Source organism: Bos indicus x Bos taurus, chromosome 25 (genome assembly GCF_003369695.1).
Source record: "Bos indicus x Bos taurus breed Angus x Brahman F1 hybrid chromosome 25, Bos_hybrid_MaternalHap_v2.0, whole genome shotgun sequence".
In the NCBI taxonomy this organism is placed as follows: Eukaryota; Metazoa; Chordata; class Mammalia; order Artiodactyla; family Bovidae; genus Bos; species Bos indicus x Bos taurus.
In genome coordinates this window covers 15031813-15144899 of record NC_040100.1, presented here as the reverse complement: position 1 = coordinate 15144899, position 113087 = coordinate 15031813, and the positions used below count along the sequence as shown (strand labels likewise).

Sequence of the window (113087 nt, the reverse complement as noted above, 5' to 3'; positions counted from 1 at the left end):
TAGCAATGTCTTGCTGTTTACATGTTTGCCTTCTCCACTGACACCAAAGCTGGGGCCTTGTGGTTTGTGTTTTCCCATCCTGCTGAGAGATGGCTTACACAATCAGCCTCAAATTAGATTTGTTGAATAAGTGATGAACAAATACCCACTCTGCCTTCCTCCTAGGGTCCAGAGGTCCAAAGTGGAAGATTCTTCCCAGAGCCTCTCTTAGGGGTCTGAAGACACCCTGGCATCTACCCTTTCCCATCCCCTGGTTCATTGACATTTCAAGGTCAGGGGGAAACTTTCTTCTGTACAATAAGAGAACGTGGGAGAGGTGGGGTGGGGCAGGAGATTTGCATCCACCCCAGCCTAGGTTGCAGAGACAAGAGAAGCGAGTCATATCATCTCTGCTTAGAAAGACTCCTGGACACAGTGTTTGTAGGCTGCCTGCCCCTTTCTCTGCTTATTTCAGTTGTATTCTCCACCCCCACCTCTGAGTCATGCTGACAACTTCCCTCCCTGCATCTGGCCTCCTGAGCTTCTCTCTGCTCACTGGCTTCCTTGGCATCTTGGTCCAGCTCTTCCCTTTGGGGCTCAAGTGCTCTGATGCCCACATCTGACCTTCTTGTCATGACCAGGACCCGGGTTTTTCTCTTCCTGTTGATGGGTAAGCCGAGGGTCATGGTGGGGAGGAGAGGATGGGGGTCAAGCTAGAGAGAGAGCCAAGAATGACTTTTCGAACTCAGGCTTTAGGGGAGGGATCTGGAGTTATACCAGGTTGAGGATCTGGGGTTTGTGGAGGTTGAGAGGATGCTGAATCAATTTTAGGGGTGTTCGAGAGAAAATGCTGGAAGAGAGGCCAGTTGCCTGGACAATGCAGAGGTGTCTCAAGTAGGCAGAAGAAGTCAATCATGTACTCTGTCTGCTGCATCTGTTCGGCCCCAAGTTTTCCTGAATTCTCCTTCATGGGAGCCCTGAGGGAGGTATGGGGAAAGAGGTCTATTTGGGCGTTGCTCTGTGGCAATGGAGAAATGAAACTTGGTAGCAGACTAGTGGAGGAACAGCTATCTCTGGACCATCTGAAGGAGGCAAACAGGGCTGAGAGAGGCCTGAGGCTGGGGGTCCAGAAGCCCAGGAGATGCTGGGGCATTATGCCTGGAGGGGTAGTAGGGGGAGGCAGCCTGGGAGCAAAGAAGATGGAGGAGGTGGGAGACCCTTCCTCAAAGCTTGTCTCCTCGCCTTCCTTCCCAGCCCCGGTGTCCTCTCTCTGCTTCAACTTGGACACAGAGCAACCGACAACCTTCCGTGTGGACAGCCCTGGGTTTGGACACAGTGTGGTTCAGTATGCCCAATGGTGAGGACACTGTGGTGTCTTTGGCTTTCATCAACTCCTTCCCTGCACAGGGCTGGTCTCTCCCCACATCCTTCCCTTATTCACAAACTCTCCTCTGTCTGCCATGGCAATTTCCCCTAAGGCTATGAAGAACTGGACTGAAGAAGGGCCATCTTGCGACGTCAATGACCACAGCTAACTTCATTTTTTATCGAGCAATCACTAAGTGCCAGGCACCTTTGGATGGGCACTGATTTCATCCTCACCACAACCATATGATGTAGGAAGCCACCACTCAACAAATGTTTATTGAGCATCTATTACTGTATGTCTCAGGAGCCAGACATATACTAGAGAATGAAAGAAACCAAAATCTCTCTCATGTGGACTTTAGATTGTTATGAATCTCCACTTTACAGATGAGGAAACTGAGGCTTAGAGAGGGAAAGCAAACTGGCCAAGTGGCAGTCTGGCTCCAGCATCCATGATCTTAGCTGCCGTGCTCTTTTCTCCCCCCAGGCTGGTGGTTGGAGCCCCCCGGGAGGTAAAGGCTGCCAATCAAACAGGCGGCCTCTACTCGTGTGACTACGGCACGGGGAAGTGTGAGGCCATCCCCCTGCAGGGTGAGTGGCTGCCCGTGGCTGGCACCCAGGTTCAGGCTCCCATGCTCTGTGGGTCTGTGGGGAACACAGGAGACTCAATCCCTGGCTTCAGCTCTGTCTGCAGACCCTGAGCCTCAGACAGGCCTCCTGACTCTCCCACAGTCTTCCCTCCCATCCCACCCCTGCGCCCCCATAGCTCCATCAAGACCAAAAGCTCCCTTCACCTGTCAGACTGCCTCATCTCCTAGAGTTGAGGTGCCCCCTGCCTCCTCTGACCTGAAGGTGACCATGCATACATCTGTGCCCTCAGTGCCTCCAGAGGCTGTGAACATGTCCCTGGGCCTGTCCATGGCAGCCACCACCAACCCCTTTCAACTGCTGGTAAGTTGCCCTGGGTCACAGGAGCATCCTGAGAGAATGCGTGGGGATCTAGGGCTCTGGTGCTGGGGGTCTCGTGGAGGGTGGGGGTGCTTGGACGGGAGGGTGTGACAGACAACCCTTCCCACCAAGCCCCTCTGTCCCCAGGCCTGTGGCCCCACCGTGCACCACGCATGCCGGGAGAACATGCACTTGACCGGGACCTGCTTCCTGCTGGCCTCCCCGTTTCGGCAGGTCAAGAGGATCCCGGCTGCCCTGCAGGGTGAGTGTTTGGGGCCACTGAGTCCTTTGAGGAACCTACACGCATCTGACAGGGGCTTGCCGTGGGGCAAGGAACACTCTTACCAGAGTGGATAAACCAGAGGGATCCATAAAAAAAAATTTCGCTGGAGGGCACAGTGAATCCAAACATGCCTGGAGAGGCCACCACCTGCTTTTACACTTGCCTCATCACTATGCCAGTGCAGGGTCTTTCTAGGGCCTTTCTCTCTCTGAGCTTCAATGCCCTCGTCTGTTTGATGGGAATAATAGCACACCCGACACTGTGACTAACATAGATGGTGCACGGCCAGGGTTCAGCTCAGTGCCTCAGTGGCGAGGGCTCAGTTTATGCCAGCTGCTACAATTTTTAGAGTGAAGGACATTTATTTTCACCCATTTTACCCTGTGGTATATAACCAATTGATTTGTGCAGCAGGCTGGGAAAGGTGATGAGGATACAGGCAGTCTGAGCAGTGTGCATGTATGTGTGTGTGTGTTTGTGTGTGTGTGTAAATGTGTACGTGTGTGTATGTATATGTATGTGCATGAGAGTGATATATATATATATTTATGCATGTTTGTGTGTATGTTGTGCGTATGTGCGTGTTTGTATGTGTGTATGTAATGTATATATGTATTTGTGTGTGTTGTATGTATGTTTATTCGTCTGTGTGTATGTATATGTATGTGTGTGATGTTTACGTGTATTTTTGCATGTTGTGTGTACACTTGCCTGTGTGTTTGTGTATGTGTATGAGTGTGTGTATGTGTTTGTGCATGTTGTATATGTTTGTGTGTGTTGATATGTATGTGTATGAGTGTGTATGTGTATATGTGTTTGTGCATGTTGTATGTATGTTTGCATGTGTATGATGTATGTATATATGTGTTTGTGCATGTTGTGTATGTGTGTGTTGGTATGTATGTGCCTGAGTGTGTATGTGTATTTGTGTATGTTGTATGTGTGTTTGTGTGTGTGATGTGTGTGTGTGTGGTATATATGTGTATGTACACGTGTGTGTGTGAGTACAGGTTGAGGACCCGGCTTCCCCTGTGCTGATGGGGATGGGGGATGAGGAGGTGAAACAGTAAGCTTCTCAGACCCCACCCGGGGCAGACCAAGGTCCCTTCCTGGTTCCACATTCACACCCAAGCCCTTGGGGAGACTGACATCCGGGGCTTTGACTGGGGTGCCCCTCCCAGCACCTCCTAGGCCCCTGGGCTTCCACCAGGACACCCTTATTTCTGCTGGGAAGCCTCAGAGGCAGAAGGGGGAAGCTAGGGGCTAGACAGGAATCTCCATCAGAGAGCCAAGTCAAGCGGGACTCCCTCTTCTTTTTAAAAAAAAAAAATATTGATTTAGTATTTATGTTATTTTTGTCTGCCCTGGGTCTGCTCAAGAACTTTCTCTAGTTGTGGCGGGCGGGGGCGTAGCGGCGGGGAGGGTGGGGGCGTGGCCGGGGGCGCGGAGGGTTGTGCTACTCTTTGCTGTAGTGTATAGGTTTTTATGGCACCCCACTCCAGTACTCTTGCCTGGAAAATCCCATGGACGGAGGAGCCTGGTGGGCTGCAGTCCATGGGGTCGCTAAGAGTCGGACACGACTGAGCGACTTCACTTTCACTTTTCACTTTCATGCATTGGAGAAGGAAATGGCAACCCACTTCAGTGTTCTTGCCTGGAGAATCCCAGGGACGGGGGAGCCTGGTGGGCTGCCGTCTGTGGGGTCGCACAGAGTCGGACACGACTGAAGTGACTTAGCAGCATAGGCTTTTCAGTTTCGGTGGCTTCTCTTGTTGTAGATCACGGGCTCTAGGATGCACCCGCTTCAGTAACTGCGGTGTGCAGGCTTAGTTGCCCCCCAGCATGTGGGATCTTCCAGGACCAGGGATCTAACCATGTCTCCTGTATTGGCAGGCAGATTCTTAACCACTGGTCCACCAGGGAAGTCCCCGAGCTGTCTCTTCTGAGGATGGATTTTGTTTAAATATTTAACAAAAGTAGTTTGGTGCTGACCCCGAGACAGGGGCTGGAGCAGTGTCCTGTTATTGCTGGACAGTGGGGACGGTGGGAGAGAAGGTGGAGAAAGGCCAGGGGGCGGGACACGGACAGTCGAGGTAGAAGGAGGGGCCCCAGCCTCTCACCATCTGGACTGGACGAATTGTCACTTTTTAATCAACCAGGTGTGAGCAGCTGAATCACAGATGTGGCCTCTTTAGAGACTTTGGGAGACCAAGGGATCCTGTTCTAGGCAGGAGTCAGGGCAGCTCCTGGGAGGGAAACTCCTCGTCTTGTGGCCAGGAGACCCGGGCTTTGTGAGTGTCCCTCTGGGGACTGGTGCCATCTCCTCCCCTAGAGTGCCCAAGGCAGGATCAGGACATCGCCTTTCTGATCGACGGCTCAGGCAGCATCTCTTCCAGAGATTTTAACAAAATGTTGAACTTCGTGAAGGCCGTGATGAGCCAGTTCCAGCGTCCCAGCTCCCAGGTGTGCCCTCGAGGGCGGGAAGGCCGGGGTGTAGCCCCGCCCCGCCCCGGGGGAGGCTTGTGGGAGGAGCCTCGAGGTGGCGTTGCCTCGGCCTGACCCTCAGCGCTGCTTGGTTCTCCCAGTTCTCCCTGGTGCAGTTCTCCAGCACGTTCACGGTGCACTTCGCTTTCAAAGACTTCGCTACCAGCTCAGACCCACTAAGCCTCCTGAATTCCGTTCGGCAGCTGCGACAGTGGACGTTCACGGCCTCAGCCATCCTATTTGTCACGTGAGTCCTGACTCCTCCCAGGTCCTCCCCTAAAGCATTTGAGTCTTCCTTCACGGCCCCATCTGTCTCGGTGCGGAAGGGAGGTGGGCACTGAAATTCAGGCTGTGGTCTCCTGACCAAGCCAGGGGCCTCCGGGTGGGACAGAGCATCCCCTCGTTCTCACAAAGGCATCAGGGGCCAAGCAGCGGCTCATTTCACTGGCCTCTGGACCTTCATCTTCTCTGACAGAGATAAGCTGTTCAGTGCCGCCTACGGGGCCCGAAAAGATGCCTCCAAAATCCTCATCGTCATCACTGATGGGGAGAAAACAGAAAACCTGGGCTACGAGGATGTCATTCCCCGGGCTGAGGCCGCCGGCATCATCCGATATGCAATTGGGGTAGGATGGGGGGATGCCCTTACTCTACCTCCTCCTCTCAAGTCCTCTTAGGGCACCTTCCCTTTCAAGGACAGAACCCCCCAGCTCTCTTAGCTTCTTCTGCCTTCAGGATGAAAACTTTGTCCCAGCCTGGAGGACTCTCATCCTTTTCCTTAAACTCCTCCATGCTGTCTGAGCCTCATTTTTCTTGCCTGTTCGCTGGCTGTAATTATATTAACCTGGCAGGGTTACTGGAGGAGCCCAGCATCCAGCAGGCATGTTATAGTTTGGATTATTTTCACTGAGTTGGTCTTTGCTGGGGACAGGTGGGATCAGCATTTCGATACAAAAAGTCCTTGAAAGAATTAATCGACATTGCCTCCACACCCTCTGAAGAGCATGTATTTCAAGTGGAGAACTTTGATGCTTTGCGAGACATTCAGAAACAACTGAAAGAGAAGATTTTTGCCATTGAGGGTAAGTCAGAGATGGAAATACTCGCTTCAGAAGCCCTCACCTATAAATCCTTTTTCTTCTAGAACATGGACTCCTTTGTCATGGGCCAGTTCCTCCCTTTAGGTGTTTAGTCTCCAACATGAGATCCTCTTGGGCTTCCTCAGTGGCTCAGTGGTAAAGAATCCACCTGCAATGCAGGAGCCACAGAAGATGTGGGTTTGATCCCTGGGTCAAGAAGATCCCCTGGAGAAGGGCATGGCAACCCACTGCACTATACTTATCTGGAGAATCCCATGCACAGAGGAGCCTGGCAGGCTACAGTCCATGGGGTCACGTAGCGTCGGACACAACTGAAGCAATCTAGCACATAGCACACACATGAGATCCTCTTAAAGCTGAGATTCTCCCTGAACCTGGCAAAGCTTGTCCTTCCCCCATAGAACCTAGGTGTCATACCTTTCCCCAGGTACACAGACCATAAGCAGTAGTTCCTTCGAACTGGAGATGTCTCAGGAGGGCTTCAGTGCTGTGTTCATGCCTGTAAGTGGGGCCCCTTTCAGCCCATTGATGTAGGGTTAGGCAGAGACAGAGGAGGGAAGGCAAGAGTGGGTATCTGATGAGTGGGCGGCAGGCATTTCTTCAGAATAGGCTGTCTTTTTCCCACCTGCTCACCCTGGAATCCTTTCCTTCCAGGATGGACCAGTTTTGGGGGCTGTGGGGAGCTTCAGCTGGTCTGGAGGTGCCTTCCTGTACCCCCCAAATAAGAACCCCACCTTCATCAACATGTCCCAGGAGCACGTGGACATGAGGGACTCGTATCTGGGTGAGACAAGGCTGCGGTTGGGGGCTGGGCAGGAGATGGGCTGCCTGGGAAGGACAGGGGCCCGGGGGTGGGGGATGAGGGGACGAGGGTGGGGAAGCCTCGGTGCTGACCCTGGCCCCTTCAGGTTACTCCACAGAGCTGGCCCTTTGGAGGGGGGCACAGAGCCTGATCCTGGGGGCGCCCCGCCATCAGCACACCGGGAAGGTGGTCCTCTTCACCCAGGTGTCCAGGCAATGGAGGCCACAGGCTGAAGTCACAGGGACCCAGGTTGAGTGTGGAGGGGGTCTCCAGGGGCAGAGAAGGAGGAGAGGAAGCGGGTGCAGGGCCTCTGGGGGAGGTGTTGGTGTCTGGGGAGAGGTGGGACTTGGCCCAGGGCGTGCCCCTGGCAGAGGGCAGACAGGATGACTCCCAACTCTGCCTTCCAGATCGGCTCCTACTTCGGGGCCTCCCTCTGCTCTGTGGATGTGAATGGAGATAGTAGCTCTGACCTGATCCTCATCGGGGCCCCTCATTTCTACGAGCAGACCCAGGGGGGCCAGGTGTCCGTGTGCCCCTTTCCCCGGGGGGTGAGTAGTGATGAGACTCGGGCTGGGTGGGGTCTGGCTGTGGGATGGAGGGGTCGCCTGGGGTGGACCTGACACTGTTTTTGTTCTGCAGAGAGCTAAGTGGCAGTGTGATGCTGTCCTGCGAGGGGAGCCGGGCCACCCCTGGGGCCGCTTTGGGGCAGCCCTGACAGCGCTGGGGGATGTGAATGGGGACAGGCTGGCAGATGTGGCCATTGGGGCCCCGGGAGAGCAGGAGAACCAGGGTGCTGTCTACCTGTTCCATGGAACCTCAGAACTGGGCATCAGCCCCTCCCACAGCCAGGTGAGGCTTGGTCACAATCCCTTTTGCCACAAACCTCCTCCTGGCAGCTTCCTGTCTTTGACACTGCCACCTGGATAATTCTTCTTTCCCTCATCTTACCTCTTTTGCCTAGAACTGGGCACCTAGTAGGCGTCAAGCAAAATCTGTGGAGCTTCCAAAATGGAAACATTGGTAATTCTTTAATTCGTATAGACGGATTCTTGGTGGCTCAGATGGTAAAGAATCTTCCTGCAATGCAAGAGACCTGGGTTTGATCCCTGGGTCGGGAAGATCCCCTGGAGAAGGGAAAGGCAACCCACTCCAGTACTCTTTCCTGGAGAATCCCATGGACAGAGGAGCCTGGTGGGCTACAGTCCACTGGGTCACAAAGAGTTGAACATGACTGAGTGACTAACATTACTTTGTATGGTGACTTGATACTTTCTCCACCCAAGTCTTGCAATCCCCTAGCAGTTTTACCCCATACACAGGCCAGGCATTAGCAAAGACATTTTAAAGATGAAATCTGGGGCATGGAGAAAAGAAGTGCCGTGACCTGTCCAAGGTTTATAGTGGATCAAGAATCGTGGTGAGGGAGGTTCCAACCTCTTGTCTCTGACCGGGAGCTCCACCTCTATCTGGCTCGCTTTGCCAATCGGTTTAGTTCTGGGAGCCTCAGTCTGCCTGTCCACCTACCCCTTCATCTCCCTGGATGTCATGACTTTATTGTCTCCTGCCATCAGTAATCCTGCCGGATACCCATAGGCAGGAGCCCTTCATTGGGTGGGGCAGGCTGAGAAGGGAGGGAAAAAGTTAAGGAAGTCTCAATTAAAAAATAAGCAAAAGATCTGAAAAGACTTTTTTTCAAAGGTGATATACAAAGGATCAATTCGCACATAAGAAGATGTTCAGCATCATTAGTTGTCAGTCATCAGGAAGTCAAAACCACAATGAGACATCAGTTCAGTTCAGTCGCTCAGTCGTGTCAGACTCTTTGTGACCCCATGAATCGCAGCACGCTAGGCCTCCCTTTCCATCACCAACTCCCGGAGTTCACTCAGACTCATGTCCATCGAGTCAGTGATGACATCCAGCCATCTCATCCTCTGGCGTCCCCTTCTCCTCCTGCCCCCAACCCCTCCCAGCATCAGAGTCTTTTCCAATGAGTCAACTCTTCGCATGAGGTGGCCAAAGTACTGGAGTTTCAGCTTTAGCATTATTCCTTCAAAAGAAATCCCAGGGCTGATCTCCAGAATGGACTGGTTGGATCTCCTTGCAGTCCAAGGGACTCTCAAGAGTCTTCTCCAACACCACAGTTCAAAGGCATCAATTCTTCGGCGCTCAGCCTTCTTCACAGTCCAACTCTCACATCCATACATGACCACAGGAAAAACCATAGCCTTGACTAGACGGACCTTTGTTGGCAGAGTAATGTCTCTGCTTTTCAATATGCTATCTAGGTTGGTCATAACTTTCCTTCCAAGGAGTAAGCATCTTTTAATTTCATGGCTGCAGTCACCATCTGCAGTGATTTTGGAGCCCCCCAAAATAAAGTCTGACACTGTTTCCACTGTTTCCCCATCTATTTCCCATGAAGCGATGGGACCAGATGCTATGATCTTCGTTTTCTGAATGTTGAGCTTTAAGCCAACTTTTTCACTCTCCACTTTCACTTTCATCAAGAGGCTTTTGAGTTCCTCTTCACTTTCTGCCATAAGGGTGGTGTCATCTGCATATCTGAGGTTATTGATATTTTTCCCAGCAATCTTGATTCCAGCTTGTGTTTCTTCCAGCCCAGTGTTTCTCATGATGTACTCTGCATAGAAGTTAAATAAGCAGGGTGACAATATACAGCCTTGACGTACTCCTTTTCCTATTTGGAACCAGTCTGTTGTTCCATGTTCACACCTATTAGGATGGCTAGAATCAGAAAGACAGATGATAACAAGTGTTGATGAGGATGTGAAAGTATGTGGCATACTAAACCACTATAAGTGGGAATGTAGAATGATGCAGCTACTTTGGAAAACAGCTCTTCAAAAGGTTAAACTAGAGTTACTGGGTGACCCGGAAGTTCCACTCAAGAGAATTAAAAACAGGTCCGTACACAGAAAAGTTACACATGATTGTTTATATTAGTGTTATATGTAACAACCAAAAGGGGGAAATAATCAAAATGCCCATCTACTCATGAACAGATAAAGAAAATGTGGTATACCCACACAGTGGCATATTATTCAGCCATGAAAAGAATGAAACACTGACGCATGCTACATGTGTCAACACAACATGCTACAACATGCTACAACATGGATGAACCCTGAAAACATGCTTAGTGAAAGAAGCTGGATCCATCAAAGGACCACATATTGTGTGATTCTGTTTACATGAAATGCCCAGAATAGGTAAATCCACGAAGTCAGAAAGTGGATTATTGGTTGTCAGGGGCAAGAGGTAGAGGAGAATGAGGGACATGGGGGTGACTGCTGAGGGACCCTTCTAGCCCTGATACTCATCATGGTAAGTTACTGAGTAGTGACCGTATGCCAAGTGCTGTTCTAAGAACTCCATGAGTTAGTTTATTTAGTGCTCTGAGGTGTTATCATCCTAGATGAGGGATAAGGAAACTGAGGTAGAGAAAGACTGACCCCTGGCTTAAGATCTCATGGCTCATAAGTGAAGGAGCCAGAATAGGAACCTGAGATGAACTAGCCAAGTGAATGAATAAAAGTCAGGTCACCAGCCCAGTCTTTCCAGCTCCACTTCTTCATTTATGTCCTAGAAATCTTTTGTCTCTAGTCACTATTTCTTTACTCCCACTTCCTTTTTTTAGGTACTTCTTGGAGTTGTCTTTTTTTTTACGGCTCACCCCTCCATTCTGTCTCCCTCATCCCCTCTTCCCTGTTCCTCTTGTTGCTTCTGTTCAACTTATTTATCTCACCCTCAACCTGACTTGGGTTTCCCTGGTGGCTCAGTGGTGAAGAACTCACCTGCTAATTCAGGAGAGGCGAGCTGGATCCCCGGGTCAGGAAGATCCCCTGGAGAAGGAAATGGCAACCCATTCCACTCTTCATGCCTGGGAAATCCCATGGACAGAGGAGCCTGGTGGGCTATAGCACCAGGTCGCAAAAGAGTCAGACACGACTGAGTGACTAAATAATAACAACAACCTGATTTGCCGCTCCCTCTCTGGCCAGCGGGTCACAGGCGCCCAGCTCTCCCCCAGCCTCCAGTATTTCGGGCAGTCGCTGAGCGGGGGTCAGGACCTCACCCAGGATGGACTGGCAGACGTGGCTGTGGGGGCCCAGGGGCACGCACTGCTGCTCAGGTAAGGACACATACCCACTGGGTGGTCCCATGCCTGCGAGGACACCAGCCTCTCTAACCACCCTCCCTGGTTGTCCTCCCGGAACCAGAGGCTTGTTCTCAGATCAGTGTTCTACCCACAGGACCAGACCTGTGCTCAGGATGTGGGCGAACATTCACATCACACCTGCAGAGATCGCTAGGTCTGTGTATGAGTGTCAGCAGCTGGTGACCTTTCCGCATGATCTGGGCAAGGCCATTGTCTGCCTCCAAGTTTCCCAAAGTTCCAAGAACCAGCTGGGTGAGTCGTTTGCCCCCTGACCCAAGATAACGTGACCCTGGGAGTCCCCAAGCCCAGGGCTTCTGTCTCTTCCCTTGCCCTTGCCCACTTGGGGAGGTCCTCTTTCTCTCTCAGCCTTTTCCATCCCCCACTTTCCCCTACAGTTAACCTCCAAAGCATTGTGACCTTTGACCTAACCCTTGACCCCGGCCGCCTGAGTTCTCGTGCCATCTTCCAAGAAACGGGGACTCGGAATCTGACCCGTGTTCGAGAGCTGGGGCTGAAGCAGCACTGTGAGGCTGTGAGGTTGCTCCTTCCGGTGAGGAGTCCTGGGGAGGGAGGCGACCCTGAGGCTGGTAGGGGGTGGTGGCTGGGTAGGGACGCAGGAATGTGTTCTGGTCCTCGCCTTGGCTCCACCCCCAAACGGCAAGTGGAAAGCAGGAGGGGCTTAACACAGGTTAGCTGAATGACTAAGGGAGTGAAGGATGGATGAGGTTGGCTGCATCAGCTGCAGGCTACACGGCTGGATTTCAGGTAGAAGCCTAAGGCTGCTTTGGAGAGCCATGGGGCATTGGGCTGGGATTCTTTTATCCAGCCACTCCTCTGAGACAGGTCCTGTCCTCGACACTAGGGAGCCAGCAGTGGACAAAATGATCGTGACCAGAGGGAGCTATGGGGGAAGATCAGAAGCGAATCAAATTCCTAGATAATAGATGTCGATAATATTCCTAGATAATAGATAATAGTGAAGAAAGAGAGATAAAGCTGAAGAGAGAACAGAGAGGGTTTCAGGGGGCTATGGGGAACAGTCTGGGGAGACCCTGAGTAGAGTGAGGGAGCCCGTGGGAGGCTGGGGGAAGGATACTCAAGATGAAGGACAACCACAGCAGTGGTTCCACATGCAGATCCTAGTGATGAGTGTTTACGAGGGGCTGTGGGTTGGTACCATTGTTACTGCATTTTACGAATGAGGAGATGGGACCCAGCTGGTGGCTGCGAGGGTGCGTTTCTTGCTTCCTCCTGTATCCATCCCCCAGGACTGTGTGGAGGACTCGGTGACCCCCATCATCTTGCGTCTCAACTTCTCCCTGGTGGGCAAGCCCATCTCTAGCCTAAGAAACCTCCAGCCTATGTTGGCAGTGGACGCCCAGAGATACTTCACAACCTCTGTGAGTCCTGGGGTTGGCCTTTTCCAGAGGGGTTGGAGGGGGTGGACTCTAGATCTTGAGGGAAAACCCTGCTTTGCCTTCCCTCTCAGCTCCCCTTTGAGAAGAACTGTGGCGCAGATCACGTCTGCCAGGATGACCTCAGCATCTCCTTTGGGGTCTCAGAGTGAGCGTCCAGCCCCTTAGACCTACTCTAGTTCCCCAGGCCCTCTCCTGGAACCCAGGGCTCCTGTTCCTGGCTCTTCTTAACATCTCTACCCAGGGCTCTGGACCCAGATACACTGTCCCTGTCTCTCCCCCCACTTCCCAACTCTGTATTTCATCCCCACCCCATTTTCAGCCTTGGTCACAGAATCACCTTCTCTCCTCTGCCCCAATGCTAGCTTGAAGACCCTGATCGTGGGTAGTAACCTGGAGCTAAACCTGAAAGTGAGAGTGTGGAATGATGGCGAGGACTCCTATGGAACCGCAGTCACCTTCTTCTACCCTCCAGGGTTGTCTTACCGACGTGTGACTGGGGGCCAGGTACTGTCCCCTCTGGGAAAGGAAAGGCTGATGGCAGGGGGCCAGCAGAGACTCCTGTGTTGGGTTCAATGCTCAGGCAGGTCTTCTACTGTTTAGCATTCTTGAAAGCCAAGAGAGCTGGACTGATCATGGTTAGATGGATGTGGCTGTGTTTGCTGTGACATGCCTCAACTCATTCTGTGTTCAGCTCTGAGCTTGGCATTTTAAGAATGACAGTCAGGAATTAGTTCCCAGGACGATGCTAATGTGAGAAGCGCGGGGACCCTGCCTTCTATTTCTTTATATTACACATAGTATAACTATTTCTCTTTTAAAGGAGAACATAACTCAGCCTTCAAATATTTTAAAACACTCTTTCTGGGGAATTCCCTGGTGGTTCAGTGGTTAGAACCCAGGGTTTTCACTGCCATGGCCCAAGTTCAATCCCTGGTTGAGGAAAACTAAGATTCCAAAAGCCTTGTGACTCAGAAAATAAAATAGAAAAGAAAAAATTAAGTAAAATACTGTCCTGTGGAAGATGAGTTGGATTTATTGGTTACTGTAGATTAGAGCTTGGCATACTTTATCCATAAAGGGCAGAGAGTAGATATTTCAGTTTTGTGGGCCCCACAATGTCCTCATTCTTGCTGATGTAAAGTGAAAGCAGCCATTGACAATATGTGTATGAATGAGCATGGCTGTGTTCCAATAAAATTTTATGTATACAAATTGGTGCTGGGCTGCCATATGGCAATCCCTGTTCTAGAAGACAGAACCAGGACCACAGGGAGTCAAAGAGAGATTTTTAACAAACATTTTATTATGAAAAATTGTGTTAAACATTTACAAAAGAGGAGAGTGGTTCAACAAACCTCCTCCTAAATTATTGCCCAGATTCAACGATCATCAGCATTTTGTTACATTGTTTCATCTGTTTTCACCCTCTCTTGGTTTAAATATTTTAAAACCAATCCCAGATACCCTGTCATCATACATCTTCCTGTTTCACTGTTCTGGACAGTAGAACTGTCTTACATGACCCCATAGTCATGATCACACCCAATGAAATGAATAATTTCTTGGTGTTTAGACCATAATCAAATTTCCTTAATTGTCTCAAATATATCCTTTTAAATGGTTTATTTGAACCAGCATTTAAGCTAGGTCCACATTTTATGTTTGGTTGTTCTCCCACGTGTCCCTTAAGCCAGTCTTCCCAATGGAGGCTTACTTTGATCAATGCATGAAGAAATACATGATGAATGTATTTCTAGGAATGTTTGTCTAGGATTGACAAATGCCAGCTGCCCTGTGAGGGTGAACACACTATCACTGGAGGTACTTCTAGACACACCAACTAGATGCCAGTGTGGATCTTTTTTGGATACGGCTTTTATTTACTTTTTGAAAATATTTATTTACTTGGCTACACTGGGTCTTATTTGTGGCATGTGGGATATCTTCCTTGACGCATGGGAACTCTCAGTAGTGGCATATGGGCTCTACTTCCCTGATCAGAGATTGAATCCAGGCCCTCTGCATTGGGAGTGTAGAGTCACAATCGTTGGACCACCAGGGAAGTACCCGATACTGCTTCTAAAAATGAGCTATAATATTCACCTTTTTGGACACAACTTAGAATGACTTAACATGACTTGGATATCAGCTGATCTTAAGGAGTTATTGTTAATTTTGTTGAGTCTTGTGCTTATGTTAAAAAATACCCTTATCTGTTGCTGGTATTCACTGAAGTCTTTCTAGATCGAAAGTATGTGATATTAGGAATGTGCTTTAAATAATTTAGGGGAGAAAAAGTGGAAAACAGGTGAACAAAACAGAGTAGAAAAATGTTGGTAATTTAATCTGAGTGATGGGGATATGGGGTGGATTTATCTTGTCTTTCCACTTTTGAGTAGATTTGAAATTTTCATAATATAAATCTTTTAAAAAGAACTGTGAATTAAAAAAAAGGGAAATGCTATTAACAATATATCTGGGATTTCTACCTCAGGAGGAAGTTTGATCAGATAGTGTTTAAAGATTAAAAAAATTTTTTTAAGTCACACCAATTTCTTTATTTTTGGCTGTGCTGGGTCTTCGTTGCTGTGGGAGGGCTTTTCTCTTGTTATGGTGATTGGGGGCTACTCTCTAGTTGAGGTGCTTGGGCTTCTCCTTACGGTGGCTTCTCTTGTGGAGCATGGGATCTAGGGCCCCAGGGCCCCAGTAGTTGTGGCTCCTGGGCTCCAGAGCACAGACTCAGTATTACATGGGCTTAGTTGCCCCAAGGCATATGGAATCTTCCAGGACCAGGGATCAAACCCGTGTCCCCTGCATTGCAAGGCAGATTCTCAACCACTGGACCACCAGGGAAGCCCAAAAATTTAAAACAAAACAAAACATAACCTTAAGGTAAATTGCAGGTAACTGTCATTTCTGTATAGAGTTTTGTTGGGACACTAACAAGTTCTCACCTGCCTTGGTTCATCTGTGCTTCCCCAGAGCCATCTGCAGTCGCGTTCCCTGCGCCTGACCTGTGACAGCGCCCCCGCCGGGACCCAGGGCACCCGAAGCACCCGCTGTAGCGTCAACCACCTCATCTTCCGTGAGGGCGCCCAGGTCAGCCTCGCTTCTGCCCACTCCTCCTCCCCGGCCCCGACGCGGTCCCACTCCTCGGTGACCTCCTCCCATTTCTGCCTCCTCCCCAGGTCACCTTCACGGTCACCTTTCACGTCTCCCCCACGGCCACCCTGGGAGACAAGCTGCTTCTTGCCGCCAATGTGAGCAGGTGAGCTGGGCCAGGCCCAGGGCAGCGCCCCCTCCCTCTCAGTCTCCTCCCCTGGGGAACTTGCCAGCTGGGATCCTCCTCTTTTTCCAGTGAGAATAACAGCCCCAAGACAAGCAAGACCGCCTTCCAGCTGGAGCTCCCCGTGAAGTATGCCGTCTACACCGTGATCAGCAGGTGCCACACCACGACCTCCAATGGGTCCTCGCCCATTACACTGTGGGGTGCAGGGAATTCTCTCTCTGTAGGAGCTGAACCTCTGCCGAGTTTAAGTTTGTTTTGTTTTGACCGTGCTGGGTCTTCATTGCAGTGCTCAGGCTTTCTCTAGTTGCAGCTCACGGGCTTAGTGGCCCCATGGCATATGGGATCTTACTTCCCTGTGTCCCCTGCATTGGAAGATGGATTCTTAACAGGGAAGTCCCTCAAATTTAAGTTTTATTACTACCCTTTCAATAAGTAGATGACACCACTAGCAGCACTTACTAATCAATCAAGTGCTTTTTGTGGCTATTGATAACAATAATTATGATGTTATTATCATTATAGCCCACATTTAATAGAGGCCCCAGGACAAGCTGGGGTGTTTTGGAGGGGCCCTTCTTAGAGAAGGATGACACTTCAGAGTAGGAGTGGGGGTTCGAAATTCTGTGGTGCAGGTGAAGGGCAGGTATGCAAGGAGTGGAGTGGGGCAGGGGAGGGGGCATGGAAGTGAGAGCAGCCCCCTGGTGAGGAGCCAGGCTGGGGACCGAGGGCAGCCTCGAGGTGTGGTTACAGCGATACCCAGTGGACAGTCTGTGTTGGGCCCACCCCCACCTCCAAACCCCAGGCCCAGAAAAGCTGAGGAGGGAATTCTCTGGTGGTCCTGTGGCTAAGAGTCTGAGGTTTCATAGGTTTGATCCCTGGTCAAGGAACTAAGAGCTCACAAGCAGAAAGGAAGAAAGAGAGAGAGGCGGGGAGGGAGGGAGAAAGGAAGGAAGAAAGAAAGAAATACTGAGGAAACAGGAGAGAAGGGCCCCAGGGAAGACCCCAGGGAGCCAGAAAGGGTGGGTCCAGTAGACATTCGTCAGCAGCATCAGCCTGAATCTCCCTACACCTTCATCCGGTCCCACCCGCCCATCTGGCCTCCTCCGAGTCCACAGAGGCCCTAAAGGAAGACCCAGGCACAGAGAGGGCAGGCCCTGGCCCCCTCCCCCCGGGTCAGACAGAGCTCTCAGCAGTCCCTGTGACCCCACCCCCCTGCCTGGCTGCCCTGGCGGTCTCCTCCCTGGACAGCCTCTGCAGGAAGCCTGCACCTAGCCTGCAGCCCAGCCCAGCTCCCTGAACCATCCCGTTACCCTAAGTCACTCCCAACCAGCCCAGGGGCCCTCTGATCACCCGTCCTGTCATGCTCCCACCCCAAGTCTCCTCAGGAGGCCCTAACGGAACTTCTCATCTGCCCCTGCCTCCTCTCCCTGCAGCCACGAACAATCCACCAAGTACCTCAACTTCTCGGCCTCACAGGAGGAGGGCAGCAGGGAGGCCCAGCACAGATACCAGGCACGCGTGGTGACTTGGGAACATGGCCTGGGGCGGGGGGCCCAGGAGCCAGAGATCCGAGAGGGCAGGGGGTTCGGCATGATCTTGGCCCTCACCGACCTCCATGCAGGTGAACAACCTGGGGCAGAGGGAGCTGCCTGTCAGCATCGACATCTCAGTGCCCATGGAGCTGAACCAGGTGCCCGTGTGGAAGGACATAGAGGTCCTCAACCCCCAGGTACTCAAAAGGCTCTATGGGTCCTCCATTAATGCCCTCTCCCTGGACTCCCTGTGGTTTTTTGGTTGTTCTTTAATGGCTCAGTTGTGTCCAACTCTTTTGCAACCCCATAGACTGTAGCCCACCAGGCTCCCCTGTCTGTGGGATTTTCCAGGCAAGAATCCTGGAGTGGGTTGCCATTTCCTCCTCCAGGGGATCTTTCCCGATGCAGGGATCGAACCTGCATCTCCCTCATTGGCAGGCGGATCCTTTACCACTGAGCCACCAGGGAAGCCCTACCTGGACTCCTTGGTCTTCGTGAGTCCCTGATGACCCCTCACATGCTTTCTCCCTGTGCCTTTTTCCTAGAACCCCTCCATTCAGTGCTCTTCAGAGAGAACAGCGCCCACAGAGTCTGATTTCCTGACCCACTTTAAGAAGAAGCCTGTCCTGGTGAGAGGGCCCTGGGCGGTCCCCCACTGGAAGCCAGACTTCAGAGGGATTTGATTCAGGAATACGTATTATATCAGATGGATGTCTGCTGAACAGCCTGCTTGAGCTCCAATGTGGCAGCTCCTCTCAGATCAGACAGTTGAACGCTGCCTTCTACCTTCAAACCCATCTTTCCCTAGCATGATGCCACTTCTCTGTCTCTAGGACTGCTCCATCGCTGTCTGCCTAAGGTTCCGCTGTGACATCCCCTCCTTTGGCATCCAGGAGGAACTTGACTTCATCCTGAAGGGCAACCTCAGCTTCCGCTGGGTCAGCCAGGTGTGTAATTCTAAGAGCAGAGTCCTTTCCCAGACTCATGTGGAGCCTGATGTGTCTGTGCCTACCTCAAGCCAGGGCGTTTCTCTATCCCCGAGCCCTCCTGCCCATCCAACTACAGCTAGTTCCCAGCTCTCCTCTTCTCTTTTGCAGACACAGCAGAAGAAGGTGCTGGTCGTGAGCGTGGCTGAAATCACCTTCAACAGACTCGTGTATTCTCAGCTTCCAGGACAGGAGACATTTTTGAGAGCTCAGGTAGTGACCATGTGGTAGGGAGGGGCAGGGCTGGTCGGACAGTTCCTGATGCTAAAACCGTGATGCTGAGTTGGGGGCTTGCAATCCTGGAGAGAGGCAGGATGGATGGAGAGCCCCAGGCAGGACAGTTGTTCCTAAGCCCATGAGTCCTTCTGTATCCCACCCCTTGGAGCAGAGCCTGATGAAGGAGGGGAGGAAGTTCAAGGGGACCTGGGAGGAGTCTGGGACAGCAGGAGTCCTGAGCCTTTCTGATGGGGTCATCTCTACTCCAGACGGAGCTGGTGCTGGAGAAGTATGAGGTCTACAACCCCATCCCCCTCATTGTGGGCAGCTCTCTGGGAGGACTGCTGCTCCTGGCCCTCATCACAGCCCTACTGTACAAGGTGAGTGTTTTTATCCCACTCCTGAGACCGCCAGCATTTGATCCCACTCTTTCTATAGTGTAAGAAAGAGCTCACCGTGGAGTCAAGCCTGTGACTCCAATTCTTCCTAAAGAGATCCCTTCCCACCTGTGACATCTGTTGTTGTTTAGTCGCTAAGTCGTGTTTGACTCTTTTGCGACCCCATGGACTGCAGCTCACCAGGTTCCTCTGTCCACGGGATTTTCCAGGCAAGAATACTAGAGTGGGTTGCCATGTTTTTCTCCCAGGGGATCTTCCTAACCCAGGGATCGAACCCATGTCTCCTGCATTGCTGGTGGATTCTTTACTGCTGAGCCAGCAGGGAAGCCACCTGTTACATCACTTGTCCCCAGTGGACTCCATGTCTTTCTGTCTGATTCTCAAGTCTCCTCTAATCTGTCTCCATTTCTTTTCTGCTCTTCTTCACCTCTTTACATGTTTCCCTGGAAGGCAAATTAGAACGTGAAAGCCCTGGATTTGATGTTGATGCCACCACTGATTCTTTCCTTGGCCATTGGCATGTGTTTGGCCCATGATGGGTCTTAGTTTCTCATTCTGAAGGTGGTTCTGCCCAGCTCACAGAACTGTGGCAGAGTCTAAGTGACACTGTTTATTTAAAGTTCTTAGTATAGTGCTGGAACATAGGGTTCCAGAAATGATGATCACTGATCCTCTCCATCATCTCTTTTCTTCTCATCCACTGGACTTCCTGATTTTTTCTCTCCTTCCTCCCTAACAGGTTGGTTTCTTCAAACGTCAGTACAAGGAAATGATGGAAGGAGCAAACCAACAGACTGTCCCAGAAAACGAGACAGGAAACCCCCAAGCTGCCCAATAAGATACTGCCTCCCATTGTCCTACTGTCTCATCTGAGAGGGTCCCTGGCCTTCTCACTTTTGCCCGATAAGCAACTACCTCCTATTCTCCTTTGAACCTGCTCTCCCCTGAGCGATTCCCTAGCCTGGTTACTCTCACCCCAGTCAGGCCTGATGGGGAAGCATTCCAAGTGAGGGGAGCTGGGATCAGCTGCTTTCTGTCCTTGAGAGGATGCAGTGTGTTTGCACAAATCACCTTGCCTGGGAGGGGGCATTGGTCTTGTCAAGGCTCCAACTGGAAATCCCAGGACAGGATCCTTGCTGTGCAACCTGAGGACTTGACTTGGAATTTCTACCTAGAAATCCATGGACAGAAGCCTCAGGCTCCAGTCTCTGTTCCTCCACTAACCACCGATGATCTTCCTAAAATACAGTACTAAACCTGCCACGCATCCTCATCCATCCTCAGAGGTTCCCCCTTACTTACAGTATAACTTCTGAACTCCCCAGCTTGTGAAGCAATACACGGATGCTTCTTACAAACCCTGGGATGTATTGAAGATGACATCATTTGCATATGGTTGGTGACTGGAGAGCACTTTGAAGTCCTCTCTCAGGCACCTGCTGCCCCTAAATAAGGTCATTCTTATTATAATGCCACCTGTCTCAGCATAACGGTCAATGTGGTGCCTGGTGCCGAGCTGGGAGTCAACGCACAGCGGGCCATTCACTGGACAGCTCCTACTGCTGCCTCCATGAAGGTGCTCGGGCCACGTGGATGTTTTAATTAGAAAAACAGAAGGGGAGGCACTTAACCATGTGATTTGAGGGGAATCCGTTCCTTCACCTCCACCCCAAATTATCACCCCATCCACCATAGGGTCCCAAACCCTTTTGAATTTGGAAGTTGGGGGGTCTCCAGAAGGACCAGTTATGATGAAATTCATTAAGCTGGGCTCCAATTTAGACCTTATGAGAATTGGGGTTTAGAGTGTTGTTTTTCAAAATTTGCTCCACAGACCTCCAAAGGTTTCCTAAATACTGTTTTAGAGGGGGAAAAAAAGACAAGAAACAATTTTAAACCCATGCATCTCACACATTTGATCCCAGTGACTTTCACAGAAATCCTGCCATATCCTTATAATTGTGCTCCTAAAGCTTGTCCCTGGGCTCCAAAGACAGTAGTTTAACATTCAGGCAATGGTGCTATTTTCATATAATTTTCCTGTGTGTGTTATTGTTTCCCTTCATTATATGTGCAATTTTCACGGTTTCCATTGTGTTGTGTTATATGCCCAAATCACAAAAAGGGATTGATGGCTCAAAAATTATTCATCAAGGGATAAATATTGTAATTAAAAAATAAAAGAGAATTGGTGCAACTAGAACAATGTCATCAAAGTCAGTACTGAGCGAGATTGCACTTCATATTACTATAGACACGTATGAACGCTGGGTTGAGTGATTGTGAGCTGAGAAATTAAAATGTGTCTAGGAAATATACCATTTGAAAATTGGATTTTCTTGGATCAGGTATCTATTTGTTCCTAGGTTGTTGTCCATTATGAAACTTTGTCCAGTCATACCATAATTTTTAAAGGATTTTTTTAAGCAACCATGAATTAGTTTTATTTATTACTAATTTTATTTTTTGCCTGAGTGGCATGTGGGATCTTAGTTCCCTGACCAGGGATCGAACCTGCACCCCTTGAATTGGAAGCTCCGAGTCTTGACTACTGGACAGCCATCCACCATAGTAGTACCATAATTTTATCCAAGCTGTTGTGTCATTTTCAAACAAAGTATAATGGCCTCTCACATAAAGCCACAGAGATTTCTTAGAATGACTGCAACATATGACTGCCCCATCTAAGATCAATTAATTTCATCGGAAGATAGAGAAGACAGAAAAACCCTAGATGCATAAATCAAAGTTGCTGATGTAGCAAAAGCATGTGCAAGTAACATAATTTCCAAGAAGCTTATAAAACCAACCTTGAGGTTAACGTCTGTATCAGAAAGTTGCTTTTGGCTGCAAGTAACAGGAGCCCACGAAGTGCATAAAGGCATATACTGATAAAAGGCCTTCACGCAAGAGGTCCAGTAGAGCCCTGGCCACTGAGTCTCAAAATCAATTTGATTTTACATGGGAGGGGCAATAGTGCACCTTTCCAGTGCTGCCCAAGGCTGCCTGCACAGCCTCACTGCACGTCTTAGGTAGCCCAAGATCTGCTCCTATTCTCCTTCCCTACATTAGTAAAATGGGCTCATTACATTAGTGATAGACTATCTTTTTATTACTTATTTTTAAAATTTTTGACTGCGCTAGGTCTTCATTGCTGCATACAGCTTTCTCTCATTGCAGTTCGAAGGCTCAGTAGTTGTGGTGCATGGGCTTAGTTGCCCCAAGGCATGTGGGATCTTCCCAGACTAGGGATCGAACCCATGTCCCCTGCATTGGCAGGCAGATTCTTATCCTCTGGACCACCAGGGAAGTCCCGATAATAGAGTATTAACAGAGGAAGACTTGTCTCTGCTCAGGACACTGCAGATTCTGCTGGAACATGTTTGGGGGAGAGGATGGGTGGTGAACCCACAGAAGAGTCAAGGCCAGGCATCAACATGTAGTTTTGGGGAGTCCTTTGGTCAGGTAAGCTTCCCTTGTGGCTCAGCTGGTAAAGAATACCCCTGCAGTACTGGAGACCTGGGTTCAATCCTTGGGTTGGGAAGATCCCCTGGAGGAGGGAAAGGCTACCCACTTCAGCATTCCAGCCTGGAGAATTCCATGGACTTTATAGTCCATGGGGTGGCAAAGAGTAGGACACAAATGAGTTACTTTCACTTTTACTTTGGTCAGGTAAGGTGCATACTGTCCCAGAAGCTGTGATTGATGGGGAGCAACCCTTTCCAACCCCTAAGAATACAAAGGAGGTGCAAGACTTTGTGGGGGTTTGAGGTTTGGAGGACTTATATTCCCCACCTGGCACAGTGCCTCCATCTCTTATACTGCCTGGTAAAGGAAGGAATGAAGGCAGGAGGAGAAGGGGACAATAGAGGACGAGATGGTTGGATGGCATTACCAACTCAAAGGACATGAATTTGAGCAAGCTCCAGGAGTTGGTGACGGACAGGGAAGCCTGGCGTGCTGCAGTTCACGGGGTCGCAAAGATTCGGACACAACTGAGCGACTGAACTGAAAGTAAGGGCACGTATGGGACTGGGGATCAGAGTGACGAGCCACCTTTGAGAAGCCAAGACACTAGTGAAGCAGATTAAAGCTCTGGGCATCCCCCAAGCAGGGCTTCCTGGGAGGTAGACGCCTGTGACTCTGGAAGGTATGAGGTGGGGACAGTCGCAGAGACAGCAAGAGGGAGTACCCCTAGGAATTTGGTCCCGGTTCTGAAAGGAGGCACAAACCCCATAAACCCGCAGAGAGCAGCAGTTCCTAGCACTGTATGCAGCGTTCCTCCAGGTGAAGTCTCTCACGAAGGATCAACAATCATGGTGAGACCCTCCCTTCCTATTGAGGGCCAGGTTGATAACTATGTGTCACCCACCCACGTCTGCTGTAGCACTAACTCCCACTTTGACTAAGGGGCTTGAGGACCCTGCCCTCCAAACTCCCCTGCCCCTAATTCTGCCCCTGTGGCCTGTAGGGAGGGAGTGGGGGATATTCCCTCCGATGCCTGGTGTACTGGTTGGGGTGACCGGTCTAGTCACTGTTCAGCTCAACACTGACACCATCTGGAGGGAAACAGGCATGAACCACAGCTACCAGGGGGCTGAACTCAGAGAGCTCGTGAGCTTTGGCTGTTTGTTAACACTTTGCACTGACAGTTGGACTGTTCTAAAGGAATTCACCCTATGGTTTAGAAAATGGGAAGCTGGGGGGTGGATGATCATGAATAAGCACTGGTGGGGTCAGGGTATGTGGAAAGACATCTGGGTTTGCCTGCAAGAGCCTGAGTCAGTTCTCGCTGTCCTCCACTTCCCGGCTCAGAGGATGTTGACACCCCTGGCAATCAGGAAGCTGAGGCTGTAGCCCGGATATGAGCCCTAGCAACGCACACTTCAGTTGTGGTGCCTGCGTGGGATGGTGTGTTGTCAATGATGCTGGATTGCCCTTGAAATACACTGACTTGGTTAATGCAGAAACAGCACGTCTTGTGTATTCTAAATAACAAAAGGATTCTGGGGCCATCCACTGGAGGGAGCTCCCAGCTGGTGAGGAATTGACAAATTGATTATATTGGCTCCTCCCTCTGAGTGAGGGCTCTAAACATGCCTTGGTTTGTGTGGACACTGCATCTGGCCTGACCCGAGCTTTCCCCAGTGGCCGAGTAGACCAGCCAGTTAGGGAATTAGAGAGGCTGAGTACCAGGGACAGGTACCCTCACTGAGTAGGCAGGGATGGGGGTCACATTTCATGAAATGCAAGACTGGCCGAAGGAACATGACACTGAATGAAGGTTCTGTCTCCTTCACAAACTGCAGGCAGAAGTGTTGGTAGAAATGGAAGAATGAAATATTAAAATAGCAGATTAAATTACTAACAGGTACCCTTGGACAGCAAGGAGATCCAACCAGTCCATCCTAAAGGAGATCAGTCCTGGGTGTTCATTGGAAGGACTGATGTTGAAGCTTTGGCCACCTGATGCGAAGAGCTGACTCATTTGAAAAGACCCTGATGCTGGGAAAGATTGAGGGCAGGAGGAGAAGGGGACGACTGAGGATGAGATGGTTGGATGGCATCACCGATTCAATGGACGTGGGTTTGGGTGGACCCCAGGAGTAGGTGATGGACAGGGAGGCCTGGCGTGCTGTAGTTCATGTGGTTGCAAAGAATCGGACACGACTGAGCGACTGAAATGAACTGAACCGAACTGAAAACCACCTTGGTCAGGTGATTAAAGGACTGTTCCAGCCTTTAATACATTTGAATAACAACCAGTAGGGACTGTCACCCCATCTGCCAGACTGGAGAACGCTGCTGAGACACCCAACACCTTAAATGTATGGAAGTCATGAGAGCTGAACATCACCCCGATTCTCACCATGGATCATGGGGCGCTGCTGGGACCACCAAGCCCCATTGCTCCTGAGAAGGGTGTTATCTACTAGAGTTTGTGATGGGATGCCCCACTGGGATGGGTGGATTGCTTCTCCACTGGAATTCTTTCGTCCTGCTACAAGCTGGACCAGTTGAAATGCACCCTCCCTGGCATGGAATGTACACCATTGAAAGAGGGGAGAGGGTGGGGTCCTGGTCTGGCATTACCCACCCCAGCCCATCCATCTCCTCACATCTGATGGTGCTGCCTCCTCTAGCAGCATATCCAGCTCAAGTTCCTAAAGCTGCAGCCACATTAACACCCCAGGCTCAGGCTGCAGGCGTAGTTCTTAGAGAAGAGGAAGGCCTCCCCATGTCAGTTCCTACTACATTTCTGTCTTGACTTTAGTCTTCTGCTGCTCCTGTGGTTTCCGATCATGGGATGGGCACCTGATGGAAATACCTTTCTACCGTGGGCCCTCTGGATGCCTGGCAAAGGAATCAATCTGCTTGGTGGGTATGTGGGCAGCTGCCCCCCTCAGCTTGTCAAGACTGGCATGGTGGGTATCACCACTCCAGGGAGGAGATTGGAAGGCCCGAATGCAGTACATTAAGGAAGGACAAGCTGAGACTAATACTCTTTTCTTTTCCTTTTTATGGAAGTATATTTGATATACAACATCGTGTTAGCTTCTGATGTACAGCAAAGTGATTCAGTTATTTATGTAGGTGTATATATATATATTCTTTTCCACATAGATTATTACAATATATTGAATATAGTTCCTGAGTTGTACAGTAAATCCTTGTTTTTTACCTATTTTATATATAGTGGTGCTTGCACGCATACTCAGTTGTGTCCAACTCTTTGTGACCCCATGGACTGTAGCCCACCAGTAACTCTGTCCATGGAATTTTCCAAGCAAGGATACTGGAGTGGGTTGCCATTTCCTAGTCCAGGGAATCTTCCTGACTCAGGGATTGAACCCAAGTTTCTTGCCTCTCCTGCATTGGCAGGAGGGTTCTTTACCACAGTGAGGTAGCAATGACTAACTCGTGTGTGACCTAGGAACCATATCCCTTTATACTTGGATGAAGTCACTGATGTGGAAAGTCTGAATCAGCCCTGGGCTTTTCTGCAGTGCATTTATGGGGGTAGATGTGCTTGCTAAATTTGTATCACTGAAAACCTGAGTAACTGAAAATGAGATTCGGTTTTTGTAACTAATGTTTATCCTGTTAATTAATGTTTCCTTTGAGTGGCTGGAAAAAGGGTAGGATCACTTCTGATGGAGTGCTGGCCTGAAGAAGTTGGTCTATGTACACTTGGTTGGCAGAGAGTAGGGGGGAGGCCGGGGAGGGGTTGAAGTTAACAAGACACCTTTCAACCTTGATTTGGTGCTGAAGGAAAGAGAATTGTGAATCTGATCAAGTCATGGCCACTGTGTTCATCTTTGCAGTGCTGCAAGGAGAGATGGGTATTTCATATTAAAGTGATGTCAGGGAGAAATATAGTCATTTGAGATTTTATTTTATTTTTTTATTTTTGGCTGCCCTGGGTCTTCATTGCTGCGAGTGGACTTGCTCTATTGCAGTGAGCTGGGGCAACTGTCTAGTTGCGGTGCACAGGCTCCTCATTGCTGTGGCTTCCTTCGTCGTGGAGCACAGGATCTAGGGCACTCAGGCTCCAGGAGTTGTGGCACAGGGACTTGGTTGCTCCTTGACCAGTGGAATCTTCCCAGAGCAGGGACTGAACCTGTGTCCCCTACGTAGCAGACAGACTCTTAACCACTGGACCACCAGGGAAGTCTTATTTTTATTTTAAATTGTGGTAAAATGCACAGAAGGTAAATTTTCATGCATTGGAGAAGGAAATGGCAACCCACTCCAGTGTGCTTGCCTGGAGAATCCCAGGGACGAGGGAGCCTGGTGGGCTGCCGTCTATGGGGTCACACAGAGTCTGACACGACTGAAGCGATTTAGCAGCAGCAGCAGCAGCTGTTTTTAAGTGTAAAGTTCAGCAGTGCCAAGTGCTCTCTCTTTGCTGTGCAACTGTCACCACCATCCACCTCTAGAACTCTTTTCATCTTGTAAAATCAAACCTCAATACCCATTTAACCACGACTCCTGGCAGCCAACATTCTGCCTTCTGTGTCTGTGACTCTGACTACTCTAGGTGTCTCCCGTAAGTGGAGTCACAGCAGTGTTTGTCTTTTTTGTGACTGGGCTTATTTCACTTAGGATAATATCCTTGAGCTTCACCCATGTTGTAGCAACTCTCAGAATTTCCTTCCTTTTAAAGACTGAATAATATTCCATTATATATATCACATTTTAGGGACTTCCCTAGTGGTCCAGTGGTTAAGACTCTGTGGTCCCAATGCAGGGGGCCTGGGTTCACTCCCTGATCAGGGAACTAGATCCCACGTGCCCTGATTAAAAGATTCTACATGCTGCGACTAAGACCTGGTACAACCAAATAAATATTAAAAATCAACAACAGTAGTAAAACAATTGCTCAGTGATAAAACAGAGTCCTTGTCTCTCCTCAAGGAATATACCTAATGATCTGACACATATCTTTGAGTTGTTCTGCAGAAACTAAGACATCCACTCAGGTAGAGGATGGTGACCACATACTGCCGGGGTCCAGCCCAGTGGATCCAGGGAATTCGAAGGGGAGACAGCATCGGCGATCAGGAAACAACAGCTTATTTATATGTTAATTAAAGATATAAAGAGTGGTTAAATAAGGATAGCTCAGTGAGGAAATTCAGTGGAGAAAAGAGGCTGAATAATTCAGCCAGAAGGTGAGAGAAAGAACTACATGGGGAGACCAAGTTTTGGTGAACAAGGCCTGCACTTTATTTTTCAAAGTAGTTTTTATACCTTAAGTTATGCATAGAGGATAATGGGGGAAGGGGTAGAGTCATGCAGCAAGCCAGGCTTTCTTCCTGCAAACTTATCATATGCAAAAGTTTAGGTGATTTGTATCATCTTCTGGCCCGGAGGCCTGTTAACATTTTAAGACCCTTTCTTCAGAAAACTTATTTTTCTCTAAAGGTGATTAGTCAGGCGCCACCCTCCAAAAGCATTAGATAAAGTTGCATTCCTACAGGGCAAAGGTGTGGTGGGCTATAACAAGAAAAAGAATTAACTCAAGGGTCCAAGGTTACAAACATTAAAGCTATTACTTACACCAATTATATTAATCAATACACTGCCAGGGACACAGCAGGTAAGGGATATGGAGAATTAGCAGCAACCATTGGCCCAACAAGTGAAAAACCCTTCACCAATACAATTTCTAATCAATCTTTTAACTGCTCAAAGGAATCTGTATTTAGACAGTTTAGAACATCTCATGCCTCTCACAGTTGGGAGGCTCTGAGCAATCACATGTGGCCAGAAAAACCTATTCAGGAAGGCTAGAGGACTTCCAAAGGAGTTTGTAGGTTGAAACACTGTCACACCGAGGAATTATTAACTGGAGCTGTAAGTTAACTCTTTTTTCAGAGAGAGGTGGTGGGGTCAGCCCCCCGTAAAGTCAAAGGTGTAGGTGAGAGCACAAAGCAGAAAGTAGACAGACTCTGGTTTTGGGGGTAGATGCTTGAGAATTTCCAGGGGGACTCCTGAGGCTTGATCCCGCCTTTGTGTATGCCGAACCTCCTTCCTCATGACCTTTGCCACGGGCAGAGCTCCTCACGCCGGCTTCCGGCATCTCCCCCTTTTTTATTTTTTAAAACAGCCAGATGCAGCTCAGTCGCGAGCCTCTGAATGTTCTGCCGAAGAATCCTTCAAAGATGTCACGCATATCCACCAGTAATCAGCGTGGCATGACAGAGCCATTTTCACTTTTAAAGCCTGTAATCAGTCCCAATATGCATTATTGCCTCTTCTAAGGCATCTACTCTCATCTCTAATTTCCTATCTATAGCTTTCTGTGTTGCTAGAGTTAGAGAAAGATTTTTAGACATGGTATCAACATATTGGGCAGTATGCACTTGTTGAGTCAATGATATTGCTGCCACAGTAACAGAAGCAATTGCTGCTATTAAAGCTGCTATTCCCAGGATAAGCAAGCCCACAAACCGTCGCGATCACATTAAATCCTGTAGTTGTTGTAATACAGTGAAAGGTTGTTGTTGAATCATGCGAATACACCAGGATTCTTGGCCCCTGGAGGAGAAGAATTCAATCCGGGGCCAGAGACGAGGCTTGATCGCTCAGAGCTTTTGTGTAATAAAGTTTTATTAAAGTATAAAGGAGATAGAGAAAGCTTCTGACATAGGCATCAGAAGGGGGCAGAAAGAGTACCCGCTTGCTAGTGTTAACAATGAAGTTATATAATCCAAAGAATATCTGGAGGTTGTAAAGACCTCATCAGACCTACTCCCATAATTTACATTTTAAGATAATACTGTCCTCAGGCAGGATACATCCTTGTAAAGACCAGGTCTACTCCCATAATTAACATTTTAAGATAACAGAAGGTTGAATCCAAAGACTGTCCTTAGGCAGGATACATTATTGTTATATAATCCTAAGGAATGTGGAGAAAGAAAAAAAGTTTGTCCTTTCTTCCTCCTTGAGAATTCCAGACCCCTCTCTCCTTGGGGACCCCTAGACTCCCTATCAACCTGCCTAGGGACTGACTCTCTCAACAGCAAGACCAAAATTATCATATCAATAAGTGGTTACATTATAAGATAAGGTGGACATTGTAACACTACAAACATTATACTGAGGGTTTAAACAGGATGAGAGCATGCACTGTTCCCAAGTAACTACATTGGGTCCACCAGTGAAAGTCATATGTACATTAAGTTTTCCAGAATCGTTGGTAAAGAGAAAAACATAAGGAGAGGGTAGACAAGCCAAAACAGAATAAGTAGAATTATTTTCTGGTTGGAGTTCGCGCTGCAGCAGCCCCATTGGTCTCCCCGGGATCTCAATGTTTATCTTGTCTCCCCTTCCGGCGGGCTCCTCTTTTGTGATGGAAGCAATAGGGGAACCGGATGTCTGGGGAACTGCAACATGGTGAATCAGCCTGTCCCGGATCTAAATTGGAGAATCTGCATCCTGTGGAAAAATACAAGCACATCCTCGACCCTCTAGTTAATAATGGGTCAGGACCCTTCCATTGTCTTGAGAGGAGGTCCTTTCATTTGACTAATGGTTTTGCATTTAATTGCTCCAGGCACCAATGACGAAGCATTGTAGTAGTTCCAGACGATCAGTATTTAGAATATTTATTACGAAAAGAGCATGTTGCAAGATTTGATGGGGAGAGCTATACTTAAACTTCCCCTCTTTTAGTTTTTGAATTTGGATTTTTAATGTTCGATGCGCTCTTTCAACAATGGCCTGTCCCTGGGGATTATAAGGGATGACAGTATTATGTTTAATTTGAAACTTTATACAAAATTCCTGAAAAGACTTAGAAGTGTAAGCAGGAGCATTGTCAGTTTTCAGAGCTTTTGGCAGGCCCAAATATGAAAAACAAGTAAAGAGTTGTTGTATCACATCTTTAACTGCCTCTCCGGTACGAGCAGTTGCAATAATAACGTGAGAAAAGGTATCTACAGTTACATGAACAAAGGACAGTTTTCCAAATGAAGAGACATGAGTTACATCCATTTGCCAGAGTACGTTAGGTTTGAGACAACGAGGATTAACTCCCATAGGTAGACTATTATAAACAGTGGGGCAATATAAGCAAGAACGCACAATCTCTCGAGCAGTCTCTCTGGGAATTTGGAATTGATATCTTAAGGCAGGAGCATTTTGATGATGAAGTAAGTGAGAGGCTCTGGCCTCCTCAATCACAGTAGCCACTGTATTTCTGGTTAACAAGTCAGCCAAATCATTAAAGGCATTTAAAGGGCCAGGCAATCCGGAATGAGCCTGAATGTGTCCAGTGAAAAATATTTTATTTTTTTCCCAAATTTGTTGCTGTAATTTAGTTAACAAATGAAATACGGTAGTTTTATTTTCAGGCAAAACCGCAGTTTCAATGTGTGGAAACAGCTTGACTACATATTGAGAATAAGAATAAAGGTTAAATTTCTCATCTGCAAACACAGCAAAAGCCTCTATGACTGCTGTTATTTCAGCTCTTTGAGCTGGTTTCCTGTGTTTCTAAAGCCTTTTGGTGATTTTTAGTAACTATGGAGGCTTTACCATTTGCTGACCCGTCAGTAAAGGCTATCTGAGCATTTGGAATAGGAGACTGTTTACATCTGACAGGAAAAATAACTGGATGTCTGGATATAAAATTCAGCAAAACATGTGAAGGTAAATGATGCAAAAATTTGACCAAAATAGCCTCCTATAGCAATCTGCCAATTTTCAAACATTAGAAGAGCATCAAATTGTTCCTTATTATATGGAATTACAATTTCTGATGGCTCTTTACCAAATAATTCAATGCTCTGCTTTTTTCCTTTAATATCAAAGTAGCTATCAATCCTGGATAAGAAGCCGCTACTTTTTTAGTTTGAGCGGGAAGATGGACCCACTCTAGGGGGCCGTTTTGCCATAAAACCAATTTTTTGTCTGGCCACCCCAATTACACCTATGGGGGTTTTATGGCAAAGGAATTGTCAAGCAGTTGTCAATTTAATTTTAAAATTTTTTTAAATTTACGTTTTAACAACATAAACTTAGGGATATGTTAATTTAGGTCTAATGTTTAGTTTAGGTCTCTGTATAAATTTAAATAATAAATGTATAACCTCCTTATCTCATTTTGGTATACAGATATACCTAAATGCAAAATGTATTTATATATGTATTTATATATGGCAACAAGTATAAACTTATTGACATATAATATATATAAATCAATATACTTGAATTAATCTTTATAATTAATATATTAATTAACATATATTACAGCAATACAACATGTACACAGCTAATACCAACCAACACAAACCAATGTACTGCAATAATGCATGTCACACATATATAATATAATTATACAGTATATACAACATATATCATCACAGCACATCAATCTATACCAATTAATATCAGCCACACACATTATATTACTGCAATATACATTTAATTATACAGTATATATATAATATGTATATATAGTATACATACTAATTTATATACAAATTAATTAAGTATAGATTTATAAATAGAATTAGGCATACCTTTATTATATTTTATTTATACCCATACCTAATTAGGCAAACTGCAATTTGGCAAATATATTTATATTATGTATTTATAACAATATATAAAGTATTGTTAATTGTACCGCCTGTTGATAACTAAGAAATTGAGAAAACCCTTCTCTGAGTATCTCCTATTTGAGACAGCAGGTCCTTCCCCCATAGGGTAAAGGGGAGCATGGGAACTACATAGGGTTGGAAAGTTCCACAGGTATCCTCAAACTGCCAATCTAACATTTTCGAACTTTTAACTACTGTGGAGGCTTGAGGGCAAATGAAACAAAATTTGACCCCTGAAATCTATCAGGGCAACTTGCCAATCATTACTATTTTGTAAAAGACTTGCAGTTGATCCTTATTGAATGGAATTACTATATTTGCTACTTCTTTTCTAAAAAGTTCCACACTTCTTTTTTCGTCCTTTTATAATTAATTGTGCCACCAAGATGGGATAAGATAAAACTATTTTTCTTGGGGTCACTGGTAGATGGAACCAATGGGCCTTTTTGTCACAAGCACCCTGTAGGTGTATGTTTTGTGGCAAGAATAATTTAATCTCATCTTTTGGTAATGTTAATCCTAATGAACTGATCATTTAAAGTCTCATCTATTTTAACAAGAGCTGACTCTGTCTCATTAGTCAACTTTCTCTTAGAACTGGAATTAGGATCGCTTTTTAAGCAATCAAACAAAGGCTTTAAATCTCCAGTAGTCAGTTTTAAATGTGGGTTTATCCAATTAATGTCCCCTAATAATTTTTGGAAATCATTTAAAGTTAGTAAACAATCTCTCCGCAGCTTCAAAGGGGCATTATCAGTTTTCAAAACTTTTAGCAGACCTAGATATGAGAAGCAAGTAAAGAGGTGTTGCACAACATCTTTATAAGCTTCTCCAGTTATCATTTTGTAACCTAAATCTGGTCTATAGCTTTTTAGATGACAAGCAACCATCTAATCTTTGCTTGAATACTTCCAGCAACGGGGAACTCACTACTCTTCAAGGTTTTAAACTCTCCCTCACCTTTTTCTCTACAGCATTCCCACCCCACATACCAGTTTCTCTAATTCCACCAACTCATTTTCAGTAGTATGTGTTGGCCAGGATCTGGGTCAGTCTTTCCCAGAAATGTTAAGAGACGTCTGTTCCTGTGTCTAATAGCCCTGACATTTTACTTTCTTGAATTAAAAGATCTTTTAAAGGCCTTGGAGCTGTAATTTCCTGTACCCAAAAAGCTAGATCACTAGATCCAAATCCTCTAGGGGCCCCTAGCTTGAGAAGTCAAGGTTTTTCTTGTCTGATAGTAAGGTAAAAGCAAAAACTGTGTTATTCTTTGACCTTTATTAATTTGCACAGTTTTAGTAGGCGGTGAGATCAAAACTTTAATTTCTCAATATAATCAGAATCTACTATACCATGCACCACCGAAATTTTTGGAAAAGAAAGCGAGCTATGCCCTAGCACAAGTCCTACAATGTCCTCAGGTAGGGGGCCAGCCACTCCCGTTGAAATTGGAGTAACTGGCATGGCAGGGGTTAATATTGTTGCTAAATCCTCTTACCGTTTGGCTTTTCTCTTAGCCTGGGTGAGACCCCTCTGAGGGGGTTTTAGCGGGAGGGAGCTCGCCAGGGCGCCTGGTCACAGCGTCCTGTAAGTCCTCTCTTCTCTCTTCTGTTGATTTTTTTTTTTTTTCTCTTTCTCTTTAAATCTGTTTCAAGTTTTCTTTCCCTCACTCTATCTTCTTTCCTTCCTCTTCTCTTCTCTTTTACTTTCTATCATTTCCTTCTTGTTTCCCTCTTTCATTCTCCCTTCTTCCTTCTTACTGTCTCTTTCTCTCTCTTCCTGCCTTTCTCACTTTTCTTTCCCCCTTCCTTTTTCGCTACCCTTTTCTTTCCTTCGTTTTTTCCCCTTTACCCTCTTTCTCTCTAATTTTTTCTTCCCTCCTCCCTCTCTTTCTCTCTGTATCTCTTTAACTTCCTTTCTCTATCTTGCTGCGTTCCCTGATTCCTTCCTTCTCCGTTCCTCTCTCCTTTTCACTCTTTAGCTCTTTCTCTATCTTTAGATCTTTCTCTATTTTCTTGCCTTTTCACATAGATTCCAGCTGGTTGCAATCAGAAGGTTGATGATTAAGATTCCTGAAACATCACTCTGCTACCTCACAACCAACCAATTGGAGGAAAGTGCAGGAGCTGCACCCTTCGCCCCAAGTGTTGCCTTTAAAACCCTTCCCTGAAAGGCATTAGGGAGTTCAGGTCTTTTGAGCACAAGCTGTCCATTCTCCTTGCTTGGTGCCCTGCAATAAATGCTGTACTTTCCCTCCACCACAACCCAGTGTCAGCAGACTGGCTTTGCTGTGTGGTGGATGAGCAGAGAAATAGATATCCAGTGGGGGCACAACTTTAGCCCCACTCATGTTCATGTTGAATGTGAGTACACGCTGGTGAAGGCACGTTAGCTAGCTTTCATGCCTTTATCCCCACCCTCCACTTTGTTTTGTTGCTGCTCAGTTGCTAAGTTGTGTCTGACCCTCTGCAACCCCATGAACTACAGCATGCCAGGTATCTCCCAGAGTTTCGCTCGTGTCCATTGAGTCAGTGACACCATCCAAACATCTCATCCTCTGTCATCCCCTTCTCCTCCTGCTCTCAGTCTTTCCCAGCATCAGATCTTTTCCAATGAGGCAGTTCTTCACATCAGGTGGTCAAAGTATTGGAGCTTCAGCATCAATCCTTCCAATGAATATTCAGGGTTGATCTCCTTCAGGACTGATTGGTTTTATCTCCTTGCTATCCAAGGGACTCTCAAGAGTCTTCTCCAGCTCACAATTTGAAAGCATCAGTTCTTTGGCACTCAGCCTTCTTTATGATTCAACTGTCACATCTGTACATGATTACTGGGAAAAATCATAGCTTTGACTATACAGACCTTCATTGGCAAAGTGATGTCTCTGCTTTTTAATACTGTTTAGGTTTGTCATAGCTTTTCTCCCAAGGAGCAGGTGTCTTTTAATTTCATGGCTGCAGTCATTGTCCACAATGATTTTGGAGCCCAAGAAGAGAAAATCTCACTACTTGCACTTTTCCCCTTCTATTTGCCATGAAGTGATGAGACCAGGTGTTTTTAGACAACCAACTTTTTTTAAAGATTTTTTTTTTTTGGATGCGGGCCATTTAAAAAGTCTTTATTGAATTTGTTACAATATTACTTCTGTTTTATATTTTGGTTTTCTGGTCGCAAGACATGTGGGATCTCAGCTCCCTGACCAGGGATTAAACCCATGCCCCCTGCATTGGAAGATGAAATTTTAACCACTGGACCACCAAGAAAGTTCTGATAACCAATGTTTTAATTGCCAGATCCAATTCTCTGTCAAACTAGTGCTCTATGGTGGGTATCTCTCTGCTCATTGTTGGACATCATAGGCTCCAGAGTGAGTTCCTTGGTCTGAGGAAATGACAATTAGCCATCCATATTGATGCAGTATTTTCTCTTCCAGTTCTTTCATAATGCTGTTAGCATTTTCATCTACCACCAAGTAATCAAAGCCCAATCCAGAATCAGAGTCTATTCTTGTCAGGACCCATCTGCTGCCCCCAGGGTTAACAGCATCCATCTGATTTACCAGCTATGTTTACCACCTTCCCACCAGGGAAGTTGTCACAACACTATCTGTGGTCTCTTGTCTCTTGCTGGCAGACGGAACAATCTTTTTGACATTTTATGTCTTAGAAGGTGTGATACAAAGGAGTCCCCAAATGGAGTCATCTTTGTTAGGTTCCCACATCAGCAAACCAAGACTTAATACATCACTAATTACAGTTTCAATCTTTCCCAGGAATTCAACCTTTAACCAGATAATCTGGAATTTCCTGGTCAGCATTAGGAATAAATCTGCTGATAAACTCCTTCTGTTCCCCCATAGAAGGATGATGATGATGATGAAGTCGCTCAGTCATGTCCAACTCTTTGTGACCCCGTGGACTATAGCCTACCAGGCTTCTCCATCCATGGGATTCTCCAGGCAAGAATACTGGAGTGGGTTACCATTTCCTTTTCCAGAGGATCTTCCCAACCCAGGGATCGAACCCAGGTCTCCCACATTGGAGGCAGACGCTTTAACCTCTGAGCCTGACCTTGCCTAAAACAAGGCTTGTTTTGATGATAATTTCCTTTTTTCTGTTCCCTCTCAGACTTTGAAACCTTTTCTTATCTGCAGCTTGACGGAACTCCTTTCTATTGCTAGATGAGATGCTGACTGATTCACTAATTTTTTTTCCATTTTAACAGTTTTTAATGAAAGCTATAGACAAGATGACTTTATTCCCGCATCTTCTCAATTGTTCCTTCCTTATATTAATCTTGCCTTATGTTCAAGGATCTTTGTGTGATCCTTGCCAGTTTTAGTCCGGTGATAACCACCTTGCTGGGGTGAATGCCCACATGGACAGTCCTGCCACTAGCCTTCTCCCACTGCACTTGTTCAGTGTAGATGATGTATTTCTTCCTGTAACCCTGAACTAGTTTGCCAATTTGCTGCCTTTTGTAGTATCCTTATATAGCCTGAATTTCATCATCCTTTCAGATGGGTATGGATCGAAAGTTGTACTTCTGTCTCAGCTCTTAAAAAGAGAAGACATCATCTCCCTGAGAATGTGGGAAGGTGCACTGAAATGCCTTTTTCAGTTCTTACTTCTGTCAGAAGTCACGAAGGGGTTGAACTTCATTTTGGTCATTTTACTGAGGCCTTAGAAGGGAAGAGACTCATGAATCATTTTATAAAGTCATTTAGATCTTTAAATTTTACTTGTTGGAATTTTTGTTATTGAACAGGTACAAAAACAGGTCTAGATTCAGCCCATCTCTGCATTGATACAGTGCTTCCCTGGTGGCTCAGAGGTTAAAGCGTCTGCCTCCAATGTGGGAGACCTGGGTTCGATCCCTGGGTTGGTAAGATCCCCTGGAGAAGGAAATGGTAACCCACTCCAGTATTCTTGCCTAGAGAATCCCATGGACAGAGGAGCCTGGTAGGCTACAGTCCATGGGGTCACAAAGAGTTGGACACGACTGAGTGACTTCATCATCATCATCATCATCATCATCGAAGGGAAGAGATTCATGAATCATTTTATAAAGTCATTTAGATCTTTAAAATTTACTTGCTGGAATTTTTGTTATTGAACAGGTACAAAAACAGGTCTAGATTCAGCCCATCTCTGCACTGATACAGTGCCCTCACGTCCCCTCATTTCTGGACCCAGTGGCCATCTCAAGAGGTCACATGGGGATATCTGCTGTCAATTACAGTCACTTTCCAAACTTGGAAAGTAGTTCTTCCAGTGGGCATAGACATATCCTGATTTAATGCATTCCTCCAGTTTTCATAGAATCACACCCCTTATGCTGCTGCTGCTGCTGCTGCTGCTGCTGCTGCTGCATCACTACAGTCGTGTCCGACTCTGTGCGACCCCATAGACGGCAGCCAACCAGGCTCCCCCATCCCTGGGATTCTCCAGGCAAGAACACTGGAGTGGGTTGCCATTTCCTTCTCCAATGCATGAAAGTGAAAAGTGAAAGTGAAGTCGCTCAGTCGTGTCCGACTCTTAGTGACCCCATGGACTGCAGCCCACCAGGCACCTCCATCCATGGGATGTTCCAGGCAAGAGTACTGGAGTGGGGTGCCATTGCCTTCTCCCCAGCCCTTAGGAACATCCCTTTAATAGTCCAGGTTTCCTTTAACCTACCACCTGACCAAATGGATAGGCCACTGACCACTGCCTATGAGGCATTAAAAACCCAAATGATGGTCCAGTGGCTAAGACTCTCCACTCCCAGTGCAGGGGGCTTGGGTTCAATCCCTGGTCAGGGAACTAGATCTTACATGCCACAACTAAGACCTGGCACAGCCAAATAAATAAATAAATACAAATTTTTTTTTCTTAAAAGAAAACAAAACAAAAACATAGGGAGTTTTAACATGGGTCAACTCCTCCATCACTGCCTGGAAAACAACATGCAATTCAACATACCACGCTGATCTCTTTTTATCTTCTTCAATCAGACTGGTAGCATTCCAACAAGAATCTTGTCCATTTACCTTGGAATGGACATCCACAAACCAAAGAGCTCTTTGTCTGTCAGTGGAAAGCTGTGTATGGGGCACTGCCCAAGTGACAGTAGAATCCATCAGCTCCTCACACAGTTCCAGAGTCAATCCTGGAGCAGGCGGGGTGGGGGAAAGTCTCCCTGCTGGTGAGTATCTGTTTCTTCCTTGTATTCTCCCCCAAACTGAGACCCTAGATAAGCAATTTCCATTTCACTATGAAGCTATTCCAAATTGGGAAAGGAGTACATCAAGGCTGTACATTGTCACCCTGCTTATTTAACTTATATGCAGAGTACATCATGCGAAATGCCAGGCTGGATGAAGGACAAGCTGGAATCAAGATTGCCAGAAAAAATATCAATAACCTCAGATATGTAGAGACACCACCCTGTGGCAGAAAGCAGAGAAAAACTAAAGAGCCTGTTGATGAAAGTGAAAGAGGAGAGGGAAAAAGCTGGCTTAAAACTCAACATTCAAAAAAGTAAGATCATGGCATCCGGTCCCATCACTTAATGGCAAATGAGGAAACAATGGAAACAGTGACAGACTTTATATTCTTAGGCTCCAAAATCACTGCAGATGGTGACTGCAGCCATGAAATTAAAAGATGCTTGCTCCTTGCATGAAAAGCTATGACCAACTAGACAGCATATTAAAAAGCAGAGACATTACTTTGCCAACAAAGGTCTGTATAGTCAAAGCTATGGTTTTTCCAGTGGTCATGTATGGATGTAAGAGTTGGACATAAAGAAAGCTGAGTGCTGAAGAACTGATGCTTTTGAACTGTGGTGTTGGAGAAGCCTCTTGAGAGTCCCTTGGACTGCAAGGAGATCAAACCAGTCCATCCTAAAGGACATCAGTCCTGAATATTTATTGGAAGGACTGATGCTGTAGCTGAAGCTCCAATACTTTGGCCACCTAATGTGAAGAATTGAGTCATTGGAAAAGACCCTGATGCTGGGAAAGATTGAAGGCAGGAGGAGAAGGGGACAACAGAGGACGAGATGGTTGGATGGTATCATTGGCTCAGTGGACATGAGTTTGAGCAAGCTCTGGGAGTTGGTGATGGACAGGGAAGCCTGGCATGCTGCAGTCCATGGGGTCACAAAGAGTTGGACACGACTGAGCGACTGAACTGAACAGAGGAAACTATCCCGGGCACTGCCACGTTCATTAGATTGTTTTAACTCTCTAGGCCTAAGTCCCAGTAGGCATTGCTCATGGGGTTTTGCCATAAGCCCCAGCTAGGTTCCATGTAGGGTTATCTCACACAGGGCTATCATAGGGAGAATCCGTCCCCACCAACACTCTGGCTTCTGTTGTATGATGTGTGGGCTCAGGGAATCTTCCCAGTTTCCGTTTAGCATGTCCAATTAGCATTGCTTGAAGGGAAGATTTACATGTCTTCTATTTTACACAATACTAGGTAGGGGAAATATTCCCATGAGATTCAACATGGGAACACCACCCTGGAATATAATCAAGTATAAGAAATGCAACTGGAAACTTCCCTGGTGGTCCAGTGGTTAATGATCCACCTTCCAATTCGGGGGATGCTAGTTCAATCCCAGGTAGAAGAACTAAGATCCCACATGCGGGTCAACTAAACCTGCAAGCTGAAACTACAGAGCCTATACACTCTGGAGGCCGTAGGCCACATTCAGAGAAGCCTGCACACTGCAACAAAGATCTCGTTTGTTGCAAGTAAGACCTGACACAGCCAAATACATACGTTTTTTTTTTTAAACAAGAAGACTTCCCTGGTGGTCCAGTGGTTAAGAATCCACCTGCTAAGGCCAGGAACACGGGTTTGATCCCTACTCTGGGAGGATCCTGCATGCTGTGGAGCAACTAAGTCCATGCGTCACAACTACAGAGCCCATGCTCTAGAGCCTGTGAGCCGCAACTAGAGAGTGGCCACCACTCACCGCAACTAGAAGAAGCCTGGGAGCAGCAACAAAGACCCATCACAGCCAAAAATGAAAAAAATAAATAAATCACTATAAAGACTGTTCAAACCCACCAATTCTCCTACAAACTTTTACCCTACATTCCTTTTGTTTTATTATTATTGTACTTCACTGTGCGTTGCAAATATTGAAAGGGTTTTTTTTTTTTTTTAACAAATTGAAGGTTTGTGGTAACCCTGTGTGGTATATGTTTATCAGCACCATTTTCCCAGCAGCATTTGCTCGCTTTGTGTCTCTGCCTTACATTCCTAACTGCAGCCTCCATTAGGACTCCATCCACCATACTAGATAGGAAAAGTATTCTACTGCCAAAGATAATATCCAGTGCCATAGAGGGAGACACAGCTTCTTTATGTAAAGCCTGATTCAGCATTCCAACTTTCATAATCCTATCAATCATTACATGTTTACATTCTCATCATCTAATTGCTGCCTGTGTAGGGGCTTCACCAATGGATGTGGCTTGCCTCTCAAGGAGTCCTGGAAACTTCTCCACCCTCTGACCACTTGGCCAACTCTTGTGCCAAAGGCTTTTGGTCATCGGTGAGGGATTGAACCAAGGCCCTTTTGTCAATCTTTAACCTGATAAACCCATCTAACCACTGTACCAAGCAATGACTGGTCAGGTTTCTCATCATCATTCCTGCAGTCTGACTTTTGCCTTTTCCCCTATTTTCTCTTTTTTCATTATTTAGAGAATACTTTGTTGGTTTCTGTAATCAAACCCATGTAGATAAGACCTTACATATTTAATACAGATGGAAAAATTTATGTTTAATGTTTCTAGACCGGATGGCTGCTGACTTTTTCAATTTCTCCAAAATCTAAGGATTTCCTTCTGCTGGGACGAGTCTCGTGACTCTCCCCTTTCTGTTTCCTTTTCATTTTTTTTCTATCAATATTTGCTTATTCACCTTAATTCCTAATAGCCATTTAAAATGTTTCACTCTGTTGGGAAGTCCCTTGAATCTCCCCTTGGCCTCTTCTTATTCTCTTGTTAATTAACTTAATATTTTTATTACCATCTGTGAAACTGAGTCTTCCAAATTCCCTTTCCAATTATTAATCTCTTAATGCAAAACTTTATTCCCCGTTTCGTGCCCTCTAGGACTTAGTGACGAGAGAGAGAACCTCAATTCTGTGCTAACTGAACACGAATCAGCCAGAGTCACATGACTAAAATTTGGCTGCTGTCGATAACGCCGTTCATGTACTTAAATTGTTATTGTAGATAAAATCATCAATGTACAAACTCAGGTTGTTTCTCTAGGGCAAGATAAGCTAACAGACTCCCGAGTCATATGGACCACCTGACCAGAGAATCCTACACCAGAGACATCCCAACTTTCAAAACTATGATTAAGAAGTGTCAGAAGGGCTCAGTGGTAAGAAACCTGCCAGTACAGGAGACACGGGTTCAATCCCTGGTCTGGGAAGATCCCACACACCACAGGGCAATCAAGCCAGGGCACCACAACTACTGAGCCTGTGCTCTAGAGCCTGGGAGCTGAAACTACAGAGCCGTGTGCCTCAATTCTTGAAACCCATATGCTCTGCACCTGCTTTGCAACAAGAGAAGCCACCAAAATGAGAGGGCTTCACACACAACTAGAGAAGTGAGCGTGCAGCAACCAAGACCCAGCACAGCCAAAATAAATAAATTTTAAAAATTATTTTTTAAAAAAGAAATGTCATAAGAAATGATTCATCCCAGCCTCTTTGTTATTTACCCCAGAAAAAAAAAAAAAAAAACGAAACCCTTTAACTCACAGACCAGGTTGGAATGGATCCGAGGCTTGTCTGCCATTCCCTTGCTTGGCGCCCTGCAATAAATCCTTACCTTGCTGCAAACGCCTGTTGTCACAGCTTGGCTTTCTGCACCTTGGGTACCTGAGCCCTTTACTTGGTTGCATCTGTAAGACCTATGAGGGAAAGCTGAGACAGGAAATTCAATAAAGCTTCCTGCACTGTTTTTGGGTTTTGCAGCAATTGCATTATATGGGGTACCCATGCTAAAGGGTCCCTTCTAACCACAGCATTTACCATGACCTGGGTAATGGGCATGTTCATCAGGTAAATATCTCAGTCATCACAAAGCCCGCCCCACATGGTTTACATTCATATATATCAGCTGCTTCATTTGGGGTGTTCATTTGGCATCCATGGGCTTCCCAAGTGGCTCAGTGGTAACAAATCAGGCTGCCAATACAGGAGTTGCGGGTTCGATCCCTCCACAACTACTGAGCCTGTGCTCTAGAGCCCAGGAGCTGCAACTTCAGAGCCTACATGCCCTAGAGCTGGTGCTCCATAATAAAAGAAGCCACCACAGTGAGAAGCCCGAGTACCACAACTAGAGAAAGCCCAGGCGCAGCAACGAAGACCCAACACAGCCAAAAATGAATAAATCAAAAAGTAGTGATTGATCATGTAAGTTTAAGACTGCTTTGCTGGAACTTTTTATAAGGAACCACAAATGGACTTTAAAAAACTCTCGAGGTCAGGAAGGTCAAGCCAAAGTCCAAGCAGTCCTTCAAGATATCAGGTCACAGCTGAGCCTATACGGGGCCATAGCTGAGTCTATGCATCTCTCTCTCAAGTGTATTTATTTATTAGCTAAGCCTTTGGGTGTCTCAGAGCCACACCAGTACCTAAAAGATATGCCACTTGGTTGGAGATCATACAGTATTTAACAGTTTGCCTCACCGCATAAAAATTTTCTGGATGTTTTGGCAGGTGACCTAACTGTCAACCTAACTCATTCTGTGACCAACTTATCCTGCCATTGTGACACTGGGATCTTTGAGTTAGGCGGCAGGAAACTGCTTGATCCATTCCCACCATTTTTTGCAACTTTTTGGCTTCTGAGATTCCCAGCAGTCTTTATCTCTTGTGTTCACTGACAGAAACCGACAGTAACTGAGGACCTAGAACTCTGGACACCACCAGTAGTCAAAAGACCAGGGACTGGTGGAGGGGCCTTTCCTGGTGGTCCAGTGGTTAAGAATCTGCCTTCCAACACAGGGAACACAGGTTCAATCCCTGATCAGGGAACTAAGATCCCACCTCCCAAGGAGCAACTAAGCCTGCTTGCTGCAACTAGAAGACCCCGTACAGCTTTTTTTTTTTTTTTTTTTAAAGAAGCATTCTTAAAAAAAAAAAGATAGGGACTGGGGAAAGGGTTGAACCAGCAGTCTGCAAAGAATGGGGACTGCAAGCAGATGCCAGACAAATGGGGAACTAAAGACTAAACTGCCAGCAGTTCCCAGCATGGAGTCTGAGGTCAGAATGAAGGGCTGAGTTTAGAACGTACTGCAGGCTGGCCAACCCTGAGCCTCTTTTAATCTCTGGGAGACTCTGGAGCTGTTTGAGCCCAAGTGGCATCAAGGCCATGCCCCTTCTTGGGGGAGGGGCACACATCCCTCCAGCCCTGACCAGCTCATGTTCACGAGTTCCAACATGCAGACATTTCATTCCCAACTCACTTCCGGAAATCTGGACTCAGATTCTCAGCTGAACCGCTTCCTTTCACCTGTAGAAATGAAGGTGACAGAGAGGCACAGAGCAGCTTATGCTGTGTGCTCCAAAGCCAGACTTTTAGAAAGAGAATTGGATTTCTAACATCAAGCTGGCGAGTTCAGAAGTTACACTTCGAGTGGTGGGGAGCCACCGAAGATGGATGAAGATGCAAGCCTGGCTCAGTACTGTATTTTAGAGAGGTCATCAGTGGTTAGCAGACAAACGGAGTCTGCAACCTGAGGCTCTTGTCCATGGATTTCTAGGTAGAAATTCCAAGTCAGGTCCTCAGGGGACACAGCAGGGGTCCTGTCCTGGGATTTCCAGTTGGAGCCTTGATAAGACCAATGCCCCCTCCCCAGCAAGGTGATTTGTGCAAACACACTGCATTGTTCCAAAGGCAGAAAGCGGCTGATCCCAGCTCCCCTCGCTTGGAATGCTTCCCCATCAGGCCTGACTGGGGTGAGAGTAAGAAGGCCAGGGAACCTCTCAGGGCAGAGCAGATCCAAAGGACAACAGGAGGTAGTTTCTTATTGTACAACTTGGGGGTCTCCTGTTTCATTTTCTAGGACAGTCTGTCCGTTTGCTCCCTTCATTATTTCCTTGCACTGACGTTTGAAGAAGCCAACCTGCTAAAGGAGGAAGGAGAAAGAAAATTGCTGGGGTCAGTGTAGGAACCCCACTTGAGGCTGTCCAGGCCCATCTGGAGACCTAGTGACCAGCCTGGCCCCTCCCTGGGTAGCTGGTCTCACTTCTGCTCCACTCACTCCTTTGCCAGCATTATCCAAATTCTAGACCCTCAGAAGGGCTCCCCCAGACACCTCAGCTTGTCCCCTGAGTGCCCCACCCAGAGAGTCACAAGTGAACAATACCACTGAGCCATAGAGTCACAGGCATGGTGTGTCCCGCTTGTGGGTCCCCTGCAAGCAAGTGTGACAACCCCAGCACACATGCCAGCAAGCAGGTTCCCAGCTTGCACCGCCTGGGCTGAAGGGGTGTGCAGGACTGAAGGAGAGTGTGAAACCCTGGGCAGGAGGATATCACCCAGGAGGCCCATGGGTGGGAACAGCGGTGGGGGTAGGGGGACCTGGGTTAAGCCACCTAGGCCTGTTTCACGTCACGAGTGCATAGATCTCACAAAAGCAGGGGTTTGCTTCTGGTGTTGATGACAAACAGGGGCCCAAAAACTCTTTGCTGAATGACAAGTGAATTTACAGCAAGTCACAGCACCCTGCCTGGAACACAGCAGCTGCTAGGAAGGTATTTGTTGAAGGAAGGTGTCTGCTCAAGCCCCTGACTTGACTCCTTAGCGTCACACACCATGTGCGCCCCTCCCTGGGCAGCACAGAAGCCCTTTTCCTTTCATTCAACTTTTCCCTGATCCCCAACCTCTGCAACCAGCAGGTCATCATCTCCTTCTGTCCTTCCCAAAGGAGCCTGGGAAAGAAAGGATGGGTAGTTATAAATGCCCCGCACGGTGTCAATCTGTTCTTGGGATGAGGAATCATCCTGCCCAGATGCCAAGGGTTAAGCCCAAAGCCATGGACCTGTCAATGTTTACCTGAAGCCTCCCCACCTCCATGACAGGAGGCCCAGGGACCCCCTCTCTGCCTCCTTGGAAACTCACACATCCTCAGGACACAGAACCTCAGGGAGGTGCCTGATAAGATTCTGCTTTGTATCAGGGTCACACTGCTCTCCCAATAAGGCTATAAGAACCTTGAAAACAAGGTCACATCTCATGTGTCTTAGGGGACCTGGGACAATCTTGAGGCTTTTTAAAAAATACTGATTTATTAGTTTGGCTGAACCAGGTCTAAGTTGCAGAAGGTAGGCTTTTTATTTGTGGCATGAGTGATCTAGTTCCCTGACCAGGGATCCAACCCGGGTTCCCTGCATTGGGACACAGTATCTTAGCCACTGGACCACCAGGGCAGTCTAATCTTGAGGCTTTTAAGAAAGGCTTCTGAGAACTTCAGCCTCTAATAAATGTAGGATGTATTGATAATAATTTCACAATTATTATTATCATCAATAGCCCCTAATAAGCACTCGATTGTTTAGTAAGTGCTGCTAGTACTGTCATCTACCAATTGAGCGCGTGGCGGTAAAACTTAAACTTGGCTGACGTTCAGCTCCTACAGAGAGAGAGAATTCCCCACGCCCCACAGCATGATGGGCGAGAGTACCCCTTGGAGGTCGTGGTGTGGCACCCGCTGATCACGGCGTAGATGGCATACTTCACGGGGAGCTCCAGCTGGAAGGTGGTCTTGCTTGTCTTGGGGCTGTTATTCTCACTGGAAGAAGAGGAGGATCCCAGCTGGCAAGTTCCCCAGGGGAGGAGACTGAGAGGGAGGGGGCGCTGCCCTGGGCCTGGCCCAGCTCACCTGCTCACATTGGTGGCAAGAAGCAGCTTGTCTCCCAGGGTGGCCGTGGGGGAGACGTGAAAGGTGATCGTGAAGGTGACCTGGGGAGGAGGCAGAAATGGGAGGAGGTCACTGAGGAGTGGGACCACGTTGGGGCCGGGGAGGAGGAGTGGGCAGAAGTGAGGCTGACCTGGGCCACACTTACTTTATATCATTCCAATCTTAGCCAGTCCTGACCACACACAAAATGCCTTTTCAAAGATTTCTTTTTCATAAATCTTTTTTTACTCAAAACACACATCCTACTTTTCTTGCATGCAGAGATGTTTTCTTTATTACTTCTTTTAGCTTTAATCACATATATTAGAACTTCTAACCTTTAGAAATCTTTAATTTTTACTGAAAATTAAAAAGTAAGCAATCGTGAACTGTCTTCTCCATTAGCATTTTGTGGATAGGCAGACTTATAAGTACTTTTTATAATTTCTAGAAACAGGTGCTTTCTCATAGAAAAGTTCTCAGCATGGCACCCAAATATCATAAGTTTTTATGTAAAAGGAAGCCAGAAGTATATAAACCTGTGTTCGATAATCAATGTTTCAGTATTTTATCCTATTTGAGAATGATCTAGATAGTCAATGACTAGCCATCACTTAGAATGATGGCAGAACCCACCGGCCAATGCAGGAGACATAAGAGTTCGATCTTTGAACTAGGAAGATCCTCTTGAGGAAGGCAAGGCAACCCACTCCAGTATTCTTGCCTGGAGAATCCCATAGACAGAGGAGGCTGGTGGGCTATAGTCCATAGGTTTGTGAAGAGTCAGACACGACTGAAGTGATTTTGCATGCATCCATCATTTGATTTAACTTAGCATATCTTTTGGAGAAGGCAATGGCACCCCACTCCAGTACTCTTGCCTGGAAAAATCCCATGGATGGAGGAGCCTGGTATGGCAACCCACTCCAGTGTTCTTGCCTGGAGAATCCCAGGGACGGGGGAGTCTGGTGGGCTGCCGTCTATGGGGTCGAACAGAGTCGGACACGACTGAAGCAACTTAGCAGCAGCAGCAGCAGCAGCATATCTTTAAGGTTTCAGGTTACCAAAAAGATTTGGGGAAACTATTTTAAAAGTTCACCTAGAAACTTTTTGTCTCACTGACAACCATTTAGTTCATCTGTTTAGATTATCTATGTAAATATTGTCATACCAAGTTATTTTTCTTGCTGACAAATTTTGTTAGAGAAACATGAACTTTTTTGATTAATAAACCCAGTTGGAATAAAAGTTGTATGTCTACATGATACATGTTGATCATTGTTGATCACTCTACAGACATGCTTGTTTTAATTTAACCAAAAACCATAAACTAGCTTTTGTTTATTCAAGATTAATCCCAGATCGCGTAAACTTGAAAGTCATTTGGGCAAGTTTCTGTTAAATTTAAACTCATTTTAGTGCTTGTTTGTTTTTAAGCCAATTAAATAGAGCTCTTTTACAAATTAATTTTAGTAATACCAACTGCAGGCGAAAAATAGCACGTATCTACAACACATATACAAAGATACTTATGAACACACAGACATGCAAAAAGAGACCTTGCAGTTTCAGTTTAATATTTTAGTCATGAAACAGGCATAAGAATATAAAATGTACTAGTTATAAAACAAGTTAGATCTAAGTCATTTTTCTATCAGATAGAGTAAGTTAAGATTACCAGCTCAGATAGCTAAAGCCTTTCACTAGTATCTGCGGAGAAACACTTAAAAGATTTTTTTTTATTACCTCTCTTTCATTCTGTTCTCTTTCTGATAAGAAGTTTCTCCCCAGTTTTCATTTCAAAGAATTGGCTATCTGGTCCTAGAGAAAATGGGGCCAAAAATTTATATTACAAAGGCATAGAAAAAACGTCCAGGTTTTCTTCAAGAAATTTTGGGATTTATTTCCCTGTTGTCAAAGTCCTAGAGTAATCGTTATTTAAACTTTCCTTCTTTTCTTAGTGTAGGACACATTCTGTCTCCAGTGTCCCAATCTTTTACAGTATTTGTAAGCATTTAAAGATGACAGACTTCTCTGATGGTCCAGTGATTAAGACTCCACACGTCCACTGCAGGGGGTGCACGTTCAGTCCCTGGCCCGGGAATTAAAATCCCATGGACCACTCAGTACTGCTAAAAGGTTTAAAAAGTTTTAAATAAATAAATAAAAATGAAAAAGAAGACTTTGAGGGATGGTAAAGTTTTCTAGAGTTGTATTCACAGTTTTATAAAGATGTGTAAGATAAAGACAACTTCTTTCACCTTATCAAGGATTTAGCTCAGGCGGTAAAGAGTCTGCCTGCAATGCAGGAGACCAGGGTTCGATGCCTGGGTTGGGAAGATCCCTTGGAGAAGGAAATGGTAACCCACTCCAGTATTCTTGGCTGGAGAATTCCATGCACAGAGGAGCCTGGTGGGCTACAGTCCATGGGGTCGCAAAGAGTCAGATACGACTGAGTGACAAACACTTAACTTCACTTAAATGACATATCATAGCTTGATAAGCCCACCCAACTTGCTCTACTCCCTCTGGGTATATAGCTGTATTTTAGTTTAGGGGAGAAAGCCTAAACAAAATTCCTATGAGCCTCTGAATATCAGCTTCCAATCTCTGCCAATTTTAAAAACATATTACTTTTAATTTTAGTTCCCACTTGGCTGTTTTAGAGAATCATGTAGCAGTTTACCAGAAAATCTCTCAGGGTCTCATCAACTCTGGATGGGAGCCCTCCTTCAACACCACTAGCTTGGTGGATTTTTGTTTACGGCCTTGTAGTCTCTTCAGAATGGAAAGACAATTCAGATAGAGGATTAGAATGAGATAACAAATTAAAGGAGGAAAGGGACTCCCCTGGACGGTCCAGTGCTTAAGACGCCATGCTTCCACTGCAGGGGGCATGGGTTAGATCACTGGTCAGGGAACTAAGATCCCACATGCCACTTGGCCAAAAAGAAATAAAAAAATTAAAGGAGGGGAAAGGGGAGCAGTAGGATCCATCTCATCATCTTTTAAGTACATCTCATTTCTTCAATATTTTATTAGTTTCTCGCAATGAAACTTTCAAGGAAGCTATTTGAGGATTTCAAAGTATTCTGGGAGCATCTGTATACCAATTAAAATAGGTACTATATTCTGTTTGATTTAAGAACTATTACTTTTTTTTAAACACAATTTTTAAAGGTTGCACTCCATTTACAGCTATTACAAAATATTGACTCTATTCCCTGCTGTTGTAAAATACACTTTTGCAACCTTATAGTTAGTAGTTTATCCCTCCCACTCTGCCACCCTTGTGTTGCCACGTCCCCCAAACTGGTAACCATTAGTTTGTTCTCTGTATCTGGAGTTTTACCTTCATTTTCAGCTAGTCTTGCTTGAGCAGAAGGCTAATGTGGTCGGCTGACTTGTGTGGTCAGTTGCTCAGTCATGTCTGATTCTTTGCAATCCCATGGACTGTAGCCCACCAGGCTCCTCTGTCCATGGGATTGTCCAGGCAAGAATACAGGAGTGCTGTTGCTGTTTTCTCCTTCAGGGGATCTTTCCCACCCAGGGATCGAACTCACGTCTCTTGAGTCCCCTGCATTGGCAGGCAGATTCTTTACCACTGAGCCACCATCTCATTACATAGACATGATGGATTAAATCATTAGCCATTGGTGATTGAACTCAATCTCCAGCTCTTATCCCCTCTTGAAGCTGAGGGATGGGGCTGGAAGTTCCAAACCCATAATCACGTGGTTGGTCCAGTGACTACCAGCCCCCATATTTAGTTGCTTTCCAAAAGTTGCCTCATTAACATAACTATCTTTATCTCTCACTATCTTGGCACCCACAATATCAGGCTTGGCAGAAAGTACTTCCATGGCAACGTGTGGGTGGCAACTCAAACAAATATTTGAGTATCTTTTTGCCAGTTGCCCTAATTGTTGTTTAAAAATGAGTGAAAAACAAGACTTCTGCTGATACAAGTGAGAATACAGTTGAAGCAAAATTGGAAATTTTACAGTTGCTGGAACAGTCAATTAACCTCAAGCCTTGCTCGTGAAGACAAGTCTGAAATTAAAGGTGACATTTAAAATGTGATACATTCAAGAGTGTTTCTAAAACATGAGGTGTGGTGAAGATGGAGGAAATGAAGAGAACTTTAGATTTTTGGATTCAGGAGAATTGTCAAAAAATCATCTTTGGATTTCCTTGGTGGTGCAGTGGTTAGGAATCTGCCTGCCCATGCAGAGGACGCAGGTTCGATCCTTGGTTCCAGAAGACTTCACATGCTGCGCAGGGCAACTAAACTACAGCGCCTGCACATGCTCTGCAGCAAGAAAAGTCACTGTAATGAAAAGCCTGCCCATGGCAACTAGAGAAACCCTCGAGCAGCAATGAAGACTCAGCACAGGCAAAAGTAAATAAATAAATTCATGTGAAAAAGTTAAAAAAAATTAAATTATTTCTGTGGTTCCAAACACAGAGAGAAGTTCCCAGGTCCACAGAAGTGATGACGGGGAGCTGTTTGTTACTGACCCCTCAGCACAAGAGGGAGAAAGCTATTGCTCAACTTGGCTTTGACCATCTTTGTAGGAAGTCAGTCAGTCAAGCCTCAAAGTCAGCACTCATGGTCTTCAGCCCCATTCCCTACAAGGGCATCACCAATGCCCTTCTCAGCATCTAATTAATTTCTTCTGACTGTTAAATGTCAGCTCAAGTAAATAAAGCTAATATTTTTGTTTTGAAAACTGATATTGTCTCTACAGGATTCCTCATATCCCTGGGGGTTCTGTTCCAAGAACCCCATGGTTGCCTGCAACCTTGTAGAGTTCTGAGCTCCCTGTATGGTATGTTTTTCCTACACTTACTTGTTGGGCTTCCCTGGTAGTTCAGATGGTAAAGAATCCGCCTGCAATGTGGGAGACCTGGGTTCTGTCCCTGGGTTGGGAAGATTCCCTGGAGAAGGGAATGACTACCCACTCCAGTATTCTTGCCTGGAGAATCCAATGGACAGAGGAGCCTGGCAGACTACAGTCCATGGGGTCGCAAAGAGTCAGACACTGAGAGACTTTCGCTTTTCACTTTACATACCTGTGATAGAGTTTAATTTATAAATTAGGCCCAGTAAGAGATTAACAATATTTCCCCCACTATATGGACAGGACCTCATCAATCTTGTGCCCCAGTGTTCATGGGGGTCTGTCCAAACATTAGATTTTTAATCTTTGATAGTATGATATTACAAAGAAATTGCTTTTCTTCTGTTATTGTTCGGCTCAGGCATCTTCACACATGCTTAAACCTCACTAGTCATTTGTGTTATTTCATTTTCTTCTGTTTTTTTTTTTTTTTTTTTTAAATTTTTCTTGGAATAGCAATGTCTTTGTTACTGGTTTCTAAGAACTCATTTATTTATTTATTTTTAGGGTTTTTTTTTAATTAATTTTGCCGCCGCCGGTCGCCGCCGGTGAATGGGGACAGGTGAGGCCGCCAAACCCCTGGTAGCTCCGGCCCCGCCCTATTTTTAGGGTCTTTTTTTATGTGGATCATTTTTTAAGTCTTTAGTGAATTTTTTACAATATTATTTCTGTTTCATACTTTGATTTTTTGGCAGCGAGGCATGTGGGATCTTAGCTCCCTGACTAGGGATCGAACCCTCACCCCCTTCATTGGCAGGCAGAGTCTTAACCGCTGGACCACCAGAGAAGTCCCATAAGTACCATCTATGACTGAGGATGTTAATCATTTGTCATGCGATGCAAATGAAATACTATATTTAATTGCCATCCAAACAGAGATTAACAACAGTAACTAATAATAAAAAAGAACAATTTTAACAGTTATAATAAAAGTTATGTGAATATGGTCTCCCTCGATCTCTCAAAATACCTTATTATCAAGATTTAATGCCTTATATCCCCTGTGATAATGTTTACTGCAATGTCATTTATCCTGCAAAAGTGAGTGTAATTTCTTTATTGTGGCTTATACTTTTCATCTTCATGCTTACTTTTGTCCCATGTTAATGCTTTGTCTTAGAACTTCCCTGCAGCTCACAAGACAAAGAATCTGCTTGCAATGCAGGGTTCGATCTCTGGGTCAGGAAGATCCTCTGGAGAAGGGAATGGCAACCCACTCCAGTATTCTTGCCTGGAGAATGCCATGGACAGAGAAGCCTGTTGGGCTACAGTCCACGGGCTCAAAAAGAGTTGGACACGACTGAGGGACTAAGCACACGATGCTTTCTCTTAGGGTAACAGAACTTATATTTTTGTTTGTTTGCACTTACCAATTTCTTTCCTATAAGTCTTTTGGAGTCATTTTATTTGAAACATAGCTTTTATAAAGAAAACACAATGGTAAAGCAATTTTTAAAATTATTTTTACTTATTTAATTAATTTATTTGGCTGCACCAGGTCTTTAGTTGTAGCATGTGGGATCTAGTTCTCTGACCAGGGATTAAACCCGGGCCACCTGCATTGGGAGCATTGGGGTCTTAGCCACCAGACCACCAGGGAAGTCCCTAATTGCAGAGATTTTCCAAAAGCCTTTTCCATCCTAACTAGGGACTTACCATGCACCATGGGCGTAATTTTTGCAGCTGGAGGTGCGACAGCAAAACTAGCACAAATATTTTTTTCGTTTTTCACAATTTCACAGGTAGAAGAGGTGTACTTGTTGTAGGTTTTAGCAGCCTCAGCATATGATTTTTTTTCTTCCTTTACTTCGTCAAGAATGTTCACCTTTTCACTTAAAAAGTACTTTACAGCTTCTCTTCGGCACATCTGAATCGCCAGTATCACTCCTCTTGCACAATGGGGCCATTTTTAGTAAAAAAGGTCACGTGAACCCAAGCACTGGGATACCTCATCAATCTGATAACCAAGGTGGCTACTATTAATAAGTGACTAATGGGCTAGATACGCTGGACCACTGATGATTCACGTCCTTTGCGGGTTGCAGTAGATGGTAGGAGATCCCGTCACATAACTCAGAAAAGGGTGCAATTTCAAACATATGAATTATTTCTGAAATTTCTTATTTCATATTTTCTTGGAAATCGAACCAAGGGTGAGGGGTGAACTAGTGTACTCAACATTTAGTCTACATTTTAAGTGCTTCAAATGACTGTCACATATATACATGAGATAGTATACCCCAGTTAGGGATTTTTGTCACATATTTCAACCTTCTAGGTCTCCTCCTGGGCTTTTATACATTGTACCTTTTGAGAGATATTCATTTATTGTGGAATATTAAAGACACACACAGGGAGTTCCCTGGTGACCGAGTGGTTAGGATTTGGTGCTTTCACTGCAGAGGCATGAGTTCAGTTCCCGGAGAACACAGCCTGGCCAAAATACAAACACACACACGCAGATTTGGTTACCAAAGGGGAAAGGAGGGGAAGCAATAAAATTAAGACTTCAGGATTAACATAAACACCCTACTATATATAAAATAGATAACCAGCCAACAAGGACCTACTGTATAGCACTATAGGGAACTATAGTCAATATTTCATAATAACTTATAAGGGAAAAGAACCTGAAAAAAAATTGATGTCTATGTATGTATAACTGAATCATTTTGCTATACCTGAAAGTAACACAGCATTGTAGATCAACTATACTTCAATGAAAACACACCAGAGAGAGAGAGAAACCTACAGAGAAAGTAACAACCACCCATGTATTTACCCCTCCCCAGTGTAACAGATGTTAAAATATTGTGTGTTGAATGTTAAATTTAACACGTTAGGCATCCCCACCCCTTGAGAGGTCATCACTCTTCTGATTTCCAGCTTCCTAGATTAATTTCACCTGTTCCTACAAAAGGATTCATATTATACAGTTCTGGTGTCTGTCTTCTTCTGCTTATGACAAAGTTGAAATCCATCCATGTTGTTACCCATATCTCTGGTCTGCTCTCTTTTATTGCTGACTAGTAAGTGCTCTGTAGGAATTTACCAGTTTGGTTGTCCATTCTCCTCTTGCTGGGCTCTTCTTCTTTATTCTTTAAAAAAAAATTTTTTTTTTAAAAATATTTTTTAGCCGTGCCGCCTAGCATGTGGGATCTTGGTTCATCAACCAGGGATTGAATCCTCATTCCCTGCATTTGAAGTGTGAAGTCTTAACCACTGGACCACAGGGAACTCCCTGGGCTCTGATTCTTTAAACAACACCCTCAGCCATGCTCCAGCCCCCACAAGTACCCAGGCAGTGGTCTGCTCTTCTCCAGGCTCATGTCCATGCAGAGGGTCTTCTGCAGCCCTCTGTCCTGCCTCTTCCACTCATGCAGCCTGATTCCTGAGGCCCCAGAGAGTTCCCAGGACCCTGGGCATCAAGCGGGTCTCAAGGGCAGGGGAGGGTGGTCTGGGACAGCCAAGGAAGCCAACTCCCTGGATGTAAAATGGGAAGGAGTATGGGGGCTTTTCCCCAAGGTGTCTTTGGCCCCCGCCTTCCTATAAATAACCAAGTACTTCCTCACTGAGCCTTCCTCCTGCCACGTCAAGCCCTGACTCGTTATTTTAACTCCCCCGGAGACACTGAGCACCCTCCAGTGCTCTGCTGCCGGCCCTCCCTCCTCTTTTTCTCTGATGAGCTGCTTGGGGATGGCCTTTGCAGTTGTGCTGTTCCTGACTGGTGAGTGGGGATCCTCGGGGCTGTGAGAAGCTTTCTTGTGGGTTGGGCGAGCAGTGGTCTCTGCCTGGTAGGCCAGGTAGGAGGAGCTGAAGTAAAAGGAGAGGACTCCTGTCCAGTCTGGTGTGGTGGGAGGAATGGCCTGGAATCTGGGGAGGGGCAGGAGCTGGGCAAAGCTGAGGGAAGTGGGCTCACGGGTTATGCTTGGGTGGAAGGTGAGCTGCTCTCCAGGTTGCCCATGGCTTCTCTCTCCCTTCCTCTCCTGGGGGCCCTGGAGTGGGTGCTGGGAGTGAGGGGCATCTGCCCCAGGGCCCCTGGGAGGGGAGGCCACACCATCCACAAGAGACGGGAAGACTTTAGTTTAGACAGTACCTCCTCGGTCCTGCACATCTCCTGAGTCTTTCTAGCTTCTCTTGAGAAATGGGAAGGTCTGGCTGCTCTGGGTACCAGAGTCTAGGAATGGATGCCCCCTTTATCCCCTGGGGCTCAGACCCGCCCACTTCATTCTTTACTGTCACCTGCCTGGCTCCTGAGGCATCTGGGTCTGAGTCTCTTGGTATCCTCTACCTGTCAGATCACAGGGGCTGCTTCCAGACTAGGAATAGAATCACCCTTTGTGAGGAAGATGTCAGACGTGAGGCTCCCTTGCATGTGGCCCCAGTAAGGACCAGCACCCTAAACATCTGGCCTCTGCCCAGAGCCCCAGGGTTCAGGTGTCTGGACCCTCCTTGTCACTGCCTGGCCTGATGCCTGGTCTCCTTAAAGCTTCCCTACTCTTGGGGTTGGAGTCAGCTCCTCCGTCCAGAGAACCAGGCTTCTAGGACAAATGGAGAGGAAAGGTGATTGATTGGGAGAGAAGGGGTTGGGAAAAGCTCTTGAAATGTAAAGTGTCTTCCCCTGGGGCTTTCTAGCTTAGCCACTGGGATGAGTCAAGAATCCCAAGGCAGAGCGAGTTGGAATCCTGGCTGTGCCAGTGACATGCTGTGTGGTTCAGAGTCAGTCAGTAAATGCTAAAGTCACCTGCTTAGGGCTGGGCACTGTTCCAGGCACCAAGACAAGGCAGGTGGGGCTGTCCTTGTCCTCCTAGAGCCTGGCACCAGGAACGAGGACATGGAGAATACAAAATGACAAATAATAAATCACAGAATTCTAAGTCTGTTCCCCAAGCCTAATGGGAAGATGGAGCAGGACAGTTTTTAAGTGGAATGACCATACGCCCTAGTTTGCCTGGAGGCAGTACCAATGTCCCTGGTGTAATTATTAAAGGTGCCCCCTCCCCTCTTGGGAGGTCCCAGTTTAGACAATAAATTGTACTGTTCGCTTTATATTTAAGGGATATTCCTGCTCTGTCTAACCTACCAGGAGGTGACTGGCCTAATTTCAGACTGTGGGTGAGGGGCATTTCTCTGGATGGTTGCCCTCTGTATTGTGATTAGACTATTTTTAAGGGAGGAGGAGACATGGGAACCACATGGGTGGCAATGATAAGAATGCCTTTCTCCTGGGCAGATGGGGAATCAGGGCTGAGCGTGGTGGGTGTCAAGACCCCGAGAAGTCAGGGATCCAAAGGAGAAGGAGCTTCTCTGACTGTTCTCCCCACCCCCACCTCCACGTATTCCTCAGGCCTGGCTTCTTATCATGGATTCAACTTGGATGTGGAGGAGCCCCTGGTCTTCCGAGAGGACGGAGCCGGCTTTGGCCAGAGCGTGGTCCAGTTTGACAGATCTAGGTAGGCCCCGCCCACTTTCCCCAACTCCGCCCCCTTGGCCTGCAGGCTGGCATTCTGATTCCTACCACCTGGAGGAAGGGCAGCGTGGGCTACAAACCTGTCTACAACACCTGCATGAGGCGGGCAAGGTTAGGGTCTGCTGTACCTGGCTTGCCCAGCCTCTAAGGATCTGTGCTGTATTCCTGGTGTATGAAGGAGTGTGACACTAAATAGCAAATAGGAAACACCAGGACAGCAGAGAGGGCCTGTAGAAGAAAGGGAGATAAAATCTTTTTTCCAAGAATAGGAGGGAGGCCTCATCATTTTATTTTGCATTGGGATCAGCAAATTATGTACCCATGCTGCCTCCAGAAGGGCACATTCTTGGGTCCCAGAGACAGGGACCCAAGGAATTGCAGTCACAATGTGATGCAAGCATAACCAAAGTCTGGGAGCCACAGGAAGGGAGACATCAAACCCAGGAGGGAACTCCAGGAGGACTTCACAGAGGTGGTGGCACTGGCAATGACCCTGAGAGCACAGGAAGTTTCAGTTAGCCAAGAAGGTCAAGAAGCACACAGAGGTCACTGAGTCCTAAATGTACATCCCTCCTCCTTCTCCCTCGACTGGCAGGCTGAGGACACGGAAGCAGATGTCAGGCCCTAGAGTTTTATTTTCTTTGTTTTGAAATATAACACAGAGATTGATATGCACGAATCTAGAAGGTCCAACTCAATAAATTTTTCACATATGTGTATCCAGGTAACAACCACTTAGAACAAGATGTAGAATCTCTCCAGCACTTCCCCCCACTGGCTTCCCTTGAGCCCCACACGACCACACAACACCCAACAAATCCAGACAGCTTCTGTCCCACTTACCATCAATTTGTGTTCAGGCCCTATTTTTTTCAAAAATGAAACTCTTGATTGTCTGCCGTTCACCAGTACTTTAATCCATGGGGTCGCAAAGAGTCGGACACAACTGAGTGACTTTCCAACCAAGTATATAATATATATTGGATGACATTCTGATTGCTACAAAGCTACTGTTTTTCCTGGTTTCTGCTGAGTGATAATGAAAAGGTTGAGCTGACATGTAAGGAATGGGTTGGGGTAAAAAAACAACCCTGTAGGTCAATAGTTTAAGACTAAAAGTTTATTTACCTGATTGTGCCAGAAGAAACCAAATGGCTACATCTCCAACTACCTGATTCAGTGTAATCCTCAAGTCTTAGACAAACAAAGATTTCAGGTTTCCATAAGGGAATGGTCCTCTAGAATGAATCTTTAAATGCCAATTCAACAAGTCTTGCATGACTAATCAGTTAGAATATATTAGTATTTGTCTAGTTCCCTCATCTGAATAGTGAGCTTCTTGGTAATGAGAACATTTTTCCAAATTAAAAAATTCTCTCCTCTCAAGGTGTTTTGCAAATAAACAGTTGCATTTATAAATGAATATAAATGATATGAAGCAGTTTCTGATACAGCTGCTTTAAATTAAATTGTTTATCATATTTAAATTATCCAGTTTGGGAATTTCCTTGTGGTCCAGTGGCTAAGACTTCCATGCTCCCAATGCAGGGGACCCAGGTTCAATCCTTGATCAAGGAACTAGATCCCACATTGCTGCAACTAAGACCCAGAGCAGCCAAATAAATAAACAAAATTGTAAATAAATAAATAGTCCAATTAATTACAGAATTATCTATTGGCTTCAGAACATTTTTCCATTTAACTTGAGGTGACCTATTTCTTGGAATAATGGCTCTCTCAGAATGATGACTCCTAGGAGACAAACTGCACTGACTTGTGGTTGGGAAATGCTATTTTTTGTTCTGAATAGTTTTATTCTGGGCGAATGTTAAAACACATACATACAAACTCCAGAACTATTTGCATACACAAATACACATATATATATATACATGCACATGTACCCAAACAGGCAAACAGAAAGCCCAACATGGCCTTTCGGTCTCTGTGGGTTAGTCTCAGGTCCTGATTTTGAGTAGCCTCACACAGTCCCAGGCCAAGAGCTCCCCTCGGGGAATCTCACTTCCCCATGACACTTCTTCACCCAAAGCGCCTCATGCCCCCACCCCTCCTGCGACTGTCTGTCCTGGTTGTACCTCCAGACTCGTGGTGGGAGCCCCCTTGGAGGTGGTCACAGTCAACAAAACAGGACGTTTGTACGACTGCACGCCTGCCACCCGTCGGTGTCGGCCCATCTCGCTGAACAGTGAGTGACTCGCCCCAGGGATTGGGTCCTTCAACCCTCCTACACAGGACTGCCCCCTCCTCAGCCTCCAGCCCGGACTGTCCCCCCAAGCGAGGGTGTACCCATGGGTGTGACCCTGTGTGTCTGCCCTCTCAGCCCCTTCAGAGGCTGTGGACATGTCCCTGGGCCTGTCCCTGGCGGCCTCCACCCATCTCTCCCAGCTGTTGGTGAGTGTTTCTGGGTCCCTGGAGGGTCTTGAGGGAGAAATAGGTTGACAGGGGGTGGGGGGTGGAGAGGAGGCTGGGGCTGAGGGAAAAGGCGGGGGAGTGTTCTGGGGGCCCCCTCACCCACACAGGCCTCTGCCCCCAGGCCTGCGGCCCGACCGTGCACAAAGCCTGTGGGGAGAACATGTACCTAAAAGGCACTTGCCTCCTGCTGAGCTCCCACCTGCAGATCATCCGGACGGTCCCTGCCGCCCTGCCAGGTAGGTCCCCCAGAGATGCCAGTTCTGGGTGGAGCATGTACTGGAACCACTCATGCGACCAGAGCATGAAACTTGGGTCTCCACCTTCTAGGTCTTTGTTTTCCTGGGCCTCTTGTGCCCCGGGCGCCCTCCCAGGGGGCTCGGCAAGCTCAACAGGGGCTGGGGGCACAGTCTGGCCCAACAGGAAGTGTAGTCACAGTGGGACCCCCTAAGCTGGGTGAGCCATGATGACTCAAACGGGGCAGGAAGGAGCCTCAGGGTGCTGCTGCAGGAGGCATGAAGGTCCCACAGCAGGTGCTGGGGTACCTCCTGGTTTCCAGAGGAAGGGTTTTGGGTGGTGAAAACGTGAGGTGAGGACCATAGATCCAAGAATCCAAGAAGGAGGCAGTCTGGGGCATTCTGCTAGTTTGCCAAGACACTCCCAGACTCACTCTTCCCCTTACAAGGGCAGAAAAGGACCTGATCACAGGGAGTGTGAGGCAGTTTTGCCAGCACTGATGTCTCCCACAGAGAATGGTGCCTAGGCCAGCCCTGCAGCAGTCTCTCTCTCTGAGAGTCAGTCTTTTTTTTTTTTTTTCCTTTCTTTCTTTCCTTTTTAAAAAAATTATGGCTGTGCTGAGTCTTCATTGCTGCACACAGACTTTCTCTAGTTGTGGTGAGCAGGGGCTACTCTCTAGCTGCAGTGGGAGGGCTTCTCATTGTGCTGGCTTCTCTTGTTTCAGAGCACATGCTCTAGAGCACATACAGGTCTCCGTAGTTACAGCACAGGGGCTCAGTAGTTGCAACTCCCAGGCTCTAGAGCATATGGGCTTCAGTAGTTGTGGTGTATGGGCTTAGTTGCTCCGAGGCATGTGGAATCTTCCCAGACTGGGGGCGAAACCCAAGTATCCTATATTTCAAGGCAGATTCATAACCATTGGGCCAACAGTGAAGTCCTCTGAAGGTCAGTCCTTACAAGTTCATCTTCTGTGTCCTTGGGCAAGTGGCTTCATTCCCTGGGCCTCAGTTTCCTCACTGGTAAAATGGAGCTTAATAATTGAGGTGGTTATTAGGATTTAAAGATTTAATATACATGTCTAAGTGCTTAGACTCCAGCCTGGCATGTGTATGTGATTGCATTTATGACTGATTTTCTAACTGATGACCATCTGTTTGGACCAGGAGGAAGGCACAGATAAACAACCCCGTGCGTGGCATCAAAGGAAACAATGGGCCCCCAGTGAGAGCCAGGGACCGCACAAGGCACATGTTTTGTTACTGTTGTTTACTTATCTATTTATGGCTGCACTGGGTCTTCATTGCTACGCAAGCCTTCTCTAGCTGCAGTGAGTAAGGGTCACTCTCTAGTTGTGGTGTGTGGGCTTCTCCCTGCAGTGACTTCTCTTTTTGTGGGGCACGGGCCGTAGAGCTTGGGCTCAGGAGCTGTGGCACACAGGCTTAGTTGCCCCACAGCATGTGGGTCTTACCACCCCGACCAGGGATCAAACCCATGTTCCCTGCATTGGCAGGCAGATTCTTAACCATTGGACCACCAGGGGAGTCCCAAGGCATATGTTTTGGCCCAGAGAAAACACAAACCGAGACTTCGTGGGCGTTTAGCCAAAAGTGAAGCAGCAGCAGAAATAGCCCCCAGACAAAGTTGTGAGAGCAGAGTCTACAGAGGGGACAGAGAGAGTGGCAAAGACTCTTATGGGTCCCAGGCCCCACTGGGGATGTCTGTGCAGCAGGGCAGGAGAAGCGGATTTGAACACTAAGTGGTAAATGTCTTCTCTTAGTTGTTTCTGGGGCTTATGAGGTGTGATGTCTGATGAAAATGGGACATACCTGTGTAAAACTGGTGCAGACAAGGCAGGTTTGAATAGACGTGGAAGGACTGTGCGCCAGGCAGTGCTGGGTACTGGGTGCTGGGTGTGCATCCCCTTCTAGGTCCTCATAAGATCCTCGTGGAGGCCAGGATGATCCCCATTTTATAGATGAGAAGACTGAGGCTCAGAGAGATGAGTTTCCACTTTAGGAAGTGGCAGAGCCCAGAGCTTGAACCAACCTTGCCTGACTGGCTTGGTTCTTTTTCCAGAAGGCAATCAGCTACAGCCAGGTGCCTGCTGTGGGATACAATAAAAAGAGCAAGAAACAGAAGTGACATTGCAAGGGCACTGGCCACAGGCCTTGTCTGAGAAAGCATGTGGAGGGGGAGGGGGATTTTGTCATGCAGCTAAAAAAGTGGGTATGAGTACAAGATATGGTTACAGAGAACACCAGCTACCCAGCTTGGGAGCACCTGAGCACACACTCAGCCTGCCCTGTGGGTGGCTGGATTTCCTAGTCTCCAAGGAAGCAGGGAGGAAAGTGACCTTCCATTCTTCCATTTCTTCTCAGCACTGGTGATACTGGTTGAGCAGGCAGGGTGGGGGAGGAGTGAGGAGCTGGGAGAAGGCATTTTTGCTTCAGTGACCTGAGGCCGGCTGCCACAGCTCTGCCTCACACCTCAAGGTTGTGGTGGCCTGATCTCTTAGCACCCCGAGACCAACACAGGATGTGGGGTGCTGGTAGAGGCATCAGCTGGGTTTTGCACGGAGACCACCACCCCCTACGTAAGTCTGAGGACAGCCTGAAACGTCTTATTTCTTCATGTACATATGCTGTGTCTCTCTACTACTGTGTGGACTCCACAAGGGCAGGAATGCGATTTTTTATAAAACTCTGGCCTTCAATCAGATTTCCCTAGAGATGGACTCTGAGGCTCCGTTGAGAATATTGTCAGGAGCAACCCCCATGAGAGTATGAGGGAAGCAGGACTGAGTAGTAGATGGAGAGGGTAGACTGTGAGAGGCCTCAGTTGCCCCACCGGGAGCTTGGAGCATGGCTGGGTACAGGTTGCCCCCTGGAGCACAAAGTGTAACCTTGGGCAAGACACCTCCCTTTTGAGTAGGGTGACACGAGGGAGGAACTCCATCGGGAGCCATTGACAGCCAACTCCCTACAGCTGGGAATGAGCACGTCCATCCTGATGGGGGACAGGTCTCAGGAGCACACCTTAGCATGTGTTCCAGGTGTGTCCTTGGGCACAGAAAAATGCCTGGTATATGGTGATAATGGTGATAACACCTACCCCGTATGGGGCGCCAAGCCCTGTCCTAAGTACTTCAGGTACATATTCATTCCTTTTTAAAATTGGAGCAGGACTACTTTACATTGTTGTGTTAGTTTCTGCTGTACCACAAAGTGAGTCAGCTGTATGTAATCATATGTCCCCTCCCTCCTGAGCCTCCCTCCCGCTCCCTGATCCCACCCCTCTAGGAGCTCCCTGTGCTGTATAGGACACAGCACGGGAAGGAGAGGGTGGGACGAATGGAGAGAGCTGCGCTGACATATCCATTCTTTTTATCTTTGCGATAATCCTGTGTGGGTGCCCAGGTGGCTACACGGTAAAGAATCCCTCTGCCAAGCAGGAGACAGGGATTCAATCCTTGAGTCAGGAATGTCGCCTGGAGGAGGAAATGGCAATGTTTAAGTATCTTGCCTGGGAAATACCATGGACAGAGGAGCCTGGTGGGCTAAATTCAGTCCATAAGATTGCAAAGAGTTGGACACAACTGAAGCGACTTAGCACACGTGTGCGCCCACACACACACACACACACGCACGCATGCCACAATATCTCTGACATGTGTAATCAATAAATATTTATTGACTAACAGAATGAGGAGCCCACCCTGCCCCCATGCTCTACTTCTTTCTCCCCTTTTGTAAGCCTTGTGGGAGGAGGGGAGAAACAGGGACTCTGCTAAAGGGAGAAGGGGCTGAGACAATAAATTTGGACCTCCTCCGTGGATAGTGTGGGGATTGGTCCCTGTGCCAAGAATGGCTCCTTGACTCTGTGGAGCAGAAAGGGTTTCTGGGCCCCAGGAAGTGGCTAGGACCCACACATGAGTTTCTTGTTTTTTAGTTTATTTATTTACTTTTGACTGAGCTGGGTCTTTGTTGCTGCGAGCAGGCTCTCTCTAGTTGCAGCAAGCAGGGGCTACTCTCCAGTTCTGGTGTGCAGCCTTCTCACTGCAGTGGCTTTTTTTGTTGCAGAGCACAGGCCCTAGAGTGCATGGGCTTAGTAGTTGTGGTGCACAGCTTAGTTGCCCCGAGGCATATGGAATCTCCCCGGATCGGGGATCAAACTCATGTCCCCTGCATTGGCAGGCAGGATTCTTAACCACCGGACCACCAAGGAAGTGCCCTCAAACATGCGTTTCTGATTCCTCTCTCCCTCTCTGCAGAGTGTACAAATCAAGAGATTGACATCGCCTTCTTGATTGATGGCTCTGGCAGCATTGACCAAACCGACTTTAAACGGATGAAGAACTTTGTCAGAGCTGTGATGGACCGGTCCAAGGGCACCAACACGCAGGTGAAGACTAGGCCCTCTGAGGCCTGGGGAGTAGGATGGGGGAGGGTCTGCCTCTGGGAAGGTCAACCTGGGAGGCTGCCTGGCGTCCCTGGGGGCAGGATCGATAGGCCTGTGCCTTGAGGAAGCTACGGTCCAAGGTCAAGGCATGGTCCCCATGCAGGGCCAGTTGGAGACCTGACCTGAGACGAGGTTCCCCCATCACATTTACTATGTCCCCATGTGCCACAGGAAATAGGTTTTTGCTATTTAAATACATTGAAAGGAATATCAAATAATTTTGCTGTGAAATTTGACTGAAGGTAACTTGGCCAAATAATTGATGATTTCTTTATCATGTTTTCCATATAACTCATGATTTATCTTATTATTTTATTTCCCAGTAACCAGTGTGTGTGTGTGTATATGTGTGTGTGTGTGTGTGTGTGTGTGTAAATTCTTGTTGCCCCTCTGTCCATGGGATTTCCCAGGCAAGAATACTGGAGTGGGTTACCATTTCCTTCTCTAGGGGATCTTCCCGACCTAGGGATCAAACCAGCGTCTCCTGAGTCTCCTGCATTGGCAGGTGGATTCTTTACCATTGAGCCACCTAGGAAGTCCATTAATTCTTGAGAAACAAGGAAATATAGACTTCAAATTGATTTTGCATATTATAAAAATTTTTTTAATCTAAATTTAACAAATACGGTAGTCGGCAAGGTTATTCTTTGTAAACCATGAAAGAAGCAATATTTAGCTTTGATTTTCCAGTTTTCTTTTTCTGGGTTTCAGTATATACTTGTCAGGCCTCAAAATCACGTGGAACATGGTTTGTAAGTGCAAAATTATTCCAAAATTTAAAATTTACTAAAAAAAAACACACACAAAAAAACAACTCCTGAGCTCCAGGGCCCTTTTCTTCGCCTTCACAGTTCTCGCTGATGCAATATTCAAACCTTATGAAGACCCATTTCACCTTCAACCAATTTTGGACCAGCCGGAGCTCTCAGAGCCTGGTGGATCCCATCGTCCAGCTGAATGGTCTGACGTTCACAGCCACCGGTATCCGGACAGTGGTGTAAGCTCCAACCCCCACTACCTGCGGATAAAATGCTTCCCCGCAGCTGTCTGGCGCTTTCTAGTGTTTGAAGGAGGATCTGGAGAAACGGCTCTCGGGGAAGCTCAGGCAGAGTCTCCCTGGAGTGTTTCTGGTCCCCTCGCTGGTTGCAATCCCCTGAGCCAGGGCGAAGGCCCAACTTCTTTGCGGTGTGTTTCCCCTTTGCCTGGCTTTGGATTGGCTGGACTCTGAGCCCACTTGGGTTTGCTTCTCGGTTCCCATGCTTGCTACCTGGGTCACCGTTGGAGTAATAGGCTTTTTCTAAGTCTTGGAAAATGGTCAAATGAGGATAAATTCACAACTTGGTTGGAAGGATTAAACGAGATAACACGAGCGCAGTGCTTCTGCCCAAGAAGTCCGAGATAAACGGCTGTGGATTTTATTTAAAAAAAAAATGCAGCTGCTCTTTACCTCCCTGGACTCAGGAATTATTGCCAAGTGTCTTCTTTGGGCCTTTCTCCCCACTCAGCTCCTTTCTCTTCCTCATCCCTCATCCATTCTTGCTCTCTACGTACTACCACGTGCCTGCCCAATACTGGGGGTCAGGTGGCCTAGAAAGAAAATGGCTTAGATGCTGGGGCCAGTAATTTTTGTCAGTATCGATGACTTAACATGCCTGAGTCTCAGGGTACCAGGCCTCCGCGGTCTCTCCAGAGGAGCTTCTGGTGCTGCAAATGATTGCTTCCCAGAATCTCAGTAGAGTTACCCCCGCTTTGTTCCTTGACAGGAGAGAACTATTTCACAGTAAGAATGGGGCCCGTAAGAGTGCCAGGAAAATCATCATTGTCATCACAGATGGGGAGAAATATAAAGACCCCCTGGAATACAAAGACGTCATCCCCGAGGCAGAGAAAGCCAACATCATCCGTTACGCTATTGGGGTGCGCACCTTCCTCCTGGCTCCCCCAGACTCAGCCTTCACCTCCCCCAGGTAGAAAGGCTGGCGGGCCCCTCCTCCTCATGTGCCTCTCTGCCACAGGTGGGAGATGCTTTCCAGGCACACGCTGCCAGGGAGGAGTTGAAAATCATTGGCTCCGTGCCTTCGGAGGACCACGTGTTCAAGGTGGACAGCTTTGCAGCACTCAGCAGCATCCAAAAGCAGCTTCAGGAAAAGATCTTTGCAGTTGAGGGTAAATGAGGAGTGAGTTTGGGTGTCGGAACTGAAAGAGCCGAGATCCAGTTGTCCCCCACAGTCCGGAGGATCTGTCCCTACCCGTGTTGTTGTTGTTCAGTAGCTCCCTCATGTCCGACTCTTTGCGACCCCGTGGACTGCAGCACTCCAGGCTTGCCTGTCCTTCACTATCTCCCGGAGCTTGCTCAAACTCATGTCCAGTGAGTCGGTGATGGCATGCAACCATCTCATCCTCTGTTGCCCCCTTCTCCACCCGCCCTCAATTTTTCCCAGCATCAAGGTCTTTTCCAATGAGTCAGCTCTTCACATAGGTGGACAAAGTATTGGAGCTTCAGCATCAGTCCTTCCAGTGCACATTCAGGGTTGATTTCCTTTAGGATTGACTGGTTCGATCTCCTTGCAGTCCAAGAGTCCTCTTTCTGGATCCCTACTCTAGCTCGCCCCAAATCGTTACCCAGAACCCAAGCCCCAAACCGCATTCTCCTCTCTCTGCTCTGAATTCTCACCGTCTCTAGGTCTCTGGGAGCCTGAGTGACCCATTTCCCCCACAGGAACACAGTCGGGGACAAGTAGCTCCTTCCAGCATGAGATGTCTCAAGAAGGCTTCAGTTCCATCCTCACAATGGTGGGTGGAGCGTGTGCTTGATTAAGAGTCTCAGGCACCAGCCTGGGGCTGGGAGCCGGGACTCAGAATAAACAAGAAAGTGGACTCAATCCTCAAGCTCACTGTCTAGTCTGGGAGAGACACACAGGCAGTGAATATAGGTGCTAGAAGCACAGTAGAGAATGGGATAGCTGAGGTCCCTGCTTTCCTGGAATGCATAACTAGTGGGAGGGGATGATAAAAAAACAAAGAAATGAGACTTTCAGATGGTGCTAAGCACTGCAATAGAAGAAGAGAGGTGATCAGAGGAGGGCTAAGGAATAACCACTGAGGCTGACTGATGAGAAAGGGTGAGGCCTGGAAATATCTAGGGAGAAATTGCTCCAGGTAGAGGAAACAGCAGGTGCAAAGGTCCTGAGGCAGGAATGGGGTTACTACACTAGAATGAGAGAAGGGCCAGCGCAGCCGGAGCAGAGGGAGCTAGGGGCAGCATGGAGAGAGGGCTGAAAAGTTGAGAAAGACCAGACCACGAAGACCAGAGAAGTGACGATCAGTTCAGTTCAAAATAATGATAGAGACAGACAGTTGTCTGAAAGGAGGTATGTGTTCAAAATATCCGGAAGGATATTATCCAGAAGAATGTTTATTGGTGTATTTATTCGGCTGCACCAGGTTGTAGCTGTGGCATGTAGGATCCAGTTCCCTGACCAGGGAATGAACCCTGGCTCCCTGCGTTTGGAGCGCAGAGTCTTAGCTCCTGGACCACCAGGGAAGCCCCTTACCCAGAATAATTCTGAGGGCAATTGAGGGGGCAGAGAAATGGAACAAGGTTTGTCATGAGTTAATCAGTGATGCTAGGTCATGGGTACTAATGGGTTCATTACACGTTCCTTTTGACTTTTGTATATGTCCTAAATTAGCCATAATCAAGAGTTTGAAAAGGCAATAAACAAAGTATTCAGAAGAGGAAATGCCTAGCACTTTCTGAGGGAGCCAGGAACATCTCACAGATGTAACTTTGTTACATCTCCTCCAGAGAGAGGAGCTGAGTCCCAGAAAAAGGAGAGAGGAGTGTCCAGGTCAGAGGGTTGGTGTGTTCTGGAACACAGGGTAACTCCATAGACTTGATTGCAAAGGATGCTAAATGCCACCCCCGGGGGTTTGATGACAGGGAATCACTTTGGTTTGCCAGCAGGGTAGTGGCTGCACATTTGGGTTTAAAAAGCCCGACTCTGGGACAGTAGATGAAGCAGAGGAGAACAAGCGAGGAGGCAGAAAGGACAGTGGGTGAGAGGCGCTGGGGTGACGCTGACAGTGGCAGTGGGGATGCCTGAGAGATGTAGGAGTCAGGGACACGAGGCTGCTGATGAGAGCAAGAAATGACAAGAGAGAATTCCAGATGAGTGGGCGGAGTCAGCGGCAGGCATTTCTTCAGAATAGGCTGTCTTCTTCCCACCTGCTCACCCCTGGAATCCTTTCTTTTCTCCCAGGATGGACCAGTTCTGGGGGCTGTGGGGAGCTTCAGCTGGTCTGGAGGTGCCTTCCTGTACCCCCAAAATAAGAACCCCACCTTCATCAACATGTCCCAGGAGCACGTGGACATGAGGGACTCGTATCTGGGTGAGACAAGGCTGCGGTTGGGGGCTGGGCAGGAGATGGGCTGCCTGGGAAGGACAGGGGCCCGGGGGTGGGGGAAGAGGGGACGGGGGTGGTGACGCCTCTGTACTGATCCTGGCCCCTTCAGGTTACTCCACAGAGCTGGCCCTTTGGAGAGGGGCACAGAGCCTGATCCTGGGGGCGCCCCGCCATCAGCACACCGGGAAGGTGGTCCTCTTCACCCAGGTGTCCAGGCAATGGAGGCCGCAGGCTGAAGTCACAGGGACCCAGGTTGAGTGTGGAGGGGGTCTCCAGGGGCAGAGAAGGAGGAGAGGAAGCAGGTGCAAGGCCTCTGGGGGAGGTGTTGGTGCCTGGGGAGAGGTGGGACTTGGCCCAGGGCGTGCCCCTGGCAGAGGGCAGACAGGATGACTCCCAACTCTGCCTTCCAGATCGGCTCCTACTTCGGGGCCTCCCTCTGCTCCGTGGATGTGAATGGAGATAGTAGCTCTGACCTGGTCCTCATCGGGGCCCCTCATTTCTACGAGCAGACCCAGGGGGGCCAAGTGTCCGTGTGCCCCTTTCCCCGGGGGGTGAGTAGTGATGAGACCCGGGCTGGGTGGGGTCTGGGTGTGGGTGAGCCCTGACACCATTTTCGTTCTGCAGGGGACTAAGTGGCAGTGTGATGCTGTTCTGCGAGGGGAGCCTGGCCACCCCTGGAGCCGCTTTGGGGCAGCCCTGACAGTGCTGGGGGATGTGAATGGGGACAGGCTGGCAGATGTGGCCATTGGGGCCCCGGGAGAGCAGGAGAACCAGGGTGCTGTCTACCTGTTTCACGGAACCTCGGAACTGGGCATTGGCCCCACGCACAGCCAGGTGAGGCCCCCCAGCCTTCAACCTCTTCTGTTCTCCTCTCCCGTGTCTTAGGTTCACCTGATGCCACTTCCTGTCCCAGTCTTGGCAGTGACCATTCCCCTGCTCCTTTTAGTGGTTTATTTCCCTGAATTGCCCCTGGCCCAGCTAAGCACAAAGGCTCTCTCTTCTCTCCTTTGACTTCAAACAGACTTCAAACTGTGTGGGCAGCTCAGTGGTTAAGAGATCGCAGGCCCCAGGTCAAATGCCTGACCAGCCCTGTGGGCTGTGTGGCTTTAGGCAAGTGACTGACTTAACCTCTGTGAACCTTGATTTCCTTCTGTGAAACATAAAAGGATCAGCAAATTCCATTGACTTCTTGTAAGGATAACTCGAGGACAGCACTAAGCTGTCCATTCCTCCAGTATTTATGAATGAACGTACAGAGGACAAGTAAAAGAATCTGTTATGCTGTCTTCATTATGCTGTAATTTTGTCATTAACTTGCATCCTCAAGGTCCTCATTGGACCAAAAGTGCTCTGATCTCTGTCTGGGGACCCTGGGGACCTCATTTTGTTTGCTCTGCACTCCTCTCCTCCTTTTTTTTTAATTTTATTTTTTATTATTTTATTTTTGGGCTGTGCCCTGTGACATGTGGGATCTTAGTTCCCCACCCAAAGATCAAACCTGTGCACCCTTCACTGGAAGCTTGGAATCTTAACCACTGGACCACCAGGGATGTCCCTTCCCCTCTCTTCAACTACTCTATTCAGTGTCCTTTCCAAATTTTCCTTCTCAAACCTTTCCCATCCCCTTCCCCTGACTTGCACTTCTTTTTTCTCTCTCCGGCCAGCGGATCGCAGGCTCCCAGCTCTCCCTGGGGCTCCAGTATTTCGGGCGTTCGCTGAGCGGGGGTCAGGACCTCACGCAGGATGGGCTGGTGGACCTTGCTGTGGGGGCCCAGGGACATGCGCTACTGCTCAGGTGACAGCTCCCCCCTCCCCACTCGCCTGCCGCTTGCGTCTGATTCACCAAGCTGCCCCCTCCCTCGTTTTCCCCGACGGAGGCCAGAGGCCGGTCCTCAGCCCCTCATGCACCCTCAGGAGCCTGCCGGTGCTGAAGGTGAACGTGACTATGAAATTCACACCCCCGGAGGTGACAAAGGCTGTGTATCAGTGCTGGGATGAGCTGACCACCACCATGGAAGCTGGGCAAGCCACAGTCTGTCTCACCATCCACAAAAGCTCACAGGATCGCCTAGGTGAGCTTCCTCCTGGTAGACCAGACCCTTACCTCCCAGAGGCGCCCCTACCCAGCCCTATCCTCAGGGCAGAATGGAGCCAGGAACCCTGATCTCACCTCCACATCCACCCAACTGCTCTTCTCCCTCCCTCTTCCCACACCCAGGCCTTTAGGTTCCTTCTCCAGGATACATCAGAGGTCTGCCCTCTTTTCCACCTTGCCAGAGGACAAGGCTTCTCCATCCAGCCCACTCTGAGCTGTGTCCACGGCTATTCTTGCTGCACCCCACCCCCCCACCCACTCTGCCCTGGGTGTAGTTACCTTGATTGGTCCTGAACACAGTTCACCACTCCTCACCTGCTCCCATGTTGCATTTATAAAGACTAAAATTCTTGCCCACTGTGACCCCGCTGATTTGGCCCCTCTGCCTCTCCAGCCTCCCTTACTCCAAGCACTCCCCCCACCTTTTTTTCTGGCCACACCAAGGGTCTTGCTAGATCTTAGTTCTCTGATCAGGGGTCAAACTCCTGGCCCCTAGCAGTGAAAGCTTGGAGTCCTAGCCACTGGTCTGCAGGGGAATTCCATCCATACACTTAAAATTTTTTTATTTATATTTGGCTGTGCTGGGTCTTCCTTGCTGCATGGACTTTTCTCTAGTTGCAGTGCAGAGGCTTCTCTTGGTGTGGAGCACAGGCTTTAGGGCGCTAGGGCTTCCGAAGTTGTGGCGAATGAGCTCAATTGCTCCACAGCATGTGGGATCTTCCAAGATCAGGGATCAAACCTGTGTGTCCTGCATTGACAGGCAGATTCTTCACCACTAAACTACCCAGGAAGCCCTCCTCAGTATAATTTTTAATTAATGTACCAGCCTCCCTCTCCCTTCTGGTCTTAGCCACTGTTCCCCAAATATGGCATTTTCCCCTCCCCACTTTTCACCTGACCCCTGCTCATCCTCTAGGTTAGAGCTCAGACAAGGTCCATCCAGGAAGGCATCTCTGATCGCCAGATCTGAGTTAGCAAGCCCTCTCTGGTGCCACTGATGATCTGGCCCTTGCAGGGATCACGCTGTGATGTTACATCCTTCGTGCTGATCTCCATTTCTAGGCTGCGAGCTCAGGAGGGCAGGGACCATATTTCTTCATCTTCTCCACCTGTATCCCAGCACCTGGTACAGTTCGTGCCCCACAGAAACTGCTCAGCGAATCTCCATTGCATGAAAAAATGAAAACAGAACCTTTGCGTTTCTCTCACTTTTCGTCTTCCGTCCCTTCTGCTTCAGGTGACATCCGAAGCTCTGTCACATACGATCTGGCGTTGGATCCAGGTCGGCTGATTTCTCGTGCTGTTTTTGGTGAGACCAGGAACTGGACTTTGACTCGAAGAAAAACCCTGGAGCTGGGAGAGCACTGTGACTCCATGAAGCTGCTTATACCAGTGAGGACTGTGGGTTCTGGGAGAGGGAGGAAGGAGCCCAGGGCCAGCCTCTGACACCTCCACTCCCTCTTGAATGAGGCAGGAAAGGCGGGGAGCCTGGGGCGGGAGAGGAGAAAGTTGGGGCTAGGGAACCGGGTTTCCACGGCGTGGATGTGGTGGAGGACAGACCTCACCGGGGTAGCCAGTAAGGAGGAAAGCAGGTTCTTTAAAGCCCCTTCTTCTCCAGGACTGTGTGGAGGACATGGTGAACCCCATTATCCTGCGACTCAACTTCTCCCTGGTTGGGGAGCCCATTGCCTCATCTCAGAACCTCCGCCCCGTGCTGGCTGTGGGCTCCCAGGACCTCTTCACGGCCTCTGTGAGTCTTCCTAGGAAGTCCCAGGGACGTGCTGACTCTTGCTGTGTCTCTGTGTGCTGAAGAACCTAGGGTGGCTCCCAGGTGCCCACGAAACCACATCACATCAAACATGCTTCCTCCCTGTTCCCACAGCCCGGCCTAGCGTGTAGCCTTACCCACATCTAGGCTGATTATCCACTTTGACCCAACATAAACTCTCTGATTCTCATTTTGCAGACCCTTCGAACTTTTTCTTTTATTTTTTTAAACCCAAATTTTAATTTATTTATCAATTTTTTTTTTATTTTGACTGTGTCACTTGGCCCATGGGATCTTGGTTCCCTGACCAGGGATCAAACCTGCACCCCCTGCAGTAGAGTATGGAATCTTTTTTTTTTTTTTTTTTAGAGGTATAGTTGAATTGGGCTTCCCAAGTGGCTCTAGTGGTAAAGAACCTGCCTGCCAGTGCAGGAGATGTAGAAGACGAGGGTTAGATCCCTGGGTTGAGAAGATCCCTTGGAGGAGGGCAAGGCAACCCACTCCAATATTCTTGCCTGGAGAATCCCTTGGACAGAGGAGCCTGGAGGCCCACAGTCCGTGGGGTCACAAAGGGTAGGACATGACTGAAGTGACTTAGCACACACACACACACACACACACAGTAGAATTACAATGTTGTGTTAATTTCTGCTGTACAGCAAAGCGACTCAGTTATACATACATATACATGTTTTTCATATTCTTTTCCATTATGGTTTATCACGGGATATTGAGTATAGTTCCCTGTGCTCTACAGTAGGACTTTGGTGTTTATCCATTCTGTATATACCAATTTGCATCTGTTAATCCCAAACTCCCAATGCAACCCTCTCCATTCTCTCCCCCTTGGCAACTACCAGTCTGTTCTCTATATTCTTGATTCTGTTTCTGTCTCGTAGATTTCTGTTTCTGTCACTTGGGTCATATTTCAAACTCCACATATAAGTGATATCAGGTGGTGTCTGTCTTTTTCTGAGTGACTTCACGATCATCTCTGCTGCTGCTGCTGCTAAGTCGCTTCAGTCGTGTCTGACTCTGTGCGACCCCATAGACGGCAGCCCACCAGGCTCCTCTGTCCCTGGGATTCTCCAGGCAAGAATACTGGAGTGGGTTGCCATTTCCTTCTCCAATGCATGAGAGTGAAAAGTGAAAGTGAAGTCGCTTAGTCATGCCCGACTCAGCGACCCCATGGACTGCAGCCTACCAGGCTCCTCCATCCATGGGATTTTCCAGGCAAGAGTACTGGAGTGGGGTGCCATCGCCTTCTCCGCACGATCATCTCTAGTCAGATGCAAATTTTTAAATTGGAGGATAATTGCTTTCCAGTGTTGTGTTGATTTCTGCTGTACAACATGAATCAGCTATAAATATACATAGATCCCCTCTCTCTTGAGCCTTCCTCCAGCCCTCCCATCCCACCCCTCTAGGTCATCACAGAGCACCAAGCTGAGCCCCCTGTGTCATATAACAGGAGGCATGGAGTCTTGACCATTAGACTGCTGGGGAAGTCCCCCAACTTTTCTCCTTTCTGCCTCTCTGTCTTTGTCCATGTTGTCTGTCTTTCTTTTTCATGTTACAGTTCCTTTCTGTTTTCAAGAGGAGGCCCTGTCAAGTGACTACAGGTACCTGTAATTGCTCATAGTGTTCCAATAAGGGCAGCATAATAAACAGATGAAGACATGGTTTGGCAATTGATTTCTATGTCCTTCCTGCATGTCATATTTCTTATTTGGAAAAACATCTTCTCTCTACCTCAAAGATCTCGTCATCCCCAGAGCCCCAGTCTTATCTGCTTCTCTTTTGAAAACCACTGCTCAGCACATCACTTCTTCTCTGGCCTCCTACTGTGTCATGGTGATACCAGGCCAAATACCATGTGACTGGACTGATAGCCATCTGCCTCTACTTCTGTGAATCCCTCGGGATTGTAGGTTCCTTGAATGTAAGAACCACCATGTCTAATTCACCTGTAGTTGCCACCTTTCCGAGTGCAGAACCTGTTTCATTATCGACTGTTAATAATGTTTGCTGAATGCTTGTTCCAGTTGAATTTGACTCCTCAACTAAACATTACGTTCTTTGAAGCCAAGGACCTTGTCTTCTCTTTCTCTTATATCCTAACTGCCCCTCTCGCATTGTCTGCCCCACCTCCTTGCCAGAGTCTAGGACAGTGAGTGCCAGGACAGAGTCTAGCACAGGGTGGGTGCTCAGTAATGCTCAGTGTTGACGGGTGTTCCTAGTGAGACTGGGGATGGATTGAGACACGGATGGGAAGAGAATGTACTGTTTTGCTGCAGCTCCCCTTTGAGAAGAACTGTGGGCAAGATCACCTTTGTGAAGGGGACCTCAGTGTCAACCTGAGCTTCTTAGGGTGAGTGAGCTCTGTCTCCTTTCATAGCCATACACTAAAGCTTTGAGGGCTCCCATCCTCATAGGATGGGAAGTCCCTGTGTTTCCCTTTGCCTCTCCCTCTAACAAAGAAGTGCTTTTGACTGGAAGGTCATCAGCAAGTAGCTCATGCGTTCCCACAGCCCTGCCCCCACTCCTGATTCAATTCCAACCTGTTTCCTCGGAGTCTCTCTTTCAATCTTGTCCTTCCTTGTTCAGGCTGGAGACCCTGGTGGTGGGGAGCTCCCTGGAGCTCAATGTTGCAGTGATGGTGTCCAATGAGGGCGAGGATTCCTATGGAACGGTGATCAGCTTCTACTATCCAGCAGGGCTGTCCTATCGACGCACGTTAGCAATCCAGGTAAACAGCTCCCTTGGGCTTCAGTGGCTGGGACCTCTCTCCTGCTCTGAGTTATAATAGGTTCCTTTAATTTTTTCTATGATGAAATATACAACACACACAAAGAGAGAAGTGCACAGGGCATATGTATAGTTTAATAACTAAACATTAAGCAAAAATCTATGCAATTAACATCTAGATGAAGAAATAAAGCACTCCAAAGGATTTTTTAAAACAATAATACATTTAAAAGATGGGGAGGATTTTCCTGGTGGTCCAGTGGTTAAGACTCTGTGCTGCCAATGCAGCGGGCAGGGGATCAATCCCCGGTTGGGGAACTAAGATCCTACATGCTGCGTGGCAAAGTCCAAAGATTAATAAAAAGAAAAAGAAAGAAAAGAAATAAAGCACTTCTAGCACCTCCAGAAGCCCTTTATATAACTTTCCTCATCCTAACCTCATACTCTCTGCAGAGGTAATCACTATTCTGCCTTGTAATACTCAATTCCTTGTATTTCTTTACCACCCATAAATATATCCCTAGATTATACTGTTGAGTTTTGTCAATATTTGAACTTTATATAAATGGAAACGTGTTCAGTTCAGTTCAGTTCAGTCACTCAGTCGTATCCGACTCTTTGCAACCCCATGGACTGCAGCACACCAGGCTTCCCTGTCTATCACCAACTCCTAGAGCTTGCTCAAACTCATGTCCATTGAGTCGGCAATGCCATCCAACCATCTCATCCTCTGTCATCCCCTTCTCCTGCCTTCAGTCTTTCCCAGCATCAGGGTTTTTCCAATGAGTCAGTTCTTCACATCAGATGGCTAAAGTACTGGAGCTTCAGCATCAGTCCTTCCAATGAATATTCAGGACTGATTTCCTTTAAGATTAACTGGTTTGATCTCCTCGCAGTACAAGGGACTCTCAAGAGTCTTCTCTAACACCACAGTTTAAAAGCATCAATACTTCGGCACTCAGCTTTCTTTTTGGTCCAACCCTTAACATCCATACATGACTACTGGAAAAAGAATAGCTTTGACTATATGGACCTTTGTCAGAAAAATAATGTCTCTGCTTTTTAATGTGCTGTGTAGGTTGGTCATAGCTTTTCTTCCAAGGAACAAGTGTCTTTTAATTTCATGGCTGCATCACCATCTGCACTGATTTTGGAGCCCAAGAAAATAAAGTCTGTCACTGTTTCCATTGTTTCCCCTTCTATTTGCCATGAAGTAATGGGACCAAATGCCATGACCTTTGTTTTTTGAATGTTGAGTTTTAAGCCAGCCTTTTCATTCTCCTCTTTCATTTTCATCAAGAGCCTCCTCGCTTTCTGCCATGCTGCTGCTGCTACTGCTGCTAAGTCGCTTCAGTCGTGTCCGACTCTGTGCGACCCCATAGATGGCAGCCCACCAGGCTCCTCCTCCAGGCAAGAACACTGGAGTGGGTTGCCATTTCCTTCTCCAGTGCATAAAAGTGAGAAGTGAAAGTGAAGTCGCTCAGTCGTGTCCGACTCTTAGCGACCCCATGGACTGCAGCCTACCAGGCTCCACCGTCCATGGGATTTTCCAGGCAAGAGTACTGGAGTGGGGTGCCATCGATAAGGAAACATATTGTATGTTCCTTTTTTCTGAAACTTTTAAAGTACTGTTAATTTACAATCTTATATTAATTTCTGGTGTACAAGATAACAATTCAGTATTTTATAGATTACATTCAATTTAAAATTATTATAAAACACTGGTTATATTCCCTGTGCTGCATAATATATCCTTGCATCTTATTTATTTTATAAACGGTAGTCTGCACCTCTGACACCTGATCTGTATGCTCCTCCCTTCATTCTTCTCCCCACTGGGGACCATGTTTGTTCTCTAGATCTCAGTCACTACAGCATGTCTGACTCTGCAACCCCATGGACTGCAGCACACCAGGCTTCTCTGTCCTCCACTATCTCTGGGAGTTTGCTCAGATTCTGTCTGTTGAGTTGGTGATGCTATCTAACCATCTCATCCTCTTCTACCCCCTTCTGCTTTCCCAGCATCAGGGTCTTTCCCAAATGAGTCAGCTTGTCATATCAGGTGCCCCAAGTATTGGAGCTTCAGCATCAGTCCTTCCGATGAATATTCAGGGTTGATTTCCTCTAGGATTAACTGGCTTTCCTTCCCTAGATGGTCTTAATTTGATTGTGGTTGATTTTTATCAAACTTTTCCTTTGTATTTAGTATTTTATGTGTGTATCATGTTTAAGAAGTACTTCCCTACTCTATGGTTATAAAGACCTTCCCCTCTATTATCTTCTAAGAGATTTATGATTTTGCCTTTTACATTTAAGTCTTTAATTCAGTTTGGATTTATTCTAATGTATGGAGTGAGGTAGGGATCCAGTGTTTATTCGTTCATTTGTTTGCTTGTTTTGTATGGGCCAATTTTCCCAGAACCATTTACTGAGAGCTTCCCCTATGGCTTTGCAATGCCACCACTGTTTTGCATTCAGCCTGTATATGCATGTGGCTAAGTTTTTAAAAATTCCTTCTCCTCTGAAGCAACCTGGTCAGCGTCCCCTGCGCCTGGCATGTGAGGCAGTTCCCACCGGAAACGAGGGCCTGAAGAGCAGCGGCTGTAGCATTAACCACCCCATCTTCCGTGAGGGCATTAAGGTCAGAGCTTCCTCCAACTCTCATTGCTCTTCTCCCTCTTCCTGACCCCATTTCCTTCCCTCTCTCCACCATGGCCTTCCCCATCCTCAACCCTTCTTTCTTTTCCCTCAGGGCACCTTCATAATCACATTTGATGTCTCCTACAAGGCCACCTTAGGAGATAAGTTTCATCTCAGTGCCAACATAAGCAGGTGAGCTCAGGCCAGGTAGGGTGTGTCCCTCTCTCTCCTGTTCCATGCTCCAGCCAGAGACTCTTCCTGGATTCCTTCCCAACCAGGCACCCTTCTCTCCCTCCAGTGAAAATAATAAACCTACATCCAACAAGACCACCTCCCAGCTGGAGCTCCCAGTGAAATATGCTGTCTACACAGTGATCAGCAGGTACTTAATCCCTGTCCTCCCCTTGGACCTTCTTCCAAACCTAGTACCTCCTCCTGCAGGGCAGCCTGCTCTTTTGAGGATGAGTAACTAAGCTAGCCCCTCTGATTTCTCACATGAGAATTCTTGTTGATCAGCCATACACTTACAGCATAGCACCATAGCTTCCCTGGTGGGTCAGATGGTAAAGAATCTACCTGCAATGCACGAGACCTGGATTTGATCCCTGCGTTGGGAAGATCCCCTGGAGAAGGGAACAGCTACCCATTCCAGTATTCTTGCCTGGAGAATCTCATGGACAGAGGAGCCTGGTGGGATACAGTCCACAGGGTCGAAAAGAGTCCAACACAGCTGAGCAATTAAGCACACCATGTCCCATAATTCTTTTTTTTTTTTTTTTACTGCTATATTTATTTGCTATTTATTTATTTTTGGCTGCACTTGGTCTTCACTGCTGCCTGTAGGCTTTCTCTAGTTTTGGACATCACGGGTTACACTCTAGTTGCTGTGGCTTCTCTTGTTGCAGAGCATAGGCTCCAGACAAATGGGCTTTAGTAGCTGACACACAGGGGCTCACAGGCCCTAGAGCATGCAGGCTTCAGTCATTGTGCCTCACAAGCTCGAGAGGGCATGCCCAGTAATTGTGGTGCTCTGGCTTAGTTGCCCCAAAGCATGTGGGATCATCCCAGACCAGAGATGGAACCTGTGTCCCCTGCGTGGGAGGCAGATTCTTATCCACTGCACCACCATATCCCATAATTCTTGGTTCTCCTCTGATGAATTGATCTGCTGGTGGGACACACACACACCTTGCCACCCCTATGCATCCTCTCTTCCCTCTCCAAGGTACAGACCTCCTTTAACATGAAGCCAACTCTAGCCTTTGTGCCAAACACAAATATGCTGAACTGGATCTACTAGATTAAGAACTGAGGCTTTTCTGAATACTCTGAAGTGGGGAGCTTGTCTCTAACAGGATATGGTCTGTGACCACACAGAGCAAAGAAAGGTCAGGGTTTCACAAAACTCAGGGGAGAACAGAGATGTGCGAAACTATAGGGATGGTTTGTAAGAGCACAAGCCTCAGCAGGCCACAGGAAAGGCAGGTGAAGGGCTGCTGCTCTGGGCTCTGAAAGTGGCGGAGGGAGCAGGGACAGGCCAGGCCAGAAGCAAGACAGCCTCACCTACCTGGCTAAACTCCAGAGACTTTAGAGTTGGTCATAAGCTTATAATATTGCCATGGGACAGAGTTTGCTGCTGCTGCTGATGCACCAATTTTTAGGGGAACTAGAGAAGGGGGGTCAAGCAGTGTCATTGCCCTTCCAAACTCTATGTGTGGATTTCCCCTTCTATCCATGGGAAAACACTAAAACTCACAATAAGTTACATTTATTAAGCTTACATTTATATACTTTATTATTATTTATTAAGCTTACATTTATATACTTATGACGTGCCAGGCCTTGTTTTAAGTACTTTACCTGTATTTACATAACTTAACCCTTCTATTAGTAGCAGTGTTAGTCCCTCAGTTATGTCCAACTCTTTGTGACCCCCAAGGGCTGTAGCCCACCAGGCTCCTCTGTCCATGGAATTCTCCAGGCAAAAATACTGGAGTGGGTAGCCATTCCCTTCTCCAGGGGATCTGCCCAACCCAGGGGTCGAACCTGAGCCTTCTGCATTGCTGGCAGGTTCTTTACCACCTGAGCTACCAGGGAAGCCCAATCCTCCTATTAGGTCTATGATATGGTTATTGTTATACCCCCTCTTTAAATATTTATTTATTTGCTGCACAGGGTCTTAGTTGTGGCATGCAGGATCTTTCAGTTGCACGTGTGAGATCTAGCTCCCTGACCGAGGCTAAAGTTGAAGCTGCCCAGGCACGTGGGGACCATCACCGATCCCCTGGGTCACCTGCTGGGCCCCTTCCCCAGCAGGTGCAACCAAGGATGGTCCCCGGGCTGTTTTTCACCCATAAGCCCTCTCTCTCTCCAGGCAAGAAGAATCCACCAAGTACTTCAATTTTTCAGCTTCTGACCAGAAGAGCAGAAGAGAAGCTGAGCATCGATATCGTGTGAGAGGCCAGGGAGTATCCACCTCTGTCCCTACCGTGGGGATGTGGGGAGCTGGTGCGGGAAGGATGGGGAAGAGCTGGAAGCTGGAGCCAGGAAAGGGGAGGGACTTGGGATGCTCCAGGGACCACAGTCATGTTTTGTCTCTGTTTTCTGCAGGTGAATAACCTGAGTCAGCGTGAACTGGCCATCAGCGTGCATTTCTGGGTCCCCATCCTGCTGAACGGTGTGGTCGTGTGGGATGTGGCATTGGTGGCCCCTTCACAGGTGCCCACCTGCCTTCCGTCACTCCCTAGAGTCTAATCCCACAATGCCCATACCCTCCAACCAGCGGATCATCCTGTAGCTGTTTCTCTCTTTCCCTAGAGTCTCCCCTGTGTGTCAGAGAGGGAATCTCCCCAGCAGCCGGACTTCCAGACCCAGATGCCAAGCAGTCTTGTGCTGGTGAGAAAGGTCCCACTGCAGGACTACTGAAGGCTCCCGGGAAATGGACTGCTAAGCTTCAGAGCCATGTTTATGTCCTCTGATGGTTTATCTATTCCCCATCCCCAAATCAGCTAGATTTCATTCTCTCTTGTGGTTCCTGCTTAAGTGAAGATCCTCTTCAACTTCACTCTTCTCCTGTTCCCAGGACTGCTCCATCGCTGACTGCCTGAGGTTCCGCTGTGACATCCCCTCCTTCGGCGTCCAGGAGGAACTTGACTTCATCTTGAAGGGCAACCTCAGCTTCGGCTGGGCCAGCCAGGTACATCCTTCCTCGACTCAGATGGGGCTTGAAGTGTCTGTGCCCCCTTAGGCCAGGGTGTTTCTCTATCCCTGAGCTGCCTTCGTGCTCCCCTGCCCCCTATAGAGCTAGTTCCCAGCTCTCTCCTTCTCTTTTGCAGTTGCTGCAGAAGAAGACATTGGTCGTGAGTATGGCTGAAGTCACATTCAACAGATCTGTGTACACCCAGATTTCAGGACAGGAGGCATTTTTGAGAGCCCAGGTAATGACCGTGTGGTAGGCAGTGGCTGGGCTGGTCAGGGGGCTCCTGATGCTAAATCTGTGATGCTGAGTGGTTGGGGGGCGGGGCAGGGCTTGCAAGTTTGGAGAGAGGAAGAAGGCATGGAGGCCCCTGGATGGGACAATCGTCCCTAAGCCCATGAGGGCTTCTGTATGTCACCTCTTGAGGCAGAGCCTGATGAAGGAAGGAAGGGAGTTAAGGACTGGGAAACTGAGGGACTTCCCTGGTGGTCCAGTGGTTAAAACTCCACACTTCCAATGCAAGGATGCAGCGGGAGAGGGTTCAATCCCTGGTCGGGGAGCTAAGATCCCACATGCTGTGTGATGCAGTCCAAAAAAAAAAAAAAAAGGGAATGTGGGAGGCCTGATACTTTCTGATCCCCAAATCAGGTAGAGATGGTGCTAGAAGAGTATGAGGTCTACAGCCCCATGCCCCTCCTTGTGAGCAGCTCCATGGGAGGACTGCTGCTCCTGGCCCTCATCACAGCCTTACTGTACAAGGTGAGTGTTTTCATCCCACTCCTGAGACCGCCAGCGTCTGGCCCTGCCCTCCCACAGACAGGATCGTATAGAGGGAAGAACTCAGGCAATGGAGTCAGGCTGGTCTAGGTACACATTTTGGCTCTTACTCATTTAATGTCAGGCAAGTTGCCTAACCTCTCTGAGCCTGTTTCCTCATTTTTGAAATGATAACAATGCCTATATCACAGAATGGCTGAAACAAGACAGGACAAGAGGCCAGCGTATGCAGAATCTATGAATGATGTGTACAGATCAGAGCTCGGCACACAGCAAACACTCAGTCGATGGTAGCTGTTGTTCACATAAGTATCCTAACACACAAGTACAAGGCCACTTAGTTCCCTTCTGTCTCAGCTTCCTCCTACTCCCAACTTCCCATTCTGCCCTCTTATCCAGATTTTCTGATTTATTTCCCTTCATAGTGTGGCTTCTTCAAACGTCAATACAAAGAAATGATGGATAACAAGCCTGAAAACACTGCACTCAACGGGGAAGATATCCACCATGAGACCCCAGATCTACCTTTGTCCGAATAATCCACTTTCTCATTTATGTCTATTCCCATTGGCTGACCTTGGCTTCACCTACCAATCCACTTCCGGGGAAATAACTTCTGTGGGGACAGGCCCGAGCAATTTACCAGGTGCCAAGTCATCTTCCCAAGGGGTCAAAAGATTTTTATATTTTCCCATACCCACCAGACTTCTTCAGTGATGACCCACTTTTCACAGAAGCGGGCATGATGCCAACGTGAATTCTCTTATGTATAAGAACTGTCACATTAAATGAGGATGCTTATAAGATAACTATGCTGTAAGGAAGAGCGCGAGTCCAGGAACCTCAGCGCTGTTCTAGGAGGGTGGGGCTGCTCGTGGGTAGAGATGCTTCTTACTCTCTCAGTTGACTGGGACCTGTGAGCATAAGTGCACTGTAAGCAGTGTTAGGAGAGGAGGCCAAAAGTAGTTCTGTGTGTGTGTGTGTGTTGGTCATGGGTTTCCGCTCAGGCTCCCTGGTAATGACAAGTGAGCTGACTGTCCTAGAAGGTGAATGAAATATCCAGAGCTTGAACCCTTGAACGGGGTCCCTGGAAGCTAGGAGAATCAGACTTCCAGAAAAGAAGCATCTCACTTCCCCCAAATAATACAGAAGACCCGTGAACGATGGTGTAGAGCATGACTGAAATATTCCAAATCCAGAATTAGCTCAAGAAGCCTCTCACATGGGTCTGTAGATCTGTTTGAAATCACTGTTGTCTCCACACAGCCGGAACTCAGAGAGGCCCTCAGGGCGTGTCAGGCAACGCGTGGTACTTCAGGGCCTGCAGCCCTGAGTTCCCACCGGGCCTCTGTGAGCTCCCTGAATTTCAGTCATTTAATCTCTGAGCATCTCAAATTCCTCCTCTGGAGAAAAGAGAACCGAAATTATACCTTGCTCTCAGGGTTATCATGAGAAATTAGTGTATGTGAAAGCCTTTTACAACCTAGAGCCTTAATCATGAATAGGTGAACGGGGAGGGGCTATCTCCTACCTGTTCATCAAGGATGCTCCCTGGAGTCCCTGGGGAGTCAGGATCTCCGGAAGAGCACGTGGAGCACCCACTGCACTGTGCGCACGCGCCCAGCTCGAACCAGCCCCTCCCCGTGGTCCCCAAGGAGCCTCGGACACACAGCTTCCACAATTTTATTGTGTCTGGGGGCATCAGCCAAGCCTCAAGGCTTTTCGTAGCCCGTGGGCAGAGGGTTGACCCGGGGATTGTGGAAAAAAGTGTGGTTGCCGTCTCCCCATGAGAAGGGCTGTGGAGAGAGAGGGAAGGGGAGCGAGATGTCAGTATGGGGGGTCCCCCATCCCCTGGCTCACCCGCCTGCTCGCGTCCGCAAGAGGTCGGTGTACCTTGGTGCGGATCCGGAGGTGATGGTAAGGGATGAATGCCGGGCGCTCGCGGTGGCCCGAGTGGAGCCAGGAGTTGAGGGTGCAGAGGGCCACGCTCGGGAGCGCCAGCCCGAAAGTCAGGAAGCGCCAGGTGCGGGCTGCAGCAGAGGGTGGGGGAGGAAGCCAGAGGTGAGAGAGAGATAGGAGGGTCGCCAGGACGCTGGAAGGCCCCAGGGGCAGGGGGTGAGGGGGAACCGAGGGACAAGGTCAGGAAGCCACAGGGTCAGGCCCCAGCTGCACTCACCTCCTGTCCCACCATGGTCTCCCTTGGCCGCACTGGCCAAGCCCCGACTCAAGGACTTCAGAGGCAAAGCCATGTCGATGGCAGAAGCTGGGGACAAGGGCACTGTCCTTTCCTTCTCCTTCAGTGAGGCCTCGGTTCCCCTCCCCTCTGTTCCTGCCAATCACCTGTTGAGTCCCTTGAATGGGTGGCTATTTTTAGGGGGTTTCTATATTTGAAATGAGGCCTGACTGGCAAGAGGTCTTTCTCTCCAGGCAGCTTGCTTTACTGTGCCTCTTATTTTGGTAAGGGGACATTTAAAGTACAATACGCCTTTCTTTTTATAGTTGGAGGGAATTATTTTGCTCAATACTCTAGACCCAGTGATTGGCACAGAGTAGGCCTTTAATAAATATTTGTAGAATGAATAAAGTGTCCTTTTGAATCTCAGGTTTTTTTCAGGTGTATACTGTATAATAATTTGTACCTTAAATGATCTCAGTGAAGTTTAAGTAAAGTAACAGAGGAAGTTTTAGTAACTTGTTGAACAGTTAAATGTTATATATAGTATTGCTAAATTATTCTGGGGCCCTCACTGAACTATAATGGAATTCTTCCTACAGTCGCTTTTTCCCAGTTGGACTTTGGAATTGCTACTGAGAAGACGGGGACCCTGTTACAGTTACTTGATTTCTTTGTCCACACTCAGTCCAACTCTTAAACCCCCTCCCTACTCAAGATTATGGCTCTTGGTAAAAACAAAAATGAAGAGTATTTTTACCCGAAAAGGTCCTAGGTGCCTCTCTCTCCCCTCAGAGTTTTGCTGGTCATCACCAAACAATTCCCTGGGGATCCCCATCCCTTAGTCTCACCCTGGAAGATCCCACTAAGAGCTTTTCTGTCTGGTGCTGGGCCAGTGGCCCAAGGGCTGCTAGCATCCTCTGCTGTTGTCGCCCTCTTGTGGCGCACATGCTCAAGTACACCTATTGCAGAAACTGATGAGACCATCCTGGCAATTTGTGATAATCTCATTACTACAGATGCTGGGCTTCCTGGATGGCCCAATGAGTAAAGAACTTGCCTGCAGTGCAGAAGACACAGGAGACGTGGGTTTGATCCCTGGGTTGGGAATATCTCCTGGAGGAGAAAATGGCAATCCACTCCAGTATTCTTGCCTGAAAAATTCCATGGACAGTGGAGCCTAGTGGGCAACAGTCCAAAGCGTCACTAAGAGTCAGATACGACTGAGCAACTAAACACAGATGTGTGGGGAAAAGGCACTGGGCCCAAATAAGAAGCACTTTTTAGTTGCTTTTCTATGTTATTGCTATAGAAATAACCACGATCTCATTGACTGGCAGGCAAAGTGACTGGGAAGATTTAATTAGTTGTGGTCACTTCCTTGGTCACTTTGGTTAACTTTCCAAGTGTGTCCACATTGGAAAGAAAACAAGGATAGAAGAATCTGAGTTTGGGGACTTCCCTGGTGGTCCAGTGGCTAAGATTGTGAGCTCTCAATGCAGGGGGCTTGAGTTTGAGCCCCGATTGGGGAGCTAGATTCCACATGCCACAGCTGAGAATTCATATGCCACAGCTAAACAGATCCTGCCTGCCGCAACTAAGACCCAGTGCAGCCAGTTAAAAAGAAAGAACCTGAGTCCTGGCATAAGTGATTCCTTGATTCAGTTAATATTTATTGAGTGCCTACTGTGTCACACACTAGGCCAGAGACTCTGGGGAAGTCAGACAAGTGACCTGATGTCGTGATGATTCCTAATGCCGCTGAAGCAGACACCACATTGAGTGTGATAGGAGAGTTTGGGAAAACTTTCAGTGGAGCTGGGGCTCATATAATTAGGACTTTAGGTGACAGAAAAGGGGGAAGGGCATTCTGGGAAGTCAGAGATAAAATAAGTACAAAAGCATGGAGGTGTGAAAGGCCAGTAAAGCTGCAGAGGTGGGGCAAAGCTAGGGTGAGGATCTATGATGTCCGTGCTGGAGCATCTGACTCTTGTGCAGGCCCACGCTGGGGGTGGGGCTTAGGCACAGATGCTTTGAAGCAGGGGAGTGACATCAGATTTGATGTTGGAGCCTGGGGTTTAAGGGAGCGCTGTCATTGGTGGATTATACAGATGATGAACCAGAACACAGGACTAGATGCAGGGAAGGCTGATGAGGAGTCTTTTGCAATAATCCAGGCAGGTGATGACAGCAATAGGCATGTAAGGTAGTAGTACTGGCAACAGCAAGGAAAGGATGGACTTGAGAAATCTTCCCTGAGTAGAACAAAAAGGATGGGGACTTCCCTGGTGGTCCAGTGGTCAAGAATCTGCCTTCCAATGCAGCGGACATGGGTTCGATCCCTGGTTGGAGAACTAAGATCCCACATGCTGTGGGGCAACTAAGCCTGCACCTCACAACTAGAGAAGCCCCTGAGCACTGCAACTAGGGAAAGCCCGAGCACTGCTCTGAAGACCCAGCACAGCCAAAAAAATAAATCAATAAAATAAAAAGGATGTGGTGCCTGAAGGCACTTGAGTTGGAGCTGCAGAGCTATGGGAGAAAGAAGAATCAAGGACTTGGGTAGTAAGCCTGGAAATGCGATGGGCAATGCTGTGAGGCATCTCTGTGCAGTCTGAATTCTCACTAGCTAACTGGACTTTTTTTATGGTAACAACACATTGTTAGGAAAACCAACAAATAATTTTTATAAAACACAAGGGAAGTCATTTAGCACTGATGTTGAGACATCATTTAATATTATGCTTGTCCATACCAAGAAGATATGGTTTTCAGTAACTTACTTTTGCCTACCGCCTCTCTAAATCCTTTTGTAAACTGTGAAGTCTGAGGGACCAGAGAGAAGTTGTTCCTTTTCAATCTCAAAGTGGTCCAATGGCTAAGACTTCACGTTTCCCCATGCAGGGGGCAGGGGCTCGATGCAGAGTGAGAGATCTAGATCCCACATGCCACAATTAAGAGTTCGCGTGCTGCAAATAAGGATTACACATGCCACAGCTAAAAAAATAAAATATACCACACGTACCACAAGTGCAACAAAGATCAAAGATCCCACATCCTGCAACTAAGACTCGGCTCAGCCAAATAAATATGTATTTTTTTAAATAATAAAATAGTTAGCACTTACAGAGTACTTACTATGGACCAGGGGCTGTTCTGACAATTAACCAAGAGAGAGGCTTACCCACTTTACAGATGACTAAACTGAGGCACTGAAAGGTCTTAACCTTGCTCGTGGATCATTCATATGATAAATGGCAGAACCAGGACCCAAAGGTTCTGGCTCAAAGAGAGTTTCCTCCTAATTCCTCTGCTACAAATGCCTGTCTCATTAGGACAATTTTGAAATAGAAACTCCCTTTTGTCCATAATTCCACCAATTCTAACACTAATACCTTCACATTTTCTTCAGCACGTTTAGCACTAATTCCTTCAGCATGTTTATTCAGGCTTTGCCAACACACCTTCATATTTAGACTCTACAATCAGTTTAGCTACTGAACAAGAGAAAACTACCCCAAGCAAAAGATGAGTCTAAGTTTGCTTTCCAAAAAGAATATGTGCACTCCTTTTAATTTTAATTCTGTTGTACCAGGTCTTAGTAGCAGCCCCAGGAATCTTTAATCTTCCTTGCTGCATGCGGGATCTTTAGTTGTGGCCTGTGGGATCTAGTTTTCTGACCAGGGATCACACCTGAGTCCTCTGTATTGGGAGCACAAAATCTTCCCCACCAGGGAAGTCCTTGTGCACTCTTTTTTTTAACTCATGAACATTTTCTGGCTCATTCACATTCTTTTATCATGATATTTTAATGACTATATACAATTCTTTCATTTAAAAGACCACATTTTATTCATCCCTTTTATTATTGGAATATGTCACTACTATAGAAAATGCTGGAATGAGCATCTTCACACCATGCACAGAGCTTATTTTTTTAATCTCACATAGGAATCATCATCAGGAGCATAGCTGATGCCCCATGTAGGCAAGGGCCTTTGATCTTCATAAGGGAGAAGTTCTTATAAAAACATGAATGGCTGCAGTTCAATTTGCTCATGTCTGAGCCTGAGCCAAGCTTGATGACTCTAGCCTGTTCATGGTCTTGGGAGCCCTAGGTAAAGCTCAGCAGCGCTGGGAATGCTCCTGAGTCAGCAGGGACATAGCCAGTGTAGTCAGCTCTTCTGACAATTAAAAGTGTCACAGGTTTGCAAGAACTTTGATCTAGTTAGCCACCTTAATCCATTACTCTGTGACTATCACAGCTGTCTCCTCCTATTGGGTTGGCCAAAAGATCATCAGGATTTTTCCGTACCATCTTACAGAAAAACCTGATCGAACTTTTTGACGAACTCATTACATTCCCCATCTAGCCCAGGCTTTCCTTTCCCCTTGCTGGGATTAGTTTGTTTCCTACTTGGCCTTTCTCCCAATTGCCTTACATAAGGCTGTCAAATATATTTCTTATTACAGGGCAGAGCTTCCTTTTCGCACAGCCTGGGACACATACAAAATGTGAACAGTGATTTGTGAACCACATTGGGATAAAGGGTGGAGGCTGCTCCCAGCTGGAGGTGCCTGGCCCAGTGCTTCTGGCCATCCCAGGCCCCACCCATCTGCCCTAGGAGATAAAGCAGTGATCTCAACCCTGGCTGCACAATAGAATTACCCAGAAGTTTTGCAAAATTCTTTTGCGTACATTGCACCCGGGGATTACAATGACATACAGGTGGCTCAGACTGTAAAGAATCTGCCCACAGTGCAGGAGACCCATGTTCGATCCCTGGGTCAGGAAGATCCCATGGAGAAGGAAATGGTAACCCACTCCAGTATTATTGCCTGGGAAATCCCATGGACAGAGGAGGCTGACGGGAGACCATGGGGTCGCAAAGAACTGGACACAACTGAGCAACTAACACACACATAAGGTTGAGAACCTTTGAACTAAAGGAGTATCTGTTGGTCCTCACTGCAGTGCTTCCCTTCTGAGCCACGGGTCCAGGGTATTAAGAAACTAAGATCATGGTCCTGAACTCGGGTGCGCACAGCTCTCAGTAGCTGGATTCAATGCCACATGATGATAAAATTTAACTTCACCAAACCATCTAAGTCTAAATAGCTGTCTCCCGGCTGGGGGTACCCAGTGGCCTTGTGGAAAGTTGAGAGAGAGAGGGTCCTGACGGAAGGCGGGTGTTTAGGTCGGTGTGAGGGGTGTGGTGGGTGAAGGCAGTACTCGGCTGGAGACCTTAGGAACAGTAGCTCAGTTCAGTTCAGTTCAGTTGCTCAGTGGTGGCAGACTCTGTGACCCCATGAACCCCAGCACTCCAGGCCTCCCTGTCCATCACCAACTCCTGGAGTCCACCCAAACCCATGTCCATCGAGTCGATGATGCCATCCAACCATCTCATCCTCTGTCGTCCCCTTTTCCTCCTGCCCTCAATCTTTCCCAGCATTAGGGTCTTTTCCAATGAGTCAACTCTTCGCATGAGGTGGCCAAATTATTGGAGTTTCAGCCTCAACATCAGTCTTTCCAATGAACACCCAGGACTGATCTCCTTTAGGATGGACTGGTTGGATTTCCTTGCAGTCCAAGGGACTCTCAAGAGTCTTCTCCAACACCACACTTCAAAAGCATCAATTCTTCGGTGCTCAGCTTTCTTTACAGTCCAACTCTCACATCCATACATGACTACTGGAAAAACCATAGCCTTGACTAGACGGACCTTTGCTAGCAAAGTAACGTCTCTGCTTTTTAATATGCTGTCTAGGTTGGTCATAATTTTCCTTCCAAGGAGTAATCGTCTTTTAATTTCATGGCTGCAATCACCATCTGCAGTGATTTTGGAGCCCCAAAAAATAAAGTCAGCCACTGTTTCCCCATCTATCTGTCATTAAGTGATGGGACCAGATGCCATGATCTTCGTTTTCTGAATGTTGAGCTTTAAGCCAACTTTTTCACTCTCCTCTTTCACTTTCATCAAGAGGCTCTTTAGTTCTTCTTCACTTTCTGCCATAAGGGTGGTGTCATCTGCATATCTGAGGTTATTGATATTTCTCCCGGCACTCTTGACTCCAGCTTGTGCTTCCTCCAGCCCAGCGTTTCTCATGATGTATTCTGCATATGAGTTAAATAAGCAGGGTAACAATATACAGCCTTGACGTACTCCTTTTCCTAGTTGGAACCAGTCTGTTGTTCCATGTCCAGTTCTAACTGTTGCTTCCTGACCAAGAGGCAGGTCAGGTGGTCTGGTATTCCCATCTCTTTCAGAATTTTCCACAGTTTATTGTGATCCACACAGTCAAAGGTTTTGGCATAGTCAATAAAGCAGAAATAGATGTTTTTCTGGAACCCTCTTGCTTTTTCGATGATCCATGGGATGTTGGCAACTCGATCTCTGGTTCCTCTGCCTTTTCTAAAACCAGCTTGAACATCTGGAACGGTAGAAAGATGCCCGGATTATAAAGTGGGTGGAGCTGGAGTTGCTTAAGGGACTACTGGGAGATGAGCTAATGGAATAACTAGACTCCCGGAAGAGAATGGAGGGTGGGAAGCTGAAAAGGGCCATGGAGGTGTTCGTCCCGCCCCTGATAATACCCATGTGCTGTCGGGGCTCAAGGCGCGCCTCATCAATGGGGCTCGGCGGAGGCGAGTGTTCAGAATCGCCCCCCTGCTCCGGGAAAAGGCGGCTGCCCGGGCGGCTGATCGTCGCCAGCTCTTATCTACGGAGACCCCGCACCCACGTGTCTCTTGCATGACACCCGAGGGTGCAATAAGCTAAGGTTGTTCGTCCCCAGCTCAAGGAAAGCCACCCGCTGCGTGGCAAGGGGCCCTACTCCACATGGCAGAACCCAGAGGGAACCGCCGCCAACTCTCCAGGGCCGGCAGCCTCCGCCGGGCCTGCTGGGAAATGTAGTCCGCAAGGTGACCTGGGAAAAGGAGGTGCGTTGACCCCCTAGCCCCAAAGACCCCGAGACCCGGATGCGGAAGGTCCCGGGCATCCTTACTCAGTCTCCGGAAGGGGGCGCTCCAGCCACGGCCGCCCTGCTTGCTTAGCACCTCCCCACAAATCGCCCACCTGTCCCACAACCTTCCCAAGATGGGCTGAAACGGTCAGAGCAATGAACGCACCACAGAGAACCGCGGAGAAACGGCAGCCCAGTCCCTAATTAGAATGTGAGAGGAAACGGCTAGGAGCGGTCTTCCCTCAAGCGAGAGATTTTTAGATGTCACCGCACCACGTTAAGCCATATCACCTTGGCCGGGGCTCGCTCCCCTGGGCGTCCCAGTCACACGCTTTTGTTTCATTTGCTATACAGTCTATTACTGGGATCACTGGTGTAATAAGGTCCGTTCATTAGATGATAGTACTAGAGCATCGATAATTTCCTGACTTTGATAATGTCCTTGTTTTTAGAAAATACACATTATTTAGGAATATAGAGCGATGTTAGCATTTTGAACTGGGAGGAAATAAGAGAAAGGGCCAGGGTATCCTGAATCCTACGGAAGAGAATCGGCAAATCACCCGGGCAGTGATCAGCCCTTCCTAAAGTTGATCTGCCCCTGTCTCATGTGGGATGCAGGGACTCAGCAGACATAGAGTTTCTGTTCTCCCGCAACGTGACTAGCGAAGGGAGGGAGGGAGGAGTTGTGGCTTGGGGCTGCGGTGCTGTTCCCATCCCCAGTGCACATCCAAAGCACTTGCCAGCCACTGTTGAGCTTCTAGGTGGGCGGGACTCCAGCTGCCAGCCTATGGCACACCCAATACACAGCACCAGCCTCTGTATCGACCACCAGGCTCAGACGTGGAACCTGGATCCCAGGAGTGGATGAGATCAGAGACAGAACTGGATGGAGTCCGAGCTCATGTCCAGAACTAAGCAGAAGCAGAGCCAGTCCAGGGGAAATGGTATTACTGACTCCCCCTCCCTCTGAGCCCACTGGGTGTCTCCACACTTTCTTGCTTCCCAAAAGAGCCCTTCCAGGGATGTCTGCCAGGGGTGATTTCCCCCACGAGGCTCACAGGGTCCCATACTCACCCTCTGACCAAGGCACATGGGTTTGCCTTGCCTTGCTGAATCTGTAAGCTCTGTCCCTATTCCCTCGCAGATATGGAAAGGAGTTTCAATATTGGAGGGTGATATCTCAGATACGGAGACAGAGGATTCAGGGGAGAAGGGAAGAGGAGAAAAAATGATTGGGGGAGGGGGCAGGAACGGGTGACGAAAAAGAGAAACTGCCTCCACTGCATGAAGAGTCTTGGTCACCCATGAAAGTGTAGGGTGGGGATGGTCACCCCCAAACGCCTTTCTGTAGCAGTTAGGCAAGTAATACAAATGAAACACACTGATTCAGGGATACAGCATGGAGCAGTGTGGACTGTCCATGTCCCAGGCAAACATTACTCGGCCCTGTCAAGAGCTGTTGCTGGAGAGAACCAGTGTTGCTGAATTTTCTGATCCTCTCCCCTTTCCCCAAACCCCAATCCAGAAATTTAAATCGGGAGATTTCACATCACAATCTAGAAATGTTGGCTCATGGGGATTCCCTGGAGGTCCAATGATTAGGACTATCTCCTTTCCCTGCTGAGGGCATGGGTTCGATCCCTGGTCAGGGAACTAAGATCCCTCAAGCTGCACAAGTGCACACATGTGTGTACACACACACACACACACACACACACACAAAGGTGGCTCAATAGTTTACACACACACACACCGTGAAGGCCAAAACTAACGTGTTTACCGTCTCTGCCCTGAACACTGGTCACCTGCCTGGGCGGTGACACTGCCTCCCTCCCAGCTCAGGGCACAGTAAATGCTGAATAAACCCCAGTTCCTGTTTCCAAGGTCCGGTCTGCCTCCCTGCTCCAGGAAGAACTTGTTTCTACAACTGAGAGGATGGAGCACAGGGCTACTTACATTAAGGTGAGAACCAGCTTCAGTTGATGGAAAGAGATTTTGCGAACAGATCCCCCTCCCATGCCCATCTCCACCATGAACCTCACGACCATCTGCACCTACAATTTTGCAGAGAACAGAATCCAGCTTTGAGGAAGCTGAGGCCCCAAGGCCACGAGTAAGAGTATAAACAGGAGCTGATCATAACATCCATTTATTGAGTGCTTACTACGGATGTGCCCAGCTCAGGCCTCCCGCTCAAACCCTGGTTTGTGCTCTTTGAAATGGTGTCAACAACGGGGAACATTCCAGAACCCTTCCCTTCATCACAGACCCAGATTGAGGAGACAAGTGGCATCCATTAGATGCACCTTCACGAAGCCTCTTAAGACTTGCTGCAAGTGATGCCCTTTCTCCAGCGCCGGAACTGGGTTCGGGTCCATCTCCTTCATGACACCATGCTACCCCAGGACTGGGGCTATCTCACTCATTTCTGTAACCTTCAGGAGGAGGCAAAAAGTGCACTGGTGCGATGCCTGCAGACTGACACCCCCAGTGACAGGGTTGGCAAGCAGAGTTGGCAGACGAGTTTTGCTGAGTTACTTCCTCCACCCAGGTGTTTCAAGTCAGTGATCCCATGGGAGCTTACTACCATCCTGGGAGGCAACATCACCCTCAGTTTTACAGATGAAGAAACTGAAGCTCAGAAGAGGCAGACCTGTCCAAGGTCATGCAGTTAGGAAGAGATACTCTGTGCTAGAAGCTCACATCCCTTCCCTTCGGCCCTTATTCTCTGCGGTGCAGTTCTAGATGCACCGAGCTGCTAAGAGGCAAGATTTTGGGACAAGGCACCAGAGGTGTGGGTCTCATGATTCCTTGGGGCAGGCACCAGGCCTCCCCCAACCTCAAAAGGGCTACGTTCCGTGCCCCTCCCAGGAACAGAGCCGGCTACAGGGAGGACAGCAGAGCCTCACAGCTTAGCCTCTGCTCTGGGCGAACATTGTGCTGTGCTTCGAGAAGCCTCCCTCTGGCTCCCATAGACTGTTTTACCAACAGAAACACGTTTGTTTACATAGGCAGCCCACCCCAATGGTCAAACTACAGTGCTATGTCCAGTCCCCAGTGTCTGGGCACACTAGATTGTCACCATTTTCTCCTCTTTGAGGGATCAGAGAAAAAACCTGGGAAACCTTCGAGGAAAGAGGCTAAAGGAAAGGAAGGGGCAGATGACCAACGTCTGGTCTTTTGCCCCTGCCTAGAAATGCCACCAGCCTTCCTGGTCTGTTGCTTTGGTCCTGGGCCCCACCAGTTTCACTTTGTAGACAGTTGTCTTTCAAAGAGATCATACACCCCTGAGCTCACCTAATGGTCCCCAAGTTCAACCTCTCTGAGCCCTGTGCTAGGACACACCCTTCCTTATGGTCCCCTCTTGGAGGTGAGGCCCTCCCCGACCTCCTTCTTCTCCACTGTCTTCCTCATGGGGGTTTGCCTGGCATCTGGCCCCATTCTCCTGGGCGGAGGGGGCCACAGCTCCTGCGTAATTTGCCCCCTCACTCCCTGGACCTGTGAAGGGATCTGATCAGCAGCTGCCAAAGGTGCTTTGCATCTTAAAGCAACCTGGCCAGTTCAGCCCATCCCCAAACTCTCCCTCCAGCCGGAGTCCCATCTCCAGGGCCTCAGAGAACATGCCCAACTTTTCTGTCCCAATTCCTCCAGCCTGGGCTTCCCTGATTCAGCCCACAAATCAGCAGCCCCGGAGGAGCAGAAGAGGCCTGCTGAGAAATTCTGGTCCCCTCAGTCTCCTGAAGGACTGCATCAAAGTCAGAGCTGCAGTTTGGGCTGCAACTTAAGCCAGGGATGTTGGCAGGGGCTGCCACCCTGGTGCGTCCGCTGGTGCTGGCCCAGATAGGGAGCTGGGGGCAAAGGCCTTGTCACTCTGCCGGCAGACGGAGGGCTTCTCTCCGCGGTGCGCCACCCGGTGGATGAGCAGGGGAGAGCTCTGGCGGAAGCTCCTGTCACACTGGCTCAAAGCCTAAGGTTTCTGGCCCGTGGGAGTGTTGGTGCGGCAGCAGATTTGAACTGTCTACAAAACTCTTGCTGCAGCTGAGTTTGGTGCACTTATTTCTTGCCTGTGTGTGAGCACTGTGTTTAAAAAGCTTGGAGCTGTGGAAGAAGGTTTTGCCACATTCTGGGCCGGCGTGGGGTCGTTCGCCCATGTGGACTTGCTGGTGCTTGGTGAACTGGGTGAGCTCCTTAAAGCCACGGCCACACTCAGGACACCTGAAGGGTCACTCTCCACTGTGGGTGAGTTGGTGCCTTAGGCAGCCGGAGCTGTGGGTGAAGTTCTTGCTCCTCCTCCGCGTGCGATCGCTGGTGCTTGAGCAGATAAGAGCTGCACCCAAAGCGGTCACCACACCAGATACAGAGGTAGGGCTTCTCACCGGTGTGGCAGCGCTGGTGCTGCGCCAGGTTGGAGCTGAGGCTGAAGCGCTTGCCGCAGTCCCCCGCAGCTGTATGGCTTCACCCCCGTGCGCGTGCGCTGGTGCTGGATCAGGTTGAAGCTAACACAGAAGTCTTGCCACATTCGGCACAAGTATCAGGCTTCTCGCCCATGTGCCCCCGCCGGTGTCCGAGCTGCGGCCAATAATAGGCTCCTCGCACTCCAGACACTTATGAGGCCGGAGGCCTGAGTGAGAGCGACGGTGTCGCATGAGGTTAGAGCTCAGGCTGAAGCAACGGTCACACTGGGGACAGAGGGACGGTTTCTCGCCGGTGTGTACCCCGTGCTGTTTAGCCAGATCTGACCACCGTCGGAAGCTTTTGCTACACTGGGGACAGCAGTAGGGTTTATCACCGCCGCTGCTTTGGTGATGATTGAGATCGGGGAGGTAGGCTGCAGTCAATCCACACTGCTGGCACTCGAAGGCTCCAGGGACCGCAGGAGAGTTGGTCTTGGCAGGAGTTTCTCTCTCCCCAGGGCCAGAGACTGACCTACGTAGGTACCGCAGGCCCAGCATCATTTCCCAGGCGGCCGGCTGCCCCGGCGACACCAAGGGCCGCTTGTGTGAAACAACTCCGCAAACAAAGGAGGACCTTGGGATTTCCTGGGATCCAGACAACCGGTTCCCCCGCTGCTCGGCGCCGTCGGAGTCCTCCCTTGCAGTTTCTGGAGCCCGCGACTCCACAGCCGGAAGAGCGTCCCGTTTCCTAGATACCAACCACTCAACTCACAAGCACAACCAGAGCTGAAGACTCTCGGGACCCAGGAATCCAGCACCGGAAACGGAAATGTCCACTAGCTCGTGCCATTCTAGGAAGTGGCAGCGAACGGTCTCTGTGGGTTTAACCCTCTCGTTCACCTGGCGGAGCAAGTGCTCCCATCTGCAGCCGCTATCAGGAACTTGACACTTTACTCTTGGCTGGAGGTTCTGAGCCCATCGGCGCAAACTTCAGTGCCCCGGCCACCGCTGGGGGGCGGCAAAACGAGCTGTCGTTGCCAAGGACACGCTGGGGGCGGAGTAGACACGTCACCTGGAGTAGCACCTTACTGAGACGCCAAGGTCGGAGGTACTGGTCCACCTGAGGCCCTTTAGAGTTTCCCATCCATCCTAAGCTAGGCGTGTTAAACTTGGCGCAGACTACATATCCCAGCATGCACCGCAGGCGCCTCTAGGGCACTCACAACGATCAGATAGGTAACCACTACTCTCAACATTTTTTCTGCGACTGTGCAAGTCAGAGCACCAGGATCGAGAACTACAACTTCCGACCTGCAGAACAGCTGCGGCGCTATTTAAAAAGCGTCAGAGAGGCGGTGCCTGGCCACGCCCCTCTTTTCCAGTTCCGCTCCCTTGGACGAGCTGCGAGGAGAGGGGCGGAGCCTTAGGCCTGAGCCAAGATGGCGGCTGCGAAGTCAACCCCCACGGACTCGCTCTCGTTCTGCCTCGCGCAGCTCACGGCGGCGGCCGGGGAGGGTCTAGGTGGGCGAAAGGACACAGCTACCAGCGAGACACCCTTGGGCCGTGCGCTCTTAGCCCTCCGTACGCGCCACGTCAAGGCAGCCGGGGGAATAGAGCGCTTCCGGGCACGCGGCGGGCTCCGCCCCCTTCTCGCGCTGCTACGGCGAGCGGCTGCAGCGGGCCCCGCCCCGTCCCAGGCTGGCGCAGGCTCCGCCCCCTCGTCGGTCGAGTCAGCGGCTTCTTCTGGCCCCGCCCCTTCGCCGGGCTCCGCCCCCTCTGCTGCGTCACCAGCGACACCCTCGCCACCAGCGCGCCTGCGCAAGACGCTGGACTTGGCGCTCAGCATCCTGGCCAACTGCTGTACTGAAGGGGCGTGCCGGGCTGAAGTGCGCAGACTCGGAGGCATTCTCCCATTGGGTAAGTGCCCCGCCCTCACTTCCTAAAAGGTTTCCACCCATACCTCTGTCTGGGCCTGGGCGGAGTCTCGAGTTCTTTGTGCTGCAACCTGGAGGGTTGTGTTTTAGGACGGCGCAGCGCCCTCTGTTTTCTTGTCGTCGAGATATGTGACGTCACTTCTCTTTCTAGAAATTATATGCTAGCCCTGCTAGATCCGATAATTAAAGCTAATTACCTGGGTATTGATTAAGGATCACCTCTGTCGCATCTGGGCTAATGGAGGCCAAAAGGTTATTTGGTGACTTTGAAATGATTCTTAGTCTTCATTTATGTTCATAGTAGGCACTCAGTGCCTGCTATGTCTAGCCTTGTGCAGAGCTCTGAAATCCCATTTGATGAGCTAGACTTCAGGTGTAGTGCTTCAGAAAGTGGGCTCTGCAGTCAGCTAGACCCATCAGAGACTAGGATTGTAAAGTGGGGTAATAATAACTACCTGAAAAAATTGGAATAGGGAGAAAATAAAATACAAAGATGGAGCACAGATTCTCAAAGTATCTGTGACTGGGTACTCCCAGTTATTGAAAACTAGCACGTTAAGAACAAATCCTGGAAATCCCTGGTGGTCTAATGGTTAGGACTTGGTGCTTTCACTGCTGGGATCCAGGTTCCATACCTGGTCAGGGAACCGCAAGCCTCCAGGCACAGCCAAAAAAACTAGAACAAATCCTAAGCCAGTGTTATAACTATAAATGGAATGTAACCTTGAAAATTTGGGATGAAAGTGAAAGTGGAGAGTGGAAAAGTTGGCTTAAAGCTCAACATTCAGAAAATGAAGATCATGGCATCTGGTCCCATCACTTCATGGGAAATAGATGGGGAAACTGGAAACAGTGTCAGACTTTATTTTTCTGGGCTCCAAAATCACTGCAGATGGTGACTGCAGCCATGAAATTAAAAGACGCTTACTCCTTGGAAGGAAAGTTATGACCAACCTAGATAGTATGTTGAAAAACAGAGACATTACTTTGCCAACAAAGGTCCGTCTAGTCAAGGCTATGGTTTTTCCTGTGGTCATGTATGGATGTGAGAGTTGGACTGTGAAGAAGGCTGAGCGCCGAAGAATTGATGCTTTTGAACTGGGGTGTTGGAGAAGACTCTTGAGAGTCCCTTGGACTGCAAGGAGATCCAACCAGTCCATTCTGAAGGAGATCAGCCCTGGGATTTCTTTGGAAGGAATGATGCTAAAGCTGAGACTCCAGTACTTTGGCCACCTCATGCGAAGAGTTGACTCATTGGAAAAGACTGTGATGCTGGGAGGGATTGGGGGCAGGAGGAGAAGGGGACGACAGAGGATGAGATGGTATCACTGACTCGATGGACATGAGTCTGGGTGAACTCCGGGAGTTGGTGATGGACAGGGAGGCCTGGCGTGCTGCAATTCATGGGGTTGCAAAGAGTCGGACACGACTGGGCGACTGATCTGATCTGATACTGAACTGAACTGATATTGTACATGTGTAATTTATATAGTGTACATTTTTAACTTATACAATAGTGCTTCTTAGGTGGCTCAGTGGTAAAGAATCTGCCTGCCAATGGAGGAGATGTGTGTTCAATCCCTAGGCCCAGAAGATCCCCTGGAGGAGGAAATAGCAACCCACTCCAGTATTCTTGCCTGGAAAATCCCATGCACAGAGGAGCCTGGCAGGCTGCAGTCCCTGGGGTCACAAGGAGTCAGACATGACTGAGCAACAGAGCACACAACTTATATAATATTGTGCATTATCTACATTTTAGTTTTTCAAATGAGAACAAACCCAGAAGATAGCAAGCTTTTCTGTTTACCAGCTAACTTGGCGCCTTCTAGTGGCAACATTGTGAACACAGCGTTCTTCTTCATTGCCTGCCAGCTATAAACTTAGGCCTATTTTTATGAAATCTTTATTGTTTTGATAAAATAAAACATTATTTTCAGTTTTCATAAAATGTATCTGGACCATAATGTATTTGACAAGAGGCCTGGCACATTAAGTCCTCAATAAATATAAGTTTTGTTGTTAGTGTATAACCCCCATCATTCATTCACTGTTCTGTACTTTAAATATCTCCTGAATCCATCCCACTGCTTTGCCTTCTTCCATCACGTGCCCAGAGACTGTGCTGGGCTGTGCTGGTATCTGGGTCAACCCATCTTCTGCTCACTCTGCCTTACTGTTTTCCCCTGTAATCCATTCTCCTCATGACTGCCAGTCTAGATCATGGCCTGTCCATTCTTAGAACCCTGTATGGCTCCCAGTGCCCTCACATTCAAGTCCTCATCTCTTGACCTGATAAGGCCCTTTGTGAAGTCATAACATAGACACTAGATCTCACTTTTGGGCCTTTGCAAAGGGTGCTACCAAACCTAAAATGTCCCTTAACACTCCCATCCACCGTCCACCTAGCAAACACCTACCTATCGAACTTTCCAGATCCCGCAAGTTTTAGGCCTATTCTGGAGGCCTTCCCTGACTCTCTGAGGCCACATTCTTTTTTTTTAAATTTATTTATTTATTTTAATTGGAGGCTAATTACAATATTGTAGTGGTTTTTGCCATACATTGACATGAATCAGCCATGGATGTACATGTGTCCCCCATCCTGAACCCCCCCTCCTGCCTCCCTCCCCATCCCATCCCTCAGGGTCATCCCAGTGCACCGGCCCTGAGCGCCCTGTCCTGAGGCCACGTTCTTGAGGTGATTAACGAGAGAGACAAGAAGGAGTAGAACCCTCAAGAAGCCAAACTCTCTTGCAGTGACTATTCTTCAGTGTGTGAAGACAGACAGCATCCAGAACCGAACCGCCCGTGCTCTGGGGAACTTAGCCATGGAACCTGAGAGCTGTGGGGACATCCACTGTGCTGGTGAGCGGGCTTTGAGGGTGGAGCCAGCTAGGGCTTGGGAATTAAAGAAGGGATGGGTGGGCGGGGGTCTGTCCTCACTCGCCCTCCATCTCCTCCCCCACCCCCAGGTGCTGTTCCCCTGCTCGTGGAGAGCCTGACAGCCTGCCAGGACTCCCAGTGCCGCCAGAGTGTGGTCCGCGCCCTCCGCAACCTGGCGGACTCACCCCAGCACCGCCTGGCCCTGGCCCAGCAGGGAGCGGTACGCCCACTGGCTGAACTTCTGGCTGCAGCACCAGATCCCGCGCTGACCTTGGCCTTGGTCCGTGCCCTCCTAGAGCTGAGTCGAGGCTGCTCCCGGGCCTGTGCTGAGCAGCTCAGTCTGGGTGGGGGACTCGGCCCACTGGTCGGCCTGGCCTCCCATCCCAAAAGAGCCGTGCGTGAGGCCACCATCTTGATCCTCGCCAACCTGTGCGCCCAGGGCCTGGTGCGGCCTGCCCTGGGCAATGCTGGGGGCGTGGAGGTGCTGTTGGGTGAACTCCGTCGGCGCCGGGGCCTCAACGGGACAAGCCCAGCCTCCCAGCAGCCCCTGGTGCGGGCCGTGTGTCTGCTGTGCCGGGAGGCTATCAACCGGGCCCGGCTGCGAGATGCCGGGGGCTTGGAGCTGTTGATGGGCTTGCTGCGGGATCCCCGTGCCAGCGCCTGGCACCCTCGTGTGGTGGCTGCCCTCGTGGGCTTCCTATATGATACAGGGGCCCTGGGCCGGCTTCAGGCTCTGGGATTGGTACCTCTCCTGGCTGGGCAGCTGTGTGGTGAGGCTGGCGATGAGGAAGAAGAAGGAAGAGAAGCTGCCTCCTGGGACTTCCCTGAGGAGAGGACCCCAGAGCGGGCAGAGGCGGGAAGCTTCCGAAGCCTCCAGTGAGTTCCCACCTGATGCTGTGGGGTGGGGCCTCTTTACTACCCTCACTCACCCCGCCCCCACCTATTCTGTATTTGTAAGACTTTGATTCTGACCCCTAATACCTTGTTCTCACTGAACATGACTGCCTTCAAGACCCCAAATATACCTCTTCTCTCTTAGAGCCACCTTTTGTTTGACCTTGGCTCTCCGCAGGTGGCACAGTGGTAAACAATCCACCTGCCAATGCAAGAGATGCAAGAGACCTGGGTTCAATCCCTGGGTCAGGAAGATCCCCTGGAGGAGGGTATGGCCACCCACTCCACTATTCTCACCTGTAGAATCCCATGGACAGAGGAACCTGGCAGGCTATGGCCCATAGTGTCCCAAAGAGTCAGACACGACTGAAGGGACTTAGCATGCATGCGTGCATGCACGAGTGCTGGGCCTCTTTGCTTACTGTTCCCTGTGCCCAGGGCACTCCTCCTCTGAGATGCCGTGATTAGAACTTAGGTTCATGGGGACTTGATTTAAAACGTCAGCTCTTTCCTTACCACCCCCCTACCCTGTGTTTCTGTTCCCTTTTATTTTTTCTCCACACATATCACTTCACACCACGCTGAACAGAAACTCTAGAGGGTCATGATCTTTTTTTGCTTTTGCTTCTCTGTAGTACCTGAAACGCACTTAGCATACACTAGGCAATAGGCAGTCAGGAATTGCTGAACGGGGTTGGGGGGGGGGTGTTGGGATTCCCTTTTTCCCCTGTCCTCCTCAGGCTGCCTTCTCTTCTGGCCTCAGTCACTTCTTGGAGGACCGCTCTTTTGACCTGCTCCCTCCCCTCGGCCCCGGGTTCCAAATCCTTTGTCCCCCCTGCAGGTCCTGGCTGATCTCCGAGGGTTATGCTGCAGGCCCGGGAGACATCTCTCCCGACTGGTCCCCGGAGTGCTGTCCGCCTCCGCCAGAACCGGCCGATCTGACCAGCCCCACCTCGCTGCGGACGCCCCGCGCCCTGCGCCCGCCCGGCCGCAGCCCCACCGCCTCTGCCGCCGAGGAGCCCTGGGGCCGCGAGGGGCCGGCACTGCTGTTGCTGTCGCGCTTCTCCCAGGCTCCCGACCCCAGCGGGGCGCTGGTGACCGGCCCGGCCCTGTGCGGCCTGCTGGCCTACGTGACGGGCGCGCCGGGCCCGCCGAGCCCCCGCGCTCTGCGCATCCTGGCGCGGCTCACCTGCAACCCCGCCTGCCTCGAGGCCTTCGTGCGCAGCTACGGGGCGGCGCTACTGCGCGCCTGGCTGGTGCTCGGCGTTGCCCCCGACGACTGGCCGGCGCTGCGCACCCGGCAGGCCCGCCGCAGCCAGCACCAGCACCGGGAGTTGGGTGGGTCCTTCGCCCTTCTCACCCTTCCCCTCCCACTGCGCCTCCACTGCTCTCTCACCGCCATCCCTGGGAACAACAGCCACCAAGTGGTGGCCGGGAAGGACTCCCTTCTCCATTGCCCCCACACATAGTTCTTCAACCTCTGACTGTATCTTGGGGCCCAGGGACCCCAGCACCAGGCTTGGCCTGAACAGCTTAGAATCTGCCTCTCCGTCCCCAGTCTCTTCTCATTTCCCCGTATTCCTAACTTCTGCACTCTCCTTGACTCCACTGGGCACACTGATGTGAACTGCGGCTCAGGCACCACGTCTTCCCAGGCTCATGTCCTCCGAAAGTCCCCTTCCAACCCTGCCAGGGACTGCCCAGTCTTCTGTGCCCTGTTTTGGCCCTCGAGGGCCCAGAGTCATTCCCTGACCATCCGGGGGTGGGGCTGTTCTGGCCCTTAACCTTCCAGTTCCTAGGGTTGGGTTGCCATCCCTCCAGGGCCTGCGGTCATCACCCTCTGCCTTGCCCTGAGGTCACCCCCTCCTTCCTCTCGGGGACCCAGGGGCCTCTCTTGCCCACCCCTACCCCCACCCCAGCTGCCAACCTGACCTGCTCCACCCGCCCCTGCAGGTGAGATGCTGCTGCAGAACCTGACTGTGCAAGCTGAGTCGCCCTTCGGAGTGGGAGCCCTCACCCACCTGCTGCTCTCTGGGAGCCCGGAGGACCGTGTGGCCTGCGCCCTGACCCTGCCCTTCATCTGTCGGTGAGGGAGACATGGGTACCTCGCGGGGGCAGGGGGCGCAAGATTGCTGTTCTCCAGCGCTGCCCTTCTCCAGCTTCTGAAAGATTCTCTTTTCCCCTCAAAGGAAGCCCTCTCTGTGGCGCCGGCTACTTCTGGACCAGGGCGGCCTCCGGCTCCTCCTCTCGGCGCTTACCCGGCCCGCTCCGCACCCACTCTTTCTCTTTTTCGCCGCAGATTCCCTTTCCTGCCTCCAAGGCCTGGTGTCTCCCACGGGGAGCCCAGCCATCCTACCTGCAATCCCCTTGGACCTAGACCCACCCTCCCCTTGCCTCTATGAACCTCTGCTGGGCCCAGCCCCCATGCCAGCCCCCGACCTCCACTTCCTGCTGGACTCAGGCCTCCGGCTCCCTGCCCAGCGAGCCGCCTCAGCCACTGCCTCCCCTTTCTTCCGGGCCCTGCTGGCTGGCAGCTTTGCCGAAGCCCAAATGGACCTAGTGCCCCTCCGAGGCCTGTCGCCCAGCGCGGCCTGGCCCATCCTGCATCACCTGCATGGCTGCCGGGGCTGTGGGGCCGCCCTGGGGCCTGTACCTCCGCCAGGCCAGCCCCTGCTGGGCTCCGAAGCTGAGGAGGCTCTGGAGGCCGCTGGCCGTTTCCTGCTGCCAGGGCTGGAGGAGGAGCTGGAAGAAGCTGTGGGCCGCATCCACCTGGGACCCCAGGGTGGCCCAGAGTCAGTGGGGGAGGTGTTCCGCCTGGGCCGGCCGCGGCTGGCTGCCCACTGCGCACGCTGGACCCTTGGGCCGGGGCAGTGCCCCCGGAAGCGGGCCCTGGCTCTGGTGGGGCTTGTGGAAGCTGCTGGCGAGGAGGCTGGGCCCCTGACCGAGGCCTTACTGGCTGTGGTGATGGGGGTGGAGTCAGGGGGCAAGGGTCCCAGCGTAGACTGTTGATGTACCCTGGGGGGAGACCCAGGGATGAGTTAGCTAGGAGGAGGTCTCTCTCAATGGGAGGAGGCTGAGCAGAAGGAGTCACCGTTGATGGCCCATGAGAGGATGGACCTGGACCCCGGGGTGTCTGAAGACTCAGGAGTGAGAAGCCAAGGCCAGGGTCTGGGCATGGGGCCCTCGAGGTGGAGAACAGCCCAGGGCCCCAGGCACCTGGCCTGGCCCAGCTTTATGGATTTGGAATTAAAAGCTTTGGAGTCGGCTCCCCCTGTTGTGTGGTGTCTCTGCTTCCTTTCCTGTGGGAGTACCTGTACACCTTAACCCATCCAGCAGGGTTGTGTCCAGGTGTCTGTGTCTCAGTGGGCCTCCCTGGTGGCTCAGCGGTAAAGAACCTGCCTACTCATGCAGGAGACACAGGTTCAGTCCTGGGGTCTGGAAGATCCCCTGGAGAAGGAAATGAGAACCCACTCCAGTATTCTTGCCTGGGAAATCCCATGGACGGAGGATCCTGATGGGGCTTATAGAGAGTCGGACATGACTTAGCAATTCAACAACAACTGTGTCTCAGTACAGGCCACCCTTGGCCTGCAGGAGTTTAATAAGTAACAATGTGCAGGTTCCTGGAGCCCCGGGATATGCTGCAGTTGCCAGGCTGCTCCTGAGGATGTGGTTTTGGGCCCCAGGGGAAGCCTGCTTCCTGTTCAGGCTACTTCATTGTTTAGCCACCCACCCAGCTGGACACAGACCTGGATCGAGGCTGAGGGGATGTGTGGGTGGGGATGGATGTCCAAGACCTTGGCACTATGGTTTCATCACCCATCACGCATTGTGGACCTTCTGTCTCTGGGTCCATTTTCATCTCTTGGTCAAGTGTCCTGCTGTTTTTCTGAGGGAAGACCTATTGTGTTCTTCAAGTCCCTGAGGCCACTATTCATGCCCAGAGGGAGCTGGAGCCCTAGGCTGGCATTGCTTTGTTTGCCCAGGCAGGGTCTCCAAAAACCTGGCTCCCAGATCATTGACAACTTCGGTGGCAGCCTGACTTTGAGGACAGGGCCTGGACTGGGGCTGTCCACTAACTTCTGGGAAGCCAAGGGGGCCCCTTGCTGCCTCTGAGAGTATCCAGGTCTTTGTTCTCATGATGTCCTTTACAACCACCCAGAGAGCTTTTTTTTTAAATGGAATATATAAATATTTATGTAAGGACTTACTCATTTCTCTCTCCAGCTTTTTTTTTCTTTCTTTTTGGCTGCATGGACGGCTCATGGGATCTCAGTTCCCTGACGAGGGGTCCAATCTGTGCCCCCTGAAGCCGAAGCTTGGAGTCCTAACCACTAGACCACCAGGGAATTCCCCAGAAAACTTTTTTAACAGTGCTGATGCCCAGCCCTTTCTAACTGAATTGGACTGAGGGGAGAGTGCCTTGGGCATCAGTATTTTTTAGATTTATTTTTAATTAGTGGATAATTGCTTTACAATGCTGTGTTGGTTTCTGCCATACAACAGTGCGTATACGTATGTCCTCTCCTTCCCAGCGGAGCCCCCTCCCCCCGCATCAGTGTTTTTAAAAAAGCCCCCCGAGTTGCCATTCCAATGCTCAGTTCTCGACCTGTGTCTGAGTTGAGACCCACAGTCTGTCTGCAGCACTGCTGTGTCTGTCCACACCTATCTCTAGTTTCTCATTTCCAACTTGATTTCTCAGTCCAGGGGAAGCCTCTTGTTCCTTTGTGGCCGGAGTCTGTGTCTTGCTTGCTTCTCTATATTCATCAGTATCTTGGGAAAGGGCTCTTGGGGGACAGGTCTGGGTCATCTCGATGCAGGGGACAGTTGGCTGAGGTCTGGCTGCCTGGCAGCATTTCTCCTGAGTCTGCGTGGGACTTGGGCCTCCGGTTCTGTTTACCTGTGTCTGTATGTCTGTTTCCAACTCTATGGCTTAGAGTCTGTGGATGGGTTCATCATCTCTGTCTCTTGGAGATTTCTTTGTATCCAGTTTGTATGCCTTTTGGGATCTCTGTTATATCATTGTCACAGTCTCTTAGGGAAGATCTCTGAACCTGGGACCTGACAGATCCTTAGAACATCACCACCGCCTCCAACTCCAAAATTCTGTCTAGAGCAATCTTCTGGGAATAGGGGGTGGGAGAGTAGCTCTGTCTAGGACTTAAGGTACTAACTTTGGGGATGCGGGGAGGTGGGCTTGGGGGCCTCAGTCTGTGTCTAAGAGTCTCACTGAGCAAAGGATCCCGGGCTTTTTCTGGAGGAGCCACTTCTCTTACTCCGACTCTGGCCGCCTGGGGCTCCCTGCAGCTGAGGCCAAGGCTGGGGTGTGGCCGTCTGCGCAGCAGGCAGGCGGGCTGGGCCTGGGTGGGCCGGGGCCCTCCCTCCCTTACAGGCCCCCACCCCGGGTTCTCCCGTTCTCCCCCCCACTCCTCCACCCCCCCCCCGTCCCCCCTCCAGCCTTATCCCAGCGGGTCCCGGCTTCCTTACATGGTCAAGGCTGGGCCTCCAGCTCCCGGACGTCCCCCGCCCCCCGCCCCCACCGGACACGGCCCCCGCCCTGCTCGCCCCGCGCGGTCTGCCCGCGCCCCGTCATGGAGGACCTGGGTGAGTGGGGTCCGGGTCCCCTTGTCCCCAAGCCCCTCACCACTGCCTGGACCCGCTTCCCCATCCTGGGGCCCCCTCGCACTCCCGGCATCTCTCCATCCCTGCCTCCCGGTCTTCTCGCTTCTGGTCTCTGCCGGCGCCTCCTTTCCGACTCCACGTCCCCCTTCCTGCCGCTCCCTTCCTGCCTTTGCCAGACTGGTCGCTCCCTCCCTTCTTCCTTCACTTCGCTCCCGCGTCGCGGGCTGCATACGGATGGGCAGGGAGGTGCAGAGCCTGCGGGCGCCTGGGCTCGGGAGCTCTGGGAAGGGAGGAGTTAAAAGGACCCTGGGTCCAGGGACTGGGAAAGTAGTCGGGAAAGGAGATTATGACAGTAAGTTTTGGAGAAGAAAATGGGCTTGCCCTAGGGTTTGGGAAACGAAAGAGTTAAGGGCCCTTAAGTATGGTAGGGTCAGGTCCTTGGGGCAGAAAGTAAATATAATAGATGAGTGCCGAGATGCCAGGGAGAGGTTAAGGGTTCCATCAAGGCGCTCAGAGATGCAGAGTAAAGGGGCAGGGACTTCTAAATTCTGAAAGGTAAAGAGTTCAGATTCTGGATCTGGGGATGGAGACGGGGAGAGTTGGGTTGTGTGTGTTGAGGGAGGGGGGTGTGCTGTCTGTCCCTCCGACTTGGGGCAGAAAGGAGGACCCACGCATCTCATCCTCCCTGTCGTTTGGAACCGGGGCAGGAAGGCTTTGCGCTCCGTGGAGAGAAGGAGTTCCAGCACCCTGAGGTAGGGGGTGCTGCTCAGAATGAGTAACGAGCACTGGTACTGAAGAAAAAACCAATCAGAAAGCAGGTCCCAGCAGACTCACCAATTAGTTGCATAGGGTGGAGCCCAGTGGCATCTGGAGGTGGGCCAGGGCTGGGAGGGGCCTGTTAAGGTGTAGGGGGTGTGGCAGAAAGAGCATCCAATCAGAAAGCAGGTGTCAGGCATACAGCCAATTGAGCAATTTGGGGTGGAGCCATATTTGCCTCCAGTAAAGAGCCAATTTTGACTGTATTACCGAAGATTCAGAGAATTAGAGTCAGGTAGATGAGTTAGTAAATGACTCTCAGGATAAGCCACGTGGGATATTGTGACCGTAAATAGTCCTTGCTGCCCTTCCACATCTCTGCCATGGTCTGCCTTGTATTTCTTCTGATTCTTGACCTCTACTCTTAATACTCGCTTCTGTCCTCCTCAAATACTGCCCACTTAGAACACTTATTCTCTGATCTCTTAAGGCCCTGTCTCTGCCTTAGCCTTGACCTCTCAACCTCTCACCTTGACGGCCTCTCCCTGCAGATGCCCTTCTCTCTGACCTGGAGACCACAACCTCACACATGCCAAGGTCAGGAGCTCTAAAAGAGCGGCCCCCAGAGCCCCTCACGTCTCCTCTGACACAGGTGAGCTCAGATGCTGGGGAGAGGGACAACCACTCAGGCCAGGTTTGGTGAGAGGAAAGGAAACCCGGGCCTGAGTAGGGCAGAGTACGGGCGTATCATCCACATACATGTCCTTCTCTATAGATGGGGCCTGGGGAATCTTCAGGAGCCTCTGGGGACAAAGACCATCTGTACAGGTGAGAAGACTGGGTATGGGGGGATGGGGTGGCCAATTGAGACTCAGGCTTGTATTCCCCACCCCTGAACCCAAGCTCCCACCCTCTTTCCCAGCACGGTATGCAAGCCTCGGTCCCCGAAGCCTGCAGCCCCTGCCACCCCTCCATTCTCCTCTTCCTGCGGTGTCTTGGGCACGGGGCTCTGTGAGCTAGACAGGTTGCTTCAGGAACTTAACGCTACTCAGTTCAACATAACAGGTACCAGGGTTACTGGGACAAGCCTTGATGGGATGGGGGGCAGGGCAGGGCTGGGCAGAGACTAAGGGGGGTAGCCATTCCCTTCTCCAGGGGATATTCCTGACCCAAGGATTGAACCAGGGTCTCCTGCCTTGCAGATGGATTCTTTACTGTCCAAGTCACTAAGGAAGCCCATAGACTTCCCAGGGTAGCAGCTAAAGGGATGCGAGCCTTAACTGGGAAGGAGGCTAGCACATGGCCCCATGCCCAGTGCCCTTCTCTCTTCTCTGCAGATGAAATAATGTCTCAGTTCCCATCTAGCAAGGAGACAGCAGGGGAGCAGAAGGAGGACCAGTCTGAGGACAAGAAAAGGCCCAGCCCGTGAGTCTGGCATAGCTGGCAGGGTTGGGAAAGAGGTGGTCAGTTCTGGATGCTGGAGTTACTGGAGGAAGCGTTACCCTGAGACTCTGAGCTGACACAAGTTGTGTTCTTCACAGCCCTCCCAGCCCCTCCCCTGTTCTCCCAAAGCCTTCAGCCACCTCAGCCACCCTGGAGCTAGACAGACTGATGGCCTCACTCTCTGACTTCCGTGTCCAGAACCATGTGAGTCACTCAGGGAGTGCAGGGTAGAGCACTGTGGATTTATGGCTCTCGACCCATCTGAGACCTTCTCACACATGCTGCCCTGCTGACTCAACTCTCCTGTCCTCACTACTGCAGCTTCCAGCCTCAGGGCCCACCCCACCACCAGTGCCAAGCTCCATGAGTGAGGACACCCCTTCCCCACCAGGGCCCACCAGCAAAGGCAGCCTGGACACCATGCTGGGGCTGCTTCAGTCTGACCTCAGCCGCCGTGGCGTTCCCACCCAGGCCAAGGGCCTCTGTGGCTCCTGCAATAAACCCATTGCTGGGCAAGTAAGTGTAGCTCTGTGAGTAAGGGGGTAGAGACCCATGTGTGCCAAGTCACTTCAGTCATGTCCAACTCTTTGCAATCCTATGGACTGTAGCCCACTAGGCTCCTCTGTCCATGGGATTCTCCAAGCAAGTGTACTGGCGTGGGTTGCCATGCCCTCCTCCAGGGGATCTTCCCCATCCAGGAATCGAATCTGCATCTCTTATATCTCCTGCTTTGGCAGACAAGTTCTTTACCACTAGCACCACCTGGGAAGCCCAGAGACCTATAGACTCATTTCACTGAGAGCCAGTGGGTATTATTGTTATTCATATTTTGCGGATGAGGAAATTGAAGCTGTGAGTCAGAGAGCAAGTGAGTGGCAGAGTAAGAATTCCAACCCAGGTTTTATTTATTCTAGTCCTACTGTGTGCCAGACATTATGCTAGCTCCTTTACAAACCCCCATGTAATTTTTTAAATTAATCAATTTATTTCATTTCTGGTTGTACTGGGTCTTCATTGCTGTGCGTGGGCTTTCTCTCCTTGCAGAGATTCTGGCTACTGCCTTGTTGTAGTTTGCAGGCTTCTTATTGAGGTGGCTTCTCTTGTTGCAGCGCACAGGCTCTAGGCACAAGAACTGCAGTAGTTGCAGCCCATGGGCTCAGTAGTTGAGGCTCATAGGCTTTACAGCACGTGCTCAGGTGCTCAGTCGTTGTGGTGCTCAGGCTTAGTTGCTCAGAGGTATGTGGGATCTTCCTGGAGCAGGGATCAAACCTGTGTCCCCTACACTGGCAGGCAGATTCTTATCCACTGCACCACCGGGGAAGTCCCCCCTCCCATTTAATCTTCACAAAAGCCTCATTGGCTCCACCCACCATCTCTTTGGGACCCACAAAGACTGTTTCTCCTCCACCAGTCTGGTTTGGGAGCTCCATTTCTTGGCTTATTGACTGAGCAGATGTTATGGGCAACTGTGCCCAGTGGTTGATCTAGATCCTCCTGCTAGATAAAGTGCCCTACCGCCATCTATTTTGGTGAGAATTTCCAATCTCAGCAGAGCAGGGTGACATTATGAATTTTCTAAGCACTTTCACCTTCATGGGCCCCTTCCTCCATTAAAAAATATATAAATTGCATTTTATAACAGTTGGAGTGAAGATGAATACATTAATATTATATATTTAGTCATTTTCTTCTAGCTAATTTTTTTCTTCTAATTTTAAAAGAAATTACAACATTTTTGTGGCCTACAAAAAGTATGGTGGGCCCTAGGTACTGTGCTGGAAGCCGGCTTAAATCTCCATCGCTTTGGGTTTGAGTTACCTGGACATTCGATACTTCATCCTGACTTCTTTTTTTTCTTTTTTTTTTTTTCATCCTGACTTCTCAGAGATAAGATGTGAAAAGTGCCACGTAAACCTTGGCTCACTGGGCATCTGGCAGCCCCAGGCCCACTCTGACCTCCGCCTCAACCCCCAACTCGCAGGTGGTGACGGCGCTTGGCCGTGCTTGGCACCCTGAGCACTTCGTTTGCGGTGGCTGTTCCACCGCCCTGGGAGGCAGCAGCTTCTTCGAGAAGGATGGAGCTCCCTTCTGTCCTGAGTGCTACTTCGAGCGCTTCTCTCCGCGATGTGGCCTCTGCAATCAACCCATCCGACACGTGAGCCCCGCCTGGACCACAAGCCCCGCCTCTGTTTCACCCAAGGAGCCAGTGGGATGAGCCTCATCCACTTGCCCGATTCCCATCCGCACCCCAGGCGCTCCCAGGGTTCTCTTCCGCAGCTCTTTCGATTCCGCGCTCTTTCATTCCCAAGTTCCTGCTTAGGTCTCCCGCAGCTTCAACTCATACTTCAAGCCACTCATTTAGGTTCAGGGTGGAAGAGGGAGGGGAGAGGAAATGGCAGGGGGTGAGGGCGGCACGCTGAGTGTTCCCTTTCATTTCCCGCAGAAGATGGTTACTGCCTTGGGCACCCACTGGCACCCGGAGCATTTCTGCTGCGTTAGTTGCGGGGAGCCCTTCGGAGATGAGGGTGAGAGCTTTACTCCCATCTTGAAAGCCGCGGGTCCGCTCGACATCCCGCCCGGCTCCCTTTGGGCCCGCCCACTAGGACTTCCGAAATCCTCGCGGGCCTGAATTTTCTCCTGCTCTCTCCTGGACCCGGCCTATCCCACCTGCGGATTCCCATCCCACTCGCTCCCGCTCTGCCCCCCACCCAGACCCTGTCCCTCTCCACCGACTGCGTCCTCTCACTGCGCTGCTTCCGGCCCCCCCGTCTCAGATCTTTGTGGGCTCCCGGGGCCACCTCGCATCCTTTTCCTTCCTCCTTACTCTGTTCCCGCTCCTAGGTTTCCACGAGCGGGAGGGCCGCCCCTACTGCCGCCGGGACTTCCTACAGCTGTTCGCGCCGCGCTGCCAGGGTTGCCAAGGCCCCATTCTGGACAACTACATCTCGGCGCTCAGTGCGCTCTGGCATCCGGACTGTTTTGTCTGCAGGGTACGCGACTGTGGGGGGCGGGACCTTGGAGGGAGGGGCCAGTAGGGGCGGGACTAGGAGTCGGGGCGGGGTTAATAGTCGGAGCGGGGTCCCGGGAGGCGGGGCTTCACGCTCGCTGGAGGTGCGAGGGGCTGCGGGAGTCTCTGGGGGTTATTCAGCTCCAAAAGGGGGTTATTTGGTCTGGAGGTTGGCCCTGACCCATCATTTCGTGGTTGCCCTTCCTCAGGAATGTTTCGCTCCCTTCTCGGGAGGCAGCTTTTTCGAGCACGAGGGCCGCCCGCTGTGCGAGAACCATTTCCACGCGCGGCGCGGGTCTCTGTGCGCCACGTGTGGCCTCCCGGTGACCGGCCGATGCGTGTCGGCCCTGGGCCGCCGCTTCCACCCGGACCACTTCACCTGCACCTTCTGCCTGCGCCCGCTCACCAAGGGCTCCTTCCAGGAGCGCGCGGGCAAGCCCTACTGCCAGCCCTGCTTCCTCAAGCTCTTCGGCTGACCGCCTGCCGGGCTCGCCCCTCCGGGAAAGCGGAGCCACAAAGACCTCGCCTTTCCCCCACCCCCTCAAAAGATCGGGCTCTCTAGACCCCAAGGCCTTGCTGTTGGAGCTTCGGGCTCCACCAGCCCGGCTTCTTGAGGCCTCACCCCACTGCAGGGACTGGCCCTGAAGATACTGTACGTTCTCCGTGGGCGAGTTCAGAAAAGGCTCCGTGAACCCTTAAGGCCACACGCCTCCCGAAGTGGGTCCGTACACTGACCGATCCCACGTGAGCCCTTCACTTTGTTCCCAGCCTTGCGGGAGCCCCCCGACTGGAGGAGGGCCCTTGCAATTCTCACGAATCCAAGGCCAGGCCAAGACGTCCCTCTCCCCTCGCCCCTCACTGTTCTGTGCACTTTTTTCTACCTACATAAACACACATTCCACGTCACATCGGTGCTGTGTCTCTGCGCGGGAGTGGCTCGCGTCGCGACGCCCCGCCCCTTGTACTGCTCTGGCCGCCGCGGGCTCTAGGCCGCCGCGTTGCGGCGAGAGCCGGACCTGCAGCCTCAGCCCTTCAGATGAGCCTGAGGCTGGAAAGGTCGGCCACGTGCGCAGGATTGTATAGATGGCTGCCCGCCAGCCGGGATGGGAATTCAAGCGGAGCCCCATCAAACCTTCCTGTCCCCGATCCCCCACCCTTCAGTTCCTTATATTCTTGAAATAAGCACTTAATCTGTACCCACTCCCTCCACCCTTGCCACCTTGTCTGGTCTCCAGATTTCCCCCCTCCTCTAATAATTTAAATTTTTTTTTTACTTTTTGGCCACACTGCGCGGCATGTGGGATCTTAGCTCCCCCACCAGGGATCGAACTTGCACCCCCTGCATTGGAAGTGCCGTTTTAACCACTTGGCCATCAAGGCAGTCCCACCCCCTTCCTTAAAAGACCCTCAGAGATGGGGCTCCATTTGAAAGTGCCAATTTATTCCCACCCTTTGGATTTGACCATTAAATTTCAGCTTCTCTCATATTAGTATTGACTTATAACATCTGCTTTAGACAGAACATGGCACTTAGGGTGGTCAGGAGACTGAGGGAAACTGGGAGCTGTACGAACTAGAAAGAGGCTTCTAACTCAGCTTGGAAGTCAAGGAGGGCTTCCTGGAGGAGGTGACACACGAGCCAAGCCCCTGCAGAGAAGGGTGAGACCAGGGGTTCTTAGGTGTGGAGAGGTTCAGGCTGCATCTGAATCCCCAAACCCCAGGGGTCTTTCTAAGCCCAATATCTTAGACCCTCCTGCAGTTCCCTAAGAAGGGGGCCTAGATTCCTGCTCTAACTACAGGGATCTTTGAGGCTGGAAACAATGGCTCCCCAAAGGCCCTTCCAGCTCAAAGAGGGG

General features: G+C 49.2%; 5 protein-coding genes and 1 pseudogene across 8 annotated transcripts; 4 read left to right on the top strand and 2 right to left on the bottom strand.

Moving 5' to 3' along the window:
* Nucleotides 1-481: 481 nt before the first annotated feature.
* ITGAX (integrin subunit alpha X) lies at nucleotides 482-21302 on the top strand. Its single transcript, XM_027527184.1, has 30 exons — nucleotides 482-649; nucleotides 1234-1336; nucleotides 1835-1938; nucleotides 2228-2298; nucleotides 2443-2557; nucleotides 4911-5041; nucleotides 5164-5309; nucleotides 5538-5688; nucleotides 5994-6144; nucleotides 6590-6663; nucleotides 6817-6946; nucleotides 7071-7213; nucleotides 7372-7512; nucleotides 7604-7813; nucleotides 10990-11120; nucleotides 11242-11399; nucleotides 11543-11697; nucleotides 12416-12547; nucleotides 12637-12710; nucleotides 12928-13069; nucleotides 15548-15664; nucleotides 15754-15833; nucleotides 15924-16007; nucleotides 17288-17366; nucleotides 17476-17583; nucleotides 17932-18015; nucleotides 18220-18333; nucleotides 18484-18585; nucleotides 18858-18968; nucleotides 19726-21302. The coding sequence occupies exons 1-30, from the start codon at nucleotides 589-591 to the stop codon at nucleotides 19822-19824; spliced, it is 3501 nt and encodes a 1166-aa protein (XP_027382985.1). The 5' UTR covers nucleotides 482-588; the 3' UTR covers nucleotides 19825-21302.
* Nucleotides 21303-54510: 33208 nt separating this feature from the next.
* LOC113883774 (integrin alpha-D-like) lies at nucleotides 54511-81968 on the top strand. Its single transcript, XM_027527747.1, has 30 exons — nucleotides 54511-54660; nucleotides 56281-56386; nucleotides 58506-58609; nucleotides 58745-58815; nucleotides 58958-59072; nucleotides 63341-63471; nucleotides 64380-64525; nucleotides 65292-65445; nucleotides 65544-65694; nucleotides 66248-66321; nucleotides 67791-67920; nucleotides 68045-68187; nucleotides 68346-68486; nucleotides 68560-68769; nucleotides 69600-69730; nucleotides 69850-70007; nucleotides 71268-71422; nucleotides 71649-71780; nucleotides 74096-74169; nucleotides 74406-74547; nucleotides 77074-77187; nucleotides 77299-77378; nucleotides 77485-77568; nucleotides 79561-79639; nucleotides 79797-79904; nucleotides 80004-80081; nucleotides 80269-80382; nucleotides 80522-80623; nucleotides 81031-81141; nucleotides 81585-81968. Exons 1-30 carry the CDS (start codon nucleotides 54615-54617, stop codon nucleotides 81696-81698), a joined length of 3498 nt encoding a protein of 1165 aa, XP_027383548.1. The 5' UTR covers nucleotides 54511-54614; the 3' UTR covers nucleotides 81699-81968.
* An 858-nt stretch (nucleotides 81969-82826) lies between these two features.
* LOC113883775 (cytochrome c oxidase subunit 6A2, mitochondrial) lies at nucleotides 82827-83490 on the bottom strand. The gene is made up of 3 exons (XM_027527748.1): nucleotides 83336-83490; nucleotides 83053-83189; nucleotides 82827-82955 (listed from the first exon to the last, which is right to left on the bottom strand). The coding sequence occupies exons 1-3, from the start codon at nucleotides 83406-83408 to the stop codon at nucleotides 82872-82874; spliced, it is 294 nt and encodes a 97-aa protein (XP_027383549.1). The 5' UTR covers nucleotides 83409-83490; the 3' UTR covers nucleotides 82827-82871.
* An 8941-nt stretch (nucleotides 83491-92431) lies between these two features.
* On the bottom strand, nucleotides 92432-95887 carry LOC113883374 (annotated as a pseudogene). The gene is made up of 2 exons (XR_003508628.1): nucleotides 95647-95887; nucleotides 92432-95459 (listed from the first exon to the last, which is right to left on the bottom strand). The product of XR_003508628.1 is annotated as a zinc finger protein 436-like (transcript).
* Nucleotides 95888-96032: 145 nt separating this feature from the next.
* ARMC5 (armadillo repeat containing 5) lies at nucleotides 96033-103673 on the top strand. Its single transcript, XM_027527013.1, has 6 exons — nucleotides 96033-96609; nucleotides 99384-99491; nucleotides 99599-100385; nucleotides 101245-101741; nucleotides 102357-102489; nucleotides 102593-103673. Exons 1-6 carry the CDS (start codon nucleotides 96132-96134, stop codon nucleotides 103410-103412), a joined length of 2823 nt encoding a protein of 940 aa, XP_027382814.1. The 5' UTR covers nucleotides 96033-96131; the 3' UTR covers nucleotides 103413-103673.
* Nucleotides 103674-105919: 2246 nt separating this feature from the next.
* Nucleotides 105920-112718, top strand: TGFB1I1 (transforming growth factor beta 1 induced transcript 1). Of its 3 annotated transcripts, none has more exons than XM_027528289.1 (11): nucleotides 105920-106007; nucleotides 107333-107433; nucleotides 107557-107609; nucleotides 107704-107846; nucleotides 108119-108206; nucleotides 108323-108428; nucleotides 108546-108740; nucleotides 110206-110379; nucleotides 110668-110749; nucleotides 111066-111214; nucleotides 111441-112718. In XM_027528289.1, exons 1-11 carry the CDS (start codon nucleotides 105995-105997, stop codon nucleotides 111705-111707), a joined length of 1371 nt encoding a protein of 456 aa, XP_027384090.1. In that variant the 5' UTR covers nucleotides 105920-105994; the 3' UTR covers nucleotides 111708-112718. The 3 variants fall into 3 exon arrangements, with proteins under 3 accessions (XP_027384090.1, XP_027384091.1, XP_027384089.1); XM_027528290.1 differs by having other exon boundaries at nucleotides 105931-106007; nucleotides 107272-107433; XM_027528288.1 differs by lacking the exon at nucleotides 105920-106007 and adding an exon at nucleotides 106245-106377.
* The last annotated feature ends 369 nt before the right edge of the window (nucleotides 112719-113087 follow it).

Bases quoted from the DNA above. Each gene is read 5' to 3' on its own strand.
- LOC113883774 (XM_027527747.1), top strand. From the start codon at position 54,615: ATGAGCTGCTTGGGGATGGCCTTTGCAGTTGTGCTGTTCCTGACTG. The intron at 77,188-77,298 runs GTCAGAGCTTCC...CTTTTCCCTCAG, and splicing joins TCTTCCGTGAGGGCATTAAG to GGCACCTTCATAATCACATT. The intron at 77,379-77,484 runs GTGAGCTCAGGC...CTCTCCCTCCAG, and splicing joins CTCAGTGCCAACATAAGCAG to TGAAAATAATAAACCTACAT.
- ITGAX (XM_027527184.1), top strand. From the start codon at position 589: ATGCCCACATCTGACCTTCTTGTCATGACCAGGACCCGGGTTTTTCTC. The intron at 650-1,233 runs GTAAGCCGAGGG...CTTCCTTCCCAG, and splicing joins TTTTCTCTTCCTGTTGATGG to CCCCGGTGTCCTCTCTCTGC. The intron at 7,214-7,371 runs GTTGAGTGTGGA...TCTGCCTTCCAG, and splicing joins CTGAAGTCACAGGGACCCAG to ATCGGCTCCTACTTCGGGGC.
- LOC113883775 (XM_027527748.1), bottom strand. From the start codon at position 83,408: ATGGCTTTGCCTCTGAAGTCCTTGAGTCGGGGCTTGGCCAGTGCGGCC. The intron at 83,190-83,335 runs GTGAGTGCAGCT...CCTCTGCTGCAG, and splicing joins AGACCATGGTGGGACAGGAG to CCCGCACCTGGCGCTTCCTG. The intron at 82,956-83,052 runs GTACACCGACCT...CTCTCTCCACAG, and splicing joins ACCTCCGGATCCGCACCAAG to CCCTTCTCATGGGGAGACGG.
- ARMC5 (XM_027527013.1), top strand. From the start codon at position 96,132: ATGGCGGCTGCGAAGTCAACCCCCACGGACTCGCTCTCGTTCTGCCTC. The intron at 99,492-99,598 runs GTGAGCGGGCTT...CCCCACCCCCAG, and splicing joins TGGGGACATCCACTGTGCTG to GTGCTGTTCCCCTGCTCGTG. The intron at 101,742-102,356 runs GTGGGTCCTTCG...CCGCCCCTGCAG, and splicing joins GCACCAGCACCGGGAGTTGG to GTGAGATGCTGCTGCAGAAC.
- TGFB1I1 (XM_027528288.1), top strand. From the start codon at position 106,260: ATGGGCAGGGAGGTGCAGAGCCTGCGGGCGCCTGGGCTCGGGAGCTCT. The intron at 106,378-107,332 runs GTAAGTTTTGGA...CTCTCCCTGCAG, and splicing joins CGGGAAAGGAGATTATGACA to ATGCCCTTCTCTCTGACCTG. The intron at 107,610-107,703 runs GTGAGAAGACTG...CCTCTTTCCCAG, and splicing joins GACAAAGACCATCTGTACAG to CACGGTATGCAAGCCTCGGT.